Below are 144179 nucleotides of genomic sequence, written 5' to 3'. Positions count from 1 at the left end.
GCTTCAATTGGCTAGTGACTGTGGCATCACCAGCACCCACGCAATCACAATAGCTCTGCAACCATTTAACATTTTTAATGAGGGGCAGGATGAAGAAATAAACATCCATGTGCCATTTTAGTGAAAAAGCAAGTCAGACAATCCACTTGGACCATGGCAGTGGCTGGCCTAACCGCCGAAGCAGAATTTGACTTGGTGATAGGTGCATGCGCAAGTTGAGATGTCAATCCAGGATCACTGGTGAAAAATCCAGTGGCCACTATTTAAATGTTTTGTCTGCCTTCATCCTTACAAATATGTCTTTATTGTTGTTATGTGTTTTCATTAAAACATTTTGGCACACAAGACAGCAGTAGCAGATCATTGTAATTTACCTGGTCGTGTAAAAGAGACCTTTAAAAAGCAGCATTCAATCGAAACATTATTACAAAGAATGCAACAGAACTCAGGATTTTGCCTTGAAAATCTATGCAAGATTACAAACTGTTTTTGTGCATTTCAGTCAATAGCAGAAAAAAATTGTCACTTAAAAAATTAAAAAGCCAGCTTGGTGTAAAGAGTCATGAACACTCTCAAATAGGACACAGAAGAGTTCCTTTAGCTCCAGACATTTACTTCCAGGTCTTTAATTCAAAACAAGCCCTAAACCGTGAAGGAAATGGTTTTCATGATCTCAGCTTTCCAGTGTGGCTTGTATAAACCACATCACAACATTTCCATCCCATAAAGCAAATATATGCTCAGCAAATGCAAAGAGCTAACACAAACCCAAAGGAAGAGACTGCTTCTCTCTTCAGCAGCACCCTCAGATCCTAAAGCCTTCTGACAACAAAGAATGCATTGTGAGTGGCTGAAACAATAAAGCAATCCTAAAACCTTACAAATTGAAGCTGAGATGGTGCATGAAGGAAACACAAACACACACACACACACACACACACATACGTTTTCTTCAGCTACTGTCCTGCACTGTGCAATGATTTTGTCAACTGGTTGAGGAAACAATACGACTGGTATAGGCCCACAACAAACCGGAGGAGGAGAATTGGTTTTTATACCCTGATTTTCTCTACCTTTAAGGAGTTTCAAGCCGGCTTACAACAGACACCCTGTAAGGTGGGTGGGGCCGAGAGAGTTCTAAGAGAACTGTGACTAGCCCAAAGTCACCCAGCTGGCTTCATGTGGAGGAGTGGGGAAACCAACCCAGTTCACCAGATTAGCATCTGCCTCTCATGTGGAGGAGGAGTGGGGAATCAAACCTGGTTCTCCAGATTAGACTCCACTGCTCCAAGCCACCGCTCTTAACCACTACACCATACTGGTTCTCTGACAGAACTGTGACTAGCCCAAGGCCACCCAGCTGGCTTCGTGTGGAGGAGCGGGGAATCTAACCCGGTTCTCCAGATTAGAGTCCACCCCTCTTAACCACTACACTATGAAACAACTTCCAAACCCCTGGTGCTATGTGTTGCACTAAAAATGTGAAGTGGTGAAAGTGTACCAGAGTCCACAGAAAATGTGCTTTGTATACAGGAGAGGGACCACAGTTCAGTGGTCGAGCATGTGCTTTGCACGGATGCCATCTCATGTTCAGTCTACAACATCTCCCATTAAAGGATCTCAAGAGCACCTGCCTCCTCAGAGAGTCACTGCCACTAATAGCAGAGGCAGTACTGTGCTAGGTGGATCTGACTCAGTATTTGGCATGCGAAAGAGATCAAGCAAAACCCAGGGCCGGTGTGGTTACTAAGCCAGCTTCATGTTTGTGGTTAACTAGAGTTCAAGAAGATTCTGGCCATGATCTAGGCATATTCTTGGATATATGTGATAGGGGAGCCATATTTAGTGCCATGTGGGTAGGGGTGGTCTGTTATTATTTAAAAAAAATAAACAGAAAATGGAGTAAGTGGTTGAGCGGTGTGTGTCAAACCCTGTCCCTCCATCTTGGTTCTCAAGACACTCTACTTCAGGAGTCCCCAATATGGTGCCTGTGGCGCCGGCCAAGTGTTTTTAAAAATTGGGTGGAGCCAGATGGGGCGTTTGCCCAAGAAGGCTTCTCAATGGCGAGTGGCTGAAGGCAGGCTGTGTGTACATGCCAAGGAAATATTTTAAGACTGTTTGCTCATTTAAAAAGGCATGCTGTTAAACAGAGCTTCTCCCCGAAATGTTGAAGAGTTATAATCTCACTCCCTGACATTTTGTGGTTGGCTCTGCCTCATGTGGTGGTCATTTGGTGGATGTGCCCACCACCTCGTGCTCTCCTAGTCTGATACTCAAATAAGTTCCCCTCAGTTGTGTGCTCAGTTTTCTGTCAAAAGTGACACAATCCTAACCCACCTTCACTTTTCTAGTGAAGAGATAGACTCATAAATAAAATACACTTGGAAATCCCCCCCCAAGACATTTAATTTGGCCTTTAGGCTAATAACACATTTCTTCTTTTCATGAATGAGAATTAATGGTCAGGAAATGTTTTGCAACAATTGGGGATTTACCCATAAGAGAATGGAGAAGGAGTCATCCTCAGCTGTGTGCTGTCTGGGACGGCAGACAGAGAGGGTGAGGAGAGAGGAAGCAGCAGGATCGGCATCATGAGCTTCCAGAAGATTCCCTCAGGATGCCCCCCAAATCCCCCAAACCCAACCCAGACATCCTATGAAAACTAGTTGTGATGCTTTTATTTACTTCATCTGTTGTCCACAGGTCTCGTTAAGAGTCAAGGCAAATACCATTATTTGTGCCCCCAGAATGCTGACCCCCTAATCCAACCCATCCTGCAGCCCTGGAGAGGAGAGCTGGCGACAGGTGCAGTACTTTTGTATCCTGGGTCTATCTCTGGGCATCTGCAGGCTTGCAGAAGCACCTCTTTACCTCAACTTAGGCCTGCAGAGAGGAAACCAGAGGCCCAGGGAAACTCATGATCTCCTCCTATAAACACCCCCCTCCCAAAATTTTGCCAGTGTATTAACATAGCACATTTACCGAAAGTCTATGGAATATAGACATAACAAATGCATGATATAATTTAGTATGTAGTGTTTAATGGTGACACATTCATTACTGACCATGAATATCGATTCAGTACATGGACGGACAAGGAGGCTCCTTATCTGTCTCTGTAAGCCAGTAGCCTGCAGGTCAAAAGTGAGAAAGTCGGAGAGGCACAACCCTGTCTGTCCATTAACCGTCTGCAATATGAACTTGGTGGTCCTCAGCTTTAGGGGGCCTCTTTGGCTCCTGTTGCAGCCCTGCTTATGCTCCACTTGAATATTAAAAATAATGTTATCTGGGCTCCCTCATCAAAAGAAACTCAACCCAGTAGCGGCACCCCTGGAACTTCTCACTGCTAGGAGAAATGGCCGGGGGTGGGGGGGAGCACGTTAATACGGCCATCGTCCACGTATTACGGCAGCAGTTGCCATCATATGGAACAGATCTCATTTGGAGGAAATGCTGAGTGTGATGGATGCAGCCGAGGCAAATGTTTCTGTTCCTGTCCATTTTCAAAAGCTTCAAGCTGGCAGTTTAATAACTGAGGAGGGAATTTTGCTTATTTGGCAAATACATTTGCTGGTTTTATGTCTGAAGCAGGAAACACGATGCTTTATTAAATGTCACGACATTATCAAGACACTTCAGGACGGGAACAAAATTTCCATTTCAGAAATAAAGATGTTTCACAGAGGTACTTTTACAGTATATACCGTGTATTATACTTGCTCTGGGATTAGTGTGGATGGCTCCAAATCCAAATAAAGTAAGAAATTTGCCATAAAAGGCCATGAGGTACACCACTTAGAAAATTCATTCCTTATACTAGGTCACAACCAGAACATTTCTACACATTACACAGATTGAGAAGCCTTTTTCAGGTGTTGTGTTTCTGGCTCTTCTATCATGCAAACTAAGACAGCAAACTGCACCATCATCTCGGTATTGCCATATTGTCTGAAAAAGGCAATCAAGCTAATTTTGGAGTTTCAGTATACAACATTTGTACTGATTGTTTATTCGAATGTTGATAATGCATTGAAGAATTTTACTATGGATGAGCGAGAATTAGTCTGAGGAAGACAACTTCGAAACGGGGAGAGAGCTGGCAGCCTGTCATTTATCTGTTTACCCTGAAGAAGATTACAGATTCAATTGGACATTGCCAAGAATTTACCTTTAAGAAAGATTACAGAATGGAGAAGGACTTTTGACTTCTTCACAAGAGTTTATCTGTGAGGGGGCTGTTCATCTCAGAGAAGGATTACAGAACGGAAGAGAACTTTTGACTTCTGTGAGCCTAGTTATATACATCTTTGGTTATTTACCAACTTGCAGATTGGTGTTAACTTGTTCAAATAAATTATTAAGATGATGTAATTAGTTTTTGCCCTACAGCCACTTACTTTTTACTTTGCATACACTTTTGGTGTGGCTTAGCCACTGTATTTTTGTCAACCCCGTAGGGTTTTCAAGGCAAGAGGCGTTCGGAGGTGGTTTGTCATTGCCTGCTTCTGCGTGGGCTGAGGGAGTTCTGAGAGAACTGTGACTGGCCCAAGGTCACCCAGCAGTATGTATAAAAGGGTAGAAACAGAAGTATTAGTACCTTCTGATGAGTTGCATGGGCCTTGTTGAGCAGCTCCTACCAAAAGTCTGCTCTCCCCAGCAAGGCAGGAAAAAAACTGAGGAACGTGGGTGATTCCACCCAGGAGACAGGAAGTCTGGAGCAATTTTAGACCTACCTCCTTAATGGACAGATGGGAATCACCCATGTCAAGAAGCCCTCCCCCTCAGAGTGAGAAAAAAGGTTCTTGGGGAAATAAAAGCAGGGAAACGCCCACCCACTCAATTTTAACATCTCCAAAGGAAAGTAAGGGATTGTTCTGCACCTTCCTCAGTCCGAACCTGGATTTTAGGATGGATACGAGAGGACAGAGTTCTGCCTTGCCTGCTTCCTCCTCTGTTTACCTGCCTCTGTCTCCTACATTATTGGAAGAAGGATGGGGAAGCTTCAGAAACACATGCGTCGTGGGTCAGCCTGTCGACACTTCCTCAGATGAAGAAGAACTGGAGGGAGATGGCAGGGTGAGAACAGAGGGGCAGCCGCAGCAGACAGAAGTCAGTGACAGGAGTGAAGTGCAGGCACATGCAGGAAGTCCCACTGGGTCGCCAACCTGCCAGCCCAGGAGAATCAGCTGTGCCTGGGGTTCAGCCACAGGAGGAATCGCCTGGAGGGTTGCCGAGACCTCTCGAGCAGAGACGCCGGAAGATCAGGGCGGCAATAGAAAACTGTTGAAACAGTGCAAGACTACAGGCTCAGCATAGAGCCCTTGCAGGTGAAGAAGCCGGGAATGCCTGAATGACCTAATGAGCAACGGCTGGTCTGCATTAAGATAGGGAACTATTTAGGCAGGCAATGAGTTCAGCACTGTGTGGGAGCAACTCGTCCATTTGCACTGCCTGTGTCTCTGTTAATCCTGTCTTCTGTTACCCTGACCTTGGAACTGAACCTGACTTTGCATTTGGATTGCCCCTCCAGTACTGACGCCTAGGAACTGGACTTGAACAGCATGGTGCCTGACCTCGGACTGGTTTCCTGATTACGCTATCTGCCTCTGGCCCTTATATCTGCCAGCATTCTGGACAACATGGTTCATTTCCCTCAGACGAGGAGCTTCTTTCATAATGTGAAGAACGGGCATTGCTTTCCCCCTTGGTGTCCCTGTCACAGACAGCTTTATTGTATGGTCAACAGTCCTTTCAGTAATACATTCATTAAAACAAAAACAGGAATAGTACATGCTTGATAAACAGAGCTCTTTCAACAGAAAGGATCTAGTCTCATGGGCTAGAGAAAGCCACGTTTTCAGCGATACATAAATTCTTCCTAGCAAGAAGGAGAGTAACTAGTCTCCATCACCCTTGCTTCACAAGGGCAAATCTGACCATTTGAGGAGATGTACTTGAAACAAACCTCAAGGTTTGCTGATGAGGTAATGGTACCCAGGGCTCCTGTTAAAGCTTTCCTGTATTGTGGTACCCTTTCCTTTCTTTTAATGGTTGACTCATTTGACTTAAGATCTTAAGCATTTATACAAAACAGCAAGCAAGAACTTTAATAAATGGATCTTTAACACACATACAAAAAGGAAAAGGAATGCTACAAGGATGTCCCATATCACCGATATTATTGATTTTGGCAATGGAGTTACTAAAAAACAAATAAAATATCTGGGAATAAATAAAGCTAACTACAAAAAAGTTTGGGCAAGCATTAATGAAGATATATATGGGGAAAATTAAAAAATCTTGTGGTTAGGAAGAATATTTTGAATACAGTCAAAATGAATACCGTATTTTTCGCTCCATAACACACACTTTTTTCCTCCTCAAAAGCGAGGGGAAATGTCTGTGCGTGTTATGGAGCGAATGTGCGCACAGAGCCGGCTGGGCACCCCATTCCAGCGGGCCCAGCCGTGTGCCCGGCCGGCCTCGCCCGCCTCCCAGCTGGGAGGCGGGCGGGACACACTGAGCCGGCTGGGGGAGGGGGGGACCAGGAAGGAACCTGGGACCTTCTGCAACCGGGTGCGTGCCTGTGTGTGCGCGTGCAGGAGAGGGGGGGAACCGGGAAGGATTCCATGTTCCTTCCCGGCTCCCCCCCTCCCCTGCACGCACACACAGGCACGCACCCGCTTGCAGAAGGTCCCAGGTTCCTTCCGAGTGGTGGGGGAAGGGAGAAAGACGCTTCCCCCAAGGCTGCCCCTACAGCCGCGGTGTGCAGGAACGTCGCGGCACACTTAAAAAACCCCTTTCACTGCCTCAGCTGTTCCGGCACGCCGCGGCGGCGTGGCCAACCGGGCTTCAACCTTCCCGCCTCCCTACCCCGCCCCCAGAGTCGCCTAATCGCCTCCCGTGCGGATGCTCCGCCGCCGGGAGCGGCTTGGCTTCTTCTCTTCTTCCCCCCTCCCTCTTGTCACTCAACAGCTGCCAGGCGGCGAGAGGGGCAGGGAGAAGAAGAAGCCAGCTGCTCCCGGGAGCCGATTAGGCACTCTGGGGGTGGGGCGGGGTGGGGAGGCGGGAAAGGTGAAGCCCAGTTGCGCAGGGTTGCGCGCGCCGCCAGGTGTGTGTGTGTGTGTGTGTGTGTGTGGAGGCTTTTCTCTCTTTTCTTCCTTTTTCTGTCACTCCTTTCTCTCCCTTTCTTTCTCCCTCTTTTTCTGTCTCTTTCTTGGTCTGTCACACTCTGTCCTTTTCTTTTTCTCTGTCCTTTTCTTTCTCCCCCCTCCATCTTTCTTTCTTTCTTTCTTTCTTTCTTTCTTTCTTTCTTTCTTTCTTTCTTTCTTTCTTTCTTTCTTTCTTTCTTTCTTTCTCCCTTCCCTTCCTGATACCCAGGCCAAAAAAAGGTTTGACCCTGGTGCTGTTGAGACAATAACCACACCATGGTGGTGAAAGGAATAAAAGTTTATTTATGTGCACACAAATAAGGTCCCACCCCTCAGTTCAAGGGGCTGTTGAAGAGAGAAGCACACTGTCACTCCCAATCACAACCAATATATAGCATTTCTTTCTTTCTTTCTTTCTTTCTTTCTTTCTTTCTTTCTTTCTTTCTTTCTTTCTTTCTCTCTCTCTCTCCCTCTCCCTCCTTCCTTCCTTCCTTCTGCCATTTATGCATGGGAGGTTTTGCCTTGGATTTGCCACTCTCTAGACTAGATGCACCTTTTCCCGATCTGAATTCTCAAAACTCAACAATAAGCCCCCATGCAGAGTTTTGAGAATTCAAATGGGAAAAATGTGCATCTAGTCTAGAGAGCGGCAAATCCAAGGCAAAACCTCCCATGCATAAATGGCCTTTCTTTCTTTCTTTCTTTCTTTCTTTCTTTCTTTCTTTCACCCCCAAAACCTCCCTAGCCATTCCCCTCCCCCCCACCCCCCGCCGGGAGATCTACAACTGGTATGGCACCAGTATGGCCCCGAATGATGTGATAAATATGCAAATGGCCCTTGGCAGAAAAAAGGTTCCCCACCCCTGTTCTAGACCAACCCTTTCCCCCATTGATCTAAGAAGGCCTTTCAGGGACAAAACCTCTAAACTTTATTTTTTTTTTGTCTGTGGCACCCTAACAACTAGGTGCGTGTTATGGTCAGGTGCGTGTTATGGAGCGAAAAACACGGTATATTACCAAGGCTAATCTTTTTATTTCAAATGCTACTAATTTATATAGACGAAAAGGCCTTAAGAAAATGACAAAGAATGATCAACAACTTTATATGGAGCAGAAAGAAGCCAAGAGTAAGATTTAAGTATTACAAGATGAAAAAATAAGAGGAGGCTTAGCCATACCAAATATCAAATTGTATCTTGTCAAGCCGCAGCACTAGTCTGGATATCAGATTGGATTATTGATCCAAAATGGAGAAATGTAAAATTGGAAACAACTGACATTAAAGAAGGAATATTTAATTATTTATGGAACACAAAGTCATTAACAGCCCATTCCTGAGGGGAAAGGCTGAGCCGCTGGTTGGAGGCGGCGCCACCATGCCGCCTCCAAAGGAGGATTCAGCCCCATCCCCGAAGCACCGTGGAACCACTCTGTAGGGTTCCATGGGGATACGCCACCAAAAAGGTGGCGTACATCAAGGTGAGGGCAAAAGGGGTATTCCTGGCCTGAAAGGGCTTAGGAGGTTGCCTAAATGCAGCTCCTCCCCACTAATGCCCCCCCCCCCCGAGAAGACAGGGCACAGGAGTGCACCGTCAGGACACCGGTGGGAGGCTGAGCTGGCATCCCAGGGCAGCTTGGCAATGCAGGTAGGGCAGCGTAAGAGGCCCAACGCCACCGTCCGTGCCAGTCTTGCCGGCGCAAGGGGCATGGGCACTGGTGCAAGAGTCCTCCTAAGGATTTTCAGCCATCAAGGTCAGGAATGGGCTGGAAGAACAATCCAAAATCAAGATGGGAAAACATATTCTGAGAGATGGCTTGTTTGAACTAGTATCGCTTCTCAGCCTTCTGGCTAAAATCAAGTGTAGTGTAGCTAATCACTGGGAACGCAATACATTTATTAGGAACGTTTTATAAATTGCTATTGCAAAATGATACTGAAACAGAGAAGTTGCAGTATTGTTTTAATGAATATGTATTATTATTCTGTTTGTAAGCTGGTTTTAATGTTGTTACCCACCCAGAGCCTGGCTTTGGCCAGGGAGGGCGGGATAGAAATTCAAGATAATAAATAAATAAATAATTTCAATGTGTGGCAAGTTTTCAAAGGTAACAATAAGCAGACATCTTTTTACTCATTTAGTAAAACGAAGAACAATCACACACAGGGAGGATGTAATTTTCTGTTAAATACAAAATATTATAAAGGAGGAGGTGCAAATGTTTTCTTTTACAAAAATATTTAGCATAAACATGCCTATTACAATAATCCCTGTGATGAGGAGCACACTTCTTCCTATAGCAAATTATAAATCCCCTGATGCAGCAGTTACCTTAGGCTTTCCAACTGCGTGAATCTGTACCGCATATGCGGGAGCTATCATCTGCGTATCTATGTACCTGCATGCAGCTGCGGCTGTTTGAAAGAGCATCTGTTTTGCATGCAGAAGGTCCCAGATTCAATACCCGGCATCTCCAGTTAAAGGACCTCAGATAGCAGAGGGCCCTAGAGATCCACTGCCGGTTAAGAGCAGGCAATACTGACCTTGAAATCTATCCTCTCTTCCTCCCCCGCACCCCGACTGAGGACATATATATATATATGCGGGAATATATATGGCCCACCTGTCAAAAAAAAAATCCTCCCTGAAGTGGAGTATTTAATTGCCATCAGGAGGAGATTGTCAGCTGAGCAGTGATTTTAAATTGTTATTGTATTTGTATCTGATATATTATATTGTGCTAAGAGAGCCGACCCTGTGAGCTGATTTCAATGGTTGATAGGTCTTACTGGTTTACTGGGATATCGCTGCAATTTTTAGTTGACATTGCATTTTACTAACTTGGAATATTTTTCTTTTTTATTATGTATATTTATAACTATTGGACATGTTTGTAATGGCCTTTGGCTACATGCAAATAAAACTCATTCGTGTATGTCAAATTCATGATATATTATATTGTGTTTTATGATGCCAGCCGCCCTGAGCCTGGCTTTGCCAGGGGAGGGCGGGGTACAAATAAAATTTATTATTATTATTAGGCATGATACAGAGCACAGACATAATGAAGAAAATGGTATTACATCAATAGAAACTATGCGGCAAACTGATAACATGTCCTATTCACAGTGATAATACTGACGCAACAGTTTTAGAGGAGTTAAACTACTTGTGTGTGTGTGTGAAGTGCCATCCAGTGGCAGCCGACTTATGGCAACCCCTTTTTTGGGGTTTTCATGCCATGAGACTAACAGAGGTGGTTTGCCAGTGCCTTCCTCTGCACAGCAACCCTGGTATTCCTTGGTGGTCTCCCATCCAAATACTAACCAGGGCTGACCCTGCTTAGCTTCTGAGATCTGACGAGATCAGGATAGCCTGGGCCATCCAGGTCAGGGTGTTATACCTACTTAGGGTATATTAATTATCCTGTATTAATCTTTACAACACTCCTGTAAGGTAGGCCAGTAATATTAGCATCCCATTGCAAATGGCAAGATCAAGGTTGGAAGACACCCCAAGCCACATGAACACATGGAACTGCCTTATACTGAATCAGACCCTTGGTCCATCAAAGTCAGTATTGTCTACTCAGACCAGCAGTGGATCTCCAGGATCCAGGCAGAGGTCTTCCACATCACCTACTTGCCTGGTCCCTTTAACTGGAGATGCCAGGGATTGAACCCGGGACCTTCTGCATGCCAAGTAGATGCTCTACAGCCCCTCCACCTACAATACCCCTGGCAGACACAAGACTTCCCGGTTCATAACTTAGAATCATAGAGTTGGAAGGGACCACCAGGGTCGTCTAGTCCAACCCCCTGCACAATGCAGGAAATTCACAACCAACCCCCCCCCCCACATACCCCCCGTGAACCCAACCCTCGCCCTGCAATGCAGGATCCCACAATCTTAGTGGTCAAGCACTAAGCAACATGAGCTCTTTCAACTGCACATTATTATTTGAGCTCCATGATGCGCTTCACAGGCAGACAATATTGTCCAGGCACAGAAAGCTGGCTTTTATGGCCCAACTGAATTCAGGATTTGTTGTCTTTCCCCAACTTGGGCTGTTTCAATCATTTGATCAAAACTGAAAATTGAAATGGGGTTGTGGTTTTTTAAGTCGCTAAGGGTGGACTGTATACTTTCAAGAGTCCGTCACGACAACCAACCCTTCTGTTTATGGAAAAGCATGTACACGTTTAGGCAGAACGTTTCCTTTCCAGGCGAGCTTCCCAGGGGAAGCGGTCAAAGCCACATCCCCGAAGGGCTTTCCAGCTGGCAGAGCACTGGCCAGGAGGGACAGCGACGCTAACCGCCGTCGGGGGACGCGCAGGTCCCCTCCAGGGATCACCGCGCCGCCCCACGCCAGCTTTCTGCTCGGGCCCCTGTGCCCCGGGGCTGCCTGACACAGCCCACGGAGCGCAGCCGTCGCGAGCGGGGGACTCTGGCCTGGAGGGCCGGGTGAGCGGCGGAGGCTCAGCTGGTCAGCCGGGCCGTTTCCCCTCTCCCCAGGGGGGAGAGGCAGTCGGCAGGTAGAAACCAGCTCTTCTTCGCCCCCCGCGCTGGCCTCGGCAAAGCCCTGCCGGACGCCCAAGGAGCGTCGGGTCCGCTCTGGGGGCTTCGAGGTGCAGCCTGCGGGCGGCTCTGCTGGCCCGGGGGGGGGGGGCTTGGGAAGCAACCCGAAGAGAGCCTTGGGGCGGGGGGCGGCGGCAGCGGAGCACCCGCTCGGCACGCCAAAGAGCCCCGGTGCATTCTCCCCCCCCCCGGCCCCCCAGCGCCAAGGGCCCGGTGCGGCGCGAGCCCCCCGCCCCCCCCCCCCCGCCGGAGAGCCCGGGCGGCCCGACGGCCTCGATCCGCTTCAGCTCCGACGCCCCGCGCGGGTGGGCCGGGAGGGCGCCTTCGCGGCCGGCCCCACCTGGCCGCACCTGCCCGCCCCGAAGCCGACGGGCGGCGGCAGCTGGCCCGTCCAAGGCGGCCTCCTGCCCCTGGCCCGACGGCCCTCGGCCGCAAGCAGCCCCTGCGGGCGGTGCGGCCGGCCGGGGGAACCAAAGCCCCCCCCCCCCCGCCGCCGCCTTACCTGCGCGCCGGTGAGGAGGAGAAGGAGCAGCAGCCGCCGCCGCGTCATGGCTGTGGCCGCGGAGGGAGCGCAACACACGGCTCCGCTGGGCAGGGGCTCGGCCGGAGGGGCGGGGGGGGCGGGGCGGCCTCTCCCCCTCCCGCTTCCCGTTTCGAGGGATCCCTCGCTGCTCCGCGGAGCCTCGTGCAAGGAGAGCCCGCCCCCCCCCTCGCCCGCCCCTAGACGAACCAAGACGGAGGAAGTGGCCGGGCACCGTGGACACCCCGGGTCGTTGATCCCAATTAAGAGAGCCTGAGAATGCAGAGGAAGAATGGAGCCGCTGGTAGGAGGGTGGCCAACCTCCAGGTACTAGCTGGAGAGCCCCCGCTGTTACCACTGATCTCCAGCCGAGAGAGATCGGTTCCCCTGGAGAAGATGGACCATTGGGCCATTGGGCTCGATGGCATTGAAGTCCCTCCCCAAACCCCTCCCTCCTCAGGCTCCACCCCAAAAACCTCCCACCGGTGGTGAAGAGAGGCCGGGCAACCCTAGTGGGTAGCTTGTTCACCCAACAATTGAGAGAGGCTGGGTTCCCCAGCTTTGCGTGCAGAAGGCCAGGCGGTCAATCCAAGCAGATCCCTGGAAGGAGGGTTGGCTTTTACACACCAACTTTCGGTACCACTTAAGGAACGACCAAACCAGTTTACAACCACCTTCCCTTCCCCACAACAGACACCCTGTGAGGGAGGTGGGGCTGAGAGTTGTGACTAGCCCAAGGTCACCCAGCTGGCCTTATGTGTAGGAGTAAGGAATCCTACCTGCTTCACCAGAGTAGCATCCACCGCTCATGTGGAGGAGTGAGGAATCAAACTCGGTCCTCCAGATTAGAGTCCACCACTCCAAACCACCACACCACACTGGCTGCCGGTCAGGAGAAACAATGCTGACCTAGTTGCTACACCAAGAACATGATGACTCAGGAGGTGGTGGCTTTGTGTGTTCCTAAAGAGATATTCATCTGTAAGGATTGTGCATAAGAAAATCAAGGGCTCAAGGCTTATCATTTGAGAAGAAACCATAATCCTTATTTAGGCCTTGACCATCAAGAGTAAAATTTCTCAACAAGGTTGTGTTGTATGTAGCTAGTCAGTTCTACAAGGAGATGCCATTAGCGTATCTGGGCCCCCGCCCCCAGCCCAGGCATTAAGGTTGCCATCCTCCAGTTGGTTTCAAAAGTAGAGCACAAGAGAAAGCAAGCCCAAAATCAGGCTAATAAAACACAATATTGCTATTTAGAAAAATATATTAAAAGACAAAACCTCACAAGGGACAACCGCAGTTGAAAAGAGAAGACCAATCGGTCTGATATTTAGCACAATACAAAAACGTGCATGCCGTTACAATAAGATAGAACAAGGCGCAAGGCGCTCAAAAACATAAGTCCATACATATAGATTATTACAGTCAAGCAACGGAACAATGTGCAATGGGCTTCCGGTAAAATTCCCATTTCATGAAGAATTTTTTCAAGCTTCTAGTCCTTCCGTGTGCCAAAGGATTCTGTTGGAAAAATATAAGTCTAAATTGCTTGCTAATCATTGTGAAACACTAAAAAGGTAAGTACAATCACAAAGAGATTTAATTATATTAACAATAAAAATAACATACCATTCAAGAAGTAAAGGAGTGTACCTTCCTAGTATGCATGGACCGCTGGATAAGACGTCTAAAGTTTAAAAATTCCATGCGCCATTTTAAGAGCTACTGGGACAGGCGAACTAGTGAATTACCATATTTCTCCTACAGCGAGTTACCAAATATATGCTAACTAAAGCACCCTTGGAATATTATAAAAAACTAGATAAATCCATGTAAGAGTTAAGCCCGTGTGGAATCAGAGAATTAAACATAAAAATAAAGCATGATTCTTGCTGGGACATGATACGATCAATGTTGTTAATAGAGTACCCGGAATTTCCCGGAATACTGCCATACCACAAAGAATTGCATTTCAAAATCTTGATGTTTCTTTTCCAGATAATGAGCTGTCAATGGCGCCTCCATATTTAAATTTCGTATACAGGACCTATGTTCTCCAATTCTGAGTTTAATTGCTCTTTTAGTTTTGCCCACGTAGAGGAGACCACAAGGGCAACGGATGATGTAAATTACATATTTACTGTTACAGTTACTGAAATGTTTAAGTGTAAATGTGAAACCGGTTCTCGAGTCGCAAAATTCTTTTACTGGCAGCGCCTGCGCACAAGCATTACAGTCACTGCATCTAAAATGGCCGGTGGGCTGGGTAGAAGGCTGCGGAGTCATGCAATCTGATCTAATAAGTTTGTCTTTTAAAGAGCCAGTCCTCCGTAACCTAAACCTAGGGGGTTGAGAACAGCCCGGGATGTCTTTCACCAAATGCCACTGTTTATGATATTTTGTATATCCCTGGATCTGTGACTGTATTGTAAAGCTGAAGTGATGCCTGTTTCCTTGTTATTTTTATTATTATATCTTGTAAGCAGGTGTGATCTTACGGATTTGTCCGCTCGTGTTTTACAGTTATGAGCCACAGAATGCGGAAACCTCTCTCAAATAAAGTGTTACTTAAAGAGGCTGCTGCATCTTGGTAATCTTTGTTTGTAGTTGCATTACGCTTCATGCGTATAAATTGTCCATACTGTAAGTTTTTCTTAAGGTGTTCCGGATGGAATGAGTCAAAGTGCAATAACGCACCCCTATCTGTTGGTTTTTTATATGGTTTGACAGCCAATTTAAATTCCGGGGTAACAAAAACTGTAACATCTAAAAAGTTAACGTGTTGGAAATCAGTGGTTCCTGTGAACTTAATGAACGGGTTTCTGTTGTTTAACCACTTCAAAAAATCAGGAAATTCACTAGCAGGCTGAAAAACAAGAAAAATATCATCTATAAAACGTTGAAACATGGTAATGCAAGAAAGAAAAGGATTATTATTATACATGTGAGAGTCTTCGAAATGGGACATGTAAATATTTGCAGTGGTGGGGGCACACGCACAACCCATTGCAACGCCTCGTTGTTGAATATAAAGCTGATCTTGAAAGCAAAACACATTATTTTCCAGGACTAGGTCTAAGAGGTCCAGTAAGAAATGTGTGGGAGGGTTAGAATTGTTTCGGGCAGTCAAAACAGATTCAGTAATATCTTGGACTTCATTTAGAGGTATGCTAGTATATAGGGCTGTGACGTTTAGCGTTACCAACATGGCATTCTCCGTGATGGTGTAACCTTCAACTACATTAATAAAATGTTTAGTGTCCAATATATATGATTGAGTTCGCGTTCCATAAACATGTAAATGGTGCTCCAAAAATTGGGCAATTGGATCCGTTATAGAATTAATACCTGCTATTATGGGGTGGCCTGGGGTGGGGAAACCTTTATGGATTTTCAGTAAAACACTGGTATTCCGGGGTATTTATTAATTAAAAAGTCTGCTTCACGTTTGTTAACGTAATCCATAGATAATCCTTCATTGACAACTGTTCTAACACTAAGCATTGACAACTGTTAGTAGTGGGATCATTGGACAATTTTTTATGCATTGTTTCATCTGATAATTGTCTTAGATTTTCCTTTAAGTAATCCTGTTTATTTAAAAGAACAATTGCGCCCCCTTTATCCGCTTCTTTGAAAATGATATTTTTTATCATTTGTCAGGTTATTAATGATTGCATGCTCCACTGGTGTAAAATTATCACGATACTTATTGTTTTTCTGTTCTAAAGTTTGAATGTCTCTGAGAACTAGATGTTGAAAAGAAGTAATTAAATGGCTGCAAGTGGCTGGTGTAAAGGAAGATTTGGTTCTAAAAGTTACAGGAGGGGAGGGTTTGTTGCTGAAAAATTCTCTTAGTTTGAGTTGACGAGTTTAAATATGTCGATTCTCGTCTGGAAGGCAGAGTATTTAGGGAGTGGTATAAAATGTAAGCCTAAATTTAAAATTCTATTTTCTTCTGCCGTTAGTATTCGGTCCAACAAATTAACCACTAAGTGGATCTTTTGCGATTCCCCTTTCTGGGCAAACAAATCCCTCCGTCCTTGTCCCATGTTCCTAGATCTTAACGAGTAGTCCCTAAAGGAAGAATTACTGGAAAGGCTGGATGAATCACTGTCACCCTGAAACCTTTGATTAGGTTTCCTGCCTTCTCTGGAGTTGTTGATGTTGTCATTGTTAGTGGTATCATTAGAATTAAACCAGGGGTAAACAGTATTTTTGGAATAATCTGTCGTATCCCTGTCAAACTTTTTCTGCTTATAAATTTTGGCATTGTCACTGAAAGTTTTTAAGTCAGAATCTAGTTTTTTTAATAAGGTTAGTTAGTTAGTTGTCCCGTGTGTCAGGCTGTCTTTGAACTCTGGCAGCATTGGCTGCCTTTGAACATTTGTTTCGGCTCGGAATCCAAGGTTGCTTATCTAATCCGCTAGCTTCGCTATGCTTCCCAGGGTCAAGATGGCCCGGGGGAGACTTAGTGCTCCTCAGCTGTTTTGTGTTATCTCATGAGACTGTATTGCTGTATTGCTCCTGCTTTTGTAGTGTTCTCATATAATCAAGTGCATACCATTTTCCTGTCATTGCTGCCTTTCGATTTCTAAGCTCTGCTTACCTATGTTACCAATAAACCAACTCTTTTGGACTACTAAGTCTCCTGGTGTGGCTATTGGGATTTCTATAGAACAAGTGCTTACACCGTGTTGGTATCTTTTTCTAGCTTGTCTTTAAGTTTGTCAGTTTCAGTTTTTAAATTCACTAGTTCCAAATTCGCCCGTTCTACAATAAGTAACATCAAGTCAAATGAACATTTATTTAAAATAGCAATCCACTTTTTCTTAAATGTGTCATTATCTCTGAATAAAGTGGGAGCTTTGTTCATTCTCAAGCCTCGTGGAATCATTTTGCTTTTCAAATAGTCAGCAATAGAAGCCGAATGCACAGCTGCTTACAGGATATAATAAAAATAACAAGGAAACAGGCATCACTTCAGCTTTACAATACAGTCACAGATCCAGGGATATACAAAATATCATAAATAAACAGTGGCATTTGGGGAAAGACATCTCGGGCTGTTCTCAAACCCCTAGGTTTGAGTTACGGAGGACTGGCTCTTTAAAAGACAAACTTATTAGATCAGATTGCATGACTCCGCAGCCTTCTACCCAGCCCACCGGCCATTTTAGATGCGGTGACTGTAATGCTTGTGCGCAGGCGCTGCCAGTAAAAGAATTTTGCGACTCGAGAACCGGTTTCACATTTACACTTAAACATTTCAGTAACTGTAACAGTAAATATGTAATTTACATCATTCGTTGCCCATGTGGTCTCCTCTACGTGGGCAAAACTAAAAGAGCAATTAAACTCAGAATTGGAGAACATAGGTCCTGTATACGAAATTTAAATATGGAGGCGCCATTGACAGCTCATTATCTGGAAAAGAAACATCAAGATTTTGAAGTGCAATTCTTTGTGGTATGGCAGTATTCCAGGAAATCGTACTCTATTAATGTGGCGAGAATTCTGCAAATTCTCTTCCTTGAGCTCTTTATTTATTTATTTATTTATTTTGGACTCCTCTACCTGCTACTTACCAAGCAAAGCCAGAGTGTGTAATAGGAAAAATGTACAAAGGTTGTAAGGCATGGAGAGGAATAATATTTAGACAGATTTAACAACACTCCACATAGAGACAGACAGACAGACAACAGTTAGCAAAGTACTTTGGGTCACTTCCAAAGAGAGACAGAGATGGCAACCATTCAATGGGTCTGTGGTCTCTCCGTGGAAGGACAAGGACTGGGCATCTGGATCAGCCTTATATGGGCTGAACCATGAAGAGAGGGTCTCAAATGACCCCTCCCTGTCACATTCTTTAGGAAATGAGTTTCCACAAATCATGACTAGATTGTTTAGAAATATCTTGTTCCATAATAATTCTTTCAGTGTCCAAGTCTGATATCTGATTGTTTTGGAACACTGAAGGATGGACAGGACAATCTCCCCCTACGTGAGCAGACAATTTGCCGCCTGCTTGAACGGCCTTGATTTGGAGCACGTAATGTGCTTTGGGTGACTAGCTCCTGTGCCCTTTAGGGTCAAGAGCCTAATTAGAGCAGATGTCAGCTAAAAGTCAGGTCTTCATATTGCTTCTAAGTTATAGATTAATAAGCTACAGATGAATTGGTTTTTCTTAACCCAAATTAATAATATTTAATATAAACTAATAATTTTAATATAAACTAATGTTCCATACCAAAAATTATCACGACAATTAACATCATTGATCGTATCATGTCCCAGCAAGAATCATGCTTTATTTTTATGTTTAATTCTCTGATTCCACACGGGCTTATCTCTTACATGGATTTATCTAGTTTTTTATAATATTCCAAGGGTGCTTTAGTTAGCATATATTTGGTAACTCGCTGTAGGAGAAATATGGTAATTCACTAGTTCGCCTGTTCCAGTAGCTCTTAAAATGGCGCATGGAATTTTTAAACTTTAGACGTCTTATCCAGCGGTCCATGCATACTAGGAAGGTACACTCCTTTACTTCTTGAATGGTATGTTATTTTTATTGTTAATATAATTAAATCTCTTTGTGATTGTACTTACCTTTTTAGTGTTTCACAATGATTAGCAAGCAATTTAGACTTATATTTTTCCAACAGAATCCTTTGGCACACGGAAGGACTAGAAGCTTGAAAAAATTCTTCATGAAATGGGAATTTTACCGGAAGCCCATTGCACATTGTCTTTGTTCCGTTGCTTGACTGTAATAATCTATATGTATGGACTTATGTTTTTGAGCACCTTGCGCCTTGTTCTATCTTATTGTAATGCCATGCACGTTTTTGTATTGTGCTAAATATCAGACCGATTGGTCTTCTCTTTTCAACTGCGGTTGTCCCTTGTGAGGTTTTGTCTTTTAATATATTTTTCTAAATAGCAATATTGTGTTTTATTAGCCTGATTTTGGGCTTGCTTTCTCTTGTGCTCTACTTTTGAATCCAGACTCCTGTTTAGCACTTGTAGCCGTCGTTTGACTACTATCCTCCAGTTGGTGGCTGGAGATCTCCTGGGATTACAACTAACCTCCATTCTCCTGGAGAAAATGGCCACTTTGGAAGGTGGACTCTCTAGCACTATGCCCCATTGAAGTCTCTCCCCTCTCCAACCCCCACCCTCCTCAGGCTCCAGGTATTTCCCAGTCTGGAGCTCGCAACCCTGCCTGGCATTCCTACCAGCCTTTCCTTGTTCTGTAGCTGTACTGAAACACAGGGCAGCAAACCCGCAATTTCCTCCCCAATCTTCCTTGGGGAGACTTGTCTGAGCAGTAGTGTGTGCAAAAAGGATCTTGGGGTCCTAGTAGACCAAACACTGAACATGAGTCAGCAGTGTGATGCGGTAGCTAAAAAGGCAAATGCAATCTTGGGCTGTATCAAGAGGTATAGTGTCCAGATCACGTGAAATGATGGTATCGCTTTACTCTGCTCTGGTTAAATCTCACCTAGACTATTGTGTTCAGTTTTGGGCACCACAATTTAAGAAGGATGTAGACAAGCTGGAACGTGTCCAGAGGAGGGCAACAAAGATAGTGAGGGGTCTGGAGACCAAGCCCTATGAAGAAAGGTTGAAGGAGCTGGGTATATTTAACCTGGAGAGGAGAAGACTGAAAGGGGATATGATAACCATCTTCAAGTACTTGAAGGGCTGTCACATAGAGGATGGTGCCGAGTTGTTTTCTGTTGTCCCAGAAGGTCGGACCAGAACCAACGGGTTGAAATTAAATCAAAAGAATTTCCATCTAGACATTTTGAATAAATTTCTAACAGTTAGAGCGGTTCCTCAGTGGAACAGGCTTCCTTGGGAGGTGGTAAGTGCTCCTTCCCTGGAGGTTTTTAAGCAGAGACTAGATGGCCATCTGTCAGCAATGCTGATTCTATGAACTTAGGCAGTTCATGAGAGGGAGGGTATCTTGGCCATCTGGGCATGGAGTAGGGGTCACTGGGGTTGTGTGTGTGGGGAGGTCGTTGTGAATTTCCTGCATTGTGCAGGGGGTTGGACTAGATGACCCTGGTGGTCCCTTCCAACTCTATGATTCTATGCCACCTGCGGTTCTCTTGCACTCCTGCCCTGTAGTGTGGTGTGCTGTGACTTCACTTCCCATCAACCAATATCGGTGGAGGAAAAACCTGGACCCAATTCAGAAGCCCTTTAGATATTATAGATGGACAAGAGATGGGGTAGAATTAGGGTTGCCAACCTCCAGGTGGTGCCTGGAGATCTCCTGGAATTACGACTGATCTCCAGACTACAGAGATCAGTTCCCCTGGAGAAAATGGATGTTTTGAAGGGCAAATTCTATGGATTTATACCCCAATTAGGTCCCCCACCCATCCCCAAACCCCACCCTCCCAAACTTCCATGAATTCCCTAGCTCAGAGTGGCAACCCTGTTGTAGGTGCGCAGCTTCAGATCTTGTAGAGTCTGTATTACTTGTAGAGGTCCTTACACAGAAAAGACCGGTGTTCCTCTAAAGCAATTCCTGGAAATACACACACTGTAAGCTGGAACATTAAGTCTCTTCTTCCCCTTTTTATTTGTGCAGACAATTCTGCAGTTGTAAGCGTCTGTAACTTACTCATCCCTGATTCACACCGAGTTTTAAATCGAATGTTACTTTTAACCAGAACCCTGCAAAGCAGCAAGTGCATAAAAATATCACAGCTACCAGACATTCAGGTACTAAAGACAGCCGTCACATTGGCAATTGTGGGGTTTTCAGTGCTGCTTCAGTAGATGAAATGTGACCTCATGTTGCTTTGCCAGCCTCCAGATGGGGCCTGGAGATCTCCCAGAATTACAATTGATCACCAGACCACAGAGATCAGTTCCCCTGGGGAAAATGGCAGCTTTGGAAGGTGGACTCTATGGCATTATACCTCGCTAAGGCTTCACCCCCAAACCTCCAGGAATTTCCCAACTTAGAGTTGGCAACCCTGCCTTATGAAGGCCTATGAGGTGGCAGTGAAGGCTGCTAAGGATTACTATGCAGCCTCCATTGCGTCCACTAGCTCTCACCCGGCACAATTGTTTAGAGTAATTAGATCGTTAACGTCCCTTTGGGGGGGGGGGACGACAGTCAAATTTAGGTACAAATTCGGTCCACAGCTGTGAGGCTTCCTCGAGCTATTTTGTGGATAAAATCTTGTTGCTCCATCACGACCTCCCTGCCAACCTTGACACAGTTAATGAGCTAGAGGCCCCTCCTCCATCTTCTCATCCATTTTTGGACCAATTCAGTCAGCTTTCGCCAGCCGATGTTGACAGGATTCTGATGGCTGTCAGGCCCACCACTTGCCCCCTGGACCCATGCCATAAAATGACACAAAGTGTTGCCAGGTTTTGTGCCCAGGTCAAGTCAAGTTTATTAATACGGTCGACTGACCGATCACATGCCAACACATTAAAATTTCCAGACAATTTGTTTTGCATCACAGAATCACAGATGGCCCATACATATAAAGGTGTAAGGTCAATAAAAGCAACCCCTGGTTAAAATTATCACATTAAAACTGATAAAAATTGTAAAATATTCTAACAATCATGCTCTAATAAAGCTCTGTGAATTTTAATAGCAACAGCACAGAACTTGGCAGTTTGGAGCGTAAAGCTGAGGGCCTTCTCCTAATAGGAGCTTCTTTGCCAAAAGCTCAACTGATGCATCAGGGAATTTACCAAGTAGGGGGGAAATAAGCTTTGATCTAACTTTGTGGTAGAATGGGAAACATAGCAGTGCATGTTCGATGGTTTCAATGTCCCCTGTTCCACACGGACATAACCTCTGATCTAGGGATCTTTTTATATTTCCCTTCTAAAACTGCCAATGGTAGGGCCTGGCATCTGGCAAGGGTAAAGGCCTTCCTACAATTAATAGACTCAAGATGATAAAAATAAGCTGCAGGTGAGACCAAGTATCTAGATTTATCAGGTACTAGGAAAAGTGGTGATTTTCCTAGGTCTGTCTGGCGTCCAATATTTTCTACCCTTTGCTTCAAGAAACTTGATGCTCGGTCTATGCCCACGGCTAACAGGGTAGGTGGAGAAAGGCCCAGGCAGGCCATTTTATTAAGGACCTTCTTTAGCCATGTTGACTGGAATTTATCCTGTAGAAGCAGCGGTAGCAGTCCTTGAGGGTTAAGATTTAATTTAAGCCAAAGAATAATGGAAGCAGTACAAACCCTTGCCTCCAGTCCTAACCAGTCCTGCCTCCAGTCTAGCAGTAGCATTTGATATGCAACGAGGTAAATGGAGGGCTGCCCTCAAGAATTTAGATTGAATCCGCTCCAGTGGGACAAAAGTAGATGAAGGTGGCCCAAGTAAAGACCCATATATCAGTTGTGCCAGTGTTTTCGCTTGGTAAAGTTTAAGAGCAGCTGGAAAATAATGCCCTCCCTTAGCTTTTAAAAATTTAATGATGTTTAAGGCAGATTTTTGCCCTTTCTCTGCTGCGTAATCGGTGAGGTTGTGCCCAGGTCTCTCTCTCTCTGTTAAGTGCCGTCAAGTCGCTTTCGACTCATGGCGACCCTATGAATCAATGTCCTCCAAAATGTTCTATCTTTGCAGCCTTGCTCAGATCTTGCAAACTGAGGGCCGTGGCTTCCTTTATAGAGTCAATCCATTTCATGTCGGGTCTTCCTCTTTTCCTGCTGCCTTCAACTTTTCCTGACATTATTATTATCCTCAATTTACATAATTACAATGTTTTAAAATCCCCTTGTTTCAAGCGCTGGTTTAAGACCAACCATAGTTAGTGTTCACCTTGGAGCAGGTGTCTCACCACGATTAACAATGAAAAGAGAACAGAGCATGGAGCAGAGCAGTGGTCTTCAGGCTAGAGGTCGAGACACTCCATTGGTTGCAGGCCTTTACAGAACTGCCTTGGGAAATAACCCCACTGCTAGTGCGTATGCATTGAGAGCGAGGGTGCCATGCCCACTAACTTTCTTTGCATGAGTCCTGAGAGGAGCAAGTAAGGTCTCAAGAACAGTGATAAAAAGGACTCTTCTAAAGCTCTGAGCTTTGCAGCCTTGCTCAGATCTTGCAAATTGAGGGCTGTGGCTTCCCTTTTTTAGTCAACCCATCTCTTGTTGGGTCTTCCTCTTTTCCTGCTGCCCTCAACTTTTCCTAGCATGATTGTCTTTTCCAGTGACTCTTGTCTTCTCATAATGTGACCAAAATATGATAGCCTCAGTTTAGTCATTTTAGCTTCTAGGGTCAGTTCGGGCTTGATTTGATCTAAAACCCACTGATTTGGTTTTTTTTGGCCATCCATGGTATCCGTAACACTTTCCTCCAACACCACATTTCAAAAGAAGCTACTTTCTTCCTATCAGCTTTCTTCAATGTCCAGCTTTCACACCCATACATAGTAATAGGGAATACGATGGCATGAATTAACTTGATTTTGGTGGCCGGTGACACATCCTTACACTTAAGAATCTTTTCTAGCTCTTTCATTGCTGCCCTTCCCAGTTTCTTTCTTTCTTTTAAACAATTTTATTATTTTTCATAATATCATATTCAAACATTTCAAAAAATCAGGAGAAAAATATATATAATATTGTTGAAAGTATATTTTATCTTCAACAATTTCAACATTTCAACAATTGATAAAAATCAACAAAGAGAAATATATATATATATATATATATATATATATATATATATATATATATATATATATATATATATATAATTGTTGAAAGTATATTTTATCTTTAAATAAAAATCGAAGCTTCCCCTTCACCCCCTCCATCTTATTACAAATTTGTATGAAAATTCTAATCCAATAGTATTTTATATAATTAAATATAGTTTCTTGTTTACTATCAATTAAATTGTAATTAGGTACGATTTCAAAACATAGATTCCATTATTTCAGATTAACCATACTATAGTAATTGTAACTATTAATTATTAGGCATTATTTATAATAGTAAAAAATGGATTAGATCAATGAATAACCTTTAAACGTCCCCATTTGAAATTCATTTCCACAGTAAACCCTCCACGCCTCCCATTCACCCATAAATTGTACATTGTCTTTTTGGTTTATCAATGCAGTAAGTTTTGCCATTTCATTAATTCTAACATCTTTTGTATCCAGTTTTTTTTGTCTGGAATATCCGTTGTCTTCCATTTAGCTTTTCACAAGTCCACCACATATGATGAAATGTTTCAGTATTACATTTCCAGCACTTCGGGGACATTGATTTGTAAGACACTGCCAGTTTTTTAGGTGTTAAATACCACCTATACATCATCTTGTAGATATTTTTTCTTAATGATTGAGAATGTATGGGTTTCATATGTCATGACCAGAGTCTTTCCCATTTATTTAACATGGCCCAACATCTATGCCCAACTAATCATAGTGGGTTTTATTCTTTCCTGCTCGCAATAAAGTTCTAACAGTAACTTGTACATCTTAGATATTAAATGATCATTTGTATCCAATAAAAGTTTATGAAAGATTGATTTGTTTTTAGAAAATCCTGTTTTCAAGTCCTGAAGAAAGACAGAGTTTATCTGATGGTACTGAAACCAGGTCAAAAGGTCCTTAACTTCATCATAGTCTTTTAGCGAGCATTTATTTCCATCCCACTTTAGAAGATCTAGATATGTGATCAACGGAGCTGGCCTTAGTTGACGTAATGTTAACATTTCTTGTGACGAAACCCATAAAGGAGTCTTTGGTTCTAAAAGATGTTTGTATTTTTGCCATTTAAATAAAGAAGATTTAACCCTATGTTGTTGAAATGATGTATGTATCTTGATTTTGCCATACCACAAGTATCCATGCCAACCACTTCTATTATCAAAACCCTCTAAATCCAGTAAACGTGTATTAGTCAATTCCATCCAGTCTTTTAGCCATACTAAAGCAGCCGCTTCAGCATATAATTTAAAATTAGGGAGTGCAAAGCCACCCCTATCCTTTGAGTCCACCAAATATTTATAAGCGATTCTTGGTTTTTTTCCTTGCCAGATGAAATTCAGTAAGTCTTTCCTCCAAACATTGAAGTACTTCACTTGGGAGATTATTGGTAGGTTTTGGAATAAAAATAATAATCTCGGTAGTATATTCGAGTTGTCAAAATACGACCCAAAAAAGAAAGTCTTTTATTCATCCAGTTTGACATGTCTTTTTTAATTGTTTCCCAAAGTTTAAAATAATTATTGGTAATCAAGTCTTTATTCTTAGTAGAAATCCAAATTCCCAAATGTTTTACTTTATTTGCTTTCTCCCATCCTGTGGTAGTTGTACAATTTTGTTGCTCTGCTCGATAGATTTTTAAATATTGTGTTTTCCCTTGGTTGATTTTAAATCCTGAAACGTGGCCATATAAATTCAATATTTCCATTAGTTTGTTTGCAGATTGCTTTGGGTCATCCAGAATTAACAGAAGATTGGCAAATGCTCTCATTTTAAATTCATGTTTATTTATCTTTAAACCATGGATATCTTCCGATTCTCTTATCTTACAACACAAGGTTTCCAAGACCAAAATAAAGAGTAAAGGAGAGAGCGGGCATCCTTGTCTTGTCCCTTTTTGTATTTTACAATTATCCGACATTGATTCATTTACCAATATTGTAGCTTGTTGCTTCTTATATATAGCTGTTATGCCCCTTCGGAATCTTTCACCAAAGTTCATTTTATCTAAGACTTTTTTCATGAAGTCCCAAGAAACCATACCAAAAGCTTTTTCAGCATCAGGGAAAACAAAAGCTGCTTTATGTTGAATATTATGTTCATAGTACTCCAATGCATCTAGTAGAACTCTAAGATTGTCCTTAATTTGTCTTCCAGGAACAAAACCCGCTTGGTCTTCATGAATTAAATCTTTAATTTTTTAACTCTGACAAAACAGAGGCGTAAATTTTATAATCCACATTCAGTAATGAGATAGGTCTATAATTAGTTACTTTATCCGCGTCTCTTCCAGTCTTGTGAATCAATGAAATGAAAGCATGTGACCATGTTTCAGGTGATATACCTGTATCCAATATTGTATTACGAACACTTAAAAAAGGATTCAGCAAGTTCGATTTAAATATTCGGTAAAACAGAGCCGTTATTCCATCTGGTCCAGGAATTTTATCTATTTTTTGTTTGGTAATGGCTTCTTCTAATTCTTCTAAAGAAATTGGGGCATTAATAGTCTCTTGTTGGGCTGATGATAATTTTTTAATATTTATAGAATGTAGAAATTTCTCCATATTCTTGTCTGAAATATCATCTTTTTGGTATAAGCTAGTATAATAAGCTACAAATTCTTTCTGTATGTCTGTTGTTGTGTAGACCGGTCCTTTTGTAGTTTGCATTTTGGCTATGATTTGTTTCTCCCAATTGCTCTCAGTGCAGCTTTCACCTCACTTTCTAAAACTGTAGGTTCTTCTTCAAAAGATTCTTCTTGGAAGGAATCTGCTGTCCTTTCATCTCTTCTGTATAGTTCTTTGTATTGTATTGCTTATTTTGTCCTGTTTCCTTTAAAACCAGCCATAGCTTTTTGTGATCCACACAGTCAAAAGCTTTGCTGTAATCTATGAAACACAAGCTGATTTTCTTCTGAAATTATCTCGTATGCTCCAGTAACCAACGTAGGTTTGCAATATGATCTCTAGTGCCTCTTCCTTTTCTGAATCCAGCTTGTACATCAGGAATTTCTCATTCCATATATGGTTACAGCCTTTGCTGTAAGATTTTGAGCATCACTTTACTTGCGTGAGAAATTAATGCGATGGTCCGATAGCTGCTGCAATCTTTGACATCTCCTTTCTTAAAAACTGGAATGTAAATGGATCGTTTCCAGTCTGTGCGCCATTCTTTTGTTTTCCATCTGTTGGCATATTCTTGTCAAGATTTTGATGGACCGCGTTTCTGTGGCTTGGAATAGTTATATTGATATCCCATCTGCTCCTGGTGATTTGTTTCTCCCAATTGCTCTCAGTGCAGCTTTCACCTCACTTTCTAAAACTGTAGGTTCTTCTTCAAAAGATTCTTCTTGGAAGGAATCCGCCGTCCTTTCATCTCTTCTGTATAGTTCTTTGTATTGTATTGTTTATTTTGTCCTGTTCAGTTAATGCATTTCCATGTTGATCATTCAGCATGCCTAACCATGCTTTAAATTTCCCTTTGATTTCTTGGATCTTGTGGAACAGATCTCTTGTTCTTCCTTTTTTTGTTGTTCTCTTCTATTTCTTTACATTGGTTATTATAATAGTTCTCTTTGTCTCTATGTGCAAGTAGCTGGAACGTTGCACTTAGACTTTTGATTCTGTTTCTTTCACCTTCTACTTTTGCTTCTCGTCTACGGTATCTTTGGCAATTTTAAGTTTCCTCAGTCATCCATCGAGGCTTTTCTTTTGCTACAGGAATAGTCTTTGCACATTCTTCCTTGATAATATCTCTAGTTTCCACCCATAGTTCTTCTGGTTTACATTCACTTGAACTCAGTAATGCAAATCTGTTCTTTACATGGTCTTTAAACTCTTCAGGAATATTGCTTAGATTGTATTTGGTGCTATGATTGTTCTGGTGTTTTTCCTCAGTGCTATCTTGATTTTTGATATTAACAATTCATGATCTGTACCACAGTCAGCTCCTGGTCTTGTTTTTGCTGAGAGAATAGAGCTTCTCCATCTTCTGCTTCCAATTATGTAATCTATTTGATTTTCATACTGGTTGTCTGGTGATGTCCATGTATTTGGTTGCCTAAAACGTGTTTGCAATGAAATTGTTGTCTTCACAGAATTCTATGAGTCATTCTCCTGCTTCATTCCGTGCTCCTAGCCCAAACCTGCCAACATTTGATTCTGCTTTGTTTCCTACTTTTGCATTCCAGTCACCTATGATTATCAGCATATCTTGTTTAGGTGTGTGATCAATTTCTTTCCGAACACTTGCACACAAACTTTCAATTTCTTCCTCATCAGCATCTGTAGCTGGAGGATAAACTTGAATGATGCTTATATTGATAGGCTTTCCCTGTAGTTGGTCAGACTTTGCATTATGGCTCCTGACTGCCTGCGCTACATCTTGCCTCACTATTAAAGCAACTCCGTTTCTTGTTTTTGTTATTCCCCGAGTAAAACATTTTGTGATTTTCTGATTGAAAATGTCCTAATCCAGTCCACTTACTCCCAGGATTGAAATGTTCAAATGTTCCATTTCTTGTTTTACAATTTCAAGCTTACCTTGATTAATGCTTTTCACATTCCACGTTCCTATTATATGCGTCAAACAACTTTGGACTTTCCTTTTGCATCCATTCATGTCAACCACTGAACGTCCTTTCAGCTTTAGTCCAATCGCATCATTAAGAACAGCTCTACTCGTGCTTGTCCTCTGCTCTTCCCCAGCTACTGCAGAAGAGCCCAGGTCTAGAACCTCAAAAAAAAAAAAAAGTATTTTTAAATTAAAGATTGGTACAGATTTTAAATCCTTGGGGTGATTTTATTTTTAGTATTTGTTAAGGAGTGTTAATATGTTAAATACATTACATTTACCTGTATTCTTGGTTGATGTGTACCATGATTATTTTTAATTGTTCCCATTTTTTTGTTTTTTTGCTGTATTTGCTTGTCATGGACTGTAATAAATACCTTTGAATTTCTTACCTGTGGGACCATCTCTCCCAGTATGCCCCCCTGAGAGCATTACGATCTGCAAACAGCAATTTACTGGTGGCCCTAAGACTACCTGGATGTCGTCAACTAGAGCCAGGGCTTTCAGCCTTGGTTCCAGCGTGGTGGAACACTTTAATGAGACCAGGGTCCTGCAGGACCTCAAAGAATTCCTCAGGGTCGGTAAAACAGAGATTTCCTCCAAGCCTATAGTTGAGGGCAGCAACGGTTCTATCAGATCTGGCCTCCCTATTTCCCCACCATGGCACTGTTGCCAGGCACCGGCCTGTTGTTCAGGGGCTTGCCAGGTGCTAGTCCCAAGGTCGCTATGTTGTGGTACATCGTCTGTATTGTTATGTCTGTACTCAGTTCTATTCTGGAAACTGGGCCCTGGGAAGAAGGGGCTTATCTGAGTTGCCATGGCAACCAAGAGCCGTTCTGAAAGTTTGCTTTCTAATAGATTTCCTGCACCCTCAGTAGTTTCCTATTAGACTTGTTGCTTTTCCCCAAGTCACTTTCTGTTTACCACTGTGCTTATTTTCTCAATAAACAACGTCCTATGGAAAACCTGCCTAGTAGTTCGTTTGTGGGATTTAGCTGGTGATCCAGAGCTGACATTACGAGTCTAATCCCACTCTGCCTTTTTTTACTTTTATTTCTTTGATTTGTTTTGTGTGGAATGAGGCCTGAGCCTCTTTCCTAAGTTCTGCATGGCGGCAGTGGCTGAATTCACCCGTTCCTCTGGAGGGGGGGTGACAAGCCGTCCCAGTCAGGGAGACCGGGAACAGCTACTGCCAGAGAAGTGTTCCGCCAACTCCTCAGGGAGGAGGTGCGCCCGAGAGGAGGCCTTGGGAAGGAGCCTCCAGTGACCCATCTTGAAGGGAGAGTCCTTGCAATGGACCGTGGACTCGAGAGAGGCCGCAGTCATGACAACATATCTAATGTGTAACTAGTCAGCAGTTTGGACATAGATTAGACTGATCTAAAGTGACAGCTAGTGTCATGTGACTAAGCCAGCCAGAATCGGTTTAGGTGGTGTGAGCAGCCTGAGAAGAGAATTTCCAGAATGACACACCATGACACAGCAGTTGTATATGATTGGTCAATTGTATGGATGTAAATGTATATAAGTCCATGATATATGTACAGAAGTGTGGCGGAGAGAAAACAGATGTTTGGCGGAGCAGTTTGTTGGAGAGAACTGTATCCTGACTGTGTAAATATTGTAAATAAATTGTATAAAGCTGTCCTGGTGTGGACTGAATTGCTGCCAGGTATACTCCTGCATTCCAGCTCAGCTGCGCGCATCAAGTCATGGAGTCGGATCTACGGCAGTGCCAAAGCCTTGAGTTTTCGAACCCCGCAGTGGAAGGAGACCTGCCAGCAGCACTGCGCAGAGAGGTTGAGGGACAGCAGGGACAGGCTGTTGGATCGGTACCGCAGCGTGGGTGAGAATGTGGCCAGAGGAAACGAGACTTTCCTGGAGGGGCCCGATCCCATACCCTTCTCCCTCATGGAGGAACGAGTGGAGACCGCAAGTCCTACTCAACCCCATTTTCGCCAAGAGACTGAACAATCATTTGCTGATGCGGCCACTACCCGGGTCGCTGAGCTGGAGGTGCTTGCGGCCGCATGTGTATATGGAGCGCAGCCCAAGGGTCCAGCAACACCAGACAGGGATGAGGTGGACTGGACATTCCCCTCTTCGCCCTCATTTTATGAACTCCCGAGCAAAGCGAGGTCTCGCCTTGTGTGGTTGGCGAGAGCCGATCACCCCAGCCATTTGCCACAAGATGTTGTGGATTACCCGGCCAAGGAAGACCTCGGTGATTGGATTACAAACTTTCAAGGGCCTCGACTCTGATGGACCAGGGGGGCCACGGACGAAATCCAACGTCTGCGGGATCGAAACCAGGCATTGGGGGTGCAAATGGCCCAGATGCGTGACCAAATGGACGTAATGCGGCTGGAGTTTGGCATGTTGCAATGAGCACAGCCTCCTGCACCTGTCCCGCCGCAACCTGGGCTACCAGGCCCACCAGCCCCGCCGCTGCCGGGGCAACCAGGCCTACCGGGAGCCCCATTACCGGGACAACCTGCTCTGCTGCTGCCTGGACAACCAGGTCAACCAGGAGCGCCATTGCCAGGACAACCAGCTCCAGGACTGCCTGGTGCACTGGCTCCTGGACCACCCGCGCTGCCGGGACATCCACAAGCACAACCGGTAAGGCCTGCCCCGCAACCGTACCCTTACGACCCGCAAAGGGACTTGCAAGCGACATTTGATGGGTCCGTGGAGAAACTACCTTGCTTCTTACTCCAAGTGGACTCCTTTATGAGAGAGCAAGGGCCTGCTTTCCCTACGGAAGATAGCCGTGTCAGATATGTGTCTTCCCTGCTGGAGGGGGAAGTGGCCGAATGGATGATTCAACAGTTTGATCTTTGGGCTCGATCCGTACAAACCTTAAACGACTTTATGTGGGCATTACGGAGACGCTTCAAAGATCCTTTCCGAAGTGAGAAGGCTTAAGCTGCCATTCTACAATTACGCCAGGGCACCAAATCGGTCAGAGACTTTGTGGGTGAGTTTCAACGACTTGCTAGTAAAATTCTAGACTGGAGCGAGGCCACACGAGTACAGTACTTTCGGGAAGGACTTAATCCAGAGATTCTACACTGGGGATTTATGCAAAGAAATCCACCTACTCTTGAGGAATGGATAATGCTGGTGGAGGAGGTGGAAAGCCGTTAACAACTCCTCACTCTCTCCCGCTGCAGAGCCAAAGAGACAGAGTTAAGGCAGGTTCGCCCAACCCCCAAATTGGCTCCTCGTGTGCTTGCTCAGCCGTCACGGAGACTGGCTCCCGACAGTGAGCGATTCCAAAGTGGAGCCTGCCTCATGTGTGGGGACCACGGCCACTTCAAGGCAGCTTGCCTAGTACCCCTGGAACAACCAGTTTTGAGTCCCCGCCCTGGGAGTACAACTCGGGCGGGTGGAGACCACCGCCGGAGGAGCGCGACTACCGGACGCGCCGCCACCGCCGGGCGCAACGCCACCTGTTCTTACGCTTGATGCAGGGATCCCCAGGGATTCCACTACCCAGATACTCGGCCCCTCCGGGTCACGGATTACAAATACTCCTTTGCTAACCCCACTGGGGGTTAAGATTACAAATACCGCCGTCGAGGTTGAGGACAGCACTGCCTCATCGGAGGTGGCGGCGACCTGGGAAATGTGAGCGTTGAACCTGGTTCCAGCTCTCGAGCAGCCAAACAACGGACTGGGTCTGCGGTAGAGGGAGCACCACCGCAGACCCCTGCACCCATGCAACCCAAAGCTCCTCTGATGGTAAGAGGACACAGTTTTTCTGGATGTGGTTCTGCAACATTACAAGCCCCCCCCCCCAAATCTCTGTCAAGGCACTAGTAGACTCTGGTTGTGGCCGTACCCTGATCAATGAAGAGACATTTAAAGCCCTAAAGGTGAAAGCGGTCTGTCTGCCGCAACCTGTTCAATTCGCTCAGATGGACGGCAGTGACATATGGGGAGGGCCAGTAGACCAGCGAACTGGCAGAGTGGCCATGGGAATTGGGCACCACTGGGAACAAATACACTTTACTATAGTGCCAGGCATTCGTTATGTAGTAGTCCTGGGGGTGAACTGGCTATGTGAGCATGGTCCCACTATTGACTGGGTAGCAAAAACAATTGAGTTTACCCAACCCCAATGCGAACGACATCGGCGGGAGGTAGCAGTCCCAGTACCCGCCTTGGCGACAGGATCGAGTGTCCCTCTTGACCCTTCTCGAAATCGAAATTGAAATGATTAATACGGTCCAAGACCAACAATAAAAACTTTTACATAATAAAAATAGTCTTTAACTGAGAGCAAGTTAGAAAGGCGAGTCGCTCTAGTGCTCCCTGAGGGGTCAGCTATTACAAGGGAAATGTCTTATTTTATTATAAATTTTGCAGTCATAAATGACACGTTCAGGGGTCTCTATGCTCCCATCAGAACAAGGGCATACATGTTCACCATACGGGGTCTTCTTGTATCTACCTTCCATTATAGCTGAAGGGAGAGCATTGCAGCGTAACAAGGGGGTTGGGTTTGAACTGAGTCATTGTCCGACAAAGTATTAAAGGTAATGTGCTAATCATTGTCCTGAGTCGTGAGTCAGCCTGAACTCTCCTCGGAAGAAGAGGAGGAAGGAGCAACAGAGCAGAGGGATGCACCGGTGGAAGTCTTACCAGGGCGACTGGACCATAGGTCTGAACCAGCAAGGACAACAGATGCAGAAGAAGGTGATGCATATTGGGAAGGAGCAGAGGAACAGAGAAGGTTATCACCTCCGGACCCGCCCAGCCCAGTTAGCCGGCAAAGATCAAAGGTTCGGCTCAGTTTGCAGGAGAGGGGTTTAAGTGCGAGATTGCAGGCAATTGGTCATAGGTGTTTGCAGGAGCCGACACCAGCAAGTGATGCAGAACAGCTGGCCCGGGAAGGGAGTGAGAAGGAACAGCCATAAATCTTGGGCTGGCCAGTCAGTCAGTGTGGGAACAACTTTGCTAATTACTACAAGCTCTGTTGCTTGTGCGGAGATCTCTGCGCACAGTATTGGCTTGCTTAGGTGCCAGCTACCAGCTCCTGCCCTTCCGGCATCCCTGCAGAACCTGGGAGGACCGAGCCTAGACCTTGACGCTAAGGAACTCGTACTGGTGAGTGAACCTGTTCCTTGTTAAGAGGGCTGCCTTGGTTACGCACTCAGTCCACCCACACTACCGGGAAGAGTAAACTGCGACAGGCTCTGCTCCCCCCCAGTACCCTCCATTGCTGGGAGTGGAGTCAGAGGCCAAGCACCTCAGCCTGGTCCCTGCCTGTACGCAACATCCTGTAAGTATCAAGATAATGTGCTAATGAAAATACAACAGATGCTACAATCAGCAAAAGACAAAAGAGACCCCCTCATCTCTGCAGGAGTTTATCGTATACCTTGCAGTTGTGGACAAGTTTACATAGGGACCACACTACGCAGCATACAAACAAGGATAAAAGAACATGAAAGATACTACAGACTTGGCCAACCTGAGAAATCAGCAGTGGCTGAACATGGACTGACACAAACAGGACACAGGGTCTTATTCCAGGACACTGAAATACTGGACAATTTTACCAACTATTTTGTCAGATTGCACAGAGAAGTCATTGAAATTCATAAACATCAGCACAACTTTAACAGAAAAGAAGAGAGTTTAAGAATGAATAAGGCTTGGCTTCCTGTCCTGAAAACCTCCAGACTAACAAAGACTACAGTCCACAATAGCCATGCAGATTAGCTTTGGATTCCACATGTTAACAGATCACTTCAGGATACAATGGTTCCACATTAACATACCACACCCTCATTAGCACATTATCTTGATACTTACAGGACAATGATTAGCACATTACCTTTAATACTTCGCCGGACAATGACTCAGCTCAAACCCAACCCCCTTCTGACTATATATTACTCTTCCTAAACACTTGACACTGAGAGACACTGTCCTTCGGTGTTACTCCTCTGAAGATGCCTGCCACAGCTGCTGGCCAAATGTCAGGAAAGAAAATACCAAGACCACGGTCACACAGCCCGGATAACCTACAAGAACCGATGAACTCTGACCGTGAAAGCCTTCAACAATAATAATTATTTTGTGCCATACTATTCTATAGCTGGCACATTAAATAAAGCCATATTGGCCAAAAGGAAAGCAAATCTTGAAGAAAAAAACTTTTCTAAAGTAAAAGAAAAGGCATGAATCTCTCAAACAGAACCAAAATCATCATTTTATGCCATACTCATTCTATATTTGGCACATTTATTAAATAAAGCCATATTGGCAAAAGGAAATCAAATCCTGAAGAGAAAAGCTTTTTTGAAGAAAAAGAAAATGCAAAAATCTCTTAAACAGAACAACAGTCATTATTTTGTGCCCCACTATTTCTACTGTGGCACCTTTGTTAAATAAAAACATATTGGCAAAAAAGAAATAAAATCTTGAAGAGAAACCTTTCCTGAGGTAACAGAAAGGGTGCTCTGAAACAAAGCTAGTCCTCTCTCCACACCGGTGAAGAGAGAATGAGGGAGGAGCGCTCCTACCCCCTCCGTCATGTGACCGTTGGGCGGGAAGCCGGCTTGCTCTCAGCCTGGGATGGAGGGAAGGGGGAGCGCTCCAGGCGCTATGAAGCTCCTCAAAGCTTTCTAGTCAGTTCTCCACGGCTGGCCTGCGTAAGCGCAGTACCCATGCGGGGCTGCACAGAAGCCACAAAGATGGCCATAAAGTTTTGCGCGGCAGCTCAGAATTTAGTCTTTTGTGACAAATGCAAACAGTTAATTAGAACAGCAGCCTTAAAGCTTCCCAGATCCCTCCTTAATCTCAACTTGCAATATAGGACTAGCCCCTTAAACCTCACTTTGTTATCTTAGATAAGAGAAAGAGGGAGAGCATTCCTGTATCTTTAACAGACAAATGTTAGCAATGGCACTATTCATGCAGCAGTGAAAGAGTTGCATCTGTGCCCTCTCATGCACAACGCACCCATGGAATTTTTCATTCTGTGAAATAAACACAACCTAAGCAAATAACTGCTGGTATTATCCACATATGCTGTGTTTTGAGCTATTATTTGAACAATCAACACACTACAATATACTTGTGTTGAGGTAAGTCAAGGGTAGTTCTGAAGAAAATGCCAAGAACCACAGAAAACAAGTCTATAATACAGTGATACTCTACTCTTTTGTACTCTGCTCATGTCTAACGAAGGGAGCTTTGACTCTTGAAAGCGCACACCCTGTCTCTAAGGTGCTCCTGGACTTGAATCGAACTGTTCAACTACAGTCCAACCAGGCTGCCCTCTGAAGCAGTGATAATCTGTAGCTTGAGAGTTGCACGAGACTTCTGTGGAGCACTGCAGTTGGCATGATTCGGCCAGCACGCCCTGCCCACGAAGGGCATGTTCAGGAAAAATTTTTTAAAGTACTGAAGCAACATATTCAAGGGTCTGTGCTATAGAAAAAGAGAAGGACCAGGTCAAGAATCAATTGATAAGCCAAAAATAAATAAAAAAGGGGATTGCCTGGAAGTTTAAAAATAAACGTACAAATCAGGTATGCAAAACATTTTATTAAACTCAAGAAAGGACAAGAGACGTAGCTACTTCCAGTTCCTGAGGAATACCTCCGGCATTTCATAACCAAACAGTCTGCTAAGAAATACATTTGCACCTCAATTAGAGCAATTGGCTGTAGATAGCATGGGGCTGACCCATTTGTCACCTTAACAAAATGTGCTGTTTGTAGAACAATACAGGTAAGAGGTTGGATTCTACCAGCTTTCCCCACTGACACACAACAGAGAGAAACTCCTTTTGCCAAAAGGCTGCTTTAGGAAACATAGGATCCATGTGCTCCCAAACCAATGGCAGTCAGGAATGTAGTGAGAAGGGGATTTGACGAGAGCTCCCTTCCTTCTCCTTGCACCAGTGGAAAAGGTGGTAGGATGCAACCTATGAAAGGCAATGGAAAACATAGAATTAATGCACAATCCACAGCCTGATGCTCGATTTGTTTCCGCTGCCCATACTGTGCACTGGTATCGAAATCATATGTACTGGTCTCATCCTTTTTGCAGTGGTTGTTCTCCATCCCCCACCCCAATCATCGACTGAGCTCTTAGAAGTGCGGCAAGGTTGGGGTTCACGCCCGTTTGACACCATGCCCCCTAAAGAGTGAAACCAGTACAGCTGTCTCTTTGAATTGAAATAGTAGTCTGATTGCCTCTGCTCACTCATGACAAGTAACAGCTTTTTAAAAAGTCACACTGGGATGAAACACTCTGTCATACAGACAGCCTCAAGCCTATGTACCTTTCCTGTCTTCCTGCACCAGTGTTTACATAATACTGTGATACGTGAGTGGACCGTTCCTTTCTATGCCTCATGTTTCTGAGAAGAAGCATGCATGGACAAAGCGTGTGAACATGTTCCAACAGAAGTTTGCAAACGCCTTGTCAGTACTTGCTAAAGGACTAAAGGTCAAACTTAGTCTGGACGATGGAGCCCAGGTAAGGACCTCGCTCCAGCTATGCAACAGAATGCATCTGTACGCAGATGCACTCTGAAATCAGTTGGCTTGGAATAACGCTGAATATGTTTGCACTGAGAGTGACCTTAGACAAGACCTAACTTCCTTGACAAGAGAGTTGTGAGGAAAGGCAAAACATTTTGTGTAGGGCAAAAATGCCTTGGAAAGTGGTAGTGTTTGTGACTCCCACCCCCCCAAACAAGCATGAGCACACGGGGAGACTTTTTTTTTTAAGGAACAGGTTATATGACATTAATAATTTCATTACTTCAACTGGTGCGGTGTTGAGAGCTAATCAGATTATTGCTGGTGATCATTATGGTGCTGTGTAGTGAGGGTCAAACACAACATGCTCATTCGGCCCCTGCACTGCAATCCCTATGAAGCCCTGTAGGACTAAGACCTGATTTAAAAGGGACGCTGACCCTTATGTGTAGCATCCCATTTAAACAGGTGCCTACCCCTTGTGATGACCAGATACTCGCTGTGTATGCATACCTGCCATCTCTGGCCAAGGTGGAGAGTGTTCTTGCTTGCAAATACGGCTCCCTTAACAGCCTTGCCTTTGAAACATGGCTCTGGAGATGTGTAACATCTGCCTGAATTTTTTTTTTTTTTGCGCTGTCAAGTCGCAGCTGATTTATGGTGACCCTGCAGGGTTTTCAAGGCAAGAGACCTTTGGAGGTGGTTTGCCATTGCCTGCCTCCGCATCACAACCCTGGTAATCCCCTGGAGGTCTCCCATCCAGATACTAGCTAGGGTCAAGGCTGAGATTCCGTATACCATCACCATTTTTTAAAATCAGCACTAAAGCAGCAATACTAAGTACTGTTCTGTAGAAGTTAGGTCCCACTGAAGCCGGTGTGACTTTCCTCCAAGTAAGCCTGGTTAGGATTGCATTTTAGGAGGTTACTGAGTGTCCCCCCCCCATGCTTTTTGGGGTGTGCATTCTATCAGGAAAGCTAGTACCAAGCTGCTTAACATACACTAAGAACTCCAACACATATGAGAGGCACATCTCTAACATCTGATAGATCCATCACTTCTAAGATCATCTGTCTCCCACAGAGATGTGTAGTGCAAGTACTAACGTTATACATAATTTTCTCCCATCTCAATATTCAAAAATATACAACATACTTACAAAAAAACCCAATCCTGGAATCAGACTAGTGCTGGTGACTTTCCCCTTTTGTTTTAGAAATGTTAAAAAAATCTGCATTACTCTTTCATAACTTAAATACATAAGTAATCTCCACTTTTATTACTTCATAACAGCAACTTCAAATTTACATTATTTTAAGTACCATCATAATAGCTTCATTTATAATACAGATATCAGCCAAGAACCCATCAGGAAATAAAAAAATCTTCATTATATTATATATATATATATGTATGTATATATATATATAATATATATATATAAATTAGGCTGGAAAGACAAGAACACAGGACAGGGACTTGATACAGACTTAATTTAGTTTTATAATCAACCACATTTAACCAAAAGTTAACAGATACACAGCGATATTTAAGAGCAGTGCAAATATCTTTGTAGGTTGGAGTAAAATTATACTACAAGAACGTATAATGGGGAAATAAAAAGGCAAGTACTTCAAGTACGAGGAACCAGGTCTCGATGAGGTCTCTCATGTGTTTTACAGGGACTTCCTCCTCAAATTTACTTCTTCCTCTGGAACACGTTAGCCAGCATGGCCCCCGATGTGGTCAACTGGCCCATTTTGTTTAGGAACTTGGTCTTTGTGTCTTCACTCACAAGGCTCGCTGCAATGGACACGGAGCTAGGAGGAAGGGGGAAAGAGTTAGCCCCGGAATCTCAGTAAGGTGGTCTAGGAAAGATCTTTCACTGGCAACAGCTTTCCAAGGTCCCTGGAAAAGTGAACTGTACTAGGCCAGGTGGGTCGATGGCCTGATGCAGCCGTCCCTCACTGAAGTACCACACTTGAATGTATAACCTTACTGGGCAAAAATGGTCTAAAAAAAATCTATGTGCAAACACACGAACGCACGCACAAAGGAGAAACCGAAAAGAGAGAAGGTCCTCAGTGAAGGAGAAAAACAGTTTCACTTACCTGTAACTGTTTTCATCTGGTGGATCTTCTATGCAGGCACACATTGGGACTGTGCAGGCGCAGGCCAGCCACGGATAAGATTTGTCAGCTTCTAGCAAAATCTAAAAGAGAGTGCTCCCCCTCCCCTTGGGGCATGCAATCTCCCCGCCCACGGTCACATGACCCAAGGGGGAGGGAGCACTCTTCCCTCCAGTTCTCCAACCTGCCGCCACGGAGCCAACCACTGGTCTAGCGGGGAAGGAGGGAGGGATGTGTGCCTGCACAGAAGATCCAACAGATGAACACTTACAGGTAAGTGAAACTCTGTTTTTCATCTGTGTGGCTTCTATGCAGTCCCACATTGGGAGAGTAGCGAGCTCGCTTACCAGGACGGCGGGTGTGGGACAGTCACCGAAATAAAGACTGCAGTACGGCACGTCCCATGGCTGCATCTCTCGCCGAGTCCACATCCACAGCGTAGTGTTTCATAAACATGGAGGGCATGGACCAGGTGGCAGCCTTACAGATGTCCCGGAGATCTATCTTAGAGGAAAAGGCGATGGAAGCCGCATAAGCTCTGGTAGAATGCTCTTTAATCATGGCAGGGCACTCCTGGTGAGCAAATTCGTACGCCATTTTGATGGTTGATGTGATCCACCTCGAGAGGGTCTGAGGGGAAGCACGACGACCCTTGCGATGACCGCCGAAGCAAGCAAAAAGGTTGTCATCTTTACGGAAGCTTTGAGATCTTTTAATGTAAAAAAGAAGGGCTCTGCGGACATTCAGGGAATGTAATGCTCTATCAGCATCAGAGGATGGGTGAGGGGAAAAAACGGGAAGGACTATGTCCTGTGTAAGTTGGAAGGCTGAAACAACCTTAGGTAAAAAGGAGAGTTTAGGCTTCAATACTACTCTGAGTGGAACTTAGTATAAGGAGGGGCATGTGACAGTGCTGATATGTCGCTACCCTCCTTGCTGAGGTAATGGCGACTAAAAAGGCCGTCTTGAATGATAAAAGAGCCATTTGATAAGTAGCTAACGGCTCAAACGGAGGTCTCATGAGTTGAGAAAAGACTAAGGAGAGACTCCACTGGGGAACTGGTGGAGTGACAGGAGGGTACAAGTTATTAAGACCCTTCAAAAACTTCTTGGAAAGGGGGTGAGAAAAAACTGAGAAGGAGTCAATATCCGGGTGAAAGGCCAATACTGCGGCTAAATAAACTTTAATGGAAGAATTAGATAAACCATCATCTTTGAGAGATAGAAGGTAATCAAACACAACAGACAGCGGGCAATTGATTGGTGAAACATTTTTAACCTTAGCCCATTCAGAAAAATGCCTCCATTTAGCGTCGTAGGAACGCCGTGTGGAAGACTTTAAGGAATGCAACAGAACCTTAGCTAACCTGTCAGACCATTGCCCTGGGGCAGCACCCTCCAGGCTGCAAGCTGCAGGTCCGGGGGAGGAGTGGGAGGGATCCTTCGGAAGAAGCATGTAATTCCCTTGTGCAAGTGATATGAGCACTGTGAGCCATGACCTCCTGGGCCAAAACGGAGTGACAACGATGGCATCTGTCTTGTCGTAGTTCACCTTGGCTAGGGCCTTGTGAAGAAGAGGGAACGGGGGAAAGAGATAGAACAGAGCCCCGTTCCAAACTGCCTGAAAGGCATCTCCCATTGAGCCCGGGCTGGCTCCCGCCCTCGAATAGAACTTGGGACACACTGAGCTGAGGTGTGTGGCAAAAAGATCTACTTGCGGGTAACCCCACTGGCAGAATATTTGGTGGACATAGTTGCTGCTTAGGGTAAGCTCGTGCGCTTGATTGGGAAGGCGACTCAGAGCGTCTGCTAGTGTGTTGCTCTTGTCCGCAATGTGAATCGCTACGAGAGTAGCGCGGTGAGCTATGGCCCATTCCCAATTGTCGCTGGCTTCCTTGGAGAGCGAAACGGACCCTGTGCCGCCCTGCTTGTTTATATAGAACTGGGCGGTGGAGCTGTCTATGGCGATCTGAATGTGCTGTCCGTCCAGGTGCCCTGTGAATGAAGACAGAGCAAGACGGATGGCACGCAGCTCCAATAAATGGATGTGCAATCGGGATTCAAGGGAAGACCAAGTACCCCAAGCCGTAAGGTCACCACAATGAGCCCCCCCATCCTGACAAGGAAGCATGTATAAACAGATACCTCTGAGAAGGGCGATGAAAGGGGACACCTGAGAGGATGTTGGCATTGTGTGCCCACCATTGTAAGGATGAAATAACATATCTAGGGATGGAAAGGCGTTTATATTGGGGATCAACATTGAGCCTGAACACCCAAAGGAACCAGTTTTGGAGCGGGCGCATACGGAGCCTCGCAAACTCTACCACGGCCGTGGTAGAGGCCATTAGGCCTAATAATTTCTGAATACAATGGGCTGTTTGAAACCGTTTTTTTGTGAATCTAGCCACCATTTTTTGGATGGCACGAGCTCTCTGCACAGGGAGGAAGGCCCTGGCTTGGACAGCATCCAACTGAGCCCCGATGAAGGTTTGTAATTGCGCAGGTACAAGCTTAAACCAAGAGACCCAGATTATTGAGGACTGAAAGAATCAAGTCCACCTGAGTGGCCAATTCTGGTTGTGACGGATCCACCACCAACCAATAATCAAGGTAGGGAAATATTACGCAACCCTTTAGGGCAAGTTGGGCTACCACCACTGCAAGACACTTCGTAAAGGTCCTGTGGGCTGTGGACAACCCGAAAGGCAACACGTTGTACTGGTAACATTTACCATTGCATTCAAATCTTAGGTGTTGGCGACACTCAGTATGAATTGCAATGTGGAAATAAGCGTTGCGGAGATCTAACACCACGAACCACATATGCTTTTCCAGGAGGGGAAGCACTTCTGGGAGCGTGAGCATACAGAATTTTCTGGTCCTAATAAAAGTGTTAAGGTCCTGGAGATCCAGGATAGGGAGTTTCCCCCCTTTTTTATCCACAAGAAAAAAACGGGAGTAAAACCCGCGGTTCTGGTCCGAGGGTGCAACCTCTGAAATAGCTCCCTTAGACAGGAGAGTGGCAACCTCTTGTATGAGTAGGTCTGGGGCCGGCGAAAAGGAGCGGCCCAGGGGCCTGTATGGAAGTAACATATCAAATTCTATGAAGTAACCAACGTTTATTATTTTGAGAACCCAAACATCAGTAGTAATAACAGACCATGAATGGCAGAAAGCCGACAGGCGATCAAGAAAACAGGCAGACACGTCTAGTCATGCCTGCTTCAGTTTGTTGAAACGGCCGGGAGACCCTCTGGGGCCTTTACAGGCCCTTGGTTTGGGTGGGAATTTCCTGTCCTGCTGCGGGCGGGGAAAGGACGGGCGGAAGGAGGGTTGCTGGAAGGAGCCCTGGAAACGATATGGGTGGGAAGATTGGTTGGCTTGACGGCCAAAGTAACGTCACTTAAAGTCGGGAACTTGGGGAGCAATCCCTAAGGATTTGGCATTTGTTTTGTTCTTTTTCAGGCGATCCAGGAAAATATCAGTTTGGTCGCTGAACAAGGACGTCCCTTCAAAAGGAAGGTCCTCATTACGGGCTCGAGTGTCATAGGGGAGAGCAGATTGGCGCAGCCAGGCATGCCGGCGAATGACATTGGCAGAGGCAATGGCTTTACTAGAAGAATCTGCCACATGGCATGCAGCCGTAAGCTGTTGCCTTGCGAGGGACATGCCTTCGGACTGGATAGCTACTGCCAAGGGATGTTGATCGTCGGGAAGGATAGAGATTTGAGGGGATATACGATCCCAGAGGACATAACGACAAGGAAATTGGAAATGCGGAGGCCCACCGCAGTGGAAGTATAAATTTTTCTGGCAAGGGTATCTAGTTTACGTCCTTATCCTGCAGGGAGGAGTGTGCTCCAGACCTATATTTACCAGGTAGAGCCTTCACTATTACCGAGTAAGGAGGGGGATGCTGGTACAGAAATTCCCCACCTTCCCTGCGAATCTTATAAAGATTCTCGACTCATTTGGTGGAAGAGGGGACCGAAGCAGGCTTAGCCCAGTTGTTACGGATAACTTCCAGAATGCTTTTAATCATAGGAAGGGCAACGGGGCCCACATCAGGGTTATGAAGGATATCCATAATATCATCTATAGGGCCGGAATCCTCTGGCTTAAACTCAGTTTTTAGAGCTTTCGCCATGCGAATAAGTTGTTCCGCATATAAACAGACATCTCCCGTAGGAGAGAGCGGCTTAGAGTCCCCAACAGTGTCCTCGGGTGAGGGAGCTGAAGTGCGGGATTCCTCATCCTCATCAGGGAAGTAGGAAGCGTCATACTCGGATGGATCAGTGTCCCTTGACATAGAAGGAGACCTGGAAAGGGGAGGCTTGTGGAGCAACTCTTGCCTTGGACGGCGAGACGGTGTGTGCCGACGTTGACGAAAGCCTCCAGAAGGCAAATGTGACTGGGAGCGTCAGTGACGACGTTGACGGTCGACCGAAGAGCCCGAGTAGACTGAAGGAGTAGTATATCGGCGTCGAGAGACCTCTCGATGCTGACGAGAGGGGGACCGGCTCCTAGAGGAGTAGCAGTGCCTCTGAGTGATCGGACTGCCTGAGCGAAATGAACGGCTATGTCCGGTGTTTGGCTGTTTGGATGAAGATGGGCGAGGTTGAACATCTGTACCAGGTGGATGAGGTGAACGGCATTGTCCGGTGACTGGCTGTGTAGATGACTGATGTTGAATGGCTGGAGTATGCGCGCGAGATGAATGGCTATGACCAGAAGAAGACTGTCGAGATGAAGACCGATGAGATTGGGTGGGGCGAGAAATGGAGCAATGCCGATGACTAGATCGGCTCTGATGGCTCCGGCGGTAGGAACAGCTCCAACGAGGGGAACGGCTCCGACGAGGGGATCGACTTTGCCGAGAACGGCTCCGACAAGAAGAACGGCTCCGACGACTGGCCCAACGTCGAGAAGAAGATTTTCTCCGACGGGTAGGACGGCGACGGCACAAATTCGATTGCCACCGACCGGACCTAGATGAAGCCGGGGACGAGAGAGGCAAGAAGTCGAGAGCTCGCGACCCGGACAGACGAGGCGACTTGGCTAGAGACCGGCGTCGTGGGGAAGCCGAGGACGACCGGCGTCGAAGGGACTTCGGCGACCTCGAAGGTGATCGACACCAAGGCGTTTCGGAGCGGGCCGCATGGTGTGACGAGCCGTGGCTGCGGCCATCTTGGGGATCTGGAGCGATAAACTTTGCCGGACTAATAACGACGGAAGAAGGCTTTTTGGAAGAACCAACTTTTTGGACTTTTTTGTAGTTGGTCCCACTTCGGGCTGGGACCAAGTACTAGGTTCAGCAGAGCGACCTCGTGGACGAAGCGACTCTTTGTAGAGGTGCGAAAGCAAGCGAGTCGACCGAACCCTCAAGGCCTTGACTGTGAGTTTGGAGCAACTTTTGCAAGTTGCAGGAATGTGGCCCTCCCCCAGACAGAGGAGGCACTCAAGGGGAGGGTCATTCTTCGCCATTTTGGCTTTACAAGAATATTTTTTGAAAAGTGGAGCCTTTTCAGACTCCATGGCTAGAGAGACAAGCTAACACGTTCTCTCCCCATGGCGGCAGAAAGAACTGGAGGGAAGAGTGCTCCCTCCCCCTTGGGTCATGTGACCGTGGGCGGGGAGATTGCATGCCCGAAGGGGAGGGGAGCACTCTCTTTTAGATTTTGCTAGAAGCTGACAAATCTTATCCGTGGCTGGCATGCGCCTGCGTAGTCCCAATGTAGGACTGCATAGAAGATCCACCAGATGAACTGCAATTACTGAGGGCTTTTCTTCATGCAGCCCAATCCATGCATGCTTGCTTGGAAGCAAGTCCCACCGAGTGAAGTGGGATTTAGTCCTACATGAGATAGAGCCTTGGTTACTCACTGTGAAGGCTTCTTCTGCTCTGGGATACGGAGGCCATCTTAAGAGTGAGTGTTTCCTCTTCCTCTTGTTCCGGGAGGCAGGATCTAAAACTTTAACTGCCTATCCCTGGAGGGAACGCCCCCGCCCTTTTCAGTCAAAAAACTTTCCGAGCAAGGAGCTTAACCGTTAAACATAGAACAGTAAGTAAAGAACAGTAGACAGATATAGTAGTAATGCTTTAGTTGTAACTGTAACTATAACCATGCTAATAAAACTGTACGTAAATCTAACCTGAGATCTGTGTTACATCATTTTAATTGAGCCAATCAAATTTTATTCACGCTAATTTGTGTAGCGTTCACCTGAATTTACTTAGACGTCTGGGTGGGCAACATGGCCTCCGTATCCCAGAGCAGAAGAAGCCTTCACGGTGAGTAACCAAGGCTCTTTCTCGCTCTGGGAGAGGAGGCCATCTTAAGAGTGGGACTTAAAAGAGCTGTCCCTGCCCGGGTGAGCTCAGACGTCGTGGAGAACACTCTGAAGGACCCGCCTGCCGAAGGCGGCATCTGCTGAGACATAAAGATTTATTTTGTAATGTCTCACAAACGTAGAGACAGAAGACCATGTAGCGGCCTTACAAATCTCCTCTAACGGAGCTCTGCGGTCGAAGGCTGCTGATGTGGCTGCGCTTCTGACTGAATGGGCTGTTAGGACGGCAGGTACTGGGATTTTTGTCGCTTTGTAAGCCTGAGAAATGCATTGAGTAATAGTGCGACTGATGGAAGTGCGGGACATGGGTTTACCCTTGTTTGGAGCTGACAGATTAAGAGGGCATCAGATACTCTAATGTGTTCTGTACGGGCAATGTATATGCGCAGGGCTCATCTGAGATCTAAGGTATGCCAGATTTTCTCTTGCGGAGCTTTTGGATTTGGACAGAAAGAGGGAAGAACTACATCCTGATTTTTGTGAAAGTTGGAGTTGACTTTAGGGATAAAGGAAGGGTCAGGAGCAAGGACTACTTTGTCTTTGTGGAATGTACAAGGACTCGGTCTGATGGATAGGGCCCCTAACTCTGAGACCCGCCTGGCCGATGTGACGGCTGTTAGAAATAGAGTTTTTATCCTTAGACAGCTTAGAGTGACATGCTTTAGTGGCTCAAAGGGAGGTCGTGTAAGGGGAGTTAAGACCGTATGTAGGCTCCAGGTAGGGAACCTGTGTTTAACCGGAGGAGAAACCAGGGTAAGTACCCTTAAAAAGGCCTTAATATGTGGATGTTTAGTTAAGGTATAGCCTGATACTTTAGGAACAATAGTGGCAATTGCTGACAGCTGACGGCGTAGTGTGGCAGGGGACAAGTTCTGTCTTCGACCATCCTGTAAAAAGGCCAATATCTTTGAAACGTGTGGTTTGATGGGGTCAACGTGCTTCCTCTGGCACCATCTAACAAAGGCCTTCCACGTGGTGTTATAAATTCGTTTTGTAGAAGGTCTTCGAGCAGCAAGGATAGTTTCTGTTATCTCAGTGTCGTATCCCAGCTTTAGGAGGCCACTCCTCTCAATACCCAGGCGGTCAGCTTGTACCAACCTGGATCTGAATGATGGATCGGTCCCTGAAGGAGGAGATCTGGTTGAAGTGGAAGCGTCCATGGTTTTGTGATGGACATTTCTAGCAGAGTGGGGAACCATGGGCGACGCGGCCAATAAGGAGCCACCAGGATGACTGTGGCTTGAAGCAGATTGATTTGTATGAGGACTCTGGGAAGGAGTGGGAACGGAGGGAAGGCATATAGCAGCCCCGATGGCCATGGCACCGTGAGCGCGTCTGTCTGTTCCGCTCCTGTCTGGACATATCTGGTGTAATATCTTGGGAGCTGATGTTTTTTGTTCGACGCGAAGAGGTCTACCATGGGCGTACTGCATCGAACTGTCAGTAGTTGGAAGACTTCGCGGTTCAGGGACCACTCTGCTTCGTTGAGATTTTGCCTGCTGAGCCAGTCTGCGTCTACGCTGAGGACTCCCTGAATGTGTTCTGCTGTTATGGAGCATAGATTGGCCTCCGCCCAGAACAGGATCCTTAGAGCTTCTTTGTGCAGCATAGATGATCGAGAGCCCCCCTGTTTGTTCAGGTGAGCTTTCGCTGCCACATTGTCCGTTCTCACCAGTACGTCCTTCCCTGACAGATGATGCTTGAAGTGCCGGAGGGCATAGTAAATTGCACGGATCTCTAGAGCGTTGATGCTCATCTGCTGTTCTTGAGTTGACCAAGTGCCTTGAGCTGGAATACTCTTCAGAGTGGCTCCCCAGCCTTTGAGGGATGCATCCGTGAACAGCTGGATTGGTGTCTGTTGTATGTAGCAAATCCATTTCTGTAGATTTTCTGGGAAGGTCCACCACTTGAGACTGCGCCTTGTCGCTGAGGAGAGAAGCAGGGATTTGTTCCTCTTTATCAGGATGTCCTTCTGGTAGATTTTTAAGAACCACTGCAGAGGTCTGGAGTGTAGGCGTGCCCACTGCACCGCAGGGATGCAGGAAATCATCAGACCCTGCAGCTTGGCCAGGGTCATGAGGCGGACAGTGGTTGCTTGCATAGTTGTCTTCGCCAGTGCGCAGATCTTTTGAATTTTGTCTGGAGGTAAGACGAGGGAGTTGATGGTGTCGATGTACACTCCGAGATGTTGTAGATGTCGAGTGGGTTGGAGATGGCTTTTCTTTTGGTTGACTAAAAAGCCGTGGTTGTGTAATAGTTGTAGTACAATTCTTGTGTGTTGGACGCTTTGTTCTTCTGAGGACGATCAGATTAGAATGTCGTCGAGGTAGGGGTGGATTCTTACGCCCTCTTGACATGCTAAGGCGACCAAGGTCACCAGGACCTTGGTGAAGACCCGAGAAGCTGACCCCAACCCGAAGGGAAGTGCCTTGAACTGATAATGGTGACCGTGGTGCAGGAACCTGAGAAATCATCTGTGGTCCGGATGAATGGCGATGTGCAGGTAGGCCTCTGTTAAGTCCACAGAGATCAGGAAGTCTCCGGGTCTTAAGGCTTCTGCTATGGAGTGTAAGGTCTCCATCCTGAATCGTCTGTACGTTACATGTTTGTTCAGGTACTTCAGATCGAGGATGGCCTGCCACCCTCCGTCTCTTTTTGGCACGGTAAAGAACACTGAATATATGCCCAACGATTGTTCCGATGGGTCCACATATTCTATTGCCTTTATTTCCAAAAGGTGTTGAATTGCTGCCAATGTTCTGAGTCTCTTGTCCGATTGACGGGACACGGGGGACACCACCAGCCGATCTCTTGGTAACTTGGAAAACTGAATTCAGTACCCTGAGTCACTATCTGTAAAACCCAATGGTCTGGATGGGAGGTAGACCATTGGTTGTGGAATAGGCTGAGCCTGCCCCCCACAGGTTCGCGTTTGGCGTCACTGCCTTGGTTGACGAAAGGACTTGTCCCCTCTGTCACTTTGAAAATTGTTAGTTCTGGAGTTCCTAGAGAAGCGCCCTCCTCTACGAAAGGAACCCCTGCTGTAGCTCCACTGGCCTTTTCTCTGCTCTGGCCTGTATCTTGAGTACGGGTGGAAAGGACGAAAGGAAGCAGGATTAGATAATCCCTTTGAATCCTTACGTAGACTTCTGGGTACTTTTTCTTGTCTTTAGAGTCGACTAATATTTCTTCTAACTTCTCCCCGAACAATTTCTTGCCCTGGTAGGGGTATCCCATCAGTACGGATTTGGATCTGTGTTCGGTTTGCCATGGGTGCAACCACAATCCCCGCCTAGCTGCAGCTGCGGTAGCTAGTGCCCGTGCTGAGAAGCGCACAGTGTCGAGTGTGGAATCAGCCAGGAAAGATACAGCCTTCAGAATTCTAGAAATTCCTTCCATAGCACTTCTGTCTTCATCTGGAATGAGCTTTGCTAATTTTCTAGTCCAGACTATAGCTGCCCTAGATACTAAGGCGGATGTGATGGAGGAGCTAATGGCCAGAGCTGAGGCCTCATGGGATTTTTTACAGGCCAGTTCAGTCTTTCTATCAGCTGGATCCTTTATTGAAACTAGACCCTCTTCTGTGACTGCATCAGAAGAATGTAAGGCAGTAATGGGGCTTTCCACTAGGGGGAGCTTCAGTAACTCAGAAGCATTAGAGGCCACATCATACAGCTTTTTAGTAACTAGAGGGAACTGTTTTCCCCCCATTGGTTTCTCCCATTCCCCCTGCAACAAAGATAGAAAATAATCTGGGACTTGAATACCGCTGACTGAAGGAGGAGGGGAGGGGAGTTGAACTGCTCTTAGCCCATCTGAGAACGCGTCTCTAATTAAAGAAGCCAGCTCCGCTCTTAAAAGAGCAATTTCGCTTGCCACCAATTGGGAGGGTAAGAGGGGGGTGGGGAGTACATCACCAGTCTCAGACGCGGCTAGCACGGGATTCTTGGATGGCGAGACGGCAACAGCCTCATCTGCGGATTGTCCGCTTGTGGAGGGGATAGCGGCTGAAGCCGTTGTATTTCCCCGGCTGTTCCCGGCTCCGGAGCCCTTGTCTTTTCCTTTCGGTTTTGCCGTCGCCGCAGCTGATGCGCGGGTGCGAGCGGCGGAGAGGAGGCGTTTAGCGCTACCTTGATGAGAGGAGCCTCTCTTGCGCTTGTTAGTTGATTTCTTTAATTTGCCTTTTGAGTCACTAGAGTGACTGTTTGAAGGCAAGTCCCGGTCAACTGGCATAGCCTGGAGTAATTCCGGGACCAAATCCCCCTCAGAAATATAATTGTCCGATTGTTTGGACGCCATTTTGTTTTTGGCGGGAAGGAGCCAGAAAACTGTTTTGTACCTAGCCTCAAAGACAAATAAAGGCAGAAAGAAGAAAGGTTTTTTTTTTTTGATAGGTTAGAATATAGAATAGAATAGGATAGAAATGGAAAGCAGAAATAAGGATTTTAGGAATAGCTCAAGGAAGAGAGCCGTGATTACGCTGCTCTCCCGGACGAGGCAGGAACAAGACTGAAAAGGGCGGGGGCGTTTCCTCCAGGGATAGGCAGTTTTAGGTCCTGCCTCCCGGAACAAGAGGAAGAGGAAACACCCACTCTTAAGATGGCCTCCTCTCCCAGAGCGAGAAGGCCCAGGACTTGCAGCCTCAGTCAACCAGCTCTGAGTAATGTTGTGGCTTCAAAGGAAGTTAGCTGAAAGATGAGTCACTAATGTACACACACTGCAACGTATGTAGATAGAGAGGAATCCTTATATGGACAGTGGAATGCCTTCGAGACCATCGTGCTCCAAACTTCCGTTTAGGCTCTTCTGTACTTGAAAGTTTGTTTACAATATAACCCCTGTGTATTGCTAAAATCAGAGCGTGCACACAAAGAAAAAGGATTAGCTGTAGCTTTGCAGCAATCCTGACTAAACACTTCTTTTTAAAAGCTGCCAGCTACACCAATTTGACCTGCAAGATTTTACTGCAACAATCAATTCCTGAACATATACATAAAAACCTGGGACAAACATTATAACCACAGTTTATGGCAGTTTCTTATGATGCCCTGACTTAGGCAAAACACCTGAGAACGAAGCCTGCTGATTGTCCAGTGCTCTAGCGGGCACAGAATGCAGAGGAGCCAAGGATGCATTATTCTGGCTTAAGTGTCCTTGATTAACGATATTAAGCCTTAGTCAGCCTCTTCCCCTGAGACTTCTACAACTACAAGGTAAGGTAAAACCCAATATGTGGAAGAGGTTACGTAGGAAAAGGTGTTGGGCAACCTCAAGCTCCAGCTGCTAATTACTGTCCAATGTGATCTTCCCTTGTCCTCACCTAGACCTAATCCTAGGATTCTTTCTGCTAATTACTGTCCAATGTGATTTTCCCCTCTGTCCTCACCTAGACCTGATCCTAGGATTTTTTCTTGTCAGTCTTTCATTAATACTATTATTTTCTATAACACTATGTTCCACAATAGCCTTCTAATTTCTTGCCCATTTGACTATCATTTGTTTTGAAACAACTTATTTCCAAGTTACCTTCAGCCAAACGCATCTCTAGCACCAAAGCAAAATGGATACCTCCCTCTTGGCCCCCTTGTGGTTGTGGTATGTCGCCATGTCATTTGGACACTCATAGCTTGCACTCTGTCTCTTTCAGAAGTGCGACAGACAGATCCCCCCGGGACTGACTTTTACATATGAACTATTGCTTCCTTGAAGGCCCTTCTACTCCAAAGCCTGGGAAATATCCATTCGGTTTTCTGATGATCTTCCCCATCTAAAAGTACCTCCCTGACTTGGAGACCTATTAACACTTGAGCTCATCATACGAGTAACATGACTCTGTGAACTTTCAGAGGCTGAAAATCTGGAGAATGTTTTTGCCCCATAATGCCAGTGTCCGCAGACACAAACTCTTTTTGAAAAGTAAACTGCCTTACCCTTGTGGTTCTTGGACTCCCCGATTTTCCACTTTCTGTTCACACTCCTTTATCATCGAGCTTAAAATAACCTAGGACACAGGACAGCACTATGTTTCAAGTCAAAAATCAATTTCAATTCAAATATATTTTTAATATATGAAACAAAATCAGATGTGTATCACATTTTTGACAACCATTGACACTTGTGGCAGTAGCAGCTACAAAAGTCCAAGTTAACCACAATTCAATGAATGAATAAAAAAACGTACTGAAATGTTGCCCCTTCGCTTCTAAGCCATTATTCCCCACTGTAAGCGTTCTGACTCTTTTCACCATGTGTAAGTTGTAACCTGAAGCAGGCCTCATCTACCAAATCGAGGTGCTATTTTTTCGTATCTTTTCTTCTTTTTGTGTGCTAGATACTGACATCTCCTGGCTCAGGATGTCCACAGGCAGTTGAAGAGGACTGAGCTGCTTGCTGTGGAATTAATGGGTAAAGTCCAAGCTAGACTGTTCAATAGGGGCAAACCCTCACAAACATTTCTAGGCTGTACATATCTGTGGATGTTTCGCATACCAAAAGTGAAGAGAGGAGTGCAAAATCAAGAATCTGATAAGGAACAGCTACTTGTCATTTCAACATATTTCTTTTAACTAGGCGGTTGGAATGCGGAACGTTAACTAACTAAAGACTGGTTCCCATGCATAACCAACACACGATTTCTGGACTCTCAACTGAATGTGCAAATGGCTCCCACTGCAAAGCTCTATAGTGGAGGTAACGTGAGAGTTCTACCCAAAGTCTCAGGGCAAGGTCTGAAAGCACATGAGACGGCAACTGTGCCGAAGCGAAGCACGTCTGTGCTTGTCAGTGGCCTACGCATATGCTCCTTGAAGGGAACACATACAGTAAGTGAAACAGTAATGTACCGAGACAGCAGAGCTCTGAATCCACCAAAGGAAATGTACTGAGGGAGTTAGGAGCCCCCAGTGAGAAGCGAGGTGAGGAAGACGGAGTTAGGTCAGTTTAACTGAGTTAGGTCAGTTTAACAGAAATGTTAGTATTTATTTCATGTTGTGTGTTTTCCCAAATAAACATTGTTCTTCATTTTTTTTAAAAAGTGTTGTGCCTGTCAGTTTTTACTTCAGCGATTGTTCCAGGCTTAGGTGGGTTTATACTCAGGCTCAGATTCTTTCCCCTCACACCCAGTTTATATTATTTTTAATTTGCTGCTGTGAACTTTGGTGGAGTGGGGTAGGTGGTGAACTGAAATGGTGGCAGAAGGGAAAAATCCTGTGTGGAGTGGTGGCTAGCCTCCCAGGATAACTGCCATGGTGAGTATTTGATTTCTGATCTATGATTAGGGTTGCCAGGGCCCTGATGGGGGTAGGGCAGGGGTCGGCAAACCGCAGCTTGCGAGCCGCATGTGGCTCTTTGGCCCGTTGAGTGCGGCTCTCCGAACTTGGTTTGGAGCCCCTGCTCTCGCGCCTAATCGCGCCGGCAGCCGGGCTGCGGAGCCGGCGCGCCTGAGAGAGCGAGAGAGCACGCTGTCTCTCCGTCTCTCTTTCCGCCCCCGCCGAGGGGCTGGGGGAAATGTGCATCTAGAGAGCGGCCCATCCAAAGCAAAACCTTCCCGGCATAAAGGGCCCCAACGGCGAAGGGGAACTTTCAACAGGAGCCTGGGAGAGCGGGAGGGCGACTGCCGCCGCTTTCCCTCCGCCAGGCCTTCCCCGCGCCATGACCCTCCCTCCCCCCGCCCCGAGCCTGCTCTCTCCTGGGCAGCTTCCCTTCCGACAGCGGCACAGCTCCCCTCCGCCGACGCACCCTGGACGAGGAGCGCTGAGAGGGCCGGCTGGCGCACAGCGCTCCAGAGCAGCGCCCTGCCCGCCGCCTGGGGGCTGGCCGGGTCCCCAGAGCCCCGGAGGGGGCCGTGATTGGCTCATGTGGGGCAGCCAGAGGGCACGGCCAGTGAGGTGCGGTTGTTTTCCCTCCCTGCAGCAGGGGTCACGTCTCTTGCGGAGAGGAAGCCGCCGCCCCAACTGCACTTTCTCTCCAGCGAAGGAGTGGCTGGAGGGACAAGAAAGGGACCCGCACCGGGGCAGAAGCTTCGGGTGGGGCAGTGTTGGAAAAGTCCACCTGCGGGCCATGGGGGCAAGTAAGTGCTTTTCTCTGGTTCTTGTTGGGGGGGGGGAGAATAGTTTGCAGCGAGACGCTTGCTTGTGCCTCTGGAAAAGACGCTTTAAACTCAACTGCCTGCTCAGTGGTAGAGCATCTGCTTGGCACGCAGAAGGTCCCGGGTTCAATCCCCAGCGTCTCCAGTTCAAGGGACTGGGCAAGGAGGTGATGGGAAAGTCCTCTGTCTGAGACCCTGGAGAGCCGCTGCCAGTCTGAGCAGACAATACTGACTTGGATGGACCAAAGGTCTGATTCAGTAAGATGCCGCTTGATGTGTTCATGGGAAACCTTTGGGGAGGGGCTGGGGCTCAGTGGTAGAGCACCTGCTTGGCATGCAGAAGGTCCCAGGTTCAACCCCCGGCGTCTCCAGTTCAAGGGACTGAATGGCTGGGTCCCCCCTTTCCCTTGCCCTCAATGGTTGGGAGGCCAAAGCCTCCCCTCCCATCTGGTTGCACGATTGCTGGGCAGCCAGCTCGGCAGTTCCTGGCCTGCCCCGCCCATCAGCTGTTGGGCAGGGCAGGCTTCCTTTGGCGGCACATCCCTGGCAGCGGCGCTGGGCCGCGGCGCCCCGTCTTCTGCGGCGCCGACTCCGTTACCCCGTCATCTTCTGGGCCTGCGGGTCCCTGTAGGGAAAAGGCACACTTTGGAGCCAGCAGGGGCTTGTCTGGTAAATGGAGGGTGGCGGGAAAGCCCCAGGACGAGGGGATACCTTACTTACTTTTTCCCCTCCTCCGAGGCCATGTCTACCCACTGGCTTTCTTGGCAGTAGACCTGGACGCCGAGGAGGGGGAAAAAGTCCCCCTTCAGAGGCCAGGTCTACCAATTGGCTTCTATGAGCCTCCAGAGGCCAGGTCTACTGCCAAGAAAGCCAGTGGGTAGACCTGGCCTCCCAATGGAACTCAGCCGGAGGCCAGGTCTACCAATAGGCTTTTATGGTGGTAGACCAGGCCTCCAGACGAGGACTCCGGACAGGGAGGGGGAAATGGCAGGGACTTACAATTTATTTTTTATTGATAAATAAGATCACTATTAAGTATGATATCAAGTTTTATTTAGTGTACCTATAGTTTAATTAAGACTTAAAACTTTAATTAACGTTTATTAAGTTAATAAACAGTGTACCTACCTATATAGTTTAAGAAGTTTGGCTCTCAAAAGAAATCACAATCGTTGTACTGTTGGCTCTTTTGACTAATGAGTTTGCCGACCCCTGGGGTAGGGGATCCCCCACCCCAGCCACAGCTCAGAGCAGAAGAAAAAGAAAATAAAAAATGGTCGCTGGGCACATGGTGTAATGTCACTTCTGGGGAAAATTCAGAACCGACACTGGTCCTCCCTAGGAATTGCGGGAAACTCTATGGTTTTAGCAGAGCTTCCGGCGATTCTTAGAAAGGTGTGATGTCATGCTGCTGCTCATGGCCACTCTCCATACCATCACCCCCAGTCTCCTGCTGGTTGTCAGGCCTGGCCAGGAAACCCTACCTGTGAAGACTTAAACAGGCAGAGTCAAGCACAGTCCAGGGCACTTCACTAGAATGCTAGAAACATCTGCAGAAGTTGAGAGTATTCTTCACAAAATCCAGACTCTTCATTCATAGTTGCTTCACATGTACCAAAGCGGCAGGGAAACAGGAAGTGTTACTGAATTTTTCTGCTGTTCAGTGGAACTCACTGATCTACTGGAAAATGGGGCTCACGTGACTCAGTATGGAGGAGTAGAATGGATTAGTCACAGTTCCCCCTGTGTTGCTTCCCTTGGCAAACTGTGCACCTCCTCCTGTCCCTCAAACAGGCTGGCTCCCTAGCCTACAGTTTCAGGCAACAAAGTGACCAGACTGATATGTGATACGCGGCGTCCTTCGCTGTTTCTGCATCCACTTTCCCAGTGACGTCACGGCTCAACCTATTTATCTCAGGGGTTTTGAAATTTTTAAAAAATCCAAAGAGAATACTGCAATTCTGAAGCTGACTTCTGGGTAACACCTATAAACAGAAATGAGCAGACACACATACACATGCGCACACACAAGTACCCAGCCCTCACACACATTTAAGCAGACAAACTTCCATACACGGGCACAGAGATCATGCATGTTTTTTATGCATCCTTCTACACACTCCCGTTTCCATCATTACCGACATATTTGTGCCCAACGCGGGTCTTGCAGAGGCCAAGCCAGCATGGCCTGGTTGTAGGGAACAGAGCACACTCCGCTGTTTCTTTTTATACTCGCTGTTATCTTTGTTTGTTTTTTAAATGATTTCACCGCTGTGATTTTTAGGCCCTATTGAATGTTGTTGCTTTTATCAGAAATGTTCTTGCCACTGCCAATAGTTTCAATTTTTATTTTACTCTGTTTTAGATGGAGAACGAGGGTGAAATTTTACATAATAACAACTGAATTAAATGAGGGAAGTTATAAAAACCCAGACCAAAAAAAATGGGCAATATTTGAAATTTCTCAACCTTAAAAAAAAACATCCTGTCAAGTTTTTCCAAAAAATAGTTTTATTTTACATTTTAAAAAAAGATTACAATATCAATGAGTAGGGATGTTTATTAAATGGAATGGGCATGAGTGGAAACTCAGAGAGAGGAACTCTTGGAGAAATCGGCTTCATGAAGGGGAAAAGGTCTCACTAATTTTAACAAAGGTAATTAATTACTGGTGGTAGAACTAACAATCTCAGGTTTAGGCATCTTCAGATTACAGCTCATTGGCTGGCTATAGGGTTGCCAACTCTGGGTTGGGAAATTCCTGGAGATTTGGGGAGAGGAGTCTGGAGAGGGTGGGATTTGTTGAGGGGAGGAACCCCAGCCCCATTAAGTCCGCCCTCCAAAGCGGCGATTTTCTTCAGGGGAACTGACCTCTGGAGACCAGTTATAATTTCTGGAGGTCTTCAGGCCCCACCTTGAAGTTGGCAACCCTAGCTGGCTACCACTGGAGGCAGAATGCCAGACTAGAGTGGATCTTTGTTTGAACCAGTTCTCATAACGTAAGCCCTGTACTTTCCAGCATGCGTATTAGCTGACGATCAATGATAAATTTCATTCTACAAACAGCGTGTGCAATATCCGTGAGCTCTAATTCAGCACTAGTATTCTTACAGATTAAAATATTACTTGTTTTAATGGTGGCTGTTCATAGGTGAATGGGGAAACATCTAATTTCTTTTGCCATTTAAAATCCAAATAGAAAAACAGCAGGTTCAATTACTTACCTCATGTTCCTGTGAAAGAGTTTCCATGTCATTTCGTAAACACCTGAGTCCAGGTAAAAAATGGCTCACCATTAAATCCTCTGAAATAACTGGCGGGCAAGCAGTTAAGGTCTCACAAAGAGCAACGGGACCGGTCAACATGTCTGTTCTAAATCACAATATAAGATACTGCATAAAAATCATGGACTTACTTAAGTCCAGCAGGCCCCCTCAAAAAGGTAACTCTTCCCAATGAAACTGCACTATTTTCCGGAGAAAACCAGGAAAGTAACGGATAAGATAATGCATTTGTAATCATTTCAGAGGTCTGTAGTGGGCATGAAGAACAAAGAGCTACAGTCCAGAATTTTTTCAACCATGTTCATTACGATGCTCAGGCATAAGGAGTAGATTTCACTTAAAATGGAAAGTTATTAAAATGGAAAGACTGGAGAGGGGGCCGGGGGTCAAAGTATGTTTCGACATAGATAGCTTAGATACAGAAGAATGATTGCCAGGTTTGTCTGATGGCCTGGAACCACACCTAGTGGGCAGGAGACAGAATAGTTCCTGTCCTGAATGGATCCAGCATAGTTCCTGTCCTGAATGCCAGACGACCTGAGGGCCAGAAGCAGGTAGCGTAGTCAGATAGCAGCCCAAGGGTCAATATCAAAAGTGAAGTCCAAATGCCAAGTCAGTCAGTTTCAAGGTCAAGGCCACAAGAGTCTCAGAAAGCATCAGAGGACCAGGAAAACAGGGGAGTAATAACAAGTTGTTCCCATGTCAACCTGGATGCCAGCGCCTGCTTAAATAAGCCTACGAGGGACCAGCTGTTGCTGGTTCCTCTGACTCAGCACTCTCTGCTGGAGGGAGCTCATTGCTGCCATCTTCTTGGTGCTTATAATCTAGCACTTCTTCTACACTAGAGTAGGAATGTTCTGCTCCTTTGGAACCACTGTTCCAGTGGCTGTGGAGGGCTGCTGCTGGACACAGATGAGTCCCCTGCCCTGGGTGGTTGTAGGCACAGGGGACATTCATCTGTCTATACCTGCTCAGCTTGCTGCTGTTCCTCTCTTCCACTGCCTGCTGCTTCAAGGTCCTCTTTGTCTGAGGAAGCCTCAGCAGGCTGCCCCATGACAGTTCCTTCTCCTCCCCAAGGTATGTACTTATTTCATTTATACCCTGCCTTTCTCCCCAATGGGGCCCCCAAACCGCTTACATGGTTTTCTTATCCTCCATTTTAACCTCACAACAATGCTGTGAAGTGGGTTAGGCTGAGAGCGTGTGACTGGTCCCAGTTTACCTGGCAAGCTTCCATGGAAGAGTTGAAATTTAAACCTGGGTCTTCCAGATCCTAATCTGACAATTTAACCACCATACACCATGCCACACTGTGGCTCTGAACTTCCTCTGAACACGACACAACAGTCATTTCAGCCCCACACTCCCGAACTGGCCAAAAGAAAAAAAAAGATGAATCCTAACAGAAGGAGACAAGATTTCCTACAACCCTTTCAGATCCTTAGAAAGTTGATCTCTGGAGTCACAGGACTCACTTAGATTAATAAACTACACAGAGTTTTTTTTGGGGGGTGGGGAAGAACAGTGGGGAGGGGATGAAATTGTCTTTCCTGCTTCTTCACGTAGAGCTGTACTGATAGAAGAGGAAGAAGCCACATTGTCCCTTTTACCCTGTCCTCTGCAGCCCCTTCCCCATCTGCATAACTATTAATTCCATGAAGGTCCTATGGCCCCAAGAATCTACATCGGGGGGGGGGTCAGGACTACTGGGTGGGGGCCCACAAAGACATGCACGTCCACTGGCAACAGTCAGGACCCAACTCAAAGTCATTAAACAAAATTGAACCTAAAGGTTCTTCTGGAACAAAGAAGAAGAGTTGGTTTTTATATGCCGACTTTCTCTACTACTTAAGGAAGAATCAAAACGGCTTATAATCACCTTCCCCTCCCCTCCCCACAACAGTCACCCTGTGAGGTAGGCGGTGGGGTTGAGAGAGCTGTGACTAGCCCAAGGTCACCCAGCTGGCTTCATGTGTTGGAGTGGGGAAACCAACCCGATTCACCAGATTAGCCTCTGCCACTCATGTGGAGGAGTGGGGAAACCAACCCGGCCTTCCAGATTAGACTCCACCGCTCCAAACCACCGTTCTTAACCACTACACCACGCTGTCTTTCATGGACAATAAAATATAGACAGTTATAGGCATAACTGGATTCTCTAGCTGCAAAACTTTCAGAGTCGTACACCAGAGGACTTGGTCCTGACACATGACTGAAGGTTGTTAAGTGACCTCAGGGTACTTTAAAAAAAGAATGCAAAATAAATCAAGGATACAACAACAGGAGAGCGCACTGTAGGCTTCAAAGAGATGTGTTGCAATGTCCAGTCTTTTTGAATCCGTAGACTGCTGGTTATTAACCAACACAAGTTTATGCAAATGTGGAATGACAACTGGAAAAATAAAATATTTGAAATACAATGCACAGCAATTAACAGAAGCTTGGGAAAATGACCTGCAATAATTAGACTGGGGTGGGGGAGAGAACGGGCAGCAACAAAGAAAGGGATGGCTTGGTTTTCCATCGAAAACTTACATTCGTCTCGAAATCTTGGCTCAGCATTTGGCCCAACTCTTCCAAAAGTCTTTATGATTTCTGTGTGTAAGGAATGTTGGTCTTGGTACTGCGGATCTTCCAGAAAAGAAGCCAACTGCATTTTAACTCTCTCTAATAGCTTAAGAAATGAGGTAGAAAAATATGCGACAGCTAAATGTTAGGAGAACAACCTTAAAAGCCATTTAGCACAACTTCATCTTCTCTCAGATGGGAAAACCTAGAAAGTATCAATATTTTTATTGCTTCGAGACTTGCAATAGTAAGCACTTTTTAAGTGAACACTTTCATAAGCAAACAACCTTTCAACCAATGTCGTTCCTCCCTGCCATTTAATTTTTGTGCAGTAAAATATACATCCTGATTGTTTCTATTCTCTGCACTCAAAAGGCACATCTTGTTCTCCAGTATAAAGTGTATGCATTAAGAGAATGAGGAACTTGAATTTTTACAACTGAATAACCAGGAATTCTAAACTGCCCTACTATTACTAATTCAATATTGGCATGAGTCATAACATAAGAAAAAGTTCTTAGTTCAGTTTCCTCAAGCATGTTATTTTAGAAATCAGGAACAGGCTGAAATTACAAAATGAAAACTCTGCAGAATTATCGTAATTAGAAACTCAGTCAGCCTCAGCCAACATGGTCTAGTGCAGGGGTTCCCAACATGTAGCCCACGGGCATACTTGCGCCTGTGGACACCTTTTCTTGTGCCCACCGACACTCACTGGGAATGTGGCATTAGAGAGAGATATGCCTCCATGCATTGTCCCAGTGCAAATTCTGCCCCCACCAGCACAAGGGGGGAATTGGGCCCCTGAAGGTACTGACTGGAGCGCCCCACCATCAGGTCATCTCGATCTGCCTTGGCACTGGCTGGGCGTGCAGCATAATCAATGTGGAGTTGCAAGAATGAAGAAGGGTAGAAACGAGGGACAAAAGCCCTGATTGGCCGAGGGGAAGATTTTCCTCCAGTTGGAGGAGGTGCTCCAAATTTGTCAGTAGTTCTGGGAAAGGCAAGAGAAAGTCAGGCTTTGAATCTGATTTGGGATGCTGCTGGGTGGGGGGGGAGCTGGAGGGGGCTGTGCAAATACTGTTGCTGAAAGGGAGGGGGGTGAACCCTCACCGAGCGGGTGGGAAGAAGAAATATGAATCTCCCCTCAACCAGGAGGGTTGGAAAGTGGCTTGTACAGAGAGGCGTTTGTTGGCTGTCTCGGTTGAGAGCAGCGGGGAGCTCATTTGGCTTCTGCCGTGGGGAAAGGGGTAGCTAGAAGTGATGCTCTGGGGTTTTGTTTTTTAAATATTCATTTCCTATGACAGAAGTTGCCAACATGGTGCCCGGGTGCAGCATCGTGCCCGCTGACACCTTTTCTGGCACCTGCCAAGTGTTTTTAGGAAGTGGGTGGGGCCAGGAAGGGGCTTTTGCCCAGCAAGGCTTCTGACAGCCTGTGGAGATTTTTTGAAATCTTGCTTTGGCAGCAGCTGCTACCACAGCTCAAGAATCTTCACTCTGTGAATGAAGTTAAGCAGTGGCAGCCATTTTGTGGCTGGCTCCACCTCCTATGGCAGCCATTTTGTTGCTGCACACGCCATGCCATGCCAGAGTTCCAAATGTGCCCGCAGGCTCAAAAAGGTTGGGGACCCCTGGTCTAGTGGTTAGTGTTGGACTATGGTCTGGGAGAATCCTAGTTTGAATCCTAACTCTCCTAGGGAAAGCTCACTGGGTGACCATCACTCTCCCAGACTAACCTACCTCTCGGCCTAACCGGCTTCAACGGTGGTACTCTGGGACAGTGATGTAATACAATGCTTGGGCATCCCCACTGAGTAGTGAGTACATAATGTTCCATCCATTCCCAGATGCTTACTATAATGGACTCTGAAAGTCCCTTCTCTAGTATTCCAAAATTCTTAATAAACAGCTAACATTTAATGTGTTGAAAATGCAAAACAGGACCCATGAAGGGAGTTGAGAGAAGAGCCAGTTGGCAGGCAGTTAGTTTACATCTCCTGTGGCAACTATTACTATAAATCCTGGTGATTCCAGCTCAGTTTTTGTAGTCTTCTTATTTATATCCCACCCCAAACCCATTTTTCCGAGAGGGAGAGAAAGTGGCAAAACACACACAGCCACACAAGAATGAGCAGGTCCAAAGTTTTCCCAAGGACTGTGTGGGAATTCCATCCTAGGCTTCCCTGGTCCAAATATAACACCCTAGCTCCTATTTATTTGCTGAATGTAGGGTACCCCAACTTTCTCTCTAACAGGGACCCAAAACTGCTTATACTATTCTCTACAATTTTACCCTAACAACCCTGTGAGGTAGATTAAAATGAGAGAGTGGGACTGGCCAAAGATCACTCAGGAAGTGAGGATTCTACCCTGGGTCTTCCAGATCCTAGTCTAACACTCTAACCACTATACTCTACCGTTCCCCAATTTCAATGTGACACTGCCCATGGGCAAAGCACTTATCCCTGCAAGTGTTCAATCCAGCTGCCATTTCATCTGAATGTATATTCCCATCATGGACCGCCCTGAGTTAGCATGGGAAGAGGAGTCCTCAGAGACGGAGGACAACCTGCCCCCAAGCCCCACTTTGGCAGGCCCTCCCTTTCCAATGCCTCCCCAAAGGGACTCTGAGTCAGCACTGGCACCACCCATTACCACACCCACCATGATCTCCCAAAGCACCTCAGGAGCAGAGGAGGCGAAGGACTAGAGCTGAGGCATCAACCAGGTGCCGGAGTGTGTACCTGGCAGCCCAAGGCTTCCCCTCTGCTAAAGAAAAGCTAGGAGAGACAGATAAGTCGCCATAGGATCTGGGCCCCAGTACTCTTCATGAGTAGGGGAGCTGACTCAGCTTGTGAGGAGAAGCCTAATGTGGAAACCATCAACACCTGTAGGGAAACTCCCTATATAGGCTGCAGCCAGTGTGGGATCAACTACCCTGCAAACATGCTGATGAGCCGACCAGTTACCTGCCTTGTTTAAGTTCTTAGAACACTGCTCTGCCTGGCCAAGGGCTACTTGTAGACTGTGATTCTGAAATGTGCTATAGGACCCTGAACTTTGACTTTGGACTGAAACCCTAGAACCTTTGCTGAGAGATCTGTTCTGGCCTGGGGCTTGCTTCCAAACTGGTGGGCAGGAGAATTCCACTGGGCCGACGGACAGGCATAAAGCAGCAGCACTCCAGCGGCACATTAGCCAAGGCCACAAGTGTGCTGGCAGATTAACACTGCACACAAATGGGTAAAGCAGATGTTTCAGTCGCATGGGGGGTTCTTTATGAATCCCCAAGTTCATTATTCAGCTTAATCCAAACCAAGTTTGCTCCCAACAATGAGTGCTTAAGAGATAACTTGAACAGACAATGTTAGCGGTCTGATACTGGGGGGTGGGGGAAAATCAACTACTCCTTATAGAGCTGAACAGCTATTCTGATCCTACCTCTCTCTGAGTGACCGTTTCCATGATGGTTCCAAAAGCAGGAATTGTTGCTATTCTTACAGAGCTAGGAGAAAAATTAAAAATAAAATCTTCAGTAACATTAAAAAGTGTTCAAACACAAAAATGATGCAATTTCATAGATTGTATTTTAAGACAGATTAGTTTCTAGCAATGACAAAAGATAGACCAGGAAGACTGCTAAAAAAACAAAACAAAAAAAAATGGGTGGAGGGGGAAGAGACAAGACAGACAGGCTTAACTCCAAGTCACAGTCAGAAACTCACAATTCAGGATCACTGGACAAGGTAACAAGGGCCGGAGCAACCCGCTTGTCAATTAAGGCTTCACGCATGCCTCGGAGAGTCAGCTGTAAACCAGTCAACATGCAATAAATATGGTTTTAAATGGGAAGGAGAACTAAGTTAGCTGTGACTGAGGATGGGCAGGCAGACTCACTGGCCCTCTGAGTATGGGGTCACCCACACAGGGCAAAATCACATTGTTAAGGACTCTTCTCATGCTTCAGCGTTTACTGGCAATACTGTGTTAGTGAGATCAGCATCCCTCTTCAACATGGAAGAAACACACACCAGGGAGACGGCTTTTGGCACTCGTTCAGGCATGGAAATCACTAAAGTTAACAGCAATCCATTTTGGATAGAACGGCAAAGTAATTAAAAAAAAAAATTAAAATTTCCCAGCAACTAGTGAAATTTTATTTAGCTATGCCTTAAGTTTTCTTTTCCTTTTTGAAAAAGAAGATATCCGTAGTACAGCATTCTTCATTATTTGAGTACTAAACCCCCACCCACCCCAAATCCTGGTGGTTTATTTCTTGACAAGTCATAAGAGGGACGCCAGATGTATAAGACAGTCTGGAAACTTACATTTCAGGGTCACTGGAGAGAGTAATGAGAGCAGGAACCACCCTCTGAGCTACCAGAGTTTCATGGACCCCCTTCACCAACAGCTGGGTGGGCAGAGCAGAGGGAAGGGTGTCACAGGTGATGCACGGAAAGAGCGAGCAGCAGCATCACAAGAAGGAGAGCACGACCAAGAGGAAGAAAAAAACAAAAAGCAAACCAAAATTAGAAGCAAATACCACTACACGCTAGAAGTGCTTTATTCATAATAAATGCGCAGAAGGACATGATGGAAGCGCAAAGTGGCTCAAGCAGGCAGCACAAACTAAACAAGCTATGAAGTTAAAAAAAAAAAAAAACCCTGGAGACCAGGATTGTGATTTGAAATCATTAGGGTGAAAAGGTCACTCCATTCTGGAGGTATTGCTGCACTTCACAGGGGCTTGTAAATTTGGGACTGGGGTAGCAGGGGAGGGCATTTCCTTAATGGATCCCACATGGCCAAGAGGTACACCAGGAATGGCCAGGTGCCACGCAGTGGTTTTTTTTTTTTAAAAAACATATGCTATGCTCTCTAGATATATCAGTGTTAACCACAACAGAATTAACTCTTGAAGCCATTTTCTGAGGAAGGGCAAGAGAAGGTGAGCTCTTGTAAGAAGTGCCATTTATAACAGTGGGACTTACATGGGAACAATACCTTTTAATCCTGACTTTACAAAACTCCCTTCAAGGCACTACAGGACTAACATGGATTCTGCAAGCAAAGGATGTATATTAAACACCTGGGCCATTTTACATAATTCTGACCATGTTAGAACAAAAGGGAAAAATATGCCTAGTTCTTAGATATCGTATGCAATATATATAGATAGTAGTAAATCCCAAATGTAATACTCTATATTCAGTGCACTTCTTACTTACTGTAAGTGGAAAAAAATGCTATAACTAAATTGTTACAATTTTCCCCCCTAAGGGGATGGTCTCTCTAAGACAACTTGCACAGCATGACCTAGAAATGACACATTCATTATTAGTGGCACAGAGATTTTCATTGTGTGCAAAAAGCAGATCGTTATCCTGGACCCGCCGCAGCAAACGATGGAGCTTTACTAGTGCCAATACTGTCTGTATTAGACAAAATTATAAATACTACAACAGTTAACACACTCTAATAGTTAATTCAGAATGGTAGTTACATTTTAAACAATTTGTGCCTGAGGGATGCTATTGGGCTTCAAAAGCTGTCAGTCACCACAACAAAACTAGATTTGAGTCTGATAGCATCTTAGAGACCAACAAAAATTTTGGAGTATAAATTTTTGAGAGTCAAACCTCCCTTTGTCAGATACTGAAAAACCTGGTCTCTAAAGTGGCGAACGGACTCAAATCTAGCTCTTCTTATGCAGACCAAGATGACCAACAGCCCTGGAACCTTTTAACTGAAATGGCTCCTTTTAAATTCTAAAGAAGAACAGATTATATCACTTTGCTGAACTATTGTCAGCTTTCTTCTGGGATTATATCACAAACATTCAATTCGAATACAGAGAGTTATTTTTGCTTGATTTAAAATGTAGGACTTATTTTAAAACCTACAATGGCTTTCACCTCTTTTGAAAACTTTTTTTTTTTTGCCGTCAAGTCACAGCTGACTCATGTCGACAACATAAGGTTTTCAAGGCAAGAGACATTCGGAGGTGGTTTGCCATTGCCTGCTTCCATGTCATGACCCTGGTATTCTTTGGAGGTCTCCCATCCAATACTAGCCAGGGTCGAGGCTGAGAGTGTGTAACTGGCCCAAGGTCACCCAGCAAGCTTCCATGGTGTGAGCAGGGATCTGAACCTGGGTTTCCCAGGTCCTGACCTAGACCGACACCTGAACCACTACACCATGCTGTCTCTCTTAAAAAACATTCTCCTCCAAAAATCTCAGAATTCACATAAGACTTGTCAATGTGACTATGTTAAGACTTCTTAGCAATCAAGCATTGGAGAACCAGCATTCTTATTTTAAAGTGCATTTTGGTTTTAAAGAAGGTTATACTGACAGAAAGCTGATATGTTAGTTCATTTTAAGACTTAAACCAAGTAAAACCTGACTGAAGTCTTAGTCTAATTTTGTTTGAACTATTGAAATATGTTTTAAATGTAAGCAGGAGTGTATTTTCAGAATCTTTTAGCCATTAAAAGGATAACTAATTTGTGTTAACCAAAAGTGTACTTTCAAGATCAATTAAGAACCATCTTGCTGGATCAGAACAGCATTCTTTGAAAGAATCCCAGCAACCAGCAACAAACAAGGGGCCTCAGCCTGCCCGTGGCCCATTCCTGTTTTAAGCTGATGCCCTAAAATCTAGACACTAGACAAATCAAGATTCATACTCCTACTGTGCATGGATCATGTTCAAACCAGCACTGTATTGGTGTCAATGGAGTATGATAAAGACTAATATAAGCGGTTAACACACAAAAAGAGAGAGAGAGAGAAAGGAAAGCCAGATACAATACAGCATGTTAGTTTATGATAGCCTCCGACCACTTCCTGACCTTTCTTCTAATTTGTACATGTGTATACTAGGGTTAAAAGTAGGTGTAATTTCTTTATAATATATCCACCAGTATGCTTGTTGCTGTTTATTTTGCAGTTTGTTTATAAAGGTGATGTACTTATGTTTAACGAAAGCGTCTGAAAAAGCATCAGTAAGCAAATAAATAAAAATTAAAAGCTAGAAATAAAGTTGCGCAGGGCACACAGACCGATTTGACAGCCACTTTCTAGCCTGCCTTATTTGTGACAGCAGAAAGAACTGCAGTCTAGCTTCACAGAGCAGCCCATGAGACCGCAAGGCAATTAAAAAAAGAAGACAGGACTTGATAAATTCAAATTTGAGAAACCACTCCCAACCTATTAAAGCATTTCAAGATGGCTTATTATTATTAATGTTTTTCATTTGTAAAGAGGAAAGGGTTGGTTTAGCTAAAGCAGGAAACCCTCAATTGCATGCTATGTTTTCCACACTTTTCAGTTAATGAGTCTTTACCCCAAGAAGGAAATCTATACTACAATGATGCACAAATAAGTAGAATTTATAGCCATTTAAAAAAAAATCTGAAACAGATTATTCCAATTCTGAGTGAAATCAGCACCTGCGCTGGGGGGAAGGTCTAAAAACAGAACAGCGCAGTAAGGGGTATCTAACACACACGATACTGGAAATGGGAAGTGGCATTAATCAGGATCTGAAGAGCTACTTTATTTGCGTCAAAGGTCTCGAGTGCAAATTCCACCGTTCTCCCAATTCTTTTCAATGTTGCCACATCCCAATCTGGTTTTAAACGAATTTGCCATAAAATTTAAAGCCGGTGGAGGAAAAAGAAGAAAAGTAGCTGCACCAGCCCCTTTAGCATAGGCAGTTTATATGCCAGACAATCCTTTGGATCCAACATTGTTTTTTTTTAAAAAACAGATTCAGGGAGTGCTCCAAAGGGCATTCCTATGTAATATTGTTTGAGACTATTAAATGTATGCCCTGTTCTTCCTCTGCTGTACCCAAGGCAGTAAACAACACTAAAACTGCAAAAAGCAGCTGTTCCCAATATATAGGGCTGCCAGGCTGCAGTCAGCAACCCCCGGGGAGTAACTGGGGGAGGGACTTGGCGTGCCAGCATTGCCTTTCCTCCCCCCACACCCCAATTCCTCCTGCTTGTGCCTGAGGCACCGGTGGGCACCTAAGGGAACTGCTGGGAGCCCTTCCTACCAATGCAATACCCCCTTCTGAGGACAAAGCTCTCTCTGACACAAAAACTGCTTGGCAACTCTACTGGTGGTTGTAGCAATGGAGTAGCTGGAGCAGGAATGGCCAAGAGATGGCAGATCTTGGCTTCTCCTTTGGCAGTTGAGGGTTTTTTTTGTCTCAGCAATGGGGATAGACTAACAACATTTTTTTTTTGCCACCTACTTTATAGTTTGGGTTTCCCACCCAAGAATCAGAATACAAGCAGTCTCAGATTTTATTACTAGGAACGTTTTACCATTGTTAAGCAGTATGAATGTCCAATTTATTATTTCACAAGCGATTTATAGAAGACATCTGGTTTAAACACTGAATACAGCACTGAAATGATTTCTTGGAGCCAATGACAACTTTTCAAGCATGCAATGCACCAATCTAATGTTCAAGTCAGAAAGAAGATTTTTTAAAAAGGTCTAAGTGTGCCAGTTACTATGAAGACGTCTTGCAAGTAGGTGCAAGCCAGCAATATTTTTAAAAAAATAAATGAATGCTGGAAAACATATACCCTTATCAAACCCAAACTATATAAACATTCTGCTCCATCACACAGTACACAACCTGTTACAAGGAATTTCAAATGACATAGTGCAACTTTTAAACATACTTATCAGAATCTGCACATATTAAGACATTATAAAGCCCTGGGCATTAACTAATTCTGTCTAGAGGACACTTTCAACCTCCCCCCCCCCCAATTCACCTCCCTTATTAACAAGGGCAGACGCAACCAGAGCTATGACTGAGGGAGTCCTCAGTTCATTCGCTGAGACTTTGCATAGGGCTGTGATACCAAGCCACCATGTGTGAAAAAGAAGAGGAGTTGGTTTTTATATGTCGACTTTCTCTACCACTTAAGGGAGAATCAAACTGGCTCACAATCACCTTCCCTTCCCCTCCCCACAAAAGACACCCTGTGAAGTAGGTGGGGCCAAGAGAGTGTGAGTAGCCCAAGGTCACCCAGCTAGCTTCATGTGTAGGAATGGGGAAACCAGCCCAGTTCACCAGAATAGCCTCCACCGCTCATGTGGAGGAGTGGGAAATCAAACCCGGTTCTCCAGATCAGAGTCCACCGCTCCAAACCACCGCTCTTAACCACTACACCACGCTGGCTCTGCAAGTCACGGGCAGCTTCTTTGCCACAACCGACAGTCCCATGGAAGATGAGGATGCTCCTTGGAGTCCTCCAGCCCAGAGATACTCTCCTGTCCTAGGCACCCCAGAGCCCCCATGGCTGCTTATTGCTTCCCGCTTCTGCAGCTCCACCCTTATGGAGCGTGGGGATGGTGATAACCGGAGGAGCTCTTAGAGGGGCTGGATGTGCCCCCTGGCTTACTAGTTGCCAGGTCCCCAGCTACAAAGCATCTTCGTGTAGTAATTAGGATGTGTCTGATAAGCACTCACCTCAAACATCCTAGCAGCTGTACATCGAACAAGTGCTGAAGTATGAACAACTCCATACCACAATACCGTTAGCAGCAACTCATGGTACGCTGGGTTTGCACTATGAGAACAAAGAAGACAGAGCTGTGAATAGGCAATTGCTATCAATTGATCGCACCTGTTTCCCCTGAACTCCCCCCCCTCCAAAATATTGGTGGGAGTCACACTAGCCATGTGTCAGTCCCTCCTCAATTTTCTGTGAACTCCAAACAACATGCATGCCAGCACATTTCTTGACATTTATCCCTTGTTACCCCTCTTTCCTTTCCCTCTCACTAGCAAGTCTAGCTTGTACGCTCTTGGATAGCCCAGGACAGCTTGTTCAGGTCAGATCTCAGAAGCTACGCAGGGTTGGCCCTGGTTAGTACTTGGATGGGAGACCACCAAGGAATACCGGAGCCACCACGCAGAGGTAGGAAATGGCAAACCACCCCTGTCAGTCGCTTGCCTTGAAAACCCTACGGGTCACCATAAGTCTGTTGCGACTTGACGGCAAAACAACAACGATGCCTCTTGTGGAGACTTGTCTTTTTTGCTTATGTTACTATACTAACTATTCTGTAAATTGATGGCACTAGGCAAATAATTTAGAAATAGCCTGACAAATGGGTCTCTGGAGCATCTGAAGCATGCACATTTCATGTTTCGGAAGATTTTTTTAACTTTAAAAGTTAATGATGCCGTAAGGGGAATCATTGTTGAATTGAAGTTCTTGCAAAGATATGTTGGATATTAACAACAGTTAATATACAACGTATTTTTGCAAGTACTTCAATTCTAGGACAACTTCAAAATATCAGTAGCCTAATAGTTTGCTGAGCCAGCACTTTAAGTACTCTGAATGGGACAGTCAGGGCAACGTCATACGGAAGCCCATGTTATGGTCGTTACAAAGCCATCATTAGAGACTCAGCCGAAAGTGTTTAGGAACAGATTCCTAGCAACCAAGATGCTAAATTCTTACATTTGAACCTGCATGCAAAGCCAGGCATTACAGTAATGTGATTCAAAGAACAAAATGTACTGTACCCCAGTTCCACAAAAGATGCTTTGAGGCTATCAAGAGGAGCATGTGATAATGAAAGCATAGTCATGACGTCTTCTAAAAATCCAACCAACAGTTTACGGTCTTCTTCCTGAAAGCATGTTTCAAAAGGTTTAGTTTTAATTTCACGAACTGCTGTGAGTTGTCTAAAAGGCCAGGGAGATTAACAATTTTGGGGTCCAGATGCTATGCCTCAACCTTTTGGTTGTGTCACTCCCAACATCCACTTTTAGCAATCTGGTAGCTCACTCTTAAGATATCTCAGATCAACTGGGCAGCTCTTAATTGACTAAGACATTAGGAACCAAGAGGGCAGATCCTGTCCACTGCGGAAGAGCAGACAGTGAATCATTAACCCGTTTTTTCTTTAGTAGTGGTTTATATCTCACTCAAAGGGCTTGCTTTATAACACCTCTTGTTGCTAAGTTTCCTGTCTGTTCGCATGATTTTCACCTTTTATTTCTCCCGGCAGGTAGTGATAAGGGAGTTACACTCTCCGTAGTTAAATTATTCTTTCACCTCGTAAAACTAGGAGCTTGTATGTATCATCTAAACCAAGAAATTGAACTTAATTTTAAAAAATAATAATTTGGGACTCTTTTTTTTATTTGCCCATGTGCTTTGGCACACAGGCACTCAGTTTTTTGAACAGGAACCAAGGGTATTAATTCCATTGAGATCAGGAGCCAAACGTACTATGACTTCAGCAGAGATCAGTCACTACAGCCCTTCAGCTGATTTGAAGAGGACAGTAACTTTACAAACCTGGCAAAAGAATACTTCCTTATCCCTGTACACAATCATGATATATTTGCAGACTAGTAAACAGTATTATACTATATGAACAAAGAGGCTGCCTATCATTTTTCTTCCCAGTTATGTCCCTGTGACATTTTTTAGCTTATCAAACAATTATTTCAACTGGGACTCCTTTCCAATATTCCTTGGCCATGTGCGTTCCACACAGGAGATCTGAAAACAATTCTTCCATCACACTGTGCAAGTGGCAGGAGCCAAGATATTTCCAAAGATGCAGAAACGGTGACATTACAAACTCCCCCCACTCACCTAAACAGCTACGAATATCTAGAACAGTTGCACTGTGCCTGCACTGCCTCTCAAAAGCAAACTGAACTGTCCCGCACCAAAGAACGACTACTGCAGCTCACACAACGTCAACACTGGTACAACTCTTTAGTCTAATATTCCTGATTCTTAAAGGGCCAGCAGCATCACTTTACTATGAGGGGAAGGAAGGGCACATTCCAGTGGATCCTGGTTTTTTTATAAGACATCTGTGGCAGGAGAAAGACAGGTGGCCTCTTCCCACTATAATCTGAAAAGTACAAGGCCGCAGGGGTGTCAGTGTTGTACATCCTTTGGGTTCTGAGGAACAAAGCATTCCAAAAGGAAGGCGGGGAGCTTAATCCTTTATCATGAAATAAGGTACAGGTAGTCCATTACACACCAGCCACTATTCATATGCTGACAATGTATACTTAGAGCGGGCTCATAACCACTCAAGGCTGCCCTAGGCTGAACTTGTTAGACTCAGGTGCCTTTAGATTCTGGTTCTTATACTGGCTGCAACAGATCAACACAACCACTCCCTTTACTCAACATATTCTAATTTTTAGAACAAAATGTGCTTTTCGGAATTGAACAGAACTGCTTGCCTGGATATAGCATGTCAGTACGCCCGTTGCATAGATAGGAACCGTGGCTTTTGTTAGCACTCCATTTCCTGCGGTAGTATCTGAATGTAAGGGGGGGGGGGAAGTTGCAGAAGATGTGTTAATATTCTGATCCTGAAAAACAGGAACACATTTGCCTAATTCTATCAAATCAGGGGAGTTCTTTTCTTGAACTATTTTTTGTCAGTAGAAGCACACAGGATAGAGGCACATGGAAATTTCCCCTTGAACATCCAATTCTATGTAATAAACATTTTAAAAGGTTATATGATTATAGCCATTTTGAACGCACAAAGTTGCCTTATACAGTATTGTCCAGTCTGACTGGTAGCAGCTTTCCAAGTTCTTTCAATGACTATCTAATACTTTTAAAAACATCTAATTTAGCAATGTTCAGATGTCCAAGTGAGAGCCAGTGAGGTGTAGTGGTTAGAGTATCAGACCAGGATCTGGGAGACTTATGAGTTCACTAACGCTCCCTCTGGGTTTGGAAACAGGGCCACTTCACACATTACTTTGGCTTCTCTGTGCATATTACTCATGCTTTGGAAAGCATATGTTCAGTTTTTAATATGTACACATGTCAATGCCAAAATCATGAGGGATAAAGCAGCCCATAATTTATCCACTGAGGAGATCTTATGATTACAGAAGTAAACACAATGAAAAAAAAGTCGTAATATCATAGAACACACATACTTATTCAGGCAATTTGTCTTACTTTTTATGTATATTCTATGTAAAGTCAGTTTAACAACCCGAACAAAAAACAAATCCTCTCCTATGAAAAATACCTCCAAAAGCTAGTTTGCAATGGATTTAGAGCTTTGTCACCAGTTTAGGGTTGTTTTTAAAAAGAAAATCTGAAATAAGACTACTACTCACCAACATTCTCCTCAGAGAGCCTTAAGATTTCCTGGAATTGTGGTTTGACCTAAAAATGGAATATAAGACACTACTTCAGATATGATACAAGTTTTAAGATGTTAATGGCATTTGGAGGCTTTTATATAAAATAAAGTTTTTCGTGTACAACTCTGGAAACAGGATGAAATTAAAAATGGAAGGGAAACAAAGAAAAATGTAATGTGCTTTGCTGGGGGGAGAGGAGCAATTTCTGACCTTTACTATAAAAAGTGTCCGTAGAAATTGATGTACCTTGGAAAGAAACTTGTGATGTCTAAACATCTCTTAAAGATACCGTTTTATTTGTGCCAACGAAGCCAAAAAATGCACAGTGATAGTATTATTAAGCCTAAAGGAAATGTTTATATGCATTCCTAAAAGTCTGCAAGCACTGGAGTGGATCTAACCATCCTTCAAACGGTCTTCCTCTAGCTTAAGTGGCCACTTCAGTTGGAGGAAGTCTGTAAACTGGAGCCAACAGGAAAGGCAGGGTATAACTATTTAAACAAACTCACACTGCTCAGTGGAGTGGTAGGGTCCATCCCACTGTCAACATGGCATGTACTTTCTGATAGGTACATCATAATATTTTTTACATTACCACGGACACTGTTGGCAGGTTCTCTTAAAGATTACTGGTGGTTGGTTCTTGTAGGTTATCCGGGCTGTGTAACCGTGGTCTTGGAATTTTCTTTCCTGACGTTTCGCCAGCAACAAACGTTGCTGGCGAAACGTCAGGAAAGAAAATTCCAAGACCACGGTTACACAGCCCGGATAACCTACAAGAACCAATGAACTCTGACCGTGAAAGCCTTCGACAATATTACTGGTGGTGCTTGTTTTAATTCTGTTGCTTTTAGATATGTTTCTGTACAATTTTATACTCAACCTTGGGCCTAAGTTATGGGGAAGAAAGCCAGACTTATAAATGATTTTAAATGAATGCAGAAGCAAAGTTGAAGCCCCTGCTGACTGGGACTGGAAACAGTCCCAGTTTTCAACAGGATCATCTGAGGCAAGCATGTCACCACCACCCAAGTGCTAGGTTCAGGTAGCAGGAGCGTATACAGCAGCACCTTTATGGCAGCCGGTGTGGTACAGTGGTTAGAGTGCGGAACTAGGACTGGGAGAGCCAGGTACAAATTCCCACTTGGGCCAGTCACAGTCAACCTAGCCCACCTCACAGTATTGCTGTGAGGGTAAAATGGAGGAGAGAACAATGGGAGTCACTCTGGGTCCTGTCTGGGCACAAAGTCAGGGTGTCAATGAAGTAAATAAATAAATAAATCCGCCCCAGGAACCTTTCCTTAGAAATCTGCCAACAGATCACATATATACTTTGGAAGAACCAGAGAACAGTTTTTTCTGATGTTTAGTTGTAACGATGGCGGCATGAATTAAACTGCTTCTGTGGAAGAAGGTGATTTTCCAGTATATTTGTACAGCTGCATTTGTTGGATTTTAACTACACAATCTGCATTGTCTGCAGGGCTGGCTCCCAAACTATCACCTCTCATTGGCTACCACCCCACCAATGGTAAATGAGAAAGTGGTAATGAGCAGCTTCCTTAAATAGGCTTGTCGTTCTTAATGGAACAATCTTTTGCAAGTTGGTGCAATCCAGGAAGAAAGAGCAACTCCACTGTCTGGCCACTGGCTTGATGATAGGAATTCTGAATTCTGCCACGACCACGTGTGGCAGATGTGATGATCCACATGCCTGTCAACCCTTACAATTTGCCAATAAAAGCACAGTGGCTAGGGGGATGACAATTTGTGTGGGTGGAAAAGAAATCTGGTCAATTGACCAGTCCAGTATTGCCAAATATTTTCAAACATTAAGGAGCTATTATGAAGCACTTATGTTCACTTTTAAAAATGTGTAATGAATTAACATAAATTTTAACAATGTTATGGAAGTGAATGGTTTCTTAAACCATTTTGTCTGGATTTTATCCAGGACAGCTAGGGTCAGTCTAGAATAACAATAAAAAAATGAAATAAGCTAACAGCAGCAATTAAAAAACTGCAATTGTGCTACGTAGACAGAAAACTAATTCTTCTTCAAGCCGATCAGGCCCCAAGCAGGCAGCTGCCCCAGATGACCCCCCCCCCCACCGCATGGGCAAGCAGGCAGGCATCCAAGCAGTGGCACACTTGCCACCTGGTGACACAGGATGGTCTGTTGCACCAGCCGGGTGTAGCTGTCCAGCCTCATTCCAGAGTTACTCCTGCTCTGCATGGTCAGGGCTGGATTCTACAGCTAGCTCCTGCTACCTCTGCCTACAGAGGTGAAATGAGGACAAACTGGCTAAGAACTCGCCCCCAACTGTGCATTCTGGCCCTGCCCCCTTTAGCCCCTCCATTGTCACCACTTCCGCCCCCAGCCCTCTTGTAGTACAGAGGGAATACATTTTTCCATGGCCCAGATGGGAAAGGGTTAACATAGTTTCTTGGGCGGTCCTAGCAGCTCCATAGCTAATGACTCTTCTTCAAGGGGGGGAAAGGTTCCTTTTCTTGGCAAAACAAACTCACATCTGCCTTGAAGAGAGACTATTCCTGTCCGCGGGAGGGGGCGGATCACCAGTCTTAGATCCTTCTGAGCTAGAGATCTGCCAGGACCCACGAAGGGCCAGACCAAATGATTTCGGGGGCCTTAAACGGCCCCCAGGCCTGATGTTCCCCACCCCAGTTTTAAAAGATAAGCTGTTCACCTACGCAATGCATTTACAGAATATCTGACCAGTCAAATGACCAGCAATTCACTGGTCAACTGACAGATACTTGACTGGTGTGCCAGTCTTAGTGATGGCAGAAGGAAAGCTGCTGTTGCCCTGTTCACATGGACAGGCTGGAGATGGGCTATTGTGCCAAAATTTGTCCATGTTTGCTGCTTGAAGTCACGGTGTTACCCTACTTGATGTGGCTGAGTCAGTTCTGATTATTTGCCCCAAGTGTGCAAGACTGGGCAGGATTAAAATTTAAATAAATTGCCTAACTAAATCTACAGAGTTTTCCAAGCATTTATGTAAATTTAAAAAGTTAAAAACTGATTGGGGGACATTCTTGACTGTTACTTATCCTAAAGGGTAAGATTCACCCCATTTCCATATAAACAGAAAAATCCTGCTACAGCAAAGATCCCTTCCCAATTACAATCCTATGGTTGAGTGCTTTAAAAAAAAATCTTAGCACTCTATTTATTTGCCTATATTAATAGAGTGTCTAATAAAGCATTCCTCCATTTTGTAATCTGGTCCAGACATGGATGCACTTACCTTTGTATTTGTGAAGATTTTTCCAAATGTTCTGCAGAGCCGCCAGAAGAACCTTGAGAATTCATGTACGCAGGCTGTTGAGGCCACATTAATTTTGCCAACTATTTCTATAAGCTGCGGCAACCTAAAAGAAACAAGTAGCACCAGATTTATTTATTTTTAATCACTGCTTTGGTAGGTTTTCAAGTACTGTATCTAAACATTCACACATCTTTCATGAAAAACCCATTAATTTAGGTCTTCTGGCTCAATATATTTAATAGTGCTAATATAAAACAGCCCTGACTTGGATAGCTCCAGGCTAGCCTGATCTCATCAGATCTCAGAAGTTAAACAGGTTCGGCCCTGGCAAGTATTAAGATGGGAGACCTCCAAGGAATACCAAGGTCGTGATGTAGAGACAGGCAATGGCAAACCACCTCTGAACTGTCTCTTGCCTTGAAAATCCTATTGGGTCGCCTAAGTCAGCTGTGACTTGATGGCACAAAAAACGAACAAAAAAACCTGCCTTGACCTGGATAGCTCCAGGCTAGCTTGATCTCGTCAATCTCAGAAGCTAAGCAGGGTCAACCCTGGCAAGTATTAGGATGGGAGACCTTCAAGGAATACCAGGGTAGTGACGTGGAGGCAGGCAAGGACAAATGTCTCTTTTCTTGAAAACCCCATCAGGGGTTGCCATGATTCACATGCGACTTGGCAGCAAGGGGGGGAGGGAAAGCAAAATGATTGCTGTTCATGCTTTTGGAGATAACAAATTACAATAACACAGGTTATGGGAGACTGAGATGCTCTATTCACAGTTAAAGATTACACTCAATATTCTCAAAGGTAACAATACTGGGCTACTCTCAATCACCATCCAAAGCCGCATTGTGAAGTAAGCTATGTGGTCAGTTTTGACTGTAAAAAAAAAAATAGCACCAAGTATTATTGTTTTTGCAAAGGAAGGTATCAGAGTGAGAGAGAAAAAGCTTCCTTACTCTGTGTAATTATTCAGAGGAATTAAGTGGGGCAAACAAGAAGAACTCACAGCTGATTAACAACCCACAGTAAGGTATCCCAGCCTGTGGTACCCTCGTGCTCTAGCTGGTAATCATAGAGCTGCAACAGAACTGCCAGCTGTTCACGGCTTCCAATTATAGTGGCCACATCCTGAAGAGGTGAGACAGGCCTTGGGAACCTGGTCACTGGAAGGAGACAACAACCACAGCCCAAGGTTAAAAAATACCAATTTTTCAGTGACCCATCAGCTATTAAGAAAACTGTCAATACTGACATCTATAAAGGCTTTCACCTAATGAAGTACCTAGAAAAATACTACTAGAACAGCACTACCCAAAATTGATTTAATCAAAGGTACAGGACAAGAGGATTTAAGCCTCTTAGGAAGCTGGTTAGAATAGGACTGGACCCACAGGTCGTGTCTCAGATGGGATACAAACAGGCTAAGAGTCTAATTAAACAGAGGATCTGGGACATAGAAGGACAGGAGGATGTGGGGAGGTGTCCAGCCTTCATATCAACAGAATAACAGGTACAAAGTGGCCCCAGCATCCTATCTGTTTCAGTTGGAAGGAGGAAGCCAGAGGAGAGCATTTACTTTAGCACACGTCCAGGCTCTCCCTTCGGCTATGTTGGAGGGCCGTTTTAAGAAGATTCCAATATCAGAGAGACTCTGCCCCTGTGGGTCAGGGGAGCTGGAATCAGTGGCACATGTTTTATTTGGTTGTCCCTGGTATAATGAGGCTCGTGTCCCACTCATTTTTCCCCTAATAAAAGGTGTCACAGGGGGTACCGCAAGCAGATTTATTGCAGATGTTGTTATTGGGGGAAAACAAGCAGGTTACATCCTCCACTGCCAAGTTCTGTGCAGTAGCAATTAAAATTCGTCAATCTAAGAGTATTCCTAAAGAGTGTAAGGATTAACCTCAAAAGGGCGTCCATCGGTTATGTAATTATGTATTCAGACCATTTAGGACTGAGTTCCCAGAAAGAAGGATTATGTTGTAACAGAATATAGTACATATATGAGTATATTTGCCAGTTGAACTAACCATATGTATTTTTCTGGCAAGGCCATAATAAAGTGTTTGTTTGTTTGATTTAAGCCGATTTAGCCTGAGAGATTTAAAGCAAAACTTATCTGGCCTAATCTGGTGAACTGGGTTGGTTCGATTCCCCACTCCTCCACATGAAGTCTGCTGGGAGACCTTGGGCTAGTCACAGTTCTCTCTGAACTCTCTCAGCCCACGAGGAGGCAGAAAATGGCAAACCGCTTCCTAACGTCTCTTAAGAACATAAGAAAGGCCCTGCTGGATCAGACCAAGGCCCATCAAGTCCAGCAGACTGTTCACACAGTGGCCAACCAGGTGCCTTTAGGAAGCCACAAACAAGACGACTGCAGCAGCACCATCCTGCCTGTGTTCCACCACACCCAAAATAATAGGCATGCTCCTCCGATACTAGAGAGAATAGGTATGCAGCATGACCAGTATCCATTCTAACTAATAACCATGAATACCCCTCTCCTCCATGAATATGTCCACTCCCCTCTTAAAACCCTCCAAGCTGGCAGCCATGACCACATCCTGGGGCAGGGAGTTCCACAATTTAACTATGCGTTGTGTGAAAAAATATTTCCTTTTATCTGTTTTGAATCTCTCGCTCTCCAGCTTTAGCAGATGACCCCATGTTCTAGTATTATGGGAGAGGGAGAAAAACTTCTCCCTGACCACTGTCTCTTGCCTTGAAAACCCTACGGGGTCGCCATAAGTCAGCTGTGACTTGACAGCAGTTTCCCCCACCAGGTAACTCTAGCCTATCTAGAAGACTGCCTGTAGTAATGTAATTTTACATTTATTCATAGAAAAATACCTGTACCCAATTTCTAAATAAAGAATCCCTGGGGGGGAAAAAGAAGAAGTGTGTACCTTCGATCTGTGGGACTTCACCCTGAAGCTTTGCTTTGCTGGTGAAAGGCGCATTCTGTAGCACCAGAGCAAAAAGTGAAGGAATCAAAGACTGCAATGCAGAAAGGTACATATGGAGCTTGTGTTCATCCAGCCCGTGCTCTCCTTCCTGAAACACAAAGCAGGACAAGCTCAAGCTTTGCTCTTTTGCTACCACCAGAGCCTTTTCATCTCCCATAATCTATTGGAAAGGAAACCATGCAGAGAGAGATGAAACTAAAAACAAAACAGGTTTGACATTGAGATTTTGGAGAAGCAACCCCCTATGCTAACTCAACCACTGATCAGAAAATCATCAATCCATTTTTTACTCCTTTCTAAAAAAACCTTTCCATGAAAGATTAGATGTTATAAAACACTGGGCACAGTCCAGATGAAATTAAGCAATTTTAATTCTCATTTATTACTAAATCAGAAAATGCAAACATGTAAGCTTATCTTTCTCGATGAGTCTTGAAAGTGCTTAACTCTGTCTGGATGACATCCATTGTTATTACTATATCTATGATGGTATGCAACCCCTTCCTCTGAAATCTAGAATTGGTTTCTGATCTCTGCAGTGACTGGTTACTGTGGAGTACAGGTCACCAACATTTACGAAATAAATTTATCATAAATTCCAGTGTACAACACGTCCAAGAGAAACTGAATGATCAAGCTCCAGTTAATTTAGAAGCTTTCAAATGTATTCTCTCAAGTCATCATAAACTAAAGATATTTTAGGTTCTTAGCTAGGCACGTTTATGTAAAGGCAGAAAATGCAGTTGTTGGCTTATTCTTGTAAGGCATATAGATTACTGAACGGCAACAAACAAAACACCCTGCAAAAGACAGTGCTGCGTGTAAGAATCTCTAACAGTACCAGTAAGTAGTCAACACACCCAAAAATCAGACTGTCTATATGAATTACAACATGCATGCGCGTCTCAGATGTACTGTCAAAAGTCTGAAAGACTGTGTCAATACTTACCCTGAGTAGTTTTTCAATTTTACTAAGCAATATAGGTATAAGATGGGACTGCAAATTTTCCAGTTCAGTAGTCCAGGCAGCATAGGCAGGCAAGAACACCTGATGAGTTGCACTAACTACACGTTCGGAGGGATCACCCAAAGCTGAGAGTAGTAGTTCAAAACCCTGGTAACACAGAACAGCCTCATTTGGCAACATTCAGTTACTTGGCTTAAGTATACTAGCGATTCCCCCAATAAGCAAAAATACAATGTGTTTGCTGGCAGGGAGTTTCCAAACAGTTACCCTTAAACACTTAATTGCTCAAAAGCTCATTCATTCTGACAATTTCATGGGCTTGACAAGTAGTATGAGGGGTATCATATCTCTTCTTCAGTTCACCTTGGAAAAGGATGTTGGGCAAGGAGGATGGTTTTAGATTATGGGATAACTGGACAGGGGAGGATTAGCAGCCACAAGGATCAGAGAACCTGCTATGGCCTTCATGTGATCAAGGAGGCTAATGAGCAGAGGGGGAGTTTTCTATTGGAAAAAAAGATACAGGGCTGGAAAAAAGCCCACATGACTGTGTGTGTAAAGTGCCGTCAAGTCGCAACCGACTTATGGCGACCCCTTATGGGGTTTTCAAGGCAAGAGACTAACAGAGGTGGTTTTCAGTGCCTTCCTCTGCACAGCAACCCTGGTATTCTTTGGTGGTCTCCCATCCAAATACTAACTAGGGCTGACCCTGCTTAGCTTCTGAGATCTGACAAGATCAGGCTAGCCTGGACCATCCAGGTCAGGGCCCCACATGACTACAAACCACATTTTTACATCTAAAAAACCTGAAATATTTCTGTCAGGGTAGTTTGCTTTAAATCACTAGTCAGTAAGACTACATTTCTACATAAAGACTCATTCTTGCAGGTATAATCTTAATATTAGCAACCAGATGAAGGTTTCATTTTTAGAATAACTTTTCAGATTAGTTTTACAGTTATATCAAAACATTACTGATTTGGTTATACTATGAGAAATATATCGCTAGATAACTATTATTGTGAAGTGAACCATCTCCAGTTTCATTCTGGCCACTAGGTCTTGCATTTATTTGTCGCAGTGTTTGCATTTTGCACGCATGCCTGCCTTACCCATAAGTAGAGGAATTTCATTAAAATATTACCAAACTGGATGTCTTTTATGGCTGGCTGCCATTATAGATTTTCTCCTCCAGGGAGAGAATAATATGGTAAACCTCAGGCTGTACCCACAAAAATCCCAAGACTTGTGGAGAGTTCTGCTCAAAAGGTTTCCCTTCCATTTTTACTGCTTGCCCCTTCCTCTTCACCCCTTGTGCTGATCTATTCCACTCCAAACATTCTTCTATTCATTGAACTTCTTGAAACTTAAGGGGTTGATTCTGTATACATAGATTTGCAAAGGAACAATGGGATTAAGGTCTTTTCCTCAACTTTGTATGTTTGTTTTGTAATATGAAGAGGCACCTTATCTCTGCAGACAAAATTCACAGTTTTGAGAATTGCAAAACCAGGCATCTGATAATATCTTCTAGATACAAAAACTGCCCAAAATAATCTTACAGAAACCTCTGCAAGAGCATGATATTGTGAAATTAAATAATGCAAGTAGCCTCATGCCACATAATTAAAACCAAACCCAAATTTAATGATGAACAACCTTTGGACTATAATGTACCTTAAATAGAACTCTAGATTTTTTTCCTCAAAAAGCATTTTATTTAAAAAATCTGACTTAATTTTTAAAAATCCAATTTTTGTCCACCCTGTTCTCTGTGATAGGGAGTGCACTCATCGGAATGAGAAAAGTAAAAGAATCTAGGAAATTTTATTCTTTAGATTTTGAGCTTCACCTGCTTTAAGACTTCAGGATAAAAAAAGGACAGAAGACCCATTTCAAATGTGTTCAAAACATGATGAATACTGAATGCAAAAGTCTGCGACCGATGGAAGAGGCTCTCTGGTAAGAGTCAAATGTCACCTTTAAGTCCATAAAGACTACAACAAAAGCACACCTTTTGGGCAGGCTGTATATTTCTCTGCCAGGTGGATATGAATACTGGGTATATATTACAAAAAAAAAAAAATCACAATCCACTGAATATCTGGAAAAGCATCCTAGGTTCCCAAGACGTTAGGTAAAAATAATCAGATCACTAGCCACCAGCGCAGAACAAACAACAGTAGTTAGCCATTTTACAGAATATCCCCCCCCCCCAGTCTTATTGCTTTCTTGGTGCTAAACTGGCAAAGAATTTTCAGAACTGATTCATCTGTCTCACAGAACTGTCACAAGCACTAATACAATGAATTCTGAATTTTTTTTGTTAAGGTAGAGTATACCAGCAGCTACAGGCTGAACTTGGATTACCCTCAATTAGAGCCTGTAACGGTCTCTGACATAACTATGGTATTCTGTGAACATGTGCAGGATTAATTCCATATAGAGCTAGTACACATCATGCAAACTGAGCCACTGCAGAGGTTTGTGTAATGTATAATGAAAGTCTGTGTAATGCTGACAGGCTGATGGAATACTCTCAAGGTCAGCTCTATCAAGAGCTATCTAATAAAGTCTCTCTAGTCCTTGCCCTTGAAGGGGCAAAGCAGAACACCTTTCCTTATTTATCAATAAGATGTGACCAAAATCACCTTTCTGACTCAGCTGCCAGATGTCAGAATCACAAAAGCAGGACACTTTTGTCTTAAGATATCTTAATGTACTAAGAGTGCATTAATAGCTGAATCTGTGCTTATTATAGCTTAAAGGCATTAAAGTTCTCTCAAAGATATGAGTAATATGCTTTCTTGTCTTCTGTAATCTGCCTAAGGCTGTCAGTTACTAACATATGTTCAGAAAGTGACAATGTAAACAATTGTGTTTTATGAGTTATTTAGTTAAACATTGTGCTACAGATTTCTAAGTAGTCTCATTTAATGCGTATTGTCCTAACGAAGGGGATGGTATACAAATTATGTATATAACGTGATCATGTAACTTAGAAATAAGTGTTTATACTTTAAGCAAACTGGACTGAAAGGAAAGACCATATATGGTCATAAAGAGCTGAGCAGCTGCTAGTAAGCCATTTCTGCACTGCACATCATATCAGACAAAGGGAATAAAAGGTATCCCTCTTGATGGATAAGAAAGAGGAGATAAAGGATCTCTCTTCACTCTTAATGAGTTTAGAAATGGTATAAATACAGCCACAGTACAGCCAGCACTTCAGAGTGTTATTGCTGGCAGACTGCAGCTGTCTGAAGTAACATTTCTCCATCTCAGAGGCCTGAGATGTAAAACATTGAGACTCTAATCCTTGCGTGGACAGCAGTTCTCTGAGGTATCTTGAAGTATCAAGATCTGGATATTTCAACATATCTTACTTACAGTCTTCTTGTGAGACTGCTCTATTCCTAGAAGAGGATAGAGACCCTTAGAATTCCTATTCTTTGAATGGGAACCTAAGTGCAGTGATCTTTCCATATATTGGAACACTGAGAGTCCATTGGATTTATGGATTCTTACAAACTAAACCTATTTGGCTTGCCAATGCTAAAGAGCATCCTGAACACAGGCTAGCTAATAGCTAGACCTCTGAGATAGCATCAGAAGGTCCTCTACTTAACAGAGGGACTTCTGAACCTCTTCAGAGCAAGAAACCAGAGATGTTCCTGAAGGGAAAGGAGACTCTCTGTACTCTGTGAGATATGCACAATGCTGATACATTGTACAGCACATACACAGATTGGCACAGCCAACGAGACTTTAAACAGCTTTAAGCTAACACATAGTATTTATATATTCAGCATTGCTGTCTAAAACTAGAAAGAATATGCATAGCATGTACATAGACAATGCCTGATCTTAATGATGATCAGTTAGGAATATTAATAGAAGTCTTTAAAGGATTCAAGACTTAGAAGATATAGTTACTATGGGATAACTTCATATGTTCTCATAGAGCTTAGATTCTTAGAGGACTACAGATGACACAGCACGGTATAGTGTGTCTTCTGTACTGAAATATTATGATGTTTTGAATGATTTAAGTTAGGATGCTTCTAACCAAATCTTTTCCCAAAGAATTAACCATATTTTGACAGGATTTCTGTAACCTTATATTCTGAATGAAAGTGCACTGCACTAAGGATACTTTATGAGTATATTCTGACTAAGATACTCCTTTATGGAGGCATAGAGTGTGAATGATTACTTGCTACATAAACATGTTTAAGACTAATGATGTCTAGCCTTATATGATATTTTAAGGCTTTGCAACCAAAAAGCATATATTATATAATGTAAATAAATGTGTTTTTTATACTTCTACTCTTGTCCAGTATTATAAATTTATTGGAGTGTTCAAGAGATGTTCTAGGAACCATAGCAAGTTTCTAGGAACCGTTGATTCCGGTCTAGTGTTGTCTCGCTGAATAAGATAACATATCCCTTCTCAGGAAGGGATCCTTTCTAAGAGTGTAGGCACTTAACGGCCCGAACCGCGACAAGCTCACACTTACACCACCCTATTCAGATTCTGGAGAAAGCACAGGAATCTTTGTATCAGTCTTCTTTTAGGGCAAAGCATTGTGCTACTGCACTCAGATGCTGCCTGCTGGCTTCAACAATATTCCTTGCTGGTATTCCCTAGTGGAGGATTTTCTGGGTGCCCCCCTGGCCAGGTTTCAATATATGAGATTGGATCTTTAAGATTAATGCTACGCTGGACAGAAATACAATCTCTCACTCTAGATTCATTCCCTGGTACAAATGATTTAAAAGGACCATGGCAGAGCTTCTTATCTGTCCAATATTATTTTCCCCAATCTTAGAACAGCTTTAATATTAGTGTGATTTCAAACTATGCTTTCTGCCATTTTAGCAGGTTGTTACACAGAAACATTGACCGTAGCTTACCTGTGTATTCATGGAGCCTTGGTCCCAGACTTTCTACATTATATTTTGTTTTGCCCTTTGTATACCCACAAGAGTTTAGATGGCCGTCAGCAATGCTGATTCTGTGACCTTAGGCAGATGATGAGAGGGAGGGCATCTTGGCCATCTTCTGGTCACTAGGGGTGTGGAGGGGGGCGGTAGTTGTGAATTTCCTGCATTGTGCAGGGGGTTGGACTTGATGGCCCTGGTGGTCCCTTCCAACTCTATGATTCTAAACAGAGTACAGAAATACATTTCCTGCTGATATTCTAAAGGGTATAAACTCTTCTCCTGTGGAGGAGAAACAAATTTTCCTTCTTTCTGATTTGGATCAGTATGTTGCTAATAGAGTGGTACAATTCACCTTGGCAATCAAGAAAATGCAGGCCCGAGCTGCGTCTGAACTATTTTAAATGTATATTGTAAAAGTGTTAACTTGTTTTTAATTGGGTTTTTAATAGCCTTCAACATTGTTATGTTTTTGCTGTAATTATGTGTCCCTCTGTGTGTCCAAAATTGTAATAGCTTTTTGCCGAAAGAAAGAAAGAAAGAAAGAAAGAAAGAAAGAAAGAAAGAAAGAAAGAAAGAAAGAACTGTTGCAGGCTCTTAACTGCAATCAGATACAACACCTGTTGATATTTGTCTGGATCATCAATGTAGCCCATGATGATACCAAGGCTTTTGATCACAGCTTCTCGCACCAGATCTGCCTTATCTTCCATCAGCATTTGCTGCAGCATAGAAAGTACCAATGAACTACGAATCTCTTTCTGAAAACAAAATAGAAGAGGTTTGCTGCATTGCATAGAAAGTGGGAACACAAGTAAACTAACAGTATACACAGCAACAATAAACACACTTAAGAACAAAGAATGATGACTGCTCATCTATAATGGTCTAATGATGTTTATCAAAACATCATTTTTAGGCCCATAATTTAATACCTCCAAGTGCCTGCAATTAGGATACACTGAAAATGTGTCAGGTTAATTCTGTGCAAAACATTTTGCCATAGAGGCCATCCTGCTCTCTGTTTGATTGCCACCAATAGATATAGCAAGTATACAGTCGGGGTAATTATCTGCAAAGCAGTTTTGTAGGCCCAGTTTTGGAACAGCCGTCTCCCCAAATGGCATGTCAAAAAGGTACATTGTTTACTCACCGAGAAGGTCCTTTCCGCTCTGAAGTAGAAGGGCATCTTGATCTTTGGGTGTTTCTCGCCCATTGCTAGCGGTAGGCAGGACTAAACTAACAACTTCCTGTCTCCTGGCGAGGAACACCTCCCCTTCCAGTTATTCTACAGCAAGCTAAAGAGACAGGGAAAAGCACTCACCAACAAGGAGCAATCCTAGTGAAATTTGGGATTCGAACAGGTCACTGGCAGGATTAGGCTTTTATGCCATATTTAATGTGGTGGTGGGTCATTTAAGATAGGTTAGACTTTAATCGTTAGGTTTGAGGGTGGAAGGTGGGGTTTCATTAGAACCATACTGCGAATAACCCCACACTGCAGCAGGATTGCAGCACTTTCTTCCCACAGTAAAAACAGTTAGAACAGTTTTCAGCTGATCAGGCACCCTTCCAAAATTAAATTGTTGTCCTTCACAGGGTATTTGTGGGTCTGGGCATGGTGAACCAGGCATATTTACCCAGCATATTTACGCATATCAAAGGCAAGGAAGGGCAAATGGTCAACTTGTTAAAAGCCGGCGAGACTCTTTGCAGGTGTGGTATTTTCAAAGCCCAGATGGGAGACACCCGTTATATCATTGCTCTTGGAGATCCCAAAGATCAAGATGCCCTTCCTTCAGAGCGGGAAAGGTACATTGTTTACTCACCGGAAGGAAAGGACCGAGAAGGTCCTTTCCGCTCTGAAGTAGAAGGGCATCTTGCCCACCCGGAGATGGCAACATCATCTTATAAGAGTGGAATGAAGCACACCAAACTGGATTCGATTGGCCTAATATTGTAGCAATACATATAGATTGGTTCTAAGTTTATCATTCAGTTTATTGTTTGTGCTCCTTGTTGGTGAGTGCTTTTCCCTGTCTCTTTAGCTTGCTGTAGAATAACTGGAAGGGGAGGTGTTCCTCGCCAGGAGACAGGAAGTTGTTAGTTTAGTCCTGCCTACCCCTAGCAATGGGCGAGAAACACCCAAAGATCAAGATGCCCTTTCCTTCAGAGCGGGAAACTAAGGGAAGCTTCAAAAGCAGTTTGTGATACAGCATGGTCCGGAACAAATAAACAAAATATCAAACTCTTCTGGACAAGAACACGCCTCCTGTAAATCTAAACGATTCTCTGGAACATACAGACTATTTTAGACACCTGAAGCTTGAAAGAAGTCTTACACTTAAACTGACAGAAATAGCAAACAGCCACAACACTTACAGGAAGGTAAGGCGCTAATGCTCCACAAGCTTCTGCCACTAACAGCCGTCTTTCTGGATATTTATGGTTGATCTGTAGGAAGGAAAACTTAACCATTAATAGTTTACTCCTTTCAATATTTGGTTGCACTTCTACATATTCTATGTTCCACCCTCCATACATACAGCATTAAGAATAAGACAGACTAGCTCAATCCAGGAAGCCACGGCTCTCAGTTGGTAAGACCTGAGCAAGGCCGTTAATGATAGGACATTTTGGAGGACACCGATTCATAGGGTCGCCACAGGTCGGAAGCGAATTGACGGCACTTAACACACACACACAAGTTTCCATTCAATGACACAATTCAACCCACATTAAGCATTAACCAGGGATTATCAAGTGTACATACAAGAGCTGAGCAAGAACCATCAGTGGTTTCGTGAATGAAAGGAACTGCAAGACTATATACAAGTCACCTGCATAATATCCCCATAAAACTATTTTGATTGTGTTGGAATAATTTTCTGGGCCTGCCGAGTACCACAGCTTGAGCTACTCCTTCTGCTTTTGTTTGTAGTGACACTTAACCCTCCCTGGTGTCTAATCATGGGTTGCCCTGCCTCCACCTCTGGTGCCCAACGGTTGGCCTTGGTACCCCTACTTGGCGTGAACAGTATCAGGCAGACTTAATATACCAACACAATGTTTTTGAAATATATGCTAAACATAAAAGAAATGCACTGGAAATAGAACAGCTGCTAAGCTATTTGAAAGTTAGTAAATTAGAAAAAACCACCAACAGATGCAGTGTATCCTATTACCTGCTCCCAACATTGCGGTAAAAGTTCTGCTTCTACGCGTGTTGGTCCAACATGTCGCGCAAACGCCACACAGCCCGTCAGAATCATTTGCCTGTAAAATAAGAATCTTCAGCCTGTTATAATGCTTGAACAAATCACCAAACATTTATTCATTTAGAAGACTGGCATGCTGCCTCCCCAAAGACCTGCATAAGGTGGCTAAAAGGAAATGGAGCATCCTGAAAGACCACTCAGGTAACAGCCAGATGCTTGCTGCTAATATTTACTCTCTGAAGGTCAGAAACATGATATGTTTGATTTACACATGATATGTCTATCATGATAGGGCTGACTGACACATGGCATTTTTCCTATTTGAAGGTAATCCCCATGAGAGATAAAAAGAAATATATTCTCCTCGGAAATATGACAGGTAATACAGTTCAGCTGAAATAATTTGTATCGGACAGCCAATGCACTCAGGAGCTTCTCAGTTACGAGCAACTAGACCAACCAGTTCCACCACGCTTCAGGCAGAGTGCAGGGAAAACGTGCTGTGTCTGCAGTGGCCCTGGATCAACAAATTCTGAAGAACAGACTATGGTGTAAAGAAGGAAGTCGATGGCCCAACTTCTGCAAAATTTATTAATATGTAGGCTAAATATATTAGCTGCAATTGCTTTAAAAAGAGACCTTTTATATACAAAACCTTCGGAGATATACAAGCACTATAAAAACCTAGCACTAGACAACCTGTACAGCAATCCAGCCCGTGTTCATGTAGCCCTGTTAAGATCTTGGAGAAAGCAAAGCAGTGACACCACCAATTTACATCGCAGGCAATGTTTTAAACTGATGGTGCAAAATGATGCTGCCAACTAGCCTGCTATAACAACATCCTGCATTGCTTCTCCATATCAGATGACACCCAGGCTGTCCCCATAGCAGGTACCAACATTCAGGATTGGGTGTTTAAATGTGATGCTGCATCAGACAGGCAATCAATCTCCAGTCCAAATTCTCACCATGGTTTAAACCCCTTAAAAGGGATCATGTCAAAGCTTCATACCTGGTCAGTATCCCCTTCCATAACTTCAGAATAGCTTTGACTTCCCTCTGGTTTCAAATCATGTCAACGGGTTTGTTAGCTGGACATTACTCCTAACACAGTGGGCCTCTCGCTTATGTATTTGTGAAGCCGCTCCAGAGGACCTAATTCATTACACCTTATTGTATCCTCTTTACACAGAGCTCAGGCCCAAATTTCTTAGAACGTTTCTAAAGGGCCTAAATCTTTTTTCAGATCCAGAGAAGCTGTTTTTTCTCCTATCAGACGCCAATCCTGATGTTTCCTACAAAGTGTCACTCTTTGCTTTAGCAGCCAAGAAAATCCAAGCTAAAGTTGGTTTTAATCAAGGTCTTTAACATATCTAATTACTAGCTTCTTGGGGGTCAGAGTATTTTAAAGTTATTTTAATGTTTTGTATAATAGATTGTGATGGCGTTTGGCCACAAACAATAAACTTTATCATATCATACCTTTAGTAAAGTCTGAAGCACAAAATATTTTTGCTAACATGTTCAATATTGGGGATTTCCTTACAAAACATGAAGTGTTAGGGCTGAATTTTTGCCTTTTCCAGAGGATACTGCTAACCAGCTGCTGGCCTACGGTGCAATTTTAATAGCACCTGTAAAACAGAGAACTGCTCTCACTGCCTACCATTATGTACAGGGGTAGGAAAATTCTTCTAAACCTCTCAAGGATACCAGCAGTCCCTCAACTTAGTGTTCCCACCATCTTGCTTTAAGAATTCTGCTTGAAGAATCTTCACATTTGGTCTAAATCTGTGCTGCAAAGCCAGGAGGGCCCACTCAGAAAACTTTGCTTTTGCAATCATGAACTAAGGAGTGGTCAGACTCCGGATGCTTGGCCTGCTAGGCAAAGACACGGATCTGGGCTTTTTCGTATTTCCAAACCTCAGCTCCCAACATACAGTAATTTGTGACTAGGACTCTAAGGCACTGTTAACCTCCTGACAGCTAGAGATCAGGAGTGTACTTTGGGCACTTTCTCTACCTCATAGAAATTCCCACTAGCCGCAACATAGCACTGCATCAGGAAAAATAAGCCATGGCTGGCTATTAATTTAAACCTTAATTTGTGTATGTGTTAAGTGCTGTCAAGTCGCTTCAGGCTCACGGCGACCCTATGAATAAATGTCCTCCAAAACATCCTATCTTTAACAGCCTAGCTCAGATCTTGCAAACTGAGGGCCGTGGCTTCCTTTATAGAGTCAATCCATCTCATGTTGGGTCTTCCTCTTTTCCTGCTGCCTTCAACTTTTCCTGACATTATTATTATCCTCAATTTACATAATTACAATGTTTTAAAATCCCCTTGTTTCAAGCGCTGGTTTAAGACCAACCATAGTTAGTGTTCACCTTGGAACAGGTGTCTCACCACGATTAACAATGAAAAGAGAACAGAGCATGGAGCAGAGCAGTGGTCTTCAGGCTAGAGGTCGAGACACTCCATTGGTTGCAGGCCTTTACAGAACTGCCTTGGGAAATAACCCCACTGCTAGTGCGTATGCATTGAGAGCGAGGGTGCCATGCCCACTAACTTTCTTTGCATGAGTCCTGAGAGGAGCAAGTAAGGTCTCAAGAACAGTGATAAAAAGGACTCTTCTAAAGCTCTGAGCTTGGCTTGTTCCTCACCACGGTACACATCCCGGTACTCGGCTTTTGTTGCCTGACCCCTGCACTCCTACTATCCATGGTTCTGGCCAGGAGTCCAGTGAGGTCATGACATTGGCTTCCACTCTTCCTGTAATGTGATTCTGAAGTTGCATGCTTACAACTGAGTGAGCTCTGGGTCCAGAAAGGCTAAAGACCAATTGGGGTAGAGGACGGAGCAAGGATGTAAACTCAAGGGCATTCCTGCTCTCCAGATGTTGGGAAACGTTGCAACTGCACTAGGGCTACAGGGTTTCCCAAGGCTCTCATATACCAAGAGTACCCATGAGATGAGGAACGATAGTACCCATATGCAATGTTATGTCTTCAAAGTCAATGCACAAAGATGTTCTCTGACCCATAAGGGGAGCAGAAAAAGTTCAGCCATATCCACACATCTGCAAAATAGCCCATCAAAAAGTTGCTTTAATTTTAAAGGACAAAAAGTTAACAGCACAGCACTGGTCCAACTGTTACAGGCCACCTTTTCCCGCAATAGATGACACACCTTTGCTCATCATCTGGCCTTTTGATCAAGTTGAACAGGATGTGTAGGAGCTGATCTCTCTCTTTGGGTTCAGGATGGAGGCAAGCAGTACACAGTATGAGTGGAATCAGTTCCTAAAAGAGGTCGAGTGGGAAGAAAAGTTGAGGAGATATCAAATGATGATGTGATTCCTTGAGAAACATTTAAGACCTAAGAGATGTGAAATGAAGTCTAGTCACTAGTATCAAATGCACACATACTTGCGTACTGCTTTCTTATAGGCTGATCTAAAAATGGTAGTGACAAATGCACTATTTATAGGCTAAGGGCAACTGAAAGACAGTGTTAGAGACTGATTTTAATTATCTAATATTTTGTTACTGGAAATTGAAGAAAAGAAATTGATGTTTTTTTAAAGGTAAGACACAATTGAAGCTAAGCTAATGTGATGCATTAAAAAATGAGAGCTGCTAGACCATAACCTCACACCCAGTTATCCTGATACACACTTACAAAGGCACAAGCATACACAGAGGTTTGTCCATCACAGAAGGTCCATCTTGCCCTTGGAGTGAAGGGATGAGTTCCCAGTCTTCAATACAGTGCCCAATACAGAGCCAGCATGGTGTAGTGGTTAAGAGCAGTGGACTCCGATCTGGAGAGCCATGTTTGATTCCCCGCTCCTCCACATGAGCAGCGGACTCTGATCTGGTGAACCAGGTTCAATTTCCCACTCCCCCACATGAAGCCTGCTGGGTGACCTGGGGCTATTCACAGTTCTCTCTGAACTCTTTCAGCCCCACCTAGCTCACAAGGTGCCTGTTGTGGGAGGGGGGGAAAGGGAAAGCCGCTTTGAGACTTCTTATGGTAGTGAAAAGCGGGATATAAAAACCAACTCTTTTTATGAAAGAGCTTAAAAGGTCAAATGTCAAACTCAATAATGGTTTGTTTGATACTCTCCTTACCCTCCTTTGCTCATGTGCACAGCTGAGCACATACAATTCCCAATTTAGAAACTCTTCAATCTAACTGAAGTTTGCTGAGATGTCTGAACTGAGGAGCTTCAAACTGCAGTTTCTTTCTTGCTTAGAATACGGGATTCAAAACTAGTATTTAAACAGTGATACAGAAGTTCTGTTTTGCAGGCAGGAAGGAATCCACAAACAAGATTTTGTTCATGATGTCTGAATGATGGCTTGGAGTGAAAGTTTCAACACACTCATTATATGAGAGATTCTAGACATTATGCAAGGAAGTTTGCAATAAGAAAAGGTTGCATGCAGATTTGTCCTTCACACAATTACACTTGTTTACAGAGGATCAGCCTGATTTAGACCTACTTAAACCAGGAATTCAGGAATATCCGCAGATTCATACCGTGATACTATACACATTGTGCTCTCCAAATAAATGGTTTAAACTGAGAGAAGTACAGACTTCCCTGGTGCTTGGGATCCCCCTCCCCTCCAGGCAAAACACCTAACATTCAGACTCTGGAAAGGCAATCCCACTGCTGCCAATGGAATTATATGCAAAAAGCAGCCGTAACTTATATTTCCATGTACAGCCTCTAAATCAAATGGTACCAATTCCTAGAGGGAGTAATGAACAATGTTGTCCAAGGCTCTTTCATTGACCTTTGATCCAACACAGAAATAAAACACAAAACAAAGCTGTGAGCTTTATGGAAAGGTGACTGGAGAATAAGAAGTTCCATGAACGTTGTCTAATCAAAAACAGTCCATTTCAATTTGCTTTCTCAGCCTATTGTAAAGAGAAAGCAAGAATGAAGAACAGTGCTGGCAAAGGTTTTTTCCTTGGTGGGAGGGAGCAGATTTATATTGAACATAGAGAATATATGGAACTTCAGAATAATTCTTCATTTCATTAAGAACTTTTACTGTCTCCTTGAGAAACCAGGAGTTCTATTAGGGAAAGAAAACTATGGACTCAAACTATAGATCCTTCCTTTGCTTGCTTTTATTAAGTTTCCCTACAGCTGATCTAGCAGCTTTCAACAAGTCCAAGTATTAGTTGTTATTTAACATTTTATACTTTGTCTTCCGTGAGATTGAAAATATCAGAAAGACCATCCCAAAACATTTTTTGAAGCTTCATGGATCTTCACAGGGTGGAACTTTACAGTATATTAGGTAGGCAATAGTAGTATATAGAGTAGTTAGGCAATTGAGACCATTGCATCACATAGCACATCTTGCTATAGAGCAGTGATGGCGAACCTTTTAGAGACCGAGTGCCCAAACTGCAACCCAAAACCCACTTATTTATCGCCAAGTGCTAACACGGCAATTTAACCTGAATACTGAGGTTTTAGTTTAGAAAAAACAACTCATACATTAACATCTTTTGTCTTAAAAGAAAAACACAATAACAGAGCTTTCAATGATACAAACAACTTTTTATGGAAAGATAAAAGTTTGCATTTGGCATACTTTTGAACAATCTAGTACAGCTCGTGTATCTCACAGTGGCCCACATCTATAATAAGGAGGTAGCACATACCCATCAGGGCTAGTAACCCGGGATGGACTTTTCCTCCAGAAATTAGTCCAAACCCCTCTTAAAGGCATCTAGGCTAGATGCCATCACCACATCCTGTGGCAAGGAGTTCCACAGGTTAATTACATGCTGGGTAAGTGGGTGTTCCTCTTTTATTGTGCAGAGGGAGAGTAACTGGTCCTCCGCACCCCAGCAGTGTCTTTTCTGGTGGCTGTCTGGTGTTCTTTTGCTTCTTTTTACATTGTGAGCCCCTTAGGGACAGGGAGCAGTTAGAAAAGTGAAATATAAATACTGTCAATAATAGTAATACTGTGCAAGATTGCATTTTTTAAAATTAAGCCAGCAGTATCCTAGTTGGATGGCTGCATCATGCTGTATTTCATGAACACTCACAGCTATGTGAAATTCGGCATGCACTTCTTTTCCAATAGGATTGGAGAAGCAATTCTGGGGTTTACCTTTAATATCATATAAAAATTAGTTTTGTGTGACGTTCTCAAAAGCAAATAAAAACAAAGCTTTTAAGCAGCTGGCTACACAGTAGGATTCTTAGGTTCAAGAGTTTGGCAAAAGCGTAGCAAGTTACAAAAACGTTACCCGTTCCAAAAGCGATGATGCATATCAGTTCAGCATTCAATAAATGTTCCAAGAGTTCCGTTTGGCATATCTCTGCCCCAGGAATCAGGTGGATTGATGGTATCCAACATGCTGTACGCGTGTCCAGCCCACCACATGCACAGTTGTGTGTGTTCCTTTTTTATTTTCCAGGAGCTCGGGGGGGGGGGGTTCAAACCACACTGAGATTCCGGAGATGCCAACTGACCAAACATTGATGATATCCAGCTTGCAACAGAAAACACCAAGGTGACAAATGCTTACAGAGCAGATCACCTGGGGTTCCCTGAGGCAGGACCATTTGTTACTATGACAACAAGTGGTCCGGCGGATGGGGGAAGCAATTGCATGTTTTACCAATGTTAATTGAGCCGCATCCTGGATGTCTTGCAGTTTGATTTCCCCAGCCAGGCCAAAGGCCTGGACTAAAGATTTTCATCAACAAGGAGTTTGGGGGGGTCCCATTTCCTTGACATGCCTTACCCCAGACAGGGGAGGGAGGAAGCACTCCCATTGGGCTGCTGGGCAGAGGGGCGGGTGATGTGAGAAATGCCCTCAGGCGCGTGTGGAGATGGGGAGGGGAACAGCCCGGCCCCGCGTCCCTCTGGCTTTCTAGTAACGAACTCAGGCGAACTCTATGCTGGGGCGACGGCACGTGTGCCCACAGAGAGGGCTCTGAGTGCCCACTCCGGCACACGTTCCATAGGTTCGCCACCATGGCTATAGAGGGATTTTGTCTCCCATCTGGGCTTTGAAAATACCACACCTGCAAAGAGTCTCGCCGGCTTTTAACAAGTTGACCATTTGCCCTTCCTTGCCTTTGATATGCGTAAATATGCTGGGTAAATATGCCTGGTTCACCATGCCCAGACCCACAAATACCCTGTGAAGGACAACAATTTAATTTTGGAAGGGTGCCTGATCAGCTGAAAACTGTTCTAACTGTTTTTACTGTGGGAAGAAAGTGCTGCAATCCTGCTGCAGTGTGGGGTTATTCGCAGTATGGTTCTAATGAAACCCCACCTTCCACCCTCAAACCTAACGATTAAAGTCTAACCTATCTTAAATGACCCACCACCACATTAAATATGGCATAAAAGCCTAATCCTGCCAGTGACCTGTTCGAATCCCAAATTTCACTAGGATTGCTCAACTATTCAATATAGGGAGGGAGGGCTGCTCTTCTCGAACAGTTTGAATCTTGATAGTGTGGGTTCAAGTCTCCAGAAATGGATTATTTTTATGGCATGATTCCAGAATCTTGGCACAGAAAGTTGTGGTCACATTATTTTACGGAGCATCTCAAAAAACAGTAAACATAAAATGCCAACAAAAGAAACAGTGATCAAATCCAGATGGAGAACATCTGGAGAAGAGGCCAAAAGAGGGCAGGGTTGTATTAATTTTTAAAAAAACCTTTCATTCCCCATAGTTTCACTCAGAAAGCAGATAATTATTTTAATAAGTATATTGTGATAATATAGTTGAGACAGCAAGAAAAGACATGTAGAAGACAATATGAGCAGAAGAATAGGAGCATGACCTAAGCGTTTGCTTTATATTAAAATTTACTGAATATGGACTTTTAGTGAAATATAACCTTCACTGGTTCCAAGTTAAGGCCTAAGAGAGAACTGCTATTTCAGAGTGAATTTCAAATATGAACGAACAGCATGAGGAAAGGACACGTGGGATCCAAAGAGCTGTGGGATATTTGATTGGGCTGTTGAGAGGATGCATACAAAATTAATCTCAGATATGCAGCTGACAAGCCTTGAGTGTATGTGAAAGTTAGAATAATCATTCCAAGCCTTATGCTATCGCCTTCACCTAAAATGACTGCTAGTTGACACTGTGTAGAAACCTAAGGTTCCCTTTCCAGTAAATAAGGCAGGGGTGGGGAACTTTTTTTCTGCCAAGGGCCATTTGGATATTTATAACATCATTCGTGGGGCATACAAAATTATCAACTTAAAAATTAGTTTCTTGGGCGGTCCTAACAGCTCCATAGCTAACGACTCTTCTGCAAGGGGGGAAAGGTTCCTTTTCTCAGCAAAACAATCTCACATCCGCCTTGAATAGAGGCTATTCCTGTCTGCGGGAGGGGGTGGATCACCAGTCTTAGATCCTTCTGAGCTTGAGATCTGCCAGGACCCACAAAGGGCCAGACCAAATGATTTCGCGGGCCTTAAACGGCCCCCGGGCCTGACGCTCCCCACCCCTGAAATAAGGAATCTTCTGTTCCCAGGAGAGAAATGAAGATTCTTCACTTCACGGAAGGAAAGTATTATGGGCCATGCCACTTGAAAGCCCTATATCTCCTCCACTAGCTAATCAGACTGTCGTATTTTGCACATCTGCAGCATCCTCAACCTAGAGTGAGACACCTCTAAAGGAATATATAACCACATCCCCCCCCCCAGATTACATCCAGGTGATTCAAGTCGACCACTGAACCCCTATCTAGCCTCAGAATGGATGAAGAGATGCTTGCCAGACGGATCTGTGTTAATTTTACTCAATGGGTCCAAATATCTCTGTGTTAATGCAAAGGCAGAGTTCCCTCATGGGAAACAAAGTTGAATATTTTCTGCCTCTGGGCTAACTGCCAATGAGACAGATACTCAGACCACATCAAATAAAGGAGCAGTCCTTATCTCTGAATACATTAGCGGTCAGAACACTAATGTATTCATTACACTAATGTCTAAGCTAAGTAAGATAAAATATCACTTCTTAGGAAGGGATTCTTCCAAGAAGCTTATTCGCTGAACGGCACTGAGTGCTTCAAAAGCTTTCCTCTAGGATTCTGAACACCCACTCATGGTACTCTTCAATAGTTTACAGTGCAATCCTGAATGGATTTACACTCTCCTAAGCCACTGAAGTCATTGGTCTTAGAAGGTTGTAACTCTATGAACAATGGGGGAAGTCATATTATTAATGAATTGTATTAATATATGCTTTTTTTTACTATCATTATACAATTGACAAAACAATAAAAATTATTTTTTTAAAAAACAATGGCACTGATAAGCATACTGGCACAATAACTTTCTAGACACCACTGTACAAATACATAATGGAAGCTTAAAAACCACCTTATACTGGAAGCCTGCTGATTGCCAAACATATCTACGTGCCTCCAGTCACCATCCTAAACACACCAAACAATCCATTGTCTACAGCCAAGCTCACCTGCAGGATCTACATTCTTGGAATTACAAATCTCACCTGATTTAGTAAGAAGGCAGATCAACAAGGCCAGAATGATATCAAGGGAATAACCTGCTACAAGACAGCCCCAAACGAAACAACAGAACACAACTGACGGTCACATACAGCTCTCTGGTCAAACTAGTTCAACACTTCATTAATTGCCTACAACCTATGCTGGACAATGATACTCCACCCTCACAGGCATTGGGAGGCAAACCATTGCTTGCCCATAGACAGCTTCCTAACCTTAAACAAATTCTCACCCACAGCAATTCCCTTCCTAATATGGACACAGACTCTGGGACCAGGGCCTGCAGCAAACCAAGATGCTAATCCTGTCCCCATATCCACTCCGACAGCACAGGAACCAGACCTAACTATACCAGCTGTAACAACTCAGATTCATTCACTTGCTCATCTTCCAATGTTATATATGTTATCGAATGTCAGCAATGCCCTCCCACTCTCTACATCGGACAAATAGATCAGTCCCTACGCAAAAGAACAAATGGACATATATCCGACATTAAAAACTGCAACACTAAAAAAAACAGTGGGAGAACATTTTAATCTTCCAGGTCATTCCACTGATGACCCAAGAGTGCCAATCCTCAAAACAAAGAAACTTCAAGGAAAAATTACAACCTGAGATTGTTGAATGTGAGTTCATTCACAATGAACCCCCGGGACTGAATAGGGACATAGGATTCTTACAGATGCTACAGATCCTACAGATGCTAATTATCTGTCCCCTCTGCTTTAATCAAGCTGATTACAATAATTCTTTAGAATGTATATTGTAAAGGATGCAAAGGTATAACACACCTCTCCTGTCTGGGATAAAAGACTCAGGTCTTCATTCCTACTTGTGCCTGAACAAGGGAGCTTTGACCTTTGAAGTCTTTATACCCTGAAAATCTTGTTTAAGGTGCTACTGGACTCAAATCTAGATGGATATGAAGTTTCTGCGGAAAAGGTATGAAGGTATTTTTGAGATAACTGAACTGTTACCAATAGACATGAATGTCATACTGGGTATTTAAAAGGTAACCACAGTTTTTTTTTAGTTAATCTAAGTTTGAAATTCATTGGGATTAATAAAGTTGACCTCCTGTATAAGCATTAGAGATTGGCAGCTTCAGCTCATTAATTTCTTTATGAAATATTCATACTGACTTAGGAAATTACATTTTACCGTATTTTTCTGTGTATAAGACGACCTTTTTTTCAAAAAATTTTTGGGGGTTGTCTTATACACGGACAGCTGACAGGCGAGGTGGGCAGCGACCGGTTGAAACCTGGCCAGCCAGGGCCAGAGGCCTCTTTTTCCGCTCTCTTCCCGCCTGTTAGCTGTTGGGAGAGGGTGCGCGCCACGCTGCCAGAGTAGCCCCCAAACCTGAAGGCAGGCCTCGGTCTGCCCAGATAGCACAATCCTAAGAAGATTTACACCCATCTAAGTCCACTGACATCAATGTGCTTAGAAGAGTATCTCTGTCTAGGATTGCACCGTAACTCTAATGACTAGTCTTATGAACTCATATTTTAAAAAGGGTTTGTGATATACAAGGGAAGGAGGGGATCTGTTAAAAGAGTGAAAAAAATCTACTTGGCATTACAAGATCTTTTCCAAGACTAAAGCAGGCTTTTATGTAAGTTTCTGGTCACATGTAGGTGTTGACTATGACAGCCAACATGGAGTAGTGGTTAAGGTGTTCTACTAGGAGCTGTGAAACCCAGGTTCAAATCCCTCCTCTGCCATGGAAGCTTGCTGGGTGACCAGTCACACACTCTCAGCCCTGACTCTGGATGGGAGACCTCCTCTACTTAAAGACAGATGGATTCACATTCTAGCTGTATCTGAAGAAGTGAGCTGTGGCTCACGAAAGCTCATACCCTGCCAGAAAATATTTTTGTTAGTCTTTAAGGTGCTACTGGACTCTTGCTCTTTTCTACTACTGCAGACAGACTAACACGGCTACCCACTGTGAATTAAGTTCTGTAAGAAAATGTTGGCAGTATATGCGAATTATGTTACACTTTAGCTATCGTTAAAGGGTTCATTTATCAATTATAAACAATTTCATCATCACATAGGTATATAATAGTCATATTTAGTTAAGCAACTGGGTATGCAATGGGCACGTTCTAGAATATCAGTGGACCACTAAGTTCATAATCAAGTTCAACAGAAAAGATGGCGAAGATTCAAGGTCCCTCACAAAGTGTTTACGATACATCTTTATTTCAGTGCTTATTCTAGAGCTGTAATAATTAAGTTACTGAGCCTGCCTGGGATCCAAACACTGCTTATGCTAGCAGAACAGGCTTACGCTTGCCTAGGAGAATTTTAACTCCTTCCTTGAAATAGCTGAACCTCACAGTGTAACACAAACCACTTTAAGATTTCCGTACTTTCAAAAATAGTTTGCTAGGCTACGTGGCAGAAATTTGCTGCTCCAGACAAGCCTGAATAATGAGAACGGGAGCATTGTTAACAGATGCCTGTACACAAGACCTGCATCATTAATACCTAAAAATCCAAAGTGTATATGTGTACACACACACTGTTTAACTCAGACCACCACAAGCAAACACATAACATACCATGCTTTACATTTAATATTGTACAATACATTAATTGGAATAACTCATGACAAGTTATAATATAAAGTACTGACCTAAGGATACACTGTTGTTGTTTTTCTAATTATGCCATCAGGCGCAACAGTATCCTGGTACTACTAATATAGATTATAGCCCTATCATTATTAGAAACCTACATGACAAAGCAGTGTTCTACAAAAAGGAAGTGTTGTATATAAAAGTGTGTATCTGTACTTTTTCAAGCCAGTGAGTATTGTGGTCTTATGAGTTACCAATGGTGCATTATTGGTTGAAATTATGTCCCCCAAATATACGGACCTTATGGTTATGCACGCATAAAATCTGTTGGCTTGGTCCCCCCAAAACTGCTTTTTGCTGCCTCTCTCGATAACTATCCTGAAAAGCCACTCTTCAGGGTTGGGGACCCCCAGAAAGCACGATGGGCAGCCAAGGGCTAAATCACCAACCCTTCTGGCATAAACAGAAGTACCCTTCCACTCATACACAAATGTAGGTCCAACCCAATGCAAACAACCAATATTCTTTTCTTCCATATCCAGAATTCTGCCAATTATAATAAAGAACACTGTCTTGTGATATGACAAATTGTCCATTGGAGGCAAATTTTAAAAACAATTAAGCATGTTTTACATGCAAGCAAAGTTTTAAAAAACACAGACTAGCACAAAATACATTTCTAACTTGAGCAATTTTTCTCTTTGTTCAGAATTACATTTAAACATCACTTCTATAGATTTTGCAAGGGTAAAATAAGCAGGAAATAGGGCTGCAGAAATATAACCCAATACCCAAGTGTAAATAGGAGAGCTGCAAAGAGAAGCTAAACCAGCATCTTGCCAAGCCGAATGGCAACAGTCAGAAACTGGTAACTGATCCTGGAACACAACTGACAGAATTTTTTTCCATCACTGAAGCTTGACATTTTTTCAACAAGACATGCAGTTTATGCATTTAAAAATTGAATGTCGTTATAAGCAAAATTTCACCCATTAAAGAAAAATTTAGACACGTGAAATAAGTGACACTTAACTGAAGGATCAGTACATATTTCTTGACTTAGTTACCTTTTCATAAAGCCTCAACAGGTTTCAATGCCAAATGCATGATGAGTCCTCTAGATTAACAGGTAAAGCCAAGCTGGCTGTAAAAACAATTCCTACACCCCCACCCCCTGTCATTTCCAGTTCACCCCTAATGGCAACAATCACATTCATTTATAATTAATCCAAGTTTTGCCACTAATTTTAATAAAGCAGAATCCTCCCTTTCACACTATTATTGCCCTCAACAATACCATCACTTTGTAAAAATGACGGCATAATACTAAAAACCTGAAATCCCACATGTTAATGACTTAAGGACATTCTTCTTGAAAAGGCTGCGTTAATATAATGTTAGCAGCTATTTTACAAATGGGAATTAAACACTTAATATACCGACTTTAATTACATATAGCAACACCAAGGCGAATCCTGTTTTATTAAAAATATTGTGATTCATATCAGAAATAAAACCATAAATTGAATGTTGCTTGTATACCACTTTACACAGCGGGCACAATTAATTCCCAATTTTCAGAGGGGAAAAAGGCAACAAATTCACCCCCAGGGTACATAGCTAAGTCTACTTTAAATACACATAAGCACTAGAAGTGGGTTTTGCTAAAACAAGTAAGCAAACTTAAGAGCCAAACAGATGGACTCACAACAGCCTTGCGGAGTGCCATCAGGATCTTAAGCAAAAGGATAGATAGCTAGGATACCATGCTGTTTTGCTAAACTCACCTGACAGAGGTGCACAACCATTCTCTAGGAGCAGAGATGCATGCACAAAAGAAGGTGATTGCATGTCATAGACTTCCACATTAAAAACATTACAAACTTGTACAGAAATATAAAAACATTGCATGAAAACAACCCAAAAAAATGTTTCTGGATTTCTCACCTCTCGTTTTGCAAGCAGGACATTAGGAACAATGTGAGGCAAACAACGCCCCAGCATTAGCATGACACTTTTCTCACTATCGGCAATCCGAGACACCTAGAAGCGGAATTTATTTTTAATTATGTGCAGTAATGGTATTACACAGTGCTTAAAATAAAGCAGTTGGAGTCCCTCTCAGATATTAGAAGGTGGCACATGATATGGCACTCAGGTGCCACCTGGCAGGGTCATGCAAGTATTATAGTCTCTGGGAGAACTCAGGGTTGACTCTCTATGCATGAACTGATGCCTTTACATGGATAGCATTTCTGCGGCTACCCCAATGTCCATGATAGCATCGTCTCCTGTGTGCTGCTGCGGATAGGCCTGCCACTTGTATTAGCCAGCACACAGCTTCCCAGCTCTTGAAAAAAGCTCCATGTATCCGCCAGAAGTATACTTCAAAGATTAAACTGCAGAGTTGAAATGGTCTCCTTGGCACAGATGATACACTGAGGTTTAGTATTTTACTAATATTTTACACGTACCTCTGATCCCAAGCGGCTTTCTGCTGACATTTGACAGAAAGACAGCAATGCTTGATGGAATGCAGGCGACAGCTTCCTAGTGTATTTGAATGGTTGTTGCAGAAAATAAAAGTAGGAGACAAAAACCACAATCAGCAAGTTACTAGTAGAGAACATCTATTTCTTTCATAACTGACAGCTAAAAAGATTATATATAGAGATATATTTAAATTTTTAGAAGTTTAGCTGCTTTCTAGACTCAAAAATGTTACAAGTTCAGATTCATTTATTAAAAGCCTTACAAGTTAGTCCCACAATGGCTATATTATTCAACTGCACTGGTAATTGAAGGGAAATATTCAATTTTTTAAAAAGGAAATGGAACACTTTCCAGAAGATTTGACAAAAAAGCCATTTCCAGAAAAAAATTCCAGAAAATTTTTGACACCTTTTGACACCATGATCTAATCTACCAAATAATTCTGACTTCTAGGTCAACGAAATTTTAAGTACCACCCCAAGTTCATTTTATCACAACAGCGATAAATACTTGAACTGAAATATTTGTATAACATTTAAACCACCCTTGATTAGAGAAAAGAAATCAAAGTGCTTAATATGGAAATTATTTCATTGGAATATTATCTGGAAAAAAATTACACAATGTTACATGCACTTCCCTTACATTATTTGAAATTAAGAAAAGGCACTGAAGGTTAATTGCAGCACTCATAAAGAACCGTGAGTGAGAAGCTGTAGACTTGGTTGCCCCCCACCCCCACTCAAGCTTAGGTGCACTTTTCTAACTCCATGGGCTTAGAAGGGTGTAAATTCTGCTTAGGATAGTACTGTCATTCCAGATGGGATCACTTGTCAGCTCCAGGTTGAACAGGCAATTGCAACATCCTATTCTGATCTTGTGAAAGCAGACACATAAATAACGATTTTGGCTTTGGTTTTGATTCGACTTTCATAGCCAGTTAGGTGAATTCATACTTCTTTAAAAAATGGATTATATTTATTTGTGGCTTTATTCCCCGCCCCTCAATTTACAAATCAGTAAAAAGAACATTTTCCAGTGCTTTATTTTCCTGTGGAAAATTTACCATTTCTAAAGTTTGTTTTATAAAACATAACAATTAATAAGTGCCATTCCCAATGAAATATTAGACAAGCAGATGAATATCCCTTGAAAATGTATGAGAGTGCATGCATGTTTCCACTCTGTATGTGTGTTAAGTGCCGTCAAGTCGCTTCCGACTCATGGCGACCCTATGAAAGTCCTCCAAAATGTCCTATCTTTGACAGCCTTGCTCAGATCTTGCAAATTGAAGGCTGTGGCTTCCTTTATTGAGTCAATCCATCTCTTGTTGGGTCTTCCTCTTTTCCTGCTGCCCTCTTTTCCACTCTACTGACGCGAGAGCTGGCGGATTGTGCCAACGTCCAGGAATGACCACCAGAACCACTAGAGCTTATAGAAATGCAGTTGTTTATTTACAGTGTTATATACACACTCTCTCCACCTTAACTCCCGACACAGACTCACAGAGTTTTACACTTATATACAATGCCACCACCAGGCATCAATTAGCAGTACATGCTTAGTCACTTTCCAGGTGCAACACCACACCTCAGGCTCTGGCCTCAACTGGATCTGGCCAGTATAATCAGGCCTCCTAGGGGCTTTCCAGGCCATTGCATCAGCCTATGGTTGACAGTTAGATCCTTTCCATCTAAGTCTGCCTGTCCCAGCTAGTATGACAGCCTTGCATATTCCAACCTTGGATAACTTTACCAAGTCAATACTAAAAACAGAGGTGTTTTTTTTTAAGTCTTCATCTAAGGCCGCAGCAGGACAAACCTTGTCATTTCAAGATAATTGTACCCATACGCTTATACTGGGTATATTACAGGAAGGCCTCGTGGCACAATATATGAAGAAATTTGTGTAACTGGCAGCCTTAGCAGTTACTATGCATATTTAAGGACACTATAGATGAGGTTGGACCCCACAGATCCATTATGCTAACAGAGGTACTGCCTCTGGGCAGGAGATTGTTTTCCCCCAGATGCAAGACCCATTTCTGAGTATCTTGCACCAGAAAAAAGCTCCTTCTGCCAGAGGAAAAAAGTTTCTGCCAGTAGAGGAGATCCACAGAATCCAAACCATGATCTGGGTCCAAAGAGGTACTGCTCCCTGCACGTCACCTGCATATTCCTTTCTTCACTTCCATTTGCTTAAAATTTGTCACACAGCTGCGTAAGATATTTGGCTCTGTATTGAGTTGCAGGAGTGGTATGGTGAAGAGTACCAGAAGAACAGGCTGATAAGCCCCAAAGCAGGAGTATTAACTCCCAATCAGCTTTTTGGATGTTAGCATGATTTAAGTGGTATTTTAAAAATCCTGATTTGTAAGGGAGATTGAGCCTTAGATACTTGGAAATGTGCAAGTCTGCAAATTCCTAGCAGTGCACATGGTGAGCATGAGCCCCCATCTTGCTTCCGGGCAATATTCTGCAGGCAAACAGCTTCTCAGTATTTGACTACAAGGAAAGTTGTTCACTTCCAAAACATACAGGAAGTTTTCAGGAAATGGATGTTACATCTACAGCCACTTAAAAGAAAAGCGTTGATCATAAAACCTAATTTTAGAAACTAAGTCTCACTCAAAGTACATTTACATCTCGGGCTTTAAGTGAGAAAAACATCGTCATGTTTAAAGAAGTGTTAACTGCGAATGATACCAGTAAAAGATGACAGTTTAAAGCGTGAAGGTGAATTTTTTTAGCTTAAAATGAGAACCAAAGTGTCCAAACACACTGGCTGCCATTTGAGTATTATTTCCACTCATTTATTACCAAGGCAAGCACAAATAAATGGAAAGACACAAAAATGCATTAACTAAAGATAATGGGTTAGAACCTGCAGAATTTTTGGCAGAGCTCTCCGGCAACAAATGAGCTTCGGGCTGGAGAAAAGGATTGTCACGGCTGGAAATTTTTTACAGGATCCAACCCTTTGTGTGCTTTAGCCCCTTGTTGCAATACACACTGCTCCACTACACTGTCATTGACACATTAGATACTTAGGGAAACCTAAGATCATAAAAGCACACAATGCCCTTGAAAGTTTCCTAATCATTTGTTAACAATCGTGTGGAACACTATCAGACAAAAGTGAAGATCCGACAGATAAACATGCCAAATCAGGAGCATCCAAACTTTTTATTTCAGGGGCCTCCTTCAGATAACCCGCCGGCAAGCAAGCACAAGACAGAAGCCGAGTTTGCACCATTTCACAAAGACCCTGGAGCTGCCCCGTAGCAGCTGTAAACACCCCCCCCCCCCGGCAGAACCTTCCCAGAGCTCTTAAAGCCTTGCCAAAGAGGCAGGGAAGAGCACAGTTCAAGAGGCAGGGCTGGAGTTACCCTTGGGCCCTTCAGAAAAATCGGGGTTGCAGCTGCTTCAGGGGCTGGGCTGGCGGTTCCATCCTGTCTCTTGAACGGTTCCAGTAATGCTTTTGGGGGGCTGGACAGAAAAGCGTCTGATGTCATCCCACAGCCACAGTTATGCAAAGGATAGAGCTGCACACTATGGATGCTGTGGGGATGTTGGTGAAAATGGCACCTACGTGCCAAGCTCCTTCCTGTAATGTAGCAACGTACCTCATCGTGCTGTGGATTTCTTCACATAAATGACCGCTGTTAGTGGGAAGAAGAGTTGGTTTTCATATGCCAACTTTCTCTACCACTCAAGGGAGAATCAAACCAGCTTACAATCACCTTCACTTCTCCTCCCCACAACAAACACCCTGTGAGGTAGGTGGGGCTGAGAGTGTGTGACTAGCCCAAGGTCACCCAGCTGGCTTCATGTGCAGGAGTGGGGAAACCAACCCGGTTCACCAGATTAGCCTCTGCTGCTCATGTGGAGGAGTGGGGAATCAAACCCGGTTCTCCAGAGTCCACCGCTCCAAACCACTACACCATGCTGGCTCCGTAAGGAAAGCGTGTAAGACGGCACCCTGGCATGGGTAGGCGCAGGTACACATTGAAAGAGAACATGACAAAATTGAGCCTTTTTAGAAAGCATGCTTATGTTACCTGTAACATGCAAGCCAGCTTAATATGTTTCTCTGGAAACTTCGTCAACTCTAGTTTCTGAATTTCCTCAGAAATCTGTTCACATATTTGTTTTTGTGTAAGGACTGGGCAGGAGACACAGTAGAAGCTATTTGGCAGACAGCGGGAACAGTAGCAGGGAAAAAAGAGAGCCTACTCTGAGGCGCATCCAGATGTGAAGTCACCCACCACTGATGTCATCTGAACACTGCAATGCTTCCCCACATACTTCGTACACTAAAGTCTTATACCTGTGAAATATGGGTAGGAGGCAATAATACATGCATATGGGAAGTAATACTGCCCATGCATGCTCAGCCTAATGTTAACATTCTGCATGTATGCTTACAAATGGCATGCACGTGGGCTCCACACCTATGATCGGGAGTGCTGGAAAAGAAACGTTCCTGATCAGAGAGGAAGGTGCACACAGTCCATATGTCCATGTTGTAGAAAAGGCACATAGGACAGGGCCCTCCCATCCATGTTGCCTTCTACCCATATGTCACACAGAGCATTGTGCTCCCTCCTCTATGAACACAGCCTTCGACCCAGTAGACCCAGCTTGAGAAAGAACTGTCCCGGCTGCCACAGCTCCAGCTACTAAAGAAATCAGCTTTTTACACTTTGAATAGCTCTGCTCTATTGAATAGCTAGTTCAGACAGTTAAGACATCATGAATACAAGAAAGATGGTTTACACAAAGCAGAAGCCTGGCAGGCTAGATTAGTATTTCATACCTAGGTAGCAGAAGTTCTGTAACTCTGGCATGGAAGCATTTTTATGTCTCGAAGGAGTTGTTCAGCTTCCACACCCAAAATTTAAAAAACCCTATAAAAGCTTCGCTGAGATTACGCAATAAATGCAGATTGCCCATGCATTGTTAAATGCCTTTATACAGTAAGCATTAAAGTGTCAAAACTGATATTCTTATTCTAAAGGCAGAGACACTTTGTAAAGAATCACTAACCTGTTGGGTTTATCAAAGTGTACAGCAGCTTTAATGGATGGAATTTTCTCTCTCTCCTTATTAGGGAGGTAACTTATAGTGTTATCTTTAGGAACTCTGGATTCAGGTTCAGCTCCTGTGAAAAGCCTTTTCTGTTCAGTTTCCCCATGGTTACTGTCAGTAGCGGAACTCTTCATATCCAAATATCTTCCATTATCATCAGGGTATGTCAGAGGCACTTGAGCTAAAGATGACTGGACCAAATCACATATTACTGGAACAGCAGGTTTTTCATTCCTTAAGTAGTCTATTTCACTATAAGAGGGAAAGAAAAGAGCTGGTTGTAGCTTTCTCCTACTAGTCAGAAGATTGCTGCATGAAGCACAACAATAAGTCACCACCAGTAATTTATCACTGCTTTGAAGTATATCAACAGCATTTTCCAAATATGTGTCACAGAGCATTTATGCAGACTATTTTACAAGGTGGAAACAAAGAGGATTTGAAGGTTTTGGAGGAAAGCTCTGTGGACTTCTCTTAACAGCACAAAACAAATCACCAGTAAGTAGGCAAGTAACATTACTGCATTCTCTGAAATCAGCTCAGAAATTGACAAGCTTGGTGTTTACAGAAAATCCAGGGCTCTAAAATGAAATACTGTTGTGTGGCAGTCATGCTATGTATGAGGAGTACATGTGTGCCATCAAGCCAAAACCCGCTTATGGTGACCCCAGCAAAGGGCTTTCATGGCAAATGAGAAGCAGAGGCGGTTGGCCATTGCCTTCCCCTGCAGAGCTTTCCTTGTGGTCTCCCATCCAAGTACCAACCCTCCTTAGCTTCTGAGCCCTGATGAGATAAAACTACACCATGATGCCTTCCCCTCGCCACATACGAAGGGTGTGACAGAAACCTTAAAACCTTACCAAAGGCAAGAGCGCCACCTAGAGTGTCTGGGACCTTGGACCCTTGGGGGTTTACACTAGAAGGACCCATGAAAGGAAGGTTCTGACATTTACCTTTGGAGCAACGGCGTTGCCCATGTTCAGCCAATGCGGTTGAAACATTATCATGTAATTTTGCAGTGCGAATTTTATACTGATATCAGAGTGTGAGCACTTGTCCCGTGGTAATCCCACAAACAGCATCCAGAGACAAAGAGTCCAAAAGAGAGCTGATTTAATAGAAAAAACATACAGGCATGCAGAGCTTACAGGTACATTGGCACGAATGGCAACTGGGAGCACGGGGTAGGCCTATGAGGGAAAGTATTAGTCACAACAGATCAAGGCGGCCCCCACTTCTACTGAGGAGTCGTTCCCACAGGAGATAGCACTGGAACAGGAATTTAGCAGTTAGCAAGTCTGGCCTTGAGAGGCACCTGGTAGAATCGAAAGTAAAACAGTCAGAGTCTGACAGGCTGCTTAGAGCTGGGAAAAGCAGGCCTGACATTCTGCCCTCCTTTAGCCCCCCCCCCCCCCCCACCATCCACTACCGGACCAGGCTTGTCTGGGTAGGAAGTATGGAATTGGCGGACCAAACGGGGTGCTCGATTTTATTATTGCGGCGATAGCCAGATAAACTACAAACTTTATCAATTAAAATAGATTACAAATTTAAATAATTAAATTAAATTAAAACCTCTCTATGCCAAATATAAAGTTATAACAATTAATAATCATGATATTCACAAGGCATAAAGAGATTAAAATCAATTAAAATCAATTAAAATCACTAATACCCTTCTCCGACCGAATTTTGATAGCTACAGAGCAATACTTGGCTACTTGCAAAGATCGCTGAGAGTCTCCCTCCCATAAGAGGAATTTAATTTTCTCTTCCTCTGAACTGAATGGGGTGCTGACACATCACGTGCACGTACCCACTCATCGTGGGCGGGACCAAAATGTTTCCAACGGATCAGGTAGTGGAGAGACCCATGACGGACGCGAGAGTCTAAGATTTTCGCAACTTCAAAATGTTCCTCTCCTCCCCCCCCAACCATCACTGGTACATCAGGAAGTGGTTCAGGATGCCACTTGGGGGAAGGCACGTGTGGCTTTAGCAAACTGACATGAAAGACTGGATGGACTCTCCTGAGTGATTTTGGGAGTGGAAGTTCCACAGTGACTGGGTTGATGACACGAGCAATGGGGAAGGGGCCCACGTACTTGGCACTGAGTTTGTTACATGGGCGGTTGGACCGTAGATTCTTGGTGGATAAATAAACCATGTCTCCCACTGAGTAGTCTTTGCCCGGTGAGCGATGCTTATCAGCTTGATCCTTGTATTTACGTTTAGCTTGCTCTAGATTACGTACCAGCCAAGGCCAGGTTGTCTGAATCGTGTGCACCCAGTCAGCAACACTTTCTGCCCCCTCCACCCCGGAGACATCGTTATGGCTTATGGGACCAAAGTCCTGCCCATAAACGGCCCGAAAGGGGCTAAATCCAGTTGACTGATGCACAGCATTATTATACGCATATTCAGCAAAGGGTAACAATTCAACCCAATCATCCTGATGATAGTTAACATAACAGCGTAAGTAGCATTCCAACACAGCATTCACTCATTCTGTTTGGCCATTGGTTTGGGGGTGGAAAGCACTTGAGAGACCTTGTTCCACCCCCACTAATTTTAAGAAAGCTTTCCAAAATTTAGCCACGTAGTTACTTCCGCGGTCGCTTATCACCTTGCGTGGAAAGGAATGTAGACGGAAAACATGTGACACGAAGAGGCGGGCCAGTTTCGGGGCGGATGGGATACCTGCGCATGGGACGAGATGCACCTGTTTAGAGAACAGGCCTGTGATTACCCAAAGTACAGTTTTTCCCTCGCTGAGGGGGAGGTCAGTCATAAAATCCATAGCAATAACCTCCCAAGGTCTAGTGGGGGTCTCTAATGGCTGCAACAACCCGGGAGGTTTCCCTTGGGCCCTTTTGACCGTAGCGGAAACTGGGCAACTGCGAATGAAGGAATCCACGTCAGTCCGCATGCCCGCCCACCAAAACTGCCTCCATAGTAAATGCAATGTTTTTAGAAATCCAAAGTGTCCCGCGGTCTTGGCCCCATGGACCAGCTGTAGGACTTCTTTCCGGAGCCCATTAGGCACATACAGCTTAGAGTCTTTGTACCATAAGCCTCTACATTCAGTTAGAGCGGAGGGTATGCGAAGAGTTCGGCTTGGCGAGCGGAACGAAGTGAGGCTACAAAAGTCTGTGAGATCCAATCCATCTGGCAGCGTGGGCTCTGTAGTGGAGGGAGGGGACGTCCCTGAGGGGGAGTTGGACGGCTGGATTGTCGGAGTGACTGGGCACCAATGGAGCTGGCGAAGGAGGCGAGGGGGTGGCGCGGTCGGGTTGACCGGTGTGGTTGGGCCTGAAGTGCCCTCCCCTTGTGGGGGTTGCGGTGGGAGCCGGGTTTGCGCTCGGGTTTGGACTGCTACCGTGGGCAGCAAACCCCCGTGGGCAGGAGTGAACAGGGAAGTCTGGATAGAGCATCAGCCAGGACATTTTGCTTCCCCGGCACATGTTTCAATACAAAACGGAACTGAGCAAAGAAGTCCGCCCAGCGAACTTGTTTCGCGGACAGTTTCCAGGCCCCCGTGAGTGCCTCCAGGTTCTTGTGATTGCTCCACACTTCAAAAGGGACTTTAGACCCCTCCAAAAACTGTCTCCACACCGTAAGGGCATGGTGGATGGCAGCCGCTTCTTTTTCCCAGATTGGCCAGTTGAGCTGAGATTGCGCGAACTTCTTAGAGAAGTAAGCGCATGGATGCAGAAGACCATCCCTCCCCTGCTGTAAAAGTGCCCCCCCCCATCACCACGTCTGAGGCATCAACCTGAACTATAAACATTTGATCAGGATCGGGATGCTTTAACACTGGTTCAGAGGTAAACAGTCATTTGAGAGTATCAAAGGCGGTTTGGCACTGGGGGGTCCAGTTGATTTTAGATGAGGGCAACATGGCGGCGGTGCCCTTCCCCTTAGTCTTAAGGAGATCCGTGATGGGGAGTGCGATTTGAGCGAAGTTGGGGATGAACCCCCTGTAGAAGTTAGCGAACCCAAGAAATTGCTGAACCTGCTTACGGGTGGAGGGTAGGTCCCAATCGGTTACCGACTGCACCTTGTCAGGATCCATGGTAAGTCCGTGGTGCAAAATTATATAGCCCAGGAAGGTTAACTGTTTTTGGTGAAATTCATATTTAGACACCTTAGCATAGAGCTGATTGTCTCTGAGGCATTGCAATACTTCTCTCACCAAAGCAAGGAGTTCATCCATAGTTTTAGAGTAAATAAGAATATCATCCAAATAAACCACCATGCCCCTATACAACAAGTCATGTAGGATTTCATTAATGAATTGCATGAAGACCCCCGGGGGCCCCTTTTAGTCCAAAAGGCATCACTAAGAATTCATACATGCCAAAGCAACTGGAAAAGGCAGTGCGAGGCACATCACTCTCTCAAATTCTGATTCTGTAGTAGGCTTCTACCAAGTAAAGTTTCATAAAAACGTGCCCTTCCTTTAATTGTCCCAAGAGATCTGAGATCAGAGGGATGGGATAGGCATTGGATTGGGTGACTGCATTAAGTTTCCGAAAGTCGATGCATAAGCGCAAATCAGCCGTCTTTTTGCACACAAAAAAGGCTGGGGCCGAAGAAGGGGCGGTAGACGGCCGTATGAAACCCTCGCTAAATTCTTGTCCAAGAATTCACGTAACACGGTACGTTCGGTAGCGCTCATGGGGTAAATCTTACTTTTGGGCAGTTTTTCATTTCCCACCACTTCAATAGCACAGTCTGTCCGGTGGTGGGGGGGCAGTACATCACATTCCTGTACATCAAAAACGTCTGAAAAGTCTTGATATTCAACAGGTAGAGGAAAGGACGAGGGGGGGTGTCTGAGACTAAAGCCGAGGCCGACGGAGGTGTAAAAGCTATCTCGAGACGGTGTTGATCGCAATTAGGATCGGAGAATGTTATCGTTCACCCCCCAGTCAATACAAGGGCTGTGCCCTTTGAGCCAGTTAATTCCCAATACCACGTTGTATCTGATAGGGGCTATGGTAAAGTCAATTTGTTCCCAGTGGTGGCCGACGCCCATTGCCAACCCGCGAGTGCGACGATCCACTGGACCCCCTTTAAAGTCGCTGCCATCCATCTGGGTGAACTGGATGGGAGCAGGCAGGGACACTGACTTGGCTTTGAGTGCCTTGAAAGTGGTTTCGTTGATCAGGGAGCAGGCACACCCAGAGTCTATAAGTGCTTTAACTTGTAACTGGGGGCCCCCTTTATGGCATTGTAATACTACGTCCACATACAGTCTCTTCAACCTCACTCACCTTCACCGGAGCTTTGGCTTTTGCAGGAGCAGCTGCGAGGGTCCGCGGTGTCGCTCCACTCACCGCAGACCCTGCCCGTTTTTTGACAGATCCAGAGGAGATTCGAGGTTCAAAGCAGGGGAGTCCCAGTCTCTGTCTTCATCTGAAGATGGCGAGTTGTCCCCAAGTGGGGTACTTGTAATCTGGGACTCCGATGGGTTCGTGGTGCAGGATTGTGGGGCGCTTCTCCGACGTGGAAAGCTGATGGCGCGGTCCCTCCAGGAGCAGCGCTACGGTTGGCTGCAGTGCCTCTGCATTGAGGTTGCCCCTGATTCCGGGGCAGTCCATCCTGCCGAGAAGGGACCATGGTCCGCCCGAAGTGGGCAGGAGGCTGCAAAGTGGCCCATGGTTCCGCAAACGAGACAGGCTCCCCTCTGAAACTGAGACGTGCGGTCCTGCAAGGGTAGAGCTGGTCTCCGCGGTGTGGGAGCTGCGGCTTTGGTCGGGGGCTTTTGGGTGCCCCCTTCCCTGGCTCGGCGGCAGACCAGCGAAATGAATTGGCGGTGACTCTCCACTTCCTCGGCCAGTAAAATCCATTCTTCAAGAGTGTCTGGGTCTCGTTGCATATAAGCCCAGTTTAATATCTCAGGATGTAAGGCTTCCCAGAAATAATGTATTCAGGTAGCCTTGGTCCAGCCTACTATTTTACTGGCAAGCCTTTGGAATTCATCTGCAAATTCCCGCACTGGCGTAGAGCCTTGTCGAAGTTGCAGGAGGGCTGCTTTGGCCTTTTCTCCCAGGAAAGGGTCCTCAAAACGGCGCCATAGTGCTCGCATGAACTTGTTGAGTGAGAGTATGGATCGGGCCCGAGTGTCAGTTTGGAGGACCATCCAGTCAGCTGCTTTTCCCGTCAATAGGGAGGCAACGAAGTGCACCCGGCTGTCTTCTGTGGGGAAGTGCTGTCCCTGTTCCCGCATATAACTGTCCACCTGATGTAGGAAACAGGGGAGGGCTTCAACTGAGCCATCGTAGGTCACTCTCAACCAAGGTTGTTTCCAGTGTATGGGAAGGGGCGCAGCCGGTGCCCCAGGGGCCGGCGCAACCGGCGCCCCAGGGGCCGGCGCAACCGGCGCTCCAGGGGCCGGCGCAACCGGCGCTCCAGGGGCCGGCGCAACCGGCGCTCCAGGGGCCGGCACAACAATCCCGAAGAATTTCCCAAAAGCAACAGCCCAGGCAGGTAATCCAAGGAAAGTTGACTTTAATGGGAAATCAGGAAGGAAAACAGAGCTTGCAAACTAAACTAAGCTAGGAATGGCAAACAGAACCTACACAGTTGTATATATGGTCATATCAGATAACACAGGTTGGCATGGTAACCCCTCGGCCAAGCTCCCATGGGAGAGGAGCCAAGAGGAATGTCCGTTAGGTAAACAGTCCTTGGCTGAGACGAGCAAAGCAAAGCAGCTGCGAGAAACCCAAAACAATCCAGAAGTGTCGAGCACAGGTCTGCTCCTGACATTCTGCTCCCCTTAAGGCCCCCTCCCGGCCAGAAAGGGGGCTGGCTTGTGGGGGTAGGCGGAGTGGAAGGCACGCACCAGCCGAGGGGCGGCAACATCGTGGGATCGCACCCACTTGTCGTAGGCAGGGGGCAAGTGCTTCCAACGGACGAGCTACTGGAGAGAACCGTGACGAATGCGAGAATCTAGGATCTTAGCAACCTCAAAATGCTCCCCCCCCCACCATCACCGGTTGCTCTGGAAGCGGGTCGGGATGCCACTCTGTGGAGGAAGTGTGAGGTTTCAGAAGGCTTACATGGAAAACCGGGTGGATACGTCTTAGTGCCTCAGGGAGAGTTCTACCGTCACTGGGTTGATACGAGAAATGGGATAAGGACCCACATATTTGGCACTAAGCTTGTCACAAGGACGGGTGGACTGAAGGTTTTTGGTGGACAGGTAGACCAAATCACCCACTTTATAGTCCTGGCTAGGAGATCGGTGCTTGTCAGCTTGAGCCTTGTATTTACGTTTTGCTTGTTCCAGATTCTTCACTAGCCACGGCCAGGTGGTGTGAATTGCTTCTACCCACGTTGCTACATCTACACCGCCCTCCCCCCTAGAAACATCAATCTGGTTGATAGGACCAAAGTCTTGACCATATATAGCTTGAAACGGGCTGAAACCTGTGGATTGGTGAACAGCATTGTTGTAGGCATACTCAGCAAAAGGCAACAGCTCTACCCAGTTATCTCTGTGGTAATTCACATAACGAAGATAATATTCCAATACAGCACTGACACGTTCAGTTTGCCCATCAGTCTGAGGATGGAAAGCACTAGAGAGACCCTGTTCCACCCCCACCAGTTTAAGGAAAGCTTTCCAAAATTTTGCCATATAGCTACTTCCGCGGTCGCTCACAATCTCGTGCGGAAAGGAATGTAGGCGGAAGACATGTGATACAAAGAGGCGGGCCAGTTTTGGGGCGGAGGGAATACCTGCGCACGGGACGAGGTGCACCTGTTTGGAGAAAAGATCGGTAATAACCCATAACACAGTTTTACCCTCGCTGAGAGGAAGGTCAGTCATAAAATCCATTGCAATCACCTCCCAGGGTCTAGAGGGGACTTCCAATGGTAGCAAAAGTCCAGGGGGTTTCCCTTGGGGGCGTTTGACTGTGGCACAAAACGGGCAACTGCGGATGAAGGAGTCCACGTCAGTACGCATGCCCGCCCACCAAAATTGTCTGAGCAACAAGTGGAGAGTTTAAGAAACCAAAGTGTCCCGCCGTTTTAGCTCCATGGGCCAGTTGCAGGATGTCCCTTCGTAGCCCTTTGGGTACAGTTTAGAGTCTTTGTACCAACAACCACCATGTTCAAGTAGGAAAGGGGGAAGAGTTTGAGCAGAGAGTTCAGTCTGGCATTGGGCACGGAGCGAGTCCAGAAAAGAAGCAGGCAAATCCATCTTACCTGAAGAGGTGGGTGGGTCGGCGGCAGGCTGCTGAGCCGAAGGACAAACCGGCGGAGAGGGTGGAGGGACCGGCTTGCTTGAGCGTCTGGGAGTTGGAGGGGTGGGCGAAGCAGGCGAGGGAGCTAGATTTGGTCTTTGGATAGTATTCACCCCCCCCCCGAGCGGGGGCTTCGGCTGATTGAGAATGGGGTTGGGTCTGGGACCTGGTTTGGACGGCCAAAGTAGGAAGGAGATTCCTTTGCGCAGGGGTGAATAAGGAGACAGTTGGACGGTCGACTTTAGCAGGATACTGGGGCAGTCTGGAGAGAGCATCTGCCAGCACATTTTGCTTTCCAGGGACATGCTTGAGTACGAAATGGAATTGGGCGAAGAAGTCAGCCCAACGAAGTTGTTTCGCGGACAGTTTATGGGTCCCAGTAAGGGCTTCCAGATTTTTGTGATCAGTCCAGACTTCAAAGGGGACCCTGGAACCCTCAAGGAATTGTTGCCAAGTAGTTAGGGCATGGTAGATGGCTTCTTTCTCCCAAATGGGCCAGTTGAGCTGGGAGTGCGCAAACTTCTTAGAGAAATAAGTGCAGGGGTGTAGCAGACCATCATTCCTGTGTTGTAGAAGAGCACTTCCCATAGCCACATCTGAAGCATCCACTTGCACCACAAACATACGATCAGGGTCAGGATGCTTTAATACTGGTTCAGAAGTGAACAGTTGCTTAAGGGTGTCAAAAGCAGTCTGACATTGGGTAGTCCAGTGGATTTTGGCTGTGGGTAACGAGGCTGAAGCCCTTTCCCTTTAGTCTTTAGGAGATCTGTGATTGGGAGTGCTCTTTGGTCAAAGTTGGGAATGAATCCTCGGTAAAAGTTAGCAAAGCCAAGAAATTGCTGCACTTGCTTACGGGTCAAGGGGGGAGCCCAATCTATAACAGACTATCTTAGCGGGGTCCATGGTAAGACCTTGGTGCGAAATAATGTAACCCAGAAAAGTCAGTTGTCTCTGATGGAATTCGCATTTAGATGCCTTAGCATAGAGCTGATTGTCCCGGAGACGTTGTAGCACTTCTCACACCAAAGTTACATTTTCATCGATAGAGTTAGAATAAATAAGGATGTCATCCAGATAAACCACCATGCCCCTGTATAACAAGTCATGTAGGATCTCGTTAATGAACTGCATGAAGACCCCCGGGGCCCCCTTTAATCCGAAGGTATGACGAGGAACTCAAACATACCAAAACAACTGGAGAAGGCTGTGAGGGGCTCATCTCCGTCACGACTCTATAATAGGCTTCGACTAAGTCCAGTTTGGTGAAAATGCGCCCCTCCTTTAGTTGTCCCAAAATGTCTGAAATTAGAGGAATGGGGTAGGCATTAGTTTGAGTGACCGCATTGAGCTTCCTAAAGTCAACGCACAGACATAAATCGCCCTCCTTTTTACGGACAAAGAAAGCAGGGGCTGAGTTGGGAGCTGAAGACGGCCGAATGAAACCACGAGCAAGGTTTTTGTCTAAAAAGTCCCGTAATACAGTGCGTTTGGCAGTGCTCATGGGATAAATTTTACTCTTAGGAAGTTTGCCGTCCCCCACGACTTCAATGGCGCAGTCCGTTCTGCGGTGGGGGGGGGGGGTAGAGCATCGCATTCTTTTACATCAAAAACGTCTGCAAAATCCCGATACTCAGTGGGCAGCAATAAAGGAGGGGGGGTGTCAGAGACTAAAGCTGAGGCTGTGGGAAGGACAACAGTGACTTTGTGCCGGTGTTGGGCGCAGTCAGGATGAGAAAAAGTAATAGTATCAGCCTTCCAGTCTATAGAGGGGGTGTGTCCCTTGAGCCAGTTTATTGCCAAAATGACTTCGTACCGGATGGGGGCTATGGTGAAGTCAATCTGCTCCCAATGAGAGCCAATACCCATCGCAACGCCACGTGTGCGACGGTCTACCGGGCCACCCCTGAAGGTACTGTCATCCAGCTGAGCGAATTGGATGGGACCAGGTAGTGTCTCTGATTTGACCTGAAGTGCATTGAAAGTGGCCTCATTGATTAGGGAGCGCCCACAGCCAGAGTCTATGAGTGCTTTGACATGTAGTTGGGGGCCTTATTTGTAATGTTGCAACACAACATCCACATAAACTGTATTCTCTACACTCACCATGACAGGAGCCTTGGGTTTTGCAGGAGAAGCTGCAGAGGTCTGCGATGTCGCTCCGCTCACCGCAGACCCTGCCCGTTTTTTGACAGAACGAGAGGAGATTCCAAATTGAGGTCAGGGGGGTCCCAGGTGCGATCCTCATCTGAGGAAGGAGAGCTGTCCCCCAATGGGGCACTTGTAATCCGAGACCCGGGTGGGTCGGTAAGAGTTGGTGCACTGGGAACTTGTCCAACTTGAAGTGCAGAAGGTGTGTGTCGCCCTGGGGCAGCGCTGCGTGCGGCTGCGGTGCCCCTGTGTTGAGGTCGCCCCCGAGCCCGAGGAGGGCCTTCCGGCCAGGAAGGGAGAGAGAGGTCTGGATGACGCGGGCAGGCTGATGCGAAGTGGCCCATGGTGCCGCAAACGAGACAGGCTCCCCGCTGAAACCGGGATTAGCGGTCCTGAGAGGGTCGCGTTGGTCTCCGCGGAGAGGGGGTTGACACTTGAGGCTTTCGGCTGCTGCCCTCTTTGGTCCGGCGCCTAACCAGAGAAATGAATTGGCGGCGGCTCTCTACCTCCTCTGCCAGCAGGATCCAATCTTCCAAGGTGTCAGGATCCCCACGCATGTATGCCCAGTTTAAAATGTCGGGATGTAAAGCTTCCTGAAAATAGTGTATACGGGTGGCTTTAGGCCAATCCACTATTTTACTGGCGAGTCGTTGAAACTCATCAGCGAGTTCTAGAAACTGGGGTTGAGCCCTGACGGAGTTGCAAAAGTTCGGCTTTAGCCCTCTCCCCCAAGAAGGGGTCTTCGAAGCGTCTCTGCAGAGCAGACATGAAATTGTTGAGAGAGCGTATGGAGCGAGCCCGAGTGTCAAACTGGAGAATCATCCAGTCGGCCGCTTTTCCCGTTAAGAGGGAGGCAACGAAAGGGACCCGTCTGTCCTCGGTAGGGAAAAACTGGTCTTGTTCCCTCATGTAACTGTCCACATGATGCAGGAAACAGGGTAAAGCCTCGACCGAGCCATCATAAGTGATCTTTAGTCGAGGTTGTTTCCATTGAATAGGTTGCCCAGGGAGCGGTAATACTGGCGCTCCAACGGGTTAAGTCCTCCAGGATTCCAGACGTGGAACCCATACTCGGGGAGACTTGACCTCCACCCGAGACGTAGGCGAACCCTCCGGGGCTCCAGCCAGGCAGGTTAAAGCAAAGTAGTGTTTCCTGGCTTAATGTAAGCACTTGTCCCGAAGAATTTCCCAAAAGCAACAGCCCAGGCAGGTAATCCAAGGAAAGTTGACTTTAATGGAAAATCAGGCAGGAAAACAGAGCTTGCAAACTAAACTAAGCCAGGAAAGGCAAACAGAATCTACACAGTTGTATATATGGTCATATCAGATAACACAGGTTAGCATGGTAACCCCTCGGCCAAGCTCCCACGGGAGAGGAGCCAAGAGGAATGTCCGTTAGGTAAACAGTCCTTGGCTGAGACGAGCAAAGCAGAGCAGCTGCGAGAAACCCAAAACAATCCAGAAGTGTCGAGCACAGGTCTGCTCCTGACAGGGACGCACGGCTGCCAAACGTTGCTCTTCTTCTTGCGCAGCCCACTCCCGAGCCGCCGCATCCGCAGCCCGCAACTGTTCCTTGGCCCGCTGTTGATCTGCGAGCACTTGGTCGGCCTCGAGCTTGGCAGCAATCGCCGTAGTGACGATCGGGAGAGCTTCATTCTCCAAAAGCAGAAGGAGTTCAGAGGAATGTGATAGGTCCAATAACGGTTGAACCCGAACTGCCAGAGCAGCAGCGTCAGTTCCAAACTCAGGGGTTAGGAGCTTCGTGAGGTCAGCCACCGTGGCTGTAGTCGAGGTAAGTCCCACAAACAGTAAGGCTGTTCGGGCCGCTACATCCCATGCTTCCTTCAAGCACAAGTTGGGGTCTGGAGCGGTTGGGGCCGGAGTCTCCTCCGCTCGTGATCCCGCCATGGATCGGGGTGGAATGGGGCCGCTACCGGTTCTGGTTGTTCTTCACGTATAGTTAACCCCGCTAGCAAACGGGTCAAAGTTACTAAATCCTCTTGCGCCAGTCAAACTTCCTCCACCAAGCAGTCCAGTACGCGGAGTTTGTGGTGGGCACTTTGGTCTGCGTTGGGGTCCATCGAGGGGGTCGTGTCAGCTAGACGACGTCACTGAGCTCGAAGGAGTACAATCAGGCGATTGATCTCAGCATCCGTTCGCAGCGCCTCAGCAAGGATGTCATCTAGCAAAGAAGGGTCGTCGGGGTACTCATCCGACGGTTCCAACGGAGGGTACCAAGGGTCAGGACCCTCCAGGGTTTCGGTCAGAAACCCTCCACCCGGGGAGCGGTGCCTCTGCTCCCACCTGGGGCCTAGGCGAACCCTCCGGGGCTCTGCCACAGGCAATTCACTTGGAGAGCACATCCCCTGCTCCAATCCGAGGCCCCAGCGAACCCTCCAGGGCTCCAGCCAGGCAGGGAAAAATAGAGAAGGGATTCGTGCCAAAATGTGAGCACTTGTCCCGTGGTAATCCCACAAACAGCATCCAGAGACAAAGAGTCCAAAAGAGAGCTGATTGAATGGAAAATATACAGGCATGCAGAGCTTACAGGTACATTGGCACGAATGGCAACTGGGAGCACGGGGTAGGCCTATGAGGGAAAGTATTAGTCATAACAGATCAAGGGGGGCCCCCTTCTACTGAGGAGTCGTTCCCACAAGAGATAGCACTGGAACAGGAATTTAGCAGTTAGCAAGTCTGGCCTTGAGAGGCACCTGGTAGAATCGAAAGTAAAACAGTCAGAGTCTGACAGGCTGCTTAGAGCTGGGGAAAGCAGGCCTGACACAGAGTTAATATCATTTCCCTCTGTTAGCTCATATTGAGCAAACAAGCTATTACTCGAGGTTTACAGAGCTAGAGCAGATTAGATACCTACTGGAAGATAAGGAGGCTCATGTGTCGTATGCTGTGGCAAAATTTTGTCATTTGGCCATTAAGAAAAGAAACAAATTAGTAAGAAAGGACGGCTAATAACTTTTTATTCAAAGTAAAATTATGTGCTGTAGTGAAGGTTTACATAATTTAGCTATAGCAGATTCAGGTTTGCTGTACAGTTTTTTTAACAAGGTACATGTGTGAATATGTTTGTACATAATTTTACTTTTATGGCGATTTATGTAACTCTTAGTGTGGAATGTTGATTGTATTTTATATAAGCGATGGTTCAAGACTGTTTTATAAATGTGCTGGTCAATGACCGTAACAAAAAACAAACAAGACCCATTCATTTCCATTCCAGATTGGATCATTCTGACAGTTGATCCCTTTTTGACTACCTTACCCATGAATGCCCAATTAGACACGGGAGGTAGTTTGCCAGATCGTTAGGATCCAATGTTGGTCTTTTCAGGAGCGGTCTCACTACTCCCTCCTTAAGCTTCCCTGGAAAGACCCCTGTACACAGGGACAAATTGATGATGTCCATCAGGGGGACCTGCTCTCCATGACCACTAGCTTTAATCAGCCATGAAGGACACGGGTCCAAGGGGAATGGGGTGGGCTTCACAGCACCCGGAATCCTGACAACATCAGACCTGGAAAGTCAACTGAACTGATCCAGTGTTGTACCAGATGGCCAAGGGGCCTTCAGTTCACTAACTGTACTAACATTAGCAGGGAAGTCCTGGTGGAGCAGCCAGATCTTATCCGAAAAAAGCTTGCAAAAGCCTCACAGCTAATGGCCGAACTGGTAACATTTTGAGATCCCTCAGAGAGGGACGTAAGGGATCGAATCACTCTAAACAATTGTGCCAGGCAAGAGCTGGCAGACGCAATGGAAGATGAGAAGTAACTCTTCTTCACAGCTCTCACTGCCATCTCATAGGATTTCATAATCGTCCTACAGGACGATTCTTGTTCTTGTGGCTTTGTCACGAGTTCAACACCCAACCCGTTCTAGTCGTCTAAGCTCCCGCTTTTTCTGCCACAGCTCCATGGCATACCATGGGTCTCGGTTTACATGGGAGCAAAGAGGACATCAGGAAGCAATCTTGTGAAGGGCTTTGAACAGATGGTCATGCAAATCTTCCACCAGCTCACCTATGGAATCGCTGAGGGGTATTGGATCCTTCAGAGCATTCTGGAAACCAATTTGATCCATACGTCTCTGGGGGCAAGTATAAATCTGCTTGCTGCCTAAGAAGGTAGGGGTTGGAAAACCCAGCCAGGCCTTCATGGCAAAATGGTTTCTGACTGGTAACGGTAGCCTCCAACATCAGAGATGGGGCTTTTTATGGGATTGGCTAAATCAGCTCATCACTCTTAGACAGGAAGTTGGCTTAGGACAGATTCCATTGACCATAAATATCTGAACCTTTGTCTTCAGCAGAAATTGGGTCCACAGGAGGTTGAGGAGGGGTTAAGGACTCCTTCAACATCTTGTTACTGAAAGGAACTGCATTGAGGAACATATACTTAGGCTGGTTAGTCCAATATTTTTATATGAACATCTCTGTGATATGTGTTGTGTGTCTTCACTGTATTTTACTTTGCCCTTTTCTCACCAATTTTTAAAACCTAACCATGTTTTCTCCCCTTTTATAATAAAACATATTTATAAAGGCATTGTTTGGCTTTGCTTAGTACAATCTATTTCCCTGCAATAGCTCTGAATTTCTTCCTTCTGTGTTAGACCATACGACACTACATAGTTGGTTACAAGGTATTTTCTAGGGTTCTACCCAGCCTGTTATTGTTCTAGTACTGCATTTTTTCTAAGGCGGAAAAAAATGGTAAGATATCTAAAAAACTCTAAGACCCAGGAGATTAACAAACGGGGGAACAAGGGGGGGGGGTAGACGATACTCCTAACACTGAACTGCTAAAACTATGCTAAATACCGATAAACCTAATTACTAGTGGCAGCAGACGGTGCCAACACTGCTTCCCTAACGAAGGCAGGAAACGAAACTGAGGCTTTGAGAAAGGAGGGGGTCATTTCCCCCCGGGAGACAGGAAGGCCTTGTGATTTTAGTGTTCCTGCCTCCCTAGCAAGGAAAGGAAAATAACCCGAGCTGAAGACGCCCTCCTGCCTCAGAGCGAGAAGGATACCTTCTCAGCAGGTCAGTCTAGATGTTCTCAGATCCTTGAGTGGTGGCAGCTGGTTTCCAGGGAGCTTTCCAAGGAATCCTTACTGTAAGGCAAGGAAGACAGCATTCCTTCCTTCCTTCTGTAACAATACATTCATGAAAGTGTTACACTACTCACCCCACGGTTTGGAGGCTTTGTAATGATCAGTCCAACGCTATATGTGTTACCCCCCCCCCCCCAAGCAGTATTAAGGTTTTGTGTGTCTGGTGCAAACATGGTGAAAGAGGAGCCCCGACTGACCCCAATTTAGGAATACAAAGTAACCCCCTGATTATCTGCACTGAGCAGGTGATAGTAGTGACATATCAACCTTTCATGGGGTTTGAATATTTAAAGTAAAAAAATGGTCTTAGAAGTTGTAAAAATGCAACAGTACGATGGATGAAAAGTAACTGGAAGAAAATTAAACTGAAAGGGTAGGTGTTACCACTCATAAAACCACCACCAAGACTGGTATTTAATTAAATGCTTTTGTCATATTCCAAGCCAGAGCACCCTCTACTGCCGGTATCTTCTCTAAGGACTGCTGCAGCATCCCCTGCCTTTGGAAACAGTCACTAAAAATAGTGATCTGAGTAGGAAGGCATCTGGTCCACAAGTAACACAGCACAAGCCCTATTCTTTTCAGTGCATTCATAGCACATAATCCTGAGAGCATTTGGCATGCCCAACACACCCTATAAGTCACAAGAGGGCAGTCTAACTAAATTATCAAAATACACTGTTAATTAAGGAAGCTACTGAATATCTAGCGAACCATCTATTTATCATGCGGTGTGATGCGGTAGCTAAAAAGGCAAACGCAGTCTTGGGCTGAATCAACAGAAGTATAGTGTCCAGATCACGCAAAGTGATGGTATCGCTTTACTCTGCTCTGGTTAGACCTCAACTAGAGTACTGTGTTCAGTTTTGTGCCCCACAATTTAAGAAAGATGTAGACAAGCTGGAACGCGTCCAGAGGAGGGCAACAAAGATGGTGAGGGGTCTGGAGACCAAGTCCTATGAGGAAAGGCTGAAGGAGCTGGGTATGTTTAGCCTGAAGAGGAGAAGACTGAGTGGGGATATGATAACCATGTTCAAGTACTTGAGGGGCTGTCATATTGAGGATGGTGCCGAGTTGTTTTCTGTTGCCCAAGGTCGGACCAGAAGCAACAGGTTGAAATTAAATCAAAAGAGTTTCCGTCTAGACATTAGGAAGAATTTTCTAACAGTTAGAGCGGCTCCTCAGTGGAACAGGCTTCCTCGGGAGGTGGTAAGCTCTCCTTCCCTGGAGGTTTTTAAGAAGAGGTTAGATGGCCATCTGTCAGCAATGCTGATTCTGTGACCTTAGGCAGATGATGAGAGGGAGGGCATCTTGGCCATCTTCTGGTCACTAGGTGTGGGGGGGTAGGTAGTTGTGAATTTCCTGCAGTGCGCAGGGGGTTGGACTTGATGGCCCTGGTGGTCCCTTCCAACTCTATGATTCTATGATCAGTTTCAACTGCATTTCAGTTTCATACAAAAAAGCTCACAAGCAACAGTGTGGCAGTACATACCTTTCAAGTCTTTGTATCTCTTCCATCAGAGACCATTTCTCAGTGCTTAATGCATTAATTTGATCTTCCAATTTCTGCACCATTATACATTGCTAAACAAAAGAAAAGGTGGAGAAAAAAATATAATTTGCTGTACGGTATACTGGGCGGCAGGGCTTTAAACATGCAAAGGTGAATTAAATTTTGGTACCTCTATTGACTGTGGTGTTCCAAATACGGGAATGCTCTCCAGGATAGGAGTGGTTGCTTCTAATTCATCTTCTTCTGTGCCAACTGCTATATCTAAAACGTCTTTTGCAGATATTTGGTGGTTCCCAAAATCACGGTAGAGTTGTAACAAGTCTGGAGGCTTTGGAATGTTCAGTCCCACATCATCCCACAACTCAAAATCCTTTGGAAGGGCAAAAACAACATTTATGGTGCTTTTTCCTGTCAATGGTTCTTTACAAGCAAACTTCTGCCGCACAACAATAATTTCTATTGAGCTACTAGCATCCAGCTAAGTTTCTCTGGGTCGTCCTTAATTGTCTGACTCAGGTGTTTGATTTAATGACTGTATAACATTTATTCATCTAGAGCAGTGGTTCCCAAACTTTTCGGGCCACCACACCCTTGGTTCCACAAACTCAACACCAGCGCCCCCTACTCTAACCAACAACACAGTTGAAGGGGCCCACCTCTAGCGCCCCCTGCTGCCCCCTTGCCACTTAGTGCCCCCTAGGTAATCTCACTGCCCCCCAGGGGGTGGTACTACCCACTTTGGGAACCACTGATACAGAGCAATAAATTCAACTTGGTCCAACACCCAGCAAACCAAACAAAACCTAGAGTAAAGTTCAGAGAACAAGGAAGTTGGTCACTAAGGAAAAAATGGTGCAGGTTCAGATTGTGAAATCCAAAACACAGGCAATGACAGTTTCTTGTACAAAATATTGTCGAAGGCTTTCACGGTCAGAGTTCATTGGTTCTTGTGGGTTATCCGGGCTGCGTATTGTCCAGTCTTTAAGTGTCTTGGAATAAGACCGTGTCCTGTTTGTGTCTTATTCCAAGACACTGAAAGACTGAACAATTCTACCAACTATTTTGTCAGATTGCACAGAGAAGGCATTGAAATTCATAAACATCAGCACAACTTTAACAGAAAAGAAGAGAGTTTAAGAATGAATAAGGCTTGGCTTCCAGTCCTGAAAACCTCCAGACTAACAAAGACTACAGTCCACAATAGCCAGGCAGATTAGCTTTGGATTTCACACATTAACAGATCACTTCAGGATACAATGGTTCCATATTAACATACCACACCCTCATTAGCACATTATCTTGATACTTACAGGACAATGATTAGCACATTACCTTTGATACTTTTTGCAGGACAATGATTCAGCTCAACCCAACCCCTTTCTGACTATATATTACTCTTCCTACACACTTGACACTGAGAGACACTGTCCTTCAGTGTTACTCCTCTGAAGATGCCTGCCACAGCTGCTGGCGAAACGTCAGGAAAGAAAATACCAAGACCACAGTTACACAGCCAGGATAACCCACAAGAACCAAAGTTTCTTGTACAAGTTATTAAAAAAGGTTTGTCTACCTCCTTTGGGACGTTTCATAATTTTTCTCTTCTACTAATTATTTATAAATATCCAAACCCCATTGTCAGCATCGTTCAGCCATCAGCAGCCACAAAGAAAAAGCCACGTTGGGACCAGATGGGATGGAAATATTGTGCCTTAAAAAAGGTGATATGACCTCAGAAATCCAGAAAGGTTGTTAAGTGACTGAGATGCCTGTTCGAAGGCAGTAAAGCTGGATTCTTACAGAATATAAGCATTATCCAAAGGACAAGCACAGCTGGATTACAGCAAAAAAAAAAAAACACCCAAGAGATTCAATGTGGTCCACAGATTTCTAGAAGAACACGATAATGCAAATATATTTAGAGTAAAAGTCGAGCCCAAACAGACAAACTAAGCTGGAATGAGTTTTCTCATCCTAAACAAGCTTGGTTATCTATATTTTTCTGTTAAACGGTGAGGTGGTTGTTTATAGTTGTATAGTTGGATATTTGTATGAAATGTCATATGTACAAGCTACAGATTCCAGACTTTGTTACAAGGACACTTTTGTTTTCAGGAACCTAAGGTTAGCCCCTGTCTCTGCTAGCCCATTCATTAAGATCTTATGGACAGCATTAGATGTTTTTTTTTTAAACTTCATTTCCCCCAAGAGCTATTATCTGGGGAGTACTAAACCAGAAGTTATTACTGTATATACCCGTGTATAAGCCGACCTGCGTATAAGCCGAGGTGCCTAATTTCTCCCCAAAAATGGGGAAAAATTAGGCACCCACGTATAAGACGAGGGTCGGCTTATAACCTCTCTCCCACCCCCCACAGGCTTACCTGGGCTCCCGGCAGCAAGCGGCGCGGGCTTGGCGGCGGCGGCAGCACAACCGGGCGAGGGCCGGGGCAGCCTCCCTGCAGAAGGCCGCATCAGGCCGCCCTCGGCCACGAGAAGCGGCGGCGCGGCTGGGTGAGGGCCGGGGCAGCCACCCCAGGCCGCCCTCGGCCACGAGAAGCGGCGGTGCGGCCGGGCGAGGGCCGGGGAAGCCTCCCTGCAGCTGCAGGAGGCCGCCCCAGGCCGCTCTTGGCAGAAGGAAGCGGCGTGGGCCCGGCGGCAGCGGCAGTAAGTTCCCTCCTCCCTCCTCCCCTACCCTACCGTATTGACCCGCGTATAAGCCGAGTTCGGCTTTTTCAGCCCTTTTTTGGGGCTGAAAAACTCTGCTTATACGCGAGTATATACGGTAGTAAGATTTTCTCCCCTTCACAGCCAACTAATCATTTTCATAGTATTATAACTTGGGCAGTAATTTCATCATATACTCCTAATGACCAAAGAGACAATGTTGATTATCAGCATGGGCCTACTTCTACTCAGCCAATGGAGAGCCTGATTAAGATTTTTTTTATTTCCTATCACAAACAGAAAAATAGCCCTGCATCCATTTATGTCACAAAACAGATATCTAACTAGACAATCTGAAAAAGAAGCAAATTGTTGGAAACAATGGCAGAAACCATATGAACACCTAAAAACTTCAGCTATAAAAGTGAATAATATGAACCTTACCTGATCATCATTTTCATCTGAAAAAGTTATTGAAGTAAGCTTGTAACCATTTTTTAATAAAAATTCATTGACTAAGAAGTTTAGAGCTCTTTTTTCAAGAGGTTTAATTGGTTCCTAGAAACAAGAACAAACAAATATTACAGGTTTATTAAAAGTTGATCCCATTCTATTATGATACCTTTATTGCTGTCTTAAAATCTGTGTAAGTATAAATGTTTTCCAGCCTACATAAAGTGTTAAACTGCTCAATCACATACACCTATGAATCACAGAGTTGTTTTGAAAGGTGTGATCAGAAATGTACTTGCCTGGAAGTGGGTAAGTATTAAACTGACATAAGGTAACAACAAATGAAGCCTCTTTAGTTACCTACCTGAATTTCAGGACTTGATTTGTAATTTCTTCGTTCCTGCAAAGGAACTTCATTTTCTGTAAACAGCAATACACAAAAGGTATTATTCTCCATTTTGTAAGGCTCTAGCCTCTACTATTTTGTCAAAATACAAATACTAAGGAAAAGGTTTATGTACACCACCTGCAGCCTGAGTCAGGTTGGCTCGGAGGGCCTGAATGGTCTCCTTTGCTTTCCGTAGTTCAAACTCCAGGACTGGACAAGGATTAAACATATACAGGCATCCAACCAAGAATAGGGAAACAAAAATGAAATATAAAAAAGCAAGGATGGGTATGAAAATAAAATACAATTTGTATTAAAGACAAAGCATGCAATCTTTATGGAACTCATGAACGCATGCAGCAGAGTTAGACTGACACAAACTGGTGAACATTTTCCATAATTGAAATCTGATCTCAATAACTTCAGCTGTCTGACAAGGAATGCTATAGGTTTTAGCAAAACATTGTACCATCTCTACTTTGTTTGGAAAGTTTGAGGGACCTTCCCACAAAGCGTTAATACACACTAATGTTTAAAAGCTGAGAAGTTAAAAATAGAAAAGGGTGAAGCTACGAGTGTCTTGCTCTGAGGGTACCTGTTAAGCTGTAACTCTTGTAAACAGAACGGAATCACTAGCAGTTCCAGAGACGGAAGGGGAAGAGTGTGCATGGGACTGCTACTCTATTGGAGGCCAATTTAAAATAACTCAATAGGAACATTTAGTGGAATGCTTTTTGTATGGAGCAGCTTAACAGGCAATCAGATGCGCCTCATCCTGCCACTGCCACTTTTAGAAATGAAAGACTCAATTTTTTCTTCAAACAAAACTATCCATCTACATTGTTTAGGCAAACTGATTTAACACTGATGAATCGTTTTTTTTTCCTGCAACAGGCAGAAATTTATAGAAAATTAATCCAGTGTAACACTTAAACTGGCCCCATACCAACATAGTGAAGGGGGTTAATTCAATGGTTGAGATAACAAGCAACCACATTACAAACCTTAAACCGTGCCACTATGAAACAGCAAATGAAAATCTACTTATTTTTCAGGGAATTGCTAAAAATCTTTATGCTGGAATATCCAGGCAGAGAAATCCTGGGGGCGGGGGGAAAATGGCCTTTGGAGCCAGCGTGAGCCCTGGGTCAGCGTTAGCGCCACTTGTGCTGGCTAAGTGGGCCCCAATGCCGGCGTAAAGCTACTTATGCTGGCTCTGGGGAGTAGTGCGAGGCGCTGGCGCTGCCTCCCTGGCAGTGTTTCCCTGGAGTGAGGGCTTGCACTGGCACCGAGGGGGTGTTCCCGGAGCATTCCCCGGGGGTGGAACTAACTTTAGACAGCTCCCTAAGCCCTTTCACCTCGGGGAAAGCCCTGTTTTGCAGGTGCAAACATGTGCCTGTACAACTCATGATGTAGCCCCGTGAAACCCAATGGAGGAGTTTTATGGAGGAGGAGTTTCATGGGGCGGGGTGTGTGTGTGTTTAACGCGCTCAGAAGGCAGCACGGCCACGCCATCCAGGGTGCTCCCTAACTACCACCCCCTTCAGGATTGCCCTGTAAGAGACTCAGCCACAGATTGCTATGCAAAAAGTGTATTTGAGGATAGCTAAATTATAAGGCCTGTGTATCTTTGGAAAACACATACAGAGAACTCCCTTTTCCTGAGGACAATCTTTTGGTTACAAGAATGTATGGGGAAAAAATTCACTCAGTTTGCATTATTTTCTTGTTCAAAAACAGAAGTGGGTAGCTATAGTACATCACACCTACTACATGGAAGTAAATTGTTTGATGCACAGAATTTTCCTGCAGAAATACAAAAGCACAACTGAGGATCTGATGAAAAAGTGAAAAAATTCTGTAGTAGTCAGCAATGCTGATCTGCAAATATTTCTGTGCAACAAAGTCTGATAGCAATTGTACTAAGATACTTTCTCTATTAACATATTCTATGAAAAGAGCCAGCTTTACAATAATTTGGTGAACCTTTTGACTTAAAAACACCTGATTCAATAATTCAACAGAGCATGTTACTTTAACAATGGACAGTTCTTCATTTAAAAGCTAACAATGTTGGGCTACAGAACAATTGCAGATCAGAAATGCCCTGCAACAGGATGATAAAAATGTTTTAAAAAAAATTAGCAAGAACACAAGCTGTAGAGAAGGTCAGCAATTCCACTAAGGAAACTGAAGTTTCACAGCAAGACATATCACTGAGGGCACAGAGTCAGAAAACCCATATTACACCAACCCATGTCAGATGGCAAACTATTTTATGGCCTATTAAGACTCAAACACACTGAACAGCCATTGTGACTATAACATGGTTTCCCCATTAAAACAGTTTACTCAGCTGCATGGTTTTTCTTTTCACATTTTAACATCTTCAAGCACCTAGTTGGCTCAAAATTATAGCACAGTTGACATAGGGCTGTATTATAGGGTTGCCAACCTCCAGGTGGTAGCTGAAGATCTCCTGGGATTACAACTGATCTCCAGGCAATAGAGATCAGTTCACCTGGAGAATATGGCAGCTTTGGAAGGTGGACTCTATGGCACTAAACCCCATTGAATTCCCTCCACTCACTGAACTCTGCCCTCCTCAGGTTAAATCCCCACAATCTCCAGGTATTTCCCAACCTGGATCCAGTAACCCTAGGATGTAATAAAAACATAAGCTGTGAAGAAAAACAGAGTCAATGTTTTTATTACAAAGCAGGAGCCGCTTCAATTTTTCAGGTACAAAAGCTGCAGCAAAAGTAAACTGCACTTTGAGCGACTGCAGCTTTACAACTGCTCTTAGGGGGTTGGCAGCAGTCCTGACTTTTTTTTTTACTTCTAAAGTTCTGTCACACCTCAAAAGCACATCAGGTGTCTGAAGTAGGGTGTAGTTCACAAAAGCATTTGCAACAATATATCTGTTAGCATTCAAGGTGTGACAGAATGCTCCATTGTTTTTTCTGCATCACATTAACACAGCAACCACCTTGGAAATTTAGAATACAAGCTGAGCCCCTGGATCAAGGATAACAACCTTACCAGGACAGACATACTTGAAGCACTTAAATTCTTATCAGTGAACATCCTTTTATGCTAACAGAACTGCAAAACATTGGGGGGGGGGGCAGGAGACACCCAGAGCAGAAAAGCGGTGCTATTTATATATTTGCAAACATTTCGGGGGCAAATCCTCAGTTTTGAGAGTTTGAGGCAGGGTGCTGTTGAATTGTTCAGGGAATGCTACATTATATAGCTTATATTAAGAGCCAGGAACAGCTATTAAGAGCAAGTCAAAACCAGAACATGCTTCTGTTGGCAAAGCCTAGCAACAGGAGGTTGGCATTTTTTCTACCCAAGTCTGTATTTAAGATATCACTTTGTTTTATTCTTGATGAGTGTGAGCCTGGTTCGTTTCTTGTACTCACAAACACCTTTTCCACTACCTCCCGCCCTTGCAGATGGAGCTGAAATTGAAAGATTCCATATTTAGAAAGTCAGCCATCAAACCACTATTTGTTGGAACATCTAAAGTCTGCGCTCCAACAAAGATGAATTTGGTTCTTGTAGGTTATCTGGGCTGTGTAACCGTGGTCTTGGTATTCTTTCCTGACGTTTTGCCAGCAGCTGTGGCAGGCATCTTCAGAGGAGTGTCTCACTGTCCTTCAGTGTTACTCCTCTGAAGATGCCTGCCACAGCTGCTGGCGAAACATCAGGAAAGAAAATTACACAGCCCGGATAACCTACAAGAACCAATGAACTCTGACCGTGAAAGCCTTCGACAAAGATGAATTTGTTTCTCGGTTTAAAACCCCATTTTATGCGCCAAAAAATAAGTGGCAGACTGCTAAAACACATGAATGCAGATGTCACAACAAACTGTGGTTAGGTCGAAGATTTACTAAGCCTGGAAGCCTGCATCTCAGCTCTGCGCATGTGGTGGGGAAGCACACAAGCCAGAGAATAAACCAGGCTCAAGCTTGGCATGAACTCAAGAGTTCATTAGAGACATCTGAATACAGCTTAAGAACTGGATTTCTATTTTCTGGTTAAAGCAACAAACGTGGCAAGAAGGTGTTGAGTTCTACATAGAAATATGAATTTAAAAAATCCTTTGCTGAAGATTGTAATCTGTGTGCTAAATAGCTTTCTGAAAGCCAATTTTATACTAAAACCTCTGGTTGTTTTCCACATAAAATTCATTCAAATGCTTCTTCGGTTTTCTATTGAAGATCAAATATGCAGTTTGTGTATAATTTTAATATGGAATTCAGGTAGCAAGTAGATTGTGTCTGACTTCTCAGCATTTACAACCTAATGTCAAGGGGCTTGCCAGAAATTTTAAAGCTTCAACTATCTCACGTTTATGAATGAAGGCGGCAAAACTATAAGTACCATGGAATTTGATCATGGATGGGAGGGGATATCAAGTATTCTAGAATATTTTGAGGTTTTAAAGTCTAAGGAGAAATTTAACTGAATGGCCAGGGATACCCAACTGTTACATGAACAAAGAAAATGTCCTGCTATATTCCAGTTCAAAAAGATAATGCAACTATGTCATGCGAAGTTAATGTGGCTCATAGAACTTTTCTAATACGATCTAAAGATCATATATAAGCAAAAGAAGAATCAGGGTTTTCTCTTCAGCTTGCAATAGCAAGTTAGCAACCAGGACAAAATACTCAGAGTTTGGGATGAATATCCCCAGGGTCATATCAACTGCAGACTGCATCAACACAGTGGTAAGCAGTGGTCAGATTAGTGTGAAACATGACAGAACTAGTGTACAAATGTGTTTACTACAGTTGTTAGAACCACAAAACCTTTTTATAAAACCTAATCCAATTTCACTAGCCTTCCTGAATGTGAAGCTCATGAGGCCTCTCACCTGGAGTGAAGCAGATAACAGCTATTTCAGTGCTGGAACTGTTCAGCGGTTCTACTCTATTCTGGACTGCTGACCTGACCCCATTAGTCATTCTATGGATTTCGGAATTACTGGTTTGACACTAACACAACTGAATGAAATTTCTAATTCAAAGTTTCACAAAATCTAATTCAGGAGTTATAAGATTCATCCCAAATTCTATTATGTTATGCCTCACGCCATGGGTGGAATTATCCTAATCCCTCTACAGTTTTCATGATCAATCTAGAAAACATTTAATATAAAATACACCGTAATGTCATTTTTTTTAATTTATAAAGGGCTGGATCCTAAGCCTCCTTCCACTGACAAAAGCAGCACTCACATGAAATTTCTACCTGCCCCCCCCCTTGTACCCAATGCTGTACTTGGGGGCCCACTGATTCCCAGTAGCTGTAATTCAGGGAAGAAGAAGAGTTGGTTTTTATATGCTGACTTTCTCTACCACTTAATCAATCCACTTTACAATCACCTTCCCTTCTCCTCCTTACAACAGCCACCCTGTGAGGTAGGTGGGGCTGAGAGAGCGTGACTAGCCAAAGGTCACCCAGCTGGCTTCATGTGTAGGAGTGGGGAAACCAACCTGGTTCACCAGATTAGAGACCGCTGCTCATGTGTAAGCGTGGGGGATTGAACCCAGTTCTCCAGATTAGAGTCCACCGCTCTTAACCACTACACTATGCTGGCTCTCAGCAGGCTGCAGCTAATGGAGGTGGGAAAGTCTGTTCTGTCAGGATGCAACACATGGATTTTAGCCCCTTACAGAACTAGGTGTGGTACTACCCATTTGTAGGACTTCTATTATTTCCTTTAATCCATAAAGGATTAATTGTCCCCATGGGAGATTTAAAAAACTTACTTGTTTCTTTCCATTCAAAAGGAAATTGTGTAACATTATCAACTTGAATAGCCACTCAAAACATTTTTAAAGCATTGAGTTTAAGATGTATTGTGGGGGATATAAAATATAATTCAGTTTAGACAGTATTTCTCTTATCTGAAACTTTACTCACCAGCCACCCGTTCATCTGTCTCTCTGTTTCCATCATCTGAGTACCTTGCGAAGTCCAAAGAGTCAAGCGTGCTAATGCTCCCAGCACGATCTACAAAAAGTAAGTTTTTAAAATGGATAAGGTCATAATCTGAAGAAGAGTTCAAGCTTGAGCTTTGCTCTTCCTGCTATAGCAGTTCCCAAATGGAGGAAACCAGCTACAGAAAGCAAAGAACTGGAAACCTGACAGCCAGCAGGACTATGCTTTCTTACAGCAAAGTGCAGACGCTATGGTAAAAGTTCTCAACTATATATGCCTGCTCACATTTTCCCACAAAAAGTGTTCTATGCTGATGGGGAACAGGGGCAAAGAAAATGTCCCACACTGATAGGATAGGAGCTGTGAAGAATTAAAGTTGCAAGAACTGTTCTGAGTATACAGGACAGCTATCATGGGAGCTTCCCAACAGGTCAGGAGGAAGTCAAGGGAAAAATAGAGTAACACGAAGACAAGAGCCAGAGGGGTGTGAACAAGATGGAGAACCTGAAATTACACCATGCTCCGGTGTAGGCTCATGCTTCTCTTACTTAGCAGCACCTGTAAATTATACAAGTACAAACTATTCTTGTCAAAATATTGTCGAAGGCTTTCACAGTCAGAGTTCATTGGTTCGTGTAGGTTATCCGGGCTGTGTAACTGTGGTCTTGGTATTTTCTTTCCTGACGTTTCGCCAGCAGCTGTGGCAGGCATCTTCAGAGGAGTAACACTGAAGGACAGTGTCTCTCAGTGTCAAGTGTGTAGGAAGAGTAATATATAGTCAGAAAGGGGTTGGGTTGAGCTGAATCATTGTCCTGCAAAAAGTATCAAAGGTAATGTGAAAATCATTGTCCTGTAAGAATCAAGATAATGTGCTAATGAGGGTGTGGTATGTTAATGTGGAACCATTGTATCCTGAGGTGATCTGTTAACATGTGGAATCCAAGGCTAATCCGCGTGGCTATTGTAGACTGTAGTCTTTGTTAGTCTGGAGGTTTTCAGGACAGGAAGCCAAGCCTTATTCATTCTTAAACTCTTCTTTTCTGTTAAAAATTGTGCTGATGTTTATGAATTTCAATGGCTTCTCTGTGCAATCTGACAAAATAGTTGGTAGAATTGTCCAGTATTTCAGTGTCTTGGAGTAAGACCGTGTGTCCTGTGTCCTGTTTGGGTCAGTCCATGTTCAGCCACTGCTGATTTCTCAGGTTGGCCAAGTCTGAAGTATCTTTCATGTTTTTTTATCCTTGTTTGTATGCTGCGTTGTGTGGTCCCGATGTAAACTTGTCCACAACTGCAAGGTATACGATATACTCCTGCAGAGGTAGTTCAGGGAAGAAGAAGAGTTACAAAAGACAAAAGAGACCCCCTCACCTCTGCAGGAGTATATCGTATACCTTGCAGTTGTGGACAAGTTTACATAGGGACCACACAACGCAGCATACAAACAAGGATAAAAGAACATGAAAGATCAGCACAACTTTAACAGAAAAGAGAGTTTAAGGATGAATAAGGCTTGGCTTCCTGTCCTGAAAACCTCCAGACTAACAAAGACTACAGACCACAATAGCCATGAGGATTAGCCTTGGATTCCACATGTTAACAGATCACTTCAGGATACAATGGTTCCACATTAACATACCACACCCTCGTTAGCACATTATCTAGATTCTTACAGGACAATGATTTGCACATTACCTTTAATACTTTGCAGGACAATGACTCAGCTCAAACCCAACCCCCTTCTGACTACCATATATACTCGGGTATAAGCTGACCCAAGTATAAGCCGACCCCCCAAATTTGAGGCCAGAAAAGGGAATTTCTTACTGACCCGTGTATAAGCCGAGGGTCAATAAGAAATTCCCTTGACCAGTAATGCTGCGCTCTAAAATGGCGGCTGCCCTTCCCCAGGTCGCCCTCCCGCCGGCCTCCTGGGCCCTCCCAACCCACCCCGACCCCAGTTCTATCCAAGGGGGGGAGGGGGAAGAGCCCCTGAACCCTCTACTCACCGGGAGAGGCGTTCTAAAATGGCGGCTGGAGCGCGCTGGGGGGGTGGAGGGGGAATCAGCTGGAGCGCGCTGGGGGGGTGGAGGGGGAATCAGCTGGAGCGCGCTGGGGGGGTGGGGGGGGAATCAGCTGGAGCGCGCTGGGGGGGTGGGGGGGGAATCAGCTGGAGCGCGCTGGGGGGGTGGGGGGGAATCAGCTGGAGCGCGCTGGGGGGGTGGGGGGGGAATCAGCTGGAGCGCGCTGGGGGGGTGGGGGGAATCAGCTGGAGCGCGCTGGGGGGGTGGGGGGAATCAGCTGGAGCGTGCTAATCAGCTGGAGCGCGCTGGGGAGGGAATCAGCTGGAGCGCGCTGGGGAGGGAATCAGCTGGAGCGCGCTGGGGAGGGAATCAGCTGGAGCGCGCTGGGGAGGGAATCAGCTGGAGCGCGCTGGGGAGGGAATCAGCTGGAGCGCGCTGGGGGGGTGGGGAATCAGCTGGAGCGCGCTGGGGGGGTGGGGAATCAGCTGGAGCGCGCTGGGGGGGTGGGGAATCAGCTGGAGCGCGCTGGGGGGGTGGGGAATCAGCTGGAGCGCGCTGGGGGGGTGGGGAATCAGCTGGAGCGCGCTGGGGGGGTGGGGAATCAGCTGGAGCGCGCTGGGGGGGTGGGGAATCAGCTGGAGCGCGCTGGGGGGTGGGGTGGGGAATCAGCTGGAGCGCGCTGGGGGGTGGGGTGGGGAATCAGCTGGAGCGCGCTGGGGGGTGGGGTGGGGAATCAGCTGGAGCGCGCTGGGGGGTGGGGTGGGGAATCAGCTGGAGCGCGCTGGGGGGTGGGGTGGGGAATCAGCTGGAGCGCGCTGGGGGGTGGGGTGGGGAATCAGCTGGAGCGCGCTGGGGGGTGGGGTGGGGAATCAGCTGGAGCGCGCTGGGGGGTGGGGTGGGGAATCAGCTGGAGCGCGCTGGGGGGTGGGGTGGGGAATCAGCTGGAGCGCGCTGGGGGGGTGGGGTGGGGAATCAGCTGGAGCGCGCTGGGGGGGTGGGGTGGGGAATCAGCTGGAGCGCGCTGGGGGGTGGGGTGGGGAATCAGCTGGAGCGCGCTGGGGGGGTGGGGTGGGGAATCAGCTGGAGTGCGCTGGGGGGGGAATCAGCTGGAGCGCGCTGGGATGGGTGGGGAATCAGCTGGCCGGCGGGAGCGCGATTCAGGCGGCTCCAAAGGAGAAACCGCCCAATTACCATATTGACCCGTGTATAAGCCGAGTTGGGATTTTTCAGCCTTTTTGGGGGGCTGAAAAACTCGGCTTATACACGAGTATATACGGTATATGTTACTCTTCCTACACACTTGACACTGAGAGACACTGTCCTTCAGTGTTACTCCTCTGAAGATGCCTGCCACAGCTGCTGGCGAAACGTCAGGAAAGAAAAAACCAAGACCACGGTTACACAGCCCGGATAACCTACAAGAACCAATATTCTTGTCAGAACTAAAAATACAAATTAAATGGAAAAAAAATTAGTTACACGAATTATAATGTAGTCAGTCAGTTTATTGTCAGGTTATAATGTATGTATAAAATCCTTTTTTTTTCCACTACAAAAACCAAAACCATGACCTTCCTGTTGTCAGTGGGGTATATTTGAACTAAACTCTGCATTGAAATATGAAGTAGGAGAAGAATCTGTGTTGCAAAAGTTATGCAAAGAGAGAAACTGTCACAGTAAAATCAGGTTTAAAAAATAAAGGGTGGGAGAAATCACTAAAACATTAACCACATGTATTTTAGCTAAAGATATTCTATAGTTACACAAATTCAACAATTTACTTATTGTAGCCTTTCTCTCTACAAATTATAATCAAGGCAGCTTGAAGTGTAATAAATAACACCATTAACATGCCTAAAATCACCCTGGCTAAGAAAACAGACTTAAACTAAAAACCATCAGCAACTAATCAGCCGAGAAAAAGATAGGATTGAAAATATCCTAAAACCCTAAAATGACCCTAAAACCTCAGTATAAATACATATATAGCAAAGACAAGGTAGCTTAAAAATAAACTCTGAGGAGATTAAAATGCTTAAAAGAATAAAAGTGTCCTTTGCCTGGCACCTAAAAAGAGAAAAGATTGGCACCAGGTGAGCCTCTTATTAATTTAGTACATTTTTATCCCACCTTACTTCCAAGGAGCTTAGAGTGGTAACACACAGTCCTCTTTTTCTTCACCCTAGCCTCATAACAACCTTGTTAGGTTAGGTTGACGGTGAATGACTGGTCCAAGGTCACCCAGTAAATGTCCCAACCAGTGGTAATCTAAAGCCTTGTCTCCCCAGCCCTAACCCAACGTTCCAAACACTATACCACACTGCAAGACAGGAGCTGCAAAGCACGGGCACACAACCACGGCAGCCCCATCTCTACTGTGTGTGCCAGTTTCAGCATGGGCAGCACGGCCACTATCAATGACCTCAATGGGCAGACAGGTACGACAAGGCGATCCTTTAGAGGGCCTTACAGATATCTCAACACCAGCAGTTTGAACTGATCTTGGAAGCAAGTCAGCAGCCAGTATAAATATTTTACAACTAGCAAGACTTGTTCACCGTGTATTACATCTGCTGGCAGCCGAGCTGCCACATTTTGAACCAGCTGAAAATTCTGAACTGTATTAAGAGGCAAGTCCCATGTATAGCACAGATGACTAATTACCCTTTGTTTCATCTACCCTGCTCCCAGAATAATGTATACACTTATGCATCTTCAAGTCCCAGGGTGTGGTCCGATTAAAGTTCAAGATCAGATCACAACGCTGTTTAGGATTGCACTGCAAACCACCTGTGACCACCACATATTTTATCCTGAGTTTTTTAATACAAGAAAGACAAGTGGCAGATAAAATAAGCATACGCCACAGTTCTAATGTTAATTTGAACTCTTAGACCAGGGGTGTCATGAGGCCTGCGGGCCTGATCCGGCCCCTTGAGAGCTCTTACCTGGCCTGCGAGCCAGCCACCCTCCCCCCAGTCCTGATTTGGGCTGGCAAGGCATGGCCCAGCCAAGTGACATTTATGTCATATCTGGCCCTCGTCACAAATGAGTTTGACACCCCTGTCTCAGACTCTTCCATGGCTCAACTTTCAAGACAATCCTAGGACACTTTCCACAAAGAATACTGTTTAAATTCTCATTTACAGTCAGGTATAACAAGTTATTTTGTCAGCCAGGGCTTGAAATTTTTATGAAACTCCACGCACTTACTTCAACCACATCTTAATATTACCCATGAAAGAGGAAACAGCTTCTAAGAGGTAATGTGCTAAATCATAAAACACTTAAAAGGAACATGCATGAAAGTGTTTAAATAATTTTGTTTAAAGATTTGAGTTGTTTAAAAATGTTTACAGTAGCAACCACAATCTGCCCTACATTTCGTTTTTCAGATAACACCTACAGCACAATCTAAAGCAGTTACCCCCTTAGAAAGGATGCAACTCTGCTTACACTGCTAAGTGTTAATTGTACAACAAAGCTACTGAGAAACTAACAAAATAGATCTTCATGAAAGAACTCTACTAATGCTTATATGGTACAAATGTAAGAAATATACACATTTCATTTTCATCTCCTGTCAAAGTACAGCCATTCTTGTGAGGGAAAAAAAGCTCCATTTTCAATAGCCATCTTAAAAAAAAAGATGTTATAACTCACTGTTATAAATCAGTATTAAGTGGATAGTTGCTCATTCTCTCCGCCACCTACCCCACCTTTCTAGTATTACTGCTGGATGAGAATGTTCTTTACCCACTTCCTGGCCCAGAGAAAGTCAGGACATACAGAGGTGCTGGGTGGAAAGAGCGGGAAAGCTTACAGAGACTATAGCTTCTGCTAGTCTGCACTTCTTTCCTGCCATCTACGTACACACAAAAAGTACATATGCACAGAGGACGCAGTCACAACATACGGACAGTCAGGCTACACTGTGGTAGGTGTCCGTTTTGGGCCATGGTATAAGCAGAGCAGTGGTGACAAGAAAGGCGAGTCAGTAAATGAACATCTATCAGCTCTCCACAGGGGAAATTGCTGTTTCATATGAGTTGTTCAGAATGGAATTTTGCCACAAAACTGACTAATAGTGTCACAGTCAGAAAAATGCACCGGTTAACTTGGTGGGTTGGTAGAGAGTTGTAACATTATTTACAAGACGAAGTTTTATATTTGGCTTGGTGCACTGAAGAACTTAGGAAAGTTTAAGCAAACAAACTCAGTTTTAGCAGAATCTTGATTTGCAAAGCAGGTTTATTCAGTCATATCATCCCAGCCCTTTTTAGATATTGCAAGAAAGACACATGAATCCCAAAATTAAGAGATGGCTTATAACAGCTGATGAACAAAATGTAATAATGAAAACCGTAATCTCCCACTGTGGTGGAGAGCCTACATAAACTAGCCATGAAATCCTACCCTAGTCTAAACCCGCTGTTGGCTGCATAGGACCTGCAGTTTCTAAGTCCCCTTTTGAAATGCTAAATTGGACTGTCTAAAGAAACTAGTAGTTATATAACTTTGATATGTTTAAAGATCACCTTTTAAGAAAATTACTACAACACACTAGATCTGGTGAAGGTTTTCATCATTTCTTTTTGCAAAGTGAATCAATTACCTGGTCAGTTTTGTGGCATCATGGCTGGTGTAGACATTTGCATATTTATTCAGTCAAACATTTGTATCCCACCTTTCCTTTTGGTTCAAGGCGACTAGCAATAATAAACATACGAATGTATACAGAAATTTTCCACATTAGGAGACTTGCCTATTTCTCTCAATTTAGAGAAGACCACAAGTTACCGTACAACACTTTACCTCCCTCACTCTATAACATCTAATTTGCTGGAGCCAACAGGCATCACTATTAAAATGGCATTAGTACATAAGTTCTTGCCAACAAAGCAACATCCTCAAGATATGAGCCTGAACATAATACAGAAGTATTTTTACAGTCAAGCCACAATATTGACCCTGATTAGTAAAGGTTACTGAAACATTTTCAAACCCCCTCCCCATTCCCACACGCAACACACAGTCATCATCTAACACATACGTTTTTCAGGACTACTAATTTCCCAAACACTGCTATGTGTCAACCACACTTCCATGTTCCAATGTTGCTAACACACAGAACAGAAGGGACACTAAGAAAGCCACCTCCAGTACTACAAAACTATACAGCTCTTAGTGCCAGTTAATGAACCAAAATATCACATCCACACGATGTGGAGGTTTTTACAGCAGTTTTTTAAAACAATAAAGCACTGTATGAATCAACGAGAGCTCCTTGTGGGCCTGGCTTGATGCCTCAGCACCAAACACGGAAGTGGTGGTGAAGCCAACTTTTGCCTCCTCCAGAAGGCAAAACATGATTCAAAAAAATTCCAGCTAACAGCAACAACCAACATCGTGAAGCAAGCCCCACACAGACCGGAAGGAGTAGCTTCACTACTATTCTTGCCCATGGTGCACAGAGGCCCAAGACAGCCTGGCCTCACAATACTCGATCTTAACATGTGCAATGCCCCATAAAGATGTGAGTGTAAAGGACTGATAACAAAAAAAAAGGTAAGCCAGGAGTATGACAGTTACTACTTAGAAGCTATACCTTTTGACTGGCAATTCTAGCGTGTAATCCCTGATTGTAGGTATTCAGTACTGACCTAAGGCATGCTATTGGCATAGTGTGGTTAGACTAAGATCCCTATGGTCAAATCCCTACTGGAACACCAACAAAAGGGGGGGAACTTAACCCTAAAAACAGAATTAAGCACCCAAAGGTACTTGCTATTGCAAGTTACTGATGTAAAAGGTAGAGGTAGTCCCCTGTGCACCCTGACCTGGATGGCCCAGGCTAGCCTGATCTCGTCAGATCTCAGAAGCTAAGCAGGGTCAGCCCTGGTTAGTATTTGGATGGGAGACCACCAAGGAAGTCCAGGGTTGCTATGCAGAGGAAGGCACTGGCAAACCACCTGTTAGTCTCTTGCCATGAAAACCCCAAAAAGGGGTTGCCATAAGTCAGCTGCGACTTGATGGGCACTTCACACACACACACACACACACACACACAGTGTCCCCTGTGCGAGCACCGGGTCATTCCTGACCCATGGGGTGACGTCACATCCCAACGTTTACTAGGGAGCCTATGTTTACGGGGTGGTTTGCCAGTGCCTTCCCCAGTCATCTATACTGTAATACATATATACATATTTTGTTTTGCTATAAGCTGTACATTGTATAACCTTTGCCTTGGAAGTTGATTTTTTTCTCAACTTTTGGGTACTTAATTCAAACCCCTACCGGACCCTGCAACTTGCTAGACAACCCAGGGCTAATCGTTCTACCCTCGTACCAACCTTCCTCACCGGGTTGTCGTGAGGATAAAAACAGGAGATGGGGTAAAAATGCTCCCCGTTCCTTGGAGGAAGCTTTAAGAAAAAATATTAATGAAACACACAAACACTTGAGCTCAAGGGTATGTGGATGTCGCCACGCTCAGAATGAAGCTGGCAGCGCGAATGGGCTTAGGCTGGAGTAGCTCTCCTTAGGAACACACTGCCAGTGTTATCCTGCGATGGAGAAGAAGCAGAGTTGGTTTTTATATGCCGACTTTCTGTACCACTTAAGGAAGAATCAAACCGGCTTACAGTCACCTTCCCTTCCCCACAACAGACACCCTGTACAGTTACAGGCTTTTGTAGTGATACACACCCAGCGTGGTGTAGTGGTTAAGAGCTGTGGTTTGGAGCGATGGACTCTGACCTGGAGAACCGGGTTTGTTTCCTCGCTCCTACACCTGAAGCCAGTGAGGTGACCTTGGGCTAGTCACAGCTCTCTCAGCCCCACCTACCTCACAGGGTGTCTGTCCTGGGGAGGGAGGGTGATTGTAAGCCGGTTTGATTCTTCCTTAAATGGGAGAGAAAGCCGGGATACAAAACCCAGCTCTCCTCTTCCATCGCAGGATGAAACCGGCAGCGCACCGGCCGGCCTCCTCTTGTGACGGACCTCCCCCCGCATCGGCCTCCTCTGCGCCCCGAGCGGGCCTAGACCGGAGGGACCGACCGTGCGGGCGGGCGGTGGGGGGCGGGGGGTGCGCGGCCCACCCTCCCGCGGCGCCACTTACGGAGCTGCGCGGGGCCGCCGTCCTTGCCGGCTGCGGGCCCGGCCAGGGCCCCGGGGGCGGCCGAGGCTGGCGGGGTGGGTGCCGGGGTGCCGCCGCCGCCGCCGCCCTGCCGCTCGAAGTTGCCCGGGTTGGAGAAATAGTCCCGCAGGCGGGGCAGCTCCCGGCCGCTCTCCAGCAGCTCCGTGTGCAGCTCCAGCGCCGTCAGCACCAGCTGGTCGCGCAGCAGCTGCGCCGCCACGGCGTCCACCGGCACCCGCGGCGGCTCCTCGGCCTGCAGGAGGGGGGGAGGGGGCGGCGGCGAGGAGGGGAGCGGGGCGGCAGCAGCGGCAGCGGCGGCAGCAGCGGCGGCCCCGAGGTCGCTGCTGCCCCCGCCCGGCCGCCTCTCCTCCGCGTCGGACTCCTCGGAGTCGCTGAGGAAAGGGTTCACCCCTCCGGCCCCCGCCGCCGCCGCCATCTTGCGAGCCTGCCTGCCTGCTCCGGCGCCTCCGCCGAACCCCGTTACCACAGCAGCCGCCCCGCCAATCACGCGCTTCCCCCTCCCTTCTCTCGCTTTCTCTGAAGACTCAGCTTCCGGGTATGAATCCTCGCGAGAGCGGGGCTAGAGCCCACTCCAGGACACTCTCGCGAGACAACGAAGGACCGGGGAAAGAAACTCTGGCGCGCCATTGGCTAGAAGGGAGGCGAAGGCGATAGGAGGACAGTCGGTGGGCGGGTTGGAGG

The 144179-nt window shown here is 44.9% G+C and overlaps 1 protein-coding gene across 1 annotated transcript; it reads right to left on the bottom strand.

The window, feature by feature from the left end:
* Nucleotides 1–38479: 38479 nt before the first annotated feature.
* RELCH (RAB11 binding and LisH domain, coiled-coil and HEAT repeat containing) lies at nt 38480–143913 on the bottom strand. Its single transcript, XM_056854988.1, has 29 exons — nt 143460–143913; nt 134298–134387; nt 128493–128564; nt 128331–128386; nt 127958–128071; nt 125016–125216; nt 124826–124917; nt 107749–108042; nt 102682–102757; nt 102155–102250; nt 91253–91365; nt 88027–88117; nt 87224–87295; nt 85462–85602; nt 79877–80041; nt 78868–79015; nt 76968–77124; nt 75938–76061; nt 72639–72687; nt 71736–71815; nt 70044–70150; nt 68976–69075; nt 63802–63884; nt 62915–62978; nt 59441–59579; nt 59181–59297; nt 56846–56934; nt 51466–51536; nt 38480–38872 (listed from the first exon to the last, which is right to left on the bottom strand). The coding sequence occupies exons 1-29, from the start codon at nt 143911–143913 to the stop codon at nt 38752–38754; spliced, it is 3576 nt and encodes a 1191-aa protein (XP_056710966.1). The 3' UTR covers nt 38480–38751.
* Between the last annotated feature and the right edge of the window lie 266 nt (nt 143914–144179).

This window comes from Euleptes europaea, chromosome 8, assembly GCF_029931775.1.
Source record: "Euleptes europaea isolate rEulEur1 chromosome 8, rEulEur1.hap1, whole genome shotgun sequence".
NCBI lineage: Eukaryota > Metazoa > Chordata > Lepidosauria > Squamata > Sphaerodactylidae > Euleptes > Euleptes europaea.
Note: the sequence above shows the minus strand (reverse complement) of the source record. Positions and strands in the feature narration are given on the sequence as shown.

Coding starts and splice junctions, on each gene's coding strand:
- RELCH (XM_056854988.1), bottom strand. CDS start 143,913: ATGGCGGCGGCGGCGGGGGCCGGAGGGGTGAACCCTTTCCTCAGCGAC. Junction 80,042..85,461: donor ATCCAGACAAATATCAACAG/GTGTTGTATCTG, acceptor CTGTGTTACCAG/GGTTTTGAACTACTACTCTC. Junction 38,873..51,465: donor GGAGTCCAAGAACCACAAGG/GTAAGGCAGTTT, acceptor CCTTCCTCCTAG/CTCCGTGTCCATTGCAGCGA.